This window comes from Nelusetta ayraudi, unplaced genomic scaffold, assembly GCF_046127955.1.
Source record: "Nelusetta ayraudi isolate G7.1 ecotype Tasmania unplaced genomic scaffold, CSIRO-AGI_Nayr_v1 ptg000056l, whole genome shotgun sequence".
Lineage (NCBI taxonomy): Eukaryota > Metazoa > Chordata > Actinopteri > Tetraodontiformes > Monacanthidae > Nelusetta > Nelusetta ayraudi.
The window spans coordinates 2,337,899-2,478,360 of NW_027466106.1; the positions used below are offsets into that span (position 1 = coordinate 2,337,899).

The 140,462-nt window shown below is 46.2% G+C and overlaps 6 protein-coding genes and 1 long non-coding RNA gene across 26 annotated transcripts in view; 3 read left to right on the top strand and 4 right to left on the bottom strand.

Moving 5' to 3' along the window:
- Positions 1–11,852: 11,852 nt before the first annotated feature.
- LOC142896577 (ankyrin-3-like) lies at positions 11,853–91,482 on the top strand. Of its 16 annotated transcripts, none has more exons than XM_076038312.1 (50): positions 11,853–11,990; positions 34,929–35,030; positions 35,285–35,383; positions 37,561–37,659; positions 38,230–38,328; positions 40,151–40,336; positions 41,015–41,038; positions 42,781–42,879; positions 43,706–43,804; positions 44,044–44,142; positions 44,656–44,853; positions 45,803–45,901; positions 45,994–46,092; positions 46,699–46,797; positions 46,879–47,076; positions 48,697–48,795; positions 49,756–49,854; positions 50,523–50,720; positions 50,806–50,904; positions 51,880–51,978; positions 52,125–52,223; positions 52,350–52,445; positions 54,501–54,573; positions 54,786–54,842; positions 58,343–58,466; positions 63,251–63,353; positions 63,915–63,965; positions 64,335–64,444; positions 65,370–65,402; positions 66,269–66,493; positions 66,614–66,768; positions 67,255–67,466; positions 67,753–67,960; positions 68,548–68,644; positions 69,281–69,509; positions 69,612–69,737; positions 70,275–70,397; positions 70,986–71,012; positions 72,142–72,223; positions 73,575–80,837; positions 81,762–81,836; positions 82,097–82,228; positions 82,360–82,503; positions 84,851–86,309; positions 86,501–86,663; positions 86,919–86,999; positions 87,456–87,539; positions 87,665–87,768; positions 88,803–88,890; positions 89,881–91,482. In XM_076038312.1, the coding sequence occupies exons 1-49, from the start codon at positions 11,868–11,870 to the stop codon at positions 88,888–88,890; spliced, it is 14,139 nt and encodes a 4,712-aa protein (XP_075894427.1). In that variant the 5' UTR covers positions 11,853–11,867; the 3' UTR covers positions 89,881–91,482. The 16 variants fall into 16 exon arrangements, with proteins under 16 accessions (XP_075894427.1, XP_075894442.1, XP_075894432.1 ...); XM_076038327.1 differs by having other exon boundaries at positions 73,575–79,364; XM_076038317.1 differs by lacking the exon at positions 54,786–54,842 and adding an exon at positions 60,331–60,342 and having other exon boundaries at positions 63,266–63,353.
- Positions 91,483–93,948: 2,466 nt separating this feature from the next.
- cgasa (cyclic GMP-AMP synthase a) lies at positions 93,949–96,606 on the bottom strand. The gene is made up of 5 exons (XM_076038335.1): positions 95,691–96,606; positions 95,401–95,617; positions 95,009–95,263; positions 94,739–94,838; positions 93,949–94,630 (listed from the first exon to the last, which is right to left on the bottom strand). The coding sequence occupies exons 1-5, from the start codon at positions 96,603–96,605 to the stop codon at positions 94,300–94,302; spliced, it is 1,818 nt and encodes a 605-aa protein (XP_075894450.1). The 5' UTR covers position 96,606; the 3' UTR covers positions 93,949–94,299.
- A 1,526-nt stretch (positions 96,607–98,132) lies between these two features.
- eef1a1b (eukaryotic translation elongation factor 1 alpha 1b) lies at positions 98,133–102,322 on the bottom strand. 4 transcript variants are annotated; one of them, XM_076038337.1, is made up of 9 exons: positions 102,163–102,188; positions 101,303–101,404; positions 100,861–101,025; positions 100,595–100,774; positions 100,188–100,484; positions 99,758–99,908; positions 99,353–99,609; positions 98,966–99,200; positions 98,133–98,879 (listed from the first exon to the last, which is right to left on the bottom strand). In XM_076038337.1, the coding sequence occupies exons 3-9, from the start codon at positions 101,002–101,004 to the stop codon at positions 98,755–98,757; spliced, it is 1,389 nt and encodes a 462-aa protein (XP_075894452.1). In that variant the 5' UTR covers positions 101,005–101,025; positions 101,303–101,404; positions 102,163–102,188; the 3' UTR covers positions 98,133–98,754. The 4 variants fall into 4 exon arrangements, with proteins under 4 accessions (XP_075894452.1, XP_075894451.1, XP_075894453.1 ...); XM_076038336.1 differs by lacking the exon at positions 101,303–101,404 and having other exon boundaries at positions 102,163–102,322; XM_076038338.1 differs by lacking the exon at positions 101,303–101,404 and having other exon boundaries at positions 102,101–102,198.
- Positions 102,323–102,809: 487 nt separating this feature from the next.
- Positions 102,810–108,782, bottom strand: slc17a5 (solute carrier family 17 member 5). The gene is made up of 11 exons (XM_076038288.1): positions 108,588–108,782; positions 107,593–107,789; positions 107,085–107,318; positions 106,923–107,010; positions 106,535–106,621; positions 106,255–106,373; positions 106,000–106,161; positions 105,695–105,827; positions 105,365–105,512; positions 104,971–105,061; positions 102,810–104,586 (listed from the first exon to the last, which is right to left on the bottom strand). The coding sequence occupies exons 1-11, from the start codon at positions 108,670–108,672 to the stop codon at positions 104,452–104,454; spliced, it is 1,479 nt and encodes a 492-aa protein (XP_075894403.1). The 5' UTR covers positions 108,673–108,782; the 3' UTR covers positions 102,810–104,451.
- Positions 108,783–110,627: 1,845 nt separating this feature from the next.
- LOC142896558 (coiled-coil domain-containing protein 6-like) lies at positions 110,628–121,086 on the top strand. Of its 2 annotated transcripts, none has more exons than XM_076038278.1 (9): positions 110,628–111,000; positions 112,217–112,366; positions 113,976–114,104; positions 114,982–115,085; positions 115,269–115,429; positions 116,579–116,735; positions 117,186–117,286; positions 117,950–118,071; positions 119,487–121,086. In XM_076038278.1, the coding sequence occupies exons 1-9, from the start codon at positions 110,743–110,745 to the stop codon at positions 119,700–119,702; spliced, it is 1,398 nt and encodes a 465-aa protein (XP_075894393.1). In that variant the 5' UTR covers positions 110,628–110,742; the 3' UTR covers positions 119,703–121,086. The 2 variants fall into 2 exon arrangements, with proteins under 2 accessions (XP_075894393.1, XP_075894394.1); XM_076038279.1 differs by having other exon boundaries at positions 110,629–111,000; positions 119,490–119,869.
- A 4,178-nt stretch (positions 121,087–125,264) lies between these two features.
- On the top strand, positions 125,265–134,620 carry LOC142896621 (monocarboxylate transporter 9-like). The gene is made up of 6 exons (XM_076038408.1): positions 125,265–125,610; positions 127,909–128,130; positions 129,476–129,619; positions 131,531–131,626; positions 132,357–133,238; positions 134,019–134,620. The coding sequence occupies exons 2-6, from the start codon at positions 127,932–127,934 to the stop codon at positions 134,201–134,203; spliced, it is 1,506 nt and encodes a 501-aa protein (XP_075894523.1). The 5' UTR covers positions 125,265–125,610; positions 127,909–127,931; the 3' UTR covers positions 134,204–134,620.
- The window catches only part of LOC142896627 (uncharacterized), an 18,200-nt gene continuing 7,247 nt past the window's right edge, over positions 129,510–140,462 (bottom strand). The window contains exons 2-3 of the long non-coding RNA XR_012928382.1: positions 136,398–136,495; positions 129,510–129,644 (exon numbers count right to left, since the gene is read on the bottom strand). This is a non-coding gene — a long non-coding RNA (uncharacterized LOC142896627). The remainder of the gene's footprint in view (positions 129,645–136,397; positions 136,496–140,462) is intronic.

Genomic DNA, 140,462 nt, shown 5'->3' on the forward strand with positions numbered 1-140,462 from the left:
GTCGTTTCCCCCACAAGGCTAATTGGTTGGAGGGATCCCAGGCCGCATCTCCTGTCTTATCGAGCGAGCGCCGAGTGGCCATCCTGTCGCTTTTTGACGTCTCCGATGCGCGGCTCCGACCGGGCCCGACAGTCGGGTCGTTGGCTGAGAATTTCCCACCACTCAAACGCTCTGAATGATGACATTGTCGTCGCTCCCCGCTGTTCCCTTACACAATACAATTGACCTGCGCTATTGTCTGCAGCCTTGTGTCCTCCTTTACAGCACTGAGAGGCTCATTTGTTGATCTCCTAACTAGATTATTGCTCGCCTGATTAACTGCCTGTAACCCCTGCTGCCACTTGTAGGCGCCCTGGGTCGGGCGCTGTGCGCTCTGCGTACTCTCTCTCACCTTGGCCAGCCTTCAGTCCGCTCATGGCCCGCCGCACACTTTCCCTTTCCTTTCCCCGCACCTGCTGCGCGCCACGCGGACGGCGTCAGGCGGCGGCCGCCACCCGCTGAGAATGCAAAGATCTGAAAAGGTGAGTCTTCAGAGACCTTCCGCCGCCCTCCCCCCCTACTGCGAATGCCAGTCATTCCTTTGGGCACAGGGACGCTCTGATTGTGCAACTTGTTATGGGCCTGCTAATGCTAATGCTAGGCTAGGCAGGGCCGTGCTGGTGCTGATTAACAGACTGGTAACCTATTTAACTGCTCGCTGGATAAGGCCGCGTGGATTTAAACCAGGATGAGGTCACGCCATGCCTGAGTCAATACCCTGACTAAGGCCTTTTCATTAGCTCGCACCGTCCCATTTGCAGCAGTCAGTCGGGCTTTTTAATCAACAAGACCTGATGGATGGATGGTATCCGTCTCGCTTTTTATCCAAGTCTGAAATATCAGCAGCTGATCGACTCAAGCAAAGACTTATGGTTATGTTTATGATCTGGATGAACCTGCAGATTTTGATTCATGTCCACATAGAAACAAAGGCCAAAGATAAATTAAATATATGTTCACATCCATATCTATCTATCTATCTATCTATCTATCTATCTATCTATCTATCTATCTATCTATCTATCTATCTATCTATCTATCTATCTATCTATCTATCTATCTATCTATCTATCTATCTATCTATCTATCTATCTATCTATCTATCTATCTATCTATCTATCTAAATAGTCACTCTTGCAATGTGTTTGAGAATGGTGTGTTTGGTTGAAGAAAAAAAAATAAAAAAATCTAAAGATTTCTTGGGCTATTTTATCCCACACTGACCTTTAAAGTCATATATCGAAGCGGTTCCAGACCCGGCAGAGTTCACATATCCCCTTTGACCTATCGCCTTTTCATTCCGGCCCCCGGCTAAGTCACCATGACAGACCGAACTCCAAGTACGAGAAGGTTGGAGTAGGCAAGGCACGCTGGGATTTTGGGAAAAGGAAAGAAAAGACAGAAAGACAAAAACACGCATGGCCGGAGCGATTTGGCCGTGCGACGGCGGAGCGGCGGTGACAGCAGTCGTGTGGGGACTGGGCACACTGGTCTGGGAGGGAAGAGTGTGTCTGCGTGTGCAGCATTACTCCCCGGCGCCATCCAATCACTCAGGCTGGAGTGACATTTCAGGAAATTTCCACTGATGTGAGAGCGGGAGGCCCCAGCTGTCAAGACGGAGCAGCAGCGGGGAGGGCTTGGGAGGGGTTGGATGGGTGGAGAGCGGGGGTGTGGGGGTTGGGGGTGGAGGGGTTAGCGAGGTTTGGGTGTTGCTTATCAGCCTTGGCAAGTTGTGGCGGCGTTCTGGTCTGCTGGGGGACGAGCATCGATAAGCTCCCACCGCCGCTCGCTGCTCTTTGTGCCTTATTGCCTCCAGTGGCGGCGTGAACCCGCGATACCCTCTCTGCCATATTGGCAGCAGGAGACTTATCTGGCTTCGGTTTTGTGCAGCTGGGCAGCGCGCGTGCAAGATAAATGGTGTTTTTCATTTGAAGGTTTATGAAACCAAGTCGGTGCTTTGAATGCAGGAGGGTTTGTGGTCAGTGGGGCCGTCGCAGCCGTGTTTAAGCTTTATTTTCAGTCGTAACCACTAACTATCCTTTACCTTACTTACGCTTTAATTTGAAAAAGAAAATCCTATTCTTTATCTCGAAAGGTCCCAGACTATTGCAAAATTGACATAAAAAACCATTTCTAACAGTAAGACTGTCTCTGGGGCATGAGCATAGCTCCCAGAAATGAGGATCATCTGTCTTTTTCTTTTATTCCTTGTGCTTTAATAGGCAGATTTTTGTAGATTTTCCTTGAAATAATTAGCCTCGGGTTGCTGCTATGACGCAGTTACTGAAAAAAATTCTGATTTTGAAAATGGTCAGATTAGTTATACAATATGATAGGACCTGTAGTTGAGACGTGAGTTAGGATTGAAAGAGTTTTCGTTTTTTTAAGAGGTCTTGACATTTATGTCACCTCGGCGTTGTCCCATTCTCTGCCGGGTGCCCGAACCATCCGGCGTGTGACTGCTTTTGCAGCGTTATCCCTGCCGAGGTGTGAGAAATACGATGTGATTGGCTGTGCGCGGGACAGACTTTGCAAATTCAGAATTATACGCCGGTGCTTAGCACTCGCCGAGCTAACTCGATTAGCTGATTTGCATCCAGTTAAATCTTCAATGAGCCCCATTTGTCGCCTTTCCAAAGAGCTTTCACTTCAAGATGCCACATCAAACGACCTTTTGGCGAGCCGCGAGCACGGGGAATGGAATGAGCTTAGCGTACCAGTGCTACATTTCACCTTCTGAGTAGTTGGTTGGACATGCCGGCTGTCTGGATGGCTAGCACTTCGATACCCCCCCCGCCCCCCAACAGCAAGTGAAAATGAAGCCTGCATGATGATTAAAGGTCTCGAGCTGTCACTGCTACTAGGCCAGGGGTCACAACTGGAAAACTCGAGCTTCATCCCAGTTGTTTGGAGCTCACTGTGCATCCTCAGGTGTGTAAAAGAAACCTGTTCCGGTAGAGCAGTGGACGTTTCAGCCCCGACTGTAAGCAATATAGTTCCTCACTGAGCTTGTTGAATACTTTGACAGGAAATTTTGACCTCTGGACTTTCCCCTAAAGGATTTATCCCACCTGTTTCACATGATCAACAGTGTGGAGAAATTGATAGGCTGAGATAGTGTGTATTTATAGCTCCGCTTGCATTGGGGGGCGCCGCTATCGGTAGAGTGGGATTGATCATGTCGAAAGAGTAGCTAGTTTCACATACTGCAAATAAATGTCTTTGTGAGTATTTGAGGAAGAATATTTTGAATGTATTTGCAAACTTTTGTGTGTGCAAAAGCATTGAGAGCCACAAAGTGCAAATTGAAACCCCCCGGGGCTCGGTTGACCTTTCCTCCGTGAAAGGTTATTTACCTTTTCTTTTTAATTTTATTTCTTTGAGTTCAGCTTTTCTTCCTCAGGTGCTCGCGCTGCGCGGCTGTGCACTCTGTTACGTGTCGGTGTACTGTGCCACGGTGAGCCGAGCTCCCCAGGCCGAGCGCTTCTTGGCACACCTCGATGATCCGATCATGACCGGGGGAAACTAGACACCGTGCGGGGAGACTATTCCATCGCTGGGACTGCTGCAGTGGGAACTTGCTCTTCCACACGCTGCGGCTGCGGGGTTCTAGCCGGGTGATGCCTTGACAAGCACACAAGGCTTTGACTCATAAACTCACACACTCGGTCGGTTTACTGTAAATGTGAGCGCACAGCCACGACCCCAGGACTGCGGCTAATGAAGACTGATGGCCGTGGTGGCTGACAGTGAGAAGGCTGGCACACAGAAAGCATTACACCAGCACATTCAGGCATATGGCATGTGGACCCACTGATGGGCACACACATATGGTACTGGTGGATCCTGCTGCATCTCATGGGAGGCAGGCACGGCGTTCGCCTTTGATCAGACTCCAAATCACAGAGCACAGCACACAAAGTACCGCCGGGGAGGAAAAAAAACAAAAAAAAATCTCGGAGTGTTTGGTCACGTCTTTTTTCATATTCTCGCGGACTAAAAAAAAATCAATCGCAAAGAGCACAAGAGCAGTTTTTCCACAGTGTTGTCGGCGCAATGGTTCATTGCACAACATCCACAAAACAATATTATGTTTTCTTAAAACAAAATGTCATCATAGTAATAATAATACGGAACTTTGTTCACACGGCAGCTTTTGTGCAAAGATGCAGCTCAACATGCTCAGACAGAGCGAGACGGTAGCAGAGAATATCGACTAAAATGGCAACGCTGAAAGAAACCACAAACAGAACAGACGGCAATCAAAACAAAACAGAAATTTTCATCACCATAATAGCTTAGAAACCATGCCAATAAAGTTAACCTGAATTAGAAGCTAAAAAAAAAAAAAGAAAAAAAGATTGGCTTCAATTTCTTTTAAGACCGACAAGGGAGTTTTGCATTTTTTGGGGGGTATTGCACAGTTCCACAGTTCCACAGGCCTTCAAGAGAGAAAACCAGTCTCTGCGGAGCACTTCAGGGACATCCAAACGACAGGAAGTGGAAAACCAGAGCGTTTGTGTGATGGTAGAAAAACAGAAGCCTTTTTTTTTTCCATGCGAGCTGGAAGGTATCTCTTCAAACAGGTGTTTGCTTTGGGTTTCAGAGTTGTTAAAAACTCCACGGAGATCCGTCCCTGTGTGATCGCTGTATCATTTAACATTTTGTGTGTGTGTGCTTTAGTTTGTAATGAGGAGGCTCACTTCTCCCGTTTTGTTGACTTGCTGCTTTTTGTGATTTTCTCAATGCCTCGTCTGGCGTCGAGTTTCGAAACAACTCCTGGCAACTCGTCCCCCCCCCCCCCCCCCGACACTTCCCTCGGCCCCCTGCTGAGAGGGACTGTGTTACGTTTTTGCAAAAGGCTGAAGGCTGTATGCCAGTAATCTGCATCCTGGATCAGTGCGGGGTTGCAGCTTGTGAGGTTTTCAGCCACTCGCCGTTGCTAATTTCCTTGTCTTAATTGTTTCTCGCCGTGGGCGAAGACTGCATTTTGGTCGGTGAACCGCGTCTCCATCGCCCTCCCATTCGATTTGGGGTCTCGGGCGTAAACATCCCAGTCTAGTTCCTAATGTTCCATTAAAAACCACTCAGCAGAACTTTCAGTAATTGCCACTAGGAAGCCATGTTTTATTAATGGTCAAATTGGAAGTTTCTCCTCCTGCCATAAACATCGACGTTCACTCCCCTTTCCTGGAAAACGGAATGAATTTGAAGAGTTTAGCACGAAGTTATCAGCTAAAGAACTTTGCTTTAGCTGGAGGATTAAAAGTTGACCCGGAATGTTTCATACGAGATATTGTTTGCTGTGGCCGTGCGGCATTTTAACTAGAGAGAGAGAGAGAGACAGAGAGAGAGAGAGACACAGTGCACGGCCGCTCCCGGCGGAGCGTGAAATGGTTTATTCTGCCGCTGCCATTTCTCTTTGGAGCAGAAAAAGGGGGATCACTTCCGCCACCGCGCAGCCGCCGCTGTCACACTGCCACTTCGGCCGCTGCGCCAAGAAAATGAACTCCCCATCGATTCGCCGGAAACTCTTAATCAACCGGCTACTGTGTTTGTCCGCGTTGCCCTTTTGGAAACCACAACCCCGGTTCCCACAGTCGCCTGTGGCGGCCTTCCTAGCGCACTGGCTCCCCCGGTGAAATAAATCAGTGCTGTCAGTGCTCTCATGTAGACTTGGCTTCAAATCAAAATCAAAAATAAATAAACATTTTAAATAAATAGATAAACAGCAATGTATATTAATATTATATTTTACATATATTCTAAACACTGGGCTTCTTCCTGTTGTCTTTTCCTGCTTTTTCTACTTAAATTTAAAGAATCGCCTCCCCAAAAAAACGCCTTCTGCCTCTCTGCCTTCTCTCCTCGCTTTCACCACTGAAGGCTGTGTCTGGTTTCACCGTGAATGTCCGTCTGCCCCTCAGTGGGGAAAGCGTGGAAAGACATTTTGGTCTGGTTTGACGGCGGGTGGCGGGCGGGCGGGGGGGGCGCTTGGTCGTGACACACATTCAGCTGGGTTATTGGCACCTAACTGGGTCAAAAAACGGACGCGGAAGGAGGCTCATCTTTAAGGGTGAAAATAGAGACGTTGAGGAGGGGAAGAGAAATTAAAGGTTTAAAATTGCCCGTGATTGCACCTCAGCGGCGTGCGTGACCCAGTTTGTGATTTCGGTTGTGAATGATGAGGAGGGAGGAGGGAACAACAAACAAACCTCGGGACGCAGCGATTCGCCTCGTCTGTTCCCCCGAAGCTCAGCCTGCAATCATCCCTGACAGCCACACACACACACACACACACACACACACACACACACAGGCGCGCACACACACACGCACACACACGCACACACACACACTGGCAAGACAGAAGTGCATATTAAATGATCCTCTGTGATTCATTTTTAATTAATGTGATTTTTTTTAAATTGCTTTACACATCCTTTTCACTGTACTCAGCCTCAGTGTTTGCCTTCTATTGTTCCTGCTCTTCCGTCTTAATCTCTTGCTGTCCGTTGGCTTTACGATCTGCTTGTATGTGATACTTTACTCCCATTTTCTATCCCACCACATCCCTCCCATATTGGTGCATTAGCCCCGGGGCTGAGTATCAGTTCAGTAGGTAGCTCGGCTGTGTGGGCGGATTTCCCATCAGTCTAAACCACTTGGCGTGTGACCTTGCACCTTTCTCACTCGTTTGCTTCTGCCTTATTTTTTCTTCTCCCCCCCATCCCCACTGGAGGCGTTTCCAGGCCAGTCAGTCACAGATTTCCTGCACATTGTGGAACGAAATGAGAGGAGGAAAAGACTGACGGGTAACTAAAGCTTTATAAGCAACTTGAGAATTTCCCTTTTAGAGCGCACGTCTGTTACATAAGAAGAGCTTGAGTCTATTTAAATGTTGGCTGACTTGAAGCTCTGGTTGTCTGTTTGGCAATGGAGAGATCATTTCTTAAGGATAACAACATAAAAAAAATGCAAACTGATGACGAAACCCCCTGTTTCAAATCCAAGATTATAAATAACCCTCTGAAATAAAAGAAAAAAAATATATAAATAACCCTCCTTTGTAGGAATGTTGATACAGTTGAACACTAGGGGGCAGCATATCACAAAGAATACGCACCGTTCCGCTGGCCCACTAAACTCGACCTGGTGTTACACCGTTTATGCAGAATAGAGCAATACATGACTGGTGGCACATTATTATTTGTGCTTTGACAAAAATCTTTGACTCAGAAACTGACTTTATATTTTTTGCACCGTGATGACGGAGATCAGTGAAGAAAGCGAAGCTCCTGGTTTTTTTTTTAGCTCGCGCAGCTGCACCAGCAGGACAACCTGAACCCCCTCAGTGTGTCTCTGTGTGTTGCGTCGTGACCTCACAACGGCCCGTCCAGCGCCGGACCCACGGCTGCTTTCTTGGCTCTGCCTTTCATTTATCTATTTATTTACTTATTTATTTATTTATTTTGTGACATTCATGGTGTGGCGACACTCTGTTGTGGAGTCAGAGGTCACAGAGGCCAACGGGATTGACGCCGGTCATGTTGCACCCGTGGGAGTTGGAGCAGACTGAGGACTCATCCCAGATAAAGGACTCACTCAAACTAAACGGTCTCAAGGGCAGCCGACCGCAAGGAGGCATTCTGAGAGTTTGGCTCCCTGACACAAATATATATATATATATATATATATATATATATATATATATATATATATATATATATATATAGAGAGAGAGAGAGAGAGAGAGAGAGAGAGAGAGATAGATATAGATATAGATATAATTTGTTAAATCTGATTCAGGCCAGTTTATATATTAACTCCAAAGAGAAATCCTGTTTGGTGTTCTCTCCCAGTGTATGCGCTGGCCATGCGTACAACAGCACAGCGCATAATTAGGTCATAGAAAAAAATAATAAGGATAGTGGTTAAATGGAGAGATGGCTTCCAAGAGAGAGAGCTGAAAAATGCAGCAATATCCAAAAAATGACTAAACCCCACCAAAAGAAAAAAAAAACCCCAGCATGTACAGTTTGAATAGAACAGCATCAGTGAATTTCTTTCAAGATATTTGAATTTAAAGGTATTAAGACTTAAACTGACAGCCTGTCCTCCTCGTTATAACATCGCTTTCGTCTCTTTGATACTTGAGTCGCTGCAGCTGCAGCTGCTCGACGCAATTTCATCACCATTTGTTTGACGGTGACGTAAATATCATCACGATCGCACAAGTCTGGAGCGTACCTCCAATATTGTCCCCTCGCTTTTGTTGTAACACTGCATGTTTTCACTGATTAATGGCCCCCTGTTAGCAAATTAGATTTTAAAGCTCTCACTAAACACTGTTGGTTTTGTTTTTTTTGTGTGTGTGTGTCACTTCCCGTGAAACGCAAATTTATTTTTCGTGAGACATTTTCCTCTCTCAGTGCGATCCCTTTATCCTGGCCGAGGGAGCGCGTCTTTGTGGCACCGTGCCTGGAAAACGGTGGAAAACTTCCAAGAAACGGCCACGGCTGGAGTTCACCGGCCTCCAGCCAGCTCGCTGCTATTGTAGTAGTTGTGTACGTTTTGTTTTTGTTTTTTTCTCTCACCCCTCCTCGCCTGCAAAAAAGTCGGAGGCTTGAAATACGGTACACCTTGGCACTGGCTCTTACTACGAGCGGGACTCTGGCTTCTCGGGGCGAAATGTGAATGAATGAGAAGATGGAAGCAAAAATGGAGGCGCCGCATGAAGCCAAATGCTGGAACCTTTTTACATTTTCATTTTTTTTTTTTTTTTTTTTTTTGTGAAATCCCAGTCTCTCATCTCCTTTGGACAAAGGGTCCAGTATTGCAATCTGTTTATCTCACGCATCCCCCCCCCCCCCCCCCCCCCTTCACATCCATCCATACACACACACACACACACACACACACACACTCTCCCCTCTTCCTCCCCCACTCCCTCTCTCTCCTCACCTCTCCACGCTCCTTATCCGGCTGCCCCCCCCCCCCCCCCATCATCCTCCGAGGCAGCCCATTGGCTCTCACCTAGCAACCACATGATAATTTGGCATAATGTGACACCAGCTGATGCATGATGGGGGCTGTAAGTCAGCTTCGCCGCCCCCCCCCACCACCCCAACACACACACACACACACACACACACACACACCCCACAATCCCCAACACCTCTCGTGCTTGCGTTTGGAAAAGAAAAATGAAGCGGAGGTGGGGGTGGGGTGGGAGGGGGGTGGATGTGTTTGAAGGAGAGAAAAGAGAATTTCACGCTCATGTCGCCACACGACTGGTGTCCAACCGCTCATCTGTCCCTCGGGGCTCCTTCTCCCATCACCACCACCGACTAAGATTTTTTTTTCCCTTCTTCTTTTTTTTAAACATACGATTCCCTCGTTTACACGCCGTACATGTGAGATGCAGGGGGAGGTTTTTTCTTGTTGCAGACAGGCACGTGGCGGGGCAGCCCCTCGCTAGCGCGAGGACCCTGCCAGCCTCATCATTTCCTCTGACACGCAGCCAGGCGGCGGAAGGAGAGGCAAAGATGGCCGCTGCGTCTCCACGCCGCTGCCGTGTGTGACAGTCGGCGGCGGCGCTGGGCGCGAAGGACGCCTTTCTGAAAGACAGGAAAAAAGGGAAAAAAGAAAGAAGAGCCGGGTTTCTCTTCCGTCTCCCGAGAATCAAACAGCAGCTCTGCTGGCTGCCGCTGTGTCTCTTGTCTGTCATGTCTCCCTCCTCCTCCTCCTCCTCCTCCATCCTTCTGTCGCCAACAAAAGCAGAGTGATTTGGTGAAATGAAGCCCCCCCCACCCCCCGCCCACTCCCCTGTTTGACCTCTCCGTCGTCATGTCAGTGAACCCAGATGGTGGTGGTGACCGCAAGCACGCGCCTGATTCTTCACACATCACAAAAGTGGACACCCGCCTTCACAGACTTTCATTCATTCATTCATTCATGTTTGGGTTTTTTTTGGTGTTGTTTTTTGTTTTTTTTAGGGGGATTTGGATTTTCTTTTCATTTTTTTAAATTAGGATTTATGACCAATGGCTTTTGTTGCAGGGGAGGAGGGAGTGGGATGGCTTAAATCTGTTGAAGCAGCAAAATTTGGGGGATCTCAAGTCCCAATCACATGAATCATCTTCCTTTTGGGTCATGACTGGATTGAGCAGGAATTAATCGGCGCTCTTCTTGGCAACTTTCAGCAGAGGCTTTCTGGCAGAAGGCACTGTTTTACATCAATGTTTTCATCATTAATCTCTGTTATACTCGGGAGTTTCACCGCTAATATTATCCTGTTATTCCAATGGAGGCACATTGGAACCACAGCATCCTCATCTCGCTGACTTTTCACTTTGGAAAACTTGGTGAATCTTAAGTCCCTTGTTTGTTAGTTTTTTTTACTAGTTTGAGATTCTCTGTTTGTTCCACAATGTGAAAAGAAAACCCCCCAATATCATTGTCAAGGTTAGCGCTGCCACACGCTGCTTGAAATTTCACCCTCAAACCTTTTTCTTCTAGAGGCTCCGGTTGGTTTTGTAACAGTTCATTGACGTGTCCGCAACAACATTCAGTTTTGTTTCCCCTTCTGAAACTATGCATTGTGAATTCCAAATGTGAAGACGAAAAACAAAAAAAGGCTGCACGACTTTTCCATGGAGGAAAAACCTGCTTTTCCACAAAACCTTCGTAGCTGTTGCATTCTGCCGAAAGTAATGGCTGGCTTTTTTTTTTCTCCCATTTCTGGACACTTGTCATTTCCATCTTGTCTTTTTTTCCATAAAAACACGATGTGGGACAACGGATATTTGTGCCGCTTTCAGCTCAGTCTGCTCCAGGCCTGCTTTGTCTCGGACGCCTTCTTCTCATCTTGTCTGCTTCCCCCAGCCGGTCGTGTGTGCCTGCATCTGCCTGCGTGTGTCATACAGCACACTATATGAACACACATATATAACACTGCAGCTGGAAGTGTCGGAGGGGGTGAGTAACAGCACCCACCTACCCGACTCCCCCACTAGCGTTCCATCCCCCTCCCGCTGCCTTTCGCTCATGAGCACATGTGCTGTGGATCAGCAAGCGGAGCGAGTGCGAGACATTTAAAAGGACAGACCGAAACAGAGTGTGGTTGCCGCGGTAACCATTCTCCTCTCACACCCTCCCTCCACCTCCATTCTCTCTCTCTCTCTCTCTCTCTCTCTCTCTCTCTCTCTCTCTCTCTCTCTCTCTCTCTCTCTCTCTCTCTCCTCCCTCTCTCCCTCCACCTTTGTGCTGCTGGTGGTGCTCGTGTGTCTCTTGCGCTCACCATCCGGTTTTGTCCTCACCTCTCCTGGACGTGCTCCACTCACACTGCCAGCGGATGACACACGAGGAGGAGGACGAGGAGGACGAAGAAGAAGAAGAAGAAGAAGAAGAAGAAGGAGGAGAGGGACGGGGAGAAGCTGCCGCTACCTCTTCTCTCCCGTCTCTCCATCACTTTGAGAATCAAAAAAAGAAAGGAAGAGCCGAGCAGACTGGAGCAGAGCAGAGAGAACCCAAAGAGAAAAAGAAGGACACACAGGATATACATCCACACAGAAACAGACACCCTACTCTTCTCCATTCTCCTTTTCAAGGAGGGCATTTTTCTTCCCTTTCCCCCCCTTTCCTTTTCTGCCCCGATTTTTTCCTCTGAGATCCCGGTTTTGTCAGACCAGAGCCCCTGAACTTCTCTGGGATTTCAGGTGAGGCATGCGTGCGTAGTGTGTGGGGCTCCTACCAGATTTTTTTTCCTCTTTTTTCTTTTTTTTGCCCCAACCATCGCTTTTTTTGTGTTATTTTTGTGACCCATCATGGCTCACGCGGCCTCCCAATTGAAGAAGAATCGGGGGGAAGTGGATGTGAATGCAATAGAGGACGAGAAGGAGAAGCGGAGGAAGAGCAGGAGAGCGTTGTCCCGCGAACAAAAGAGAAAGGTAACGGACGGCAGGTGGCTTCATCTGCTCCACTCCCCGCTAGCGTCATGGGGCCGTGACTCCTCTGTGTGTGTGTGTGTGTGTGTGTGTGTGTGTGTGTGTGTGTGTGTGTGTGTGTGTGTGTGTGTGTGTGTGTGTGTGTGTGTGTGTGTGTGTCCATGTGTGTGTGTGTCTGTGGTCCTGCCCGTCCACCCGCCCGCCCGCCCGCCTGCCCTCCCGTGTGTTTCTTCGTCCCCCTCGGCTCGATGGTGCAGATCAGTCGCAGGACTCACCTTCCAGTCACGCACATGTTGGCATCGCCACAGCAATCCCGCCAGTCGACAGGAGTCGAGTGTCCCAAACCTTGGAGCTACTTTGACCTTGTGTGCTTAACGTGCATGTGTGTGTGTGTGTGAGAAAGAGAGCGAGAGCGTGTGTGAGAGGAAGAGGCAGAGAGGTTGTTGGTCTTTGTGACAAAGTCCTCGTGTGTTTTGTTCAGTGGTTGCATGCGCGTTTTTGCTGAACATTTTGGGGTTTCTTTTGTTTTTTTCTTCAACCTGTGCATCTCGTCCGTACAGAGCGTTCAAACTCCTGCTGTGGTGCGCCGATGGCTGAACCACGTCACGTCACGTCACGTCATGTCACGCCGCCAGGCTGCCTTCAACATCGGCACGTCTCTCCTTTCCCGTTCAGGAGGAAGCTGGTCGGTTGCTCAGGTTGTTCGGAGTTCGTTGAACCAGCAGCGTCTGGGAGGCTGGCGTGCGGCTTGTTGAAGGGTCCGGCTGAGGGGGAGCGACGCTGCTCATCCGGCCGTCGGCTCGCGGAACCTCGTAACGCGCAATAATAACAACACAATAACGGCAGTAATGATTACCCCCCCCCCCCTCATCCTCCAAATACGTGAACGCATCAGTGGTTCTGTGGGTGTGTGTGTGTGCGCGTGTGCATGTCTGACCGTGCGCGTGCCTGGATGCACAGACAGCCATGTATAATGCATGCACGACTGATTTATTGATGACAAAGCTTTTCATATGATGGAGGAGGAACTGAAGTGCACGTGGGTCGCCCTCCCCTTCCCCAATCCCCCCCCCCCCCCCTCCTCCCCCCGTGTGCCAGCTCCTGGCCGAGGACGCTGAGATGTGGGTGGGAGGGTGGGGGGGTGCACGTCGCTCGGACTCGGATGATTGCGGACCTTGCAGAAAGCGCCGGTTTGGCGGCGAAACTCGGAGCCGTTTGACCGCCACGGACCGGCTCGATTGCATGCGCCGGCGGCGGCGGCGGCCCTTCAGCGCCCATGGGTGCCCGGTTTTGAATTGTGCTGCCGCCGAGGATATTCGACCTCGGCGTAGGTGGCGAGGCGGGCCTCCTGCGGTGTCACGGGGACCCAAAACTTTTCCCCTCCAACAACAACAACAGCAGCACCAGTGTAGACGACAAGCAACAAGAAAAGGGAAAGATGAGCTGAGAGATCTGCTGGCGTCGATGATCCACATTGGGGCTCTCCCTCCTCCTTGAGTGTGTGCTAATGTGGAAGGTTGATAGTCGTGTTGTACAGGCTTGGTATCTGTACAGAAATGATGGGAAGGGGAGAGTTGTATTGATTGATTAGGCCAGGCGTAGGCAAACCACGGCCAGGGGGCCATACGCGGCCCGTTAAGCTTTTTTAATCCGGCCCTCCGAACTTGAAGAGATGATATTAATAGTAAGTAAGTCAGAAAATAGCTTTATTTCATCCAATTTTTCAGCGTTTTGAGAGTCATTTCAATAAAGAGCTCAATACCGTTGGGGCTTCAAACACAGATTTTGTTGTCACGCTTTGGTTTATAGTTTTCTACATATCCCTTCATATAGATTCTTCCTCCTATGAGGTGGGTCACCAAAACACTCCATCCATCTGCTCCTGCTCCGGCCCCCTCTGTCAAGTTTTAGAACCCATTGTGGCACCACCAGTCAAAAAGCCGACCCCTCCTGCACTTTTCCCTCCAGTCTACTCCTCGGACCTGCAACTTGGTCTAATTCGCAATTCCAGCATGCAACAAACTCCTTGTAGTTTTTACTCTTTTTTTTTTTTTTTTCCTTTTCTTGATCTTTCTTTACGTTCATTACGTCTCTAAACGCTTTGCACTGCGTTCCAAAAGTTGAAGGCACACAACTGCAAAGAGCCAATGGTATTAAGTTGGGATTCTGGCTTCATTTATCAATCAATCAACACAATCAGCTTTTATTTGTGAACCGTTCAATCACATCCAAAGGCGTTTTACACAATCAAGGGGGAGAACCAACTGATCCGTCCATCTGGTATCTGCTTCTCTCTTTGGCTGTGTTTGATTATGTTCATAAACTCGAGGCCAACCCTGTAGTTTGTTCTGTCTGTCTGTCTCTCTTAGACACACACACACACACGCACACACACACTTAGCTGGTGTATTGCTGTAGATTTCCCCCTCCCAGCTCTCCTCACCGTCCTCGCCGTACACAGTCAGGAGAGTAACAGGAGACAGACTTCACTGTCACACACAGACACACACACACACACACACGTGTGCTATGAACAGGACGGCGATAGAAGGCTCCATCGCATTAAAGTACTTCTCCGTCATTGCAGCTTAAATCATTTATCGCGGCGTCGTTGTAAAAACTGCGACGGGGCGGCGCAAAGAAATTGCGCAACAAACCGCTTTGACTCACGGCCCTCGGCAGTATATATTTAGACCAGGAGCAGGTTCGGACCTGAGCGGAGCTCTTCTAAACGGGGGCTCTCTTTTCCTTTTGTTCCCTGTTTTTTTTTTCCCTTTGCATTAGTCACCCAGCAGGTGTATAAATGTTGTAAAAGTGTTTCAACAGAGGCGGCCGATACAAAACAGTATTTTTTTGATTTAGTTATTCTACTGCTAGTTCAACCGTTCCAGTTTATTAGGGGTTTGATGGAGTCCAGTGTTTGTGTGGAGGCATCCCTGCCCGCCCACCACTGTGTGTGTGTGTGTGTGTGTGTGTGTGTGTGTGTGTGTGTGTGTGTGTGTGTGTGTGTGTGTGTTGAGAAGCACCGTGCGGGGGGACAACAACCAGACAGGAGAGGTGGTCGCAGTGGTCGGCTCGGCTCATCGGGAAACCCCGGCTTCTGTCACATGAATTCTCCGAGGTGCTTCACTCCTAATGACATTATCTGGAGCCAGGAGCCCCCGATGGATTCCCTGAGACAGAGAGAGAGAGAGAGAGAGAGAGAGAGAGAGAGAGAGGGAGAGAGAGAGAGAGCTAAGTGAAGCATCGGTTTCCTGCTGCCGAGTCCCACTTTCTCACATCCTTCCTTGCATAGCGAGCGCGGGGCTCAAATGGGTCACACGCTCTCGTCGTCTCCTTCCTTTTCTTCCCAATTTCATCTTCCTGGGAGATTCTGAATGGGCTCCGCACCTCTGCCTCTGCCACGTCCAGCCGCCTGATGTTATTTTTCTCTTGCGTGCCTGTTTTCTTTGATGAGCCGGTCTAAAAATACCGCCTGCTTGCACGAGAAACAAAAGCAAAAAAAAAAAAAAAAAAAAATCCAATCCACTTCATTAAAAATTCCAAAGATGGTCCCGCTGAATGCCATCATCGTTTTTCTCCGTCGCCGGCGCCGACGCTCGTTAGGCCTGTGAATTCTGATCACAGCGGCCGATCTGAAGCGGGACTCTTTGATTGGCCCACCGTGCGCTGCCCACGGCCGTGTTGAAATTGGATTTAAGCCCCCGCGCCGCCGACGGCGAGCCCATGGCAACAGTGGCACAAAAAAAAAAGGGGAAGTGAACCGTCTCGGAGGAAGGTTTAAGGCGGCGTTTCTCAACTGGTGGGTCGTGACCCAAAAGTGGGTCACAGAGCTGTTTTGATTGGGTCGCGGCTTATGTTAATATTACATATTATATTTTGCTCATGTGATGATTATGACGGAGGCATTCTACATTGCTGCATTATTTTTCTATTTTTGTGGAATAAGTTTGAGCGCTGTGAACAAATTTGGGCCTCGACTTCATAAAAAAAATATGGTTCCTGAGAATCCACCAGTTCAGAAACACTGGTTTCAGATTGCCTCTCTGACCATTTTCCTCCTCGTAATTCTCTCTTTGGTCGGGACAAAGCCGGCACGAGTGTTGCTTCCCATCTTCCTCCTCCTCCTCCTCCTCTTTCTCCTCGTCCCCCCCCCCCCACTGTGCACTTTCACCTCCTCCCCCTCCCCGACGGCCCATAAAAAGATGGAGGTTAATGAATTCGGCGCTCATGCATGCCTCGGCTAATTGCATTGGCATTGGGAAACTCCTCCCACTATTACAAAATGTTTCTCTGGCCGTGAAAGGCGAGAGCCAGCGGCCGGCCGACGGCTCGGGGGCTCTGTTCCAGGAAGAGCGGTGACGGAATGCTGAAATTTCACTCACACGTGACGTCACCAAGGCATATTTTTGCTTTCTGTAATTTATTTTGATTATCATCGCTGGACGTCAATGAGTGTCAGACAGCCCGATCAGCTGACATGATGTGAGGAAAACCTGCTTAAACCATCTTGAACGAAGCTGATGGCGACCTGACAGGCTGAAAGTACCAGTTAGAAGAGCAAAGTCTAAAATAGAGATTGGCTGTGGTGTTGTTCTCCTTTAGTTTCGGCGTCTCGATCTCAAAGTCTTGATCTTGAAACCCAGTTTCTCTCAGATCTCGGGTCGTTTTTCCTATAAATTGCAGGGATGTGAGCCGGCAGTCGGGCCGACTCGAGCAGCAGGTCTCTGAGGTGAACCCCACCGTGGGGAAGAAAATCCGTCGGCTGTGTTTGCCTATCGAAAAGCCCTTCTGTTTGTGGCCTCCAGTGTTTGTGAAAAATCAGCCGAGGTTGAAAAATCATCCAGCGTGTTGCCTCTCTAATCCTCGACTAATGAGTCTAATCTCGTATTAGCTTAAGCAAAGCTTCCAGATGAATGTAAAATATTTTTTTTCTCCTCCCAAAACTGTCGGAGGAATCGATCTTTCATTCGCCACTCCGGACTGAAATTTACCGGATTGTCGTCTCTCCTCCTCTACTGTCCTGCTGCTGCTGCTGCTGCTGCTGCCATTGCCATTGTTCTACATTAGCTTCAGTCTCTAAGGGGAAATGAGAGCATGTAATAAGGATTGTTCTAATTATTGATCCACCACTTCAAGGGTCCTCACTGAGAGCCGCTACTGGGGGGATGGTGAGTGCTTGCGTGTGTGTGTGTGTGTGAGTGTGTGTTGTGTGATGGGATTTCTTAGGGAGCTTGGGTAACTGGAAACCTGTGTATGTGTGGATTTGTTTGTCCTGCCACTGGTGGGAAAAAAACGCCCCATCCCGTCTCGCTGTGGCTCCTCGTCTGGTACATGTGACAGGTTTGCATTAAGCACAACCGTGGGTCGCCCAGCCCACCCAACACCCCCCAAACCGCAGTGAATGCGGCGGAATTAAAGCGGCGGAGATAAAGAGCGACACGGAAAAAGAGGAGGCGAGGGATGGAGGGAGCCGGGAGACGCAGGGAAAGAAGGAGCGGGAGCCTGATCGCCAGCCTGAAGGTCATCTGAAGGTGAATGGGATGCTTCTTGCCCCTCTGGTGACACACGTGCGCAGCCCCGCCCCCCTCGGCTTCATCCCGCTCGCTCGTTCGCTCGCTCGCTCTCAACGACGTGCGGCTGGCTGGTAGATGCGAAATTACGCAATGTGTGCAAAACGCACAGGGATTAGTTTCCTCTGCCGAGAGCTGATTGGTGCGAATGGATGGAAACGTTGCCTGCGCAAACTAGAATAACTTGTTTCCACAGGGAGCTTGTAAGCGTCCGGGCTTTACTGTTTCCAGCTGCGAGCTGTTGGCACAGTGGCGCATGTTCTCCCCGCATCTGCATGGCTTCTTCCTCCAGCAGTCCAAAGACCTGCACATCAGGCCAGATGTTGAGTGCGAGCCTACATTGCTGCTTGTCTTTCAGTTTGTGTCTTCCGAGGTGAATGCAGGGTTGCAGCCCAGTTCACCGCAGGGTCACGCAGAGCGACCAAACAAACAAACTTCTTCCCTCTTATCCCCCGTTTGCAAAGCACAACACCATCGCCGACGCTAACGGGGCCAATTACGGCCGAGCATCCGAATGCGGCGGTGCCCGCGCAGCTTATGTTAGCTGGCTGGGGAGCTGATGGCAAGCGGGGCGAGGAGACAGAGGACGTCGGTAGAGGAGGAGACCTGATAAGGCAAGGGCAGCGGTAGGGAGGGACGGAGGGACGGAGGGAGGGGAGGACACGCGGGGAAGGGAACCAAGCTGGAAGGTGACTGGGCGAACATGCAGAATATACGGTGAAAATACGGACAGTTGACGCTGGAGTCGGACTTGATGCTGGAGTGCGGAAGGCTGCAGGGTGGAACGGCGGCGTCGCACTCCCTGACACTGACGCTCACAGAAGCAGCATCGCATCGCGCTTCACTTTGGCCAAGGTCTGATGTTTGTCTCGGGGTTGACTCACTGTTTACTGAGACGGCAGCATGTGTGTCTGTGTGTGTGTCTGTGTGTGTGTCTGTGTGTGGTGTTTTCACTGCTGTTGCACCGCCGTGCTCATTAATCCCTGCACACCTCCTCCTCCACCAGCTCCTCAACATGACAGACACGTCACAGCGCGCACGTTTGTGCATAAATGACAGGTGCTCTTTAAAGGCTCCCCGCTGCAGCTTATCCCATTGAATTGGTGAGCGCGTGCATGCGCACACACACGCTCGCACACACTACTCAGATGACCCCAGGGACTCCCGGCTGTACAGCTTGATAATTACTTTCTGTTGCCGTGGCCCTCCCCACCTCCACTTAACCACCTGCCATTCCAGCCTCCCATGCAGCAATAACTGGAATCATGCAGTCATCACTTTGGTCGTCTGGCTCCATTGGCTCCACCCTGCATTAAGCCAAGGACCCCTGAATATATATATACACATATATTTTAATAGACCGGGGAAAACCATGTTGGATTTTATTTTTGGTTTATTTTCTTCAACCTCCATCCACAAGTCCAGCCTTTTTTTTTTTTTTTTCCCTTTTTCTTAGCTACTGTATAGCTTCCAGCCCCCCTAGAAAACGTCTCTGTCTCTGGGCAAGGGCAGCAGCGGTGTGTGGTCCCGGCCCCGCGGTGCTCGGAGGCGCTGGTGCCGAGGAAATGGGCTGTGCGAGGACAGATCGATGGCAATCACACCTCCTCACTGTGCAGCGCTGTGGCACGGTGAGAGGAGGGGAGGGGAGGGGAGGGGAGGAGAGAGGGAAGGACAGGGGGGAGGGGGAGGAAGGCAGTGAGGCCGGGCGACAGAGGGTGGGGGAGCTGCTCACGCTAGGGCTCCCCTGGGAATAGAGAGCACCCAAATTCATGACGGAGGAGAAAATATTCATGCAACCCCCCACTGCAGCTCCAGCGAGGCAGAAAAAGGCTTGTTTTCTGTTTTGACTCATTCATTTCATTTCGGAAGTTGCAGATTAAATAATTTTTTTTATCCCAGACTCATGCAAAGAAACAAACAAACAAACAAATTCTGTTCATTTTTAAGGTGATTTGTTGGACCTTGCAAAGAGACAAAACCAAGGTGATGTCATTGGGTCTTTATGAGGTACACGTGTCCTTTGTGACATCACAGAGGGCTGATTTCCATGTTTTTTTTAAATGAATCTAGGTGGATTCTGTGTTGACAATCTGGAGACCCATGTTTTTGTTGCAACGCTGATAAAGTGACTTTTGTGTAATATGGGTGTATTGCGCAGGTTTCAATCCATCATCCATCCATCCATTCATCCATCCATCCGTACATCCATCCATCCATCCATCTATGCATCCATCTGTCCCTCCATCTATCCAATTATCCATGCATCCAACGGTCCATCTATCCATCTGCCAACCATCCATCTGTCCATCCATCTGTTCATCCATCCATCTATCATCCTCTGTCATCCATCCATCCATCCATCCATCCATCCATCCCTCTGTCCATCCATAAATCCATTCATCTGTCCAATTATCCATCCATATATCTATCTATCAATTCATCCGTCCATCATTCATCCATCCATCTTCCGTCCATCCATCATCCATCCACTCATCCATCCATCCATTCATCCATTCATCTTTCCATCATCCATCCATCATCCATCCACTCATCCATCCATCCATTCATCCATTCATCTTTCCATCATCCATCCATCCATCCATCCATCCATCCACCCACCCATCCACCCATCCATCCATCCATCCATCCACCCCACCAGATGAAACTAGCAGTGAGACCGTGTCTTATGTCATCAGCCAGGCTGTAATAAAAACCCAGCAGATGACATAAAATGCCGGCTGACGGGGGAAAAGGTTGGCGGTGGCTCTGAGCTGCGGTTGGTATTCTTCCACTCGGCGCTGGGCGTGTCAGATCACTGGAAAATTAGACCTTTACGCAGCCGAACATCACGCGCGTTTTATTAACAGTTTTTGTCGATGAGGCGGAATTAATTCTTATTTTTATAAAAAAAAATAAAAAATCCAAAAGCAGCCTGACTTGCTGAATTATTCACAAGCAGTTTTGCCAAATATGTTTGGACTCTTGTTGTGAGCTTATCGTCAAAGGGTGGAAGTGTTCCCCCCCCCCCGACCAATAAAGAATGCCCTTATTTGTAATAAATGAATAAATAAATAATACTGTGGCAGGACACCAAGAACTGTGAAACAAGTTTATCAAGCGGTTGGAATATTTTGGTTGTACTAAAAACAAAAAGCTCAAACCTTGATTCAAAGGTCTTTGTGTTTGTCTGCTGGAAAAACACGGCGTTGTCATGTTGTGATATAAGTCAAGCTGCAGGGCGAAACAGATATTATGGATTGATTTGGTGCTCTGGCTCTGGGTGCCCTCCAAGCTGGCTGTGCCCGCCAGCAGCGGCAACCCCGTCAGGGAGCAACAGCCAAGGAAAAACAACACAAGGAGAGAAAAAAAAAGAGGAGAGAAAACTGTGTTTAGCAAACTTGTAAGATCAACTTCACTGTCCACCTTGGTGGGAATTCGTCTTCTGCCGGTCCAAAGCATCAAATCCCAGACGATCACAGATCATTCAAGATTTCCCTGCTACTGAAATACACAGTCAAGACTTTTCCAATTGTATTCTAATTTTTATGGTTTGAATATACTGACAATTTCTTTTGGTGGAAACTTACTTTTTTGTACTTTTCTCTTTGCAGCTTCTGAATTTGGCAATTTGGAGGTTTATTTTAATTTTATAGTAAAACTGCAGAATAAAAAAACACCATACAGTGTTTTATGTTGCGACGCTTTGTAATATTGTCTTTGAAGACGAGATTCAAGCACGTGGAAGCAAATTTTTTGGAGACACTTATTAACATTCACCGTCAGACAGACAAACCATTTGCATATAACTGAAACCACTTGGTGACTTTTTATTGCACTTGTTCATCAGCATCATCATCATCGTGGCTGCCCATCTGTCAGCATTAAGAGCTGACGTGATGTGCTGTGACGCCGCAATGTGAGTCAGGTTGTTGTTACTGTTGCTGCTGACTAGGTTGCTGTTACTGTGTGTGTGTGTGTGTGTGTGTGTGTGTCTGTGTGTGTGTGTGTGTGTGTGTGTGTGTGTGTGTTGCTGACTGGTACGCTGTCAGTCGTGTTGTCAGCCATCCTGCCACCTCTAGTGCACTTTTTTTGACTTTTCCAGAACTGTCTCCGCTGGCTGCTAAATGACCACTCCAACCTCAAGTTAACACACACACACACACACACATACAGACGTGTAAAGCGCTGATGTGACCAGTCGTGCAAAGTGTCGGTGCAAAGCAGAAATGACAACAGACTAGACAAACAACAGTAACGGTAAAAAGAAAAAAGGCTGCGCTGGTTCTTTTAGCACCACTTCGGCGTGACTTCAATGTCTTTCAGGTCTCAACTCTTTGAAGGCAAAAGATTTAAAGGCCTTTTTGTTTTTATCTGGCGAAGCCCAAGTGAATTAAGAAACAGCAAAGTCACTCTGCTGTCACGTTATGACGTCCTGGCACGCTGAAATTTTCGCAATTTGTTCCAAAGTCACTGGCGGGTGCATTCGGTTGCTAGTGCGCGAGCGTCTGCTTGCGTGCGTGTGAGTGTGTGTACATGTGTGCGCGTGTTATATTGATTGAAACGTGCTGGCTGGATCCTTGTCGGCCTCCCATGCAGGACGTAGCACAAGGTGAATTATTGTGAGGACAGCTGTTACCGCTGTTGACACATTTGGCTTACACCGTCGTCCTTGAGTGAGAACCCTTCATGTGGCGAATGAGGACGACCTCAGTTTGGTCTGAAAACTGTGAGAAACGGGTCGCAAATGTTTTGATGGTATTTTTCAGTTTCCAGCGCACTAACCACAGTGAGGTGTCAGGTGAATTTTGCTTCACATTATTGGGCTGATGGAGTCCAGCGCAGTGAAGATGAGAGCGACTGATACGGAGATGCTGAGCTGTGTGTGTGTGTGTGTGTGTGTGTGTGTGTGTGTGTGTGTGTGTGTGTGTGTGTGTGTGTGTGTGTGTGTGTGTGTGTGTGTGCATGCTGCTGGCTGTAGCATGCACACACACACAAGCTAACTGAATGTACCCATCAGTCAAGGTTGTGTCTTATTAAAGGTCATTAGTCTCTCTACTCAGCTGCAACCTTGACTCCATCTCCCAGAGAGAGAGAGAGAGAGAGAGAGAGAGAGAGAGAGAGAGAGAGAGAGAGAGAGAGAGAGAGAGAGAGAGAGAGAGAGAGAGAGAGAGAGAGAGAGAGAGAGAGAGAGAGAGAGAGAGAGAGAGAGAGAGAGAGAGAGAGAGAGAGAGAGAGAGAGAGAGAGAGAGAGAGAGAGAGAGATCGCTCTATCCGTCAGCTGTTGTTTCCTGCCGAAGCCTCGCCAATGGATGCTGGGAAACCTTCTCCTCTTAGTTTTGGACGACCGACAGAAATAGTTGCTGCCCGCGTTTGAACAAAAAAAACTGTCCAGTGTGCAGGACCGTCCCAACTGCCATCAGCTGTTTGCTGGCTGCTGCCTTTAAGCGACTGTGACAGTCACACAATGATGTGCAAAGCACAGTGCATCACTCAGCTCTCGCCCAGATGTTGGGTGGGTGTGTGTGTGTGTTTGTGTGTGTGTGTGTGTGTGTGTGTGTGTGTGTGTGTGTGTGTGTGTGTTGGGGCGGAGCTAAGCAGCTGTTGACAGCAGCTTTATTGTCGTACAGGCAAGACAACATTTTCTTTTTCCATCAAACAAGTTTTGACTTGGCATTATGAAGATTTACTCGTCAACGTTTATGGAGACTTAAAAGATTAAAAAACTTCACTTCATTTGCGGTCCAGTTCATCCTGAAGTGCCTCTTTTTTTTTTTTATCTCTTTCTGTGCCAAAGTGATTTGTTTGACGAGGCCGAGTAACATTAGCATGGTGCTAACAGCCAGCGTGTATACGCCCCCATGCAACCAGACAGGCTTTTGTCGTAACGTTGCATCATGCAGCCGTAGTTTATCGACCACAATTTGCGCTACCGAGCCCATTAAGCAAAATATTGTTTTTCCGGACTCATCCATTGTGATCCATTAGCTGCACATACAGACCTGCTGACCTGCAGCATGACGCTCAGGGTGCTCTGGAAAAAAAACCAAACTCAGCCAGTCAGGCCTGCACTGGTATCAGCTGCTGTTATTAATCTAAATGAGTTGATCTGAGCAGCAGGAGTGAATGAATGAATGAATGTGTGTCTTCCACCGTGTTGTCACCTTTTATATATATTAAAGTCCCCCTTCAGGCCACGCTTGAGTCCTTTGACCCCTTCAATTCCCCGGAGCTTCGGTATTGATTGTGCTTTGATCATGGCATCGTTATTGCCACAACGAGCCTCGTCCACTTTGCAGCTTTTAAATCACGATACAAACAACGATGTGTACGATTTCTGGACGTATTTCTCATGAATTCATCGCCGCAGAAACCTTTTTCTTACCGGGGTTTTATTTTGTGTGACACTAACAAACATGCAACAGCAAAGAATAAAAAGATGACTAAATAAATAAATAACCCCGGTGGATTTTACGACTCGCTGTGAATATCTTGCCGCTGTGTTTAAGGAGGGCCTCCCCTTCCAACAGCCTATTACTGGCTGTTGCCTCAGGGGCAGCTGGCAGTATCAGCAGCGTCTAATAGCTTTGCGTTTGCCAAGCAAGAAATAATCACCTTAATATAAGGGACGCGCCCCCTCTTTGTGGAAATGGAAACTTTAGATGAAACTAAAATCCCTGTTTACTCCGTTATTCCCTCCAAAACCATATTATTTCTTCTTCACTATTTTTTTTTTTTTTTTTTTTTTTTTCTTTCAACGCTGCCCGGTCACGTAAACATGTTTTGTCGAGCCGTCAGCGTCCCCCCCCACCTCGTGCACCAGGAGTCTGTGTGTGTGTGTGTGTGTGTGTGTGTGCGTGTGCGTGTGTGCGTGCGTGTGTGCGTGCCACTGCGCGTGAGACTGGCACGGAGTTCCAAGCGGCGCAGATGGCCCGTGGTCTGGTCTCGTCTGGTGCCGCGCCGCCTGCCAAAGATCAGGGCCAAAACAGTGGCGGCCCCTCTGGACGTCACTCGGCTCCTCGGTGCAAAATGACACAACCTCCTTCTGTTTTCACAGAAAAAAATAAAAAATAAAATAAAAATAACATGCTTGCAGCTACAAATATAAACACTCGGACCATATTTTGTCTCATTTTAATATTTGATAGTAACAGCCTGTTTTGTCTCTTTGCCGTGTCCCCCCCCCGCAGCTGAAATAAAAGGACAGAGGTGCCATGTTTGTACTACGAAAATCATCCAAACTGAACAGCTGTAATAATTTTTCCGATTTTCCAGTTTATCAGATTTTCTGCAAACAGCTGTCTGACTAACAGAAAAGCGCCATTCTTTGCCCTGCATCCAAACAAAACAAAATCCCGTCATGTATTTTTTGATTACAGGAGTCCTGTTTCCCATTAACACTCAAACAGTCCGTATTGCAGACTGCACATTAGATTCTTGACCATGTTACTTTGAAAGAGGTGCACTCCTACTTCTGTTTTGCCTGGAATGGTTCCGCCTCAGAATGCTGCCTTCTGCTGGTCTAAATGTGTATTGGCGTTTGCCACTGGGGGGGGGGGGTTGTGAGATGTGGTCGTGAGAAAATGCTCTGAAGTTGGTGCATCTACACCAACGGCCTTCGCATCACATCTGCTGCCGGCTGTTCCCACAAGATTGCCCCTCACGATGGCTCTGGAACCCCATTGGAAGTCATTGCACTCCCTTTGCCGGCCGGCCATTTGCATTTTTATGTGCCTCTTCTGTGTCATTGAAGAGAGGGAAGCCGCTAATAAGACGTGAGAATCGCCCTGTTGGCAATAAAAGTGCATCGAGATGTTTCATGGACTTCTTTTTAGCTAAGACGCCGTGACATCTCAGGAACGGAGAACATTGCGGAATCATTAAAATGTTATACATCTATTTTTAACCTGAGGTCTCTTTGGTAAAAGATGCCTTGAATATTTTAGTATCTACAACACTTTGTTTTATATTAATCATGATTTGAGTTTGTCTCTCAATGTGATATTGTTGTGGTTGCAAATAAGATTTGACGTTCTCCTCCACTTAAAAATCCACTTTATCGCATTTCTTAAGCACTTGAACACGCACACTGAAATGGTTTCGACTTCTTAAAACACAGCAGAGGTCAGAGTGTTTGGACAGGTACGGAAATGAGCGCAGCTGCACGGCCTCCGCTGTGTGGGTCTGTGTGGGTGTTTCTGTGGTGCTGTCATGCAGGAGACTGTCCAGCAGAGTCCAGTGTTTGACTGCTGAACAGTCCTGCTGCGGGTCGAACTGAGGCTGGAGGAGGAGGAGGAGGAGGAGGAGGAGGAGGAGGAGGAAGAGGAGGAGTTTGTCTCCTCTGACTCAGTGCAGAGTTGAGCTCAGCTTTGGTTGCTTTAGTTTTGTTAGAATCAGCGGTTTCTTCCTTTGCAGGTGTGTTTCCTGCTCTTTGCTCCTTCATCTTGACTTATCTCCTCTGTTGCTGATTGGTGGTCGCCCCTTTGTTCACCACTCTCGTTCTTCTGACTCTCTCTTTCTCTCTCTCTCTCACGCACACATACACACACACACACACACACACACACAACATTGCTTTTCTATCACCTTTACTGGTCTTGAGTCTGGTTCGAATTTTGGTGAGATTCTTTTTGGCAGGACAGCTATTGATCCTGCGCTCTGCAGTGCATGTGTGTGTGTGTGTGTGTGTGTGTGTGTGTGTGTGTGTGTGTGTGTGTGTGTGTGTGTGTGTGTTGGTTTCACCTTCACAGCTGATGAGTCAATAGGGTGAAATCCAATGCAGGTTCCTCCTGCGTGTTGAAGTCAGCGTAATTGTCGCAAGTCCTTGACAGAGAAGGGACAGAAGGTTCTTCGTGTGTGCGGCAGGAGCAGCAGCAGCAGCAGGTTCCTGCCGAACCAGTTGTTGATGGTTCCCCATCGGTGCAGGACTTGACTAATGAACTCCATAGCTTTCGTGCCAACACCACCTCCCTCCATCACTTCCTCCCCGTCTTCTCTCACTTCCTCCCAGGGCCTCCTCAGCTCCACTGGGAGTCGTGCCCTTGAGCTTTGCGCACCAAAAAAGCTGCAAACATCCCTTTGATGGTTCCCGTGTTGTCTGCTTCTCCATGAATATTGAGGCTGTGAAGACTGTGTGGAATTGGACATGTTTTTTGGGATTTTGTGTCGGAGGCATGTTTATGAAATGAAAGGCAGATAATCACGTTGGCCTGAAGACATTTTTTTCTTTTTTTGAATGTAGAATTGTAGAGGATTTGTTACATTTATTAGAGGTTAAAATCAGAACAATGGTACATATTTGGAATTTCAAACTGCAGCTCTTTTTCTAAATGTTTTTATAATTGTAATTACCAAATTAATGTGGAGAGGAAAATTATTTGATACATTATTTATCAACAACAGTGTTTCCTATTGACTGGGTTGGGACTAATTGGCCGAATAGAATCCATAGCAGTGCTGTTACGTTTTCCAATGACAGCAGATAAATATTTTTTATGAATAAATTAAATGTTATATTTAATTGTGCGGTGATAATCTTTGACGAGCGCTACTCATCTAATTTGGTCACGGCTGCTGTGTGCTTCATTTACTGATTCTGTATCCTCATTTTCCAGTTCAAGTTTATTGCTGAACTTTACTATGAGGTCAAGCTACTGCTGCAATTTAGTTTTATTTTATTGTTTTAAAACACACTTCTTTAATTTTCAAATTCAGTCAAATGGTTAAAATGTATTACCAGAAACTTTTTCATTTTTTTGGTGGTCTCCATGTATTTGATTCTGGTCCTGAGAAGACACCAGATTTCTGCTTTTGGTCTGTGCATAAATTGTCGTATTTTCATAAATTGCAGCAACCCAAAGAATTCACAAGAGCACAGAACGGAAGAAAAACGCTACTTTCTCATATGAAGCCGCTTGTGTGCGCAGCAGCAGCAACAACTGTGTCAAAAGAGATAATTTCCCCTAAGTAGGCTTGACTCCCATCCCATCTTCTCTCGTAACCTCCTACGGTTACCATGGCAACCCTGTTTTTTTTCCTTTTTTTTTTCTTTCCTTTTTTTTTTTCTCCCTGAGAAGGGGCGTGTCAGAGTGAGCCGGTCACATGTTCTCGCCTCTTCTGGTCCAGAGCATCTGTCACTCCCTCTGTCAGCCCGCTCTGCCTCCACCTCCCTCTCTCCTTTTAACTTTTCTATTACCCATAATTCTCCTCTCTGTTGAAAAAGCGACGTTGCATCTGGGGCGGCGACAGGATGTGACGTCGCGCGGCTGTTTATGTGAAACGTAGATTTGTGTCCGGTCTACGGTCTGTGTTGAGTTCCTGCTAAAAATGGAATCCGATGCAGATGGAGTGCAGGTTGTGTTTTTGTGGTACAAGGACAGAAGAAAGGTATATGGTCAAATGTTAAAGATGAAGAGGTGTTTTCTAAGACTGGCTTGCGTATGTGTAGCAGAAATGTTGACGTTGTTGCTTTGCTTATTTTCCTTCCTGTCCTTTGTGATGTCACAAGGGGCTCTTGCATAATGCTGTCTGTCATCTGTCTATCAAATGAGTTGATGTGGTGGAAAAGACTGGGGAAACAAAAAACACTACAAAGTAGAGAAGAAGAAGAGGAAGAGGGAAATAAACACCTTGCAAAACTGATCCAAACCTAATTTGCCCCGTGTACACATGTTCCTATGTCTGTACAATGGCGGCGGCTAGCTTAGCTTAGCTCGCAGATTGTAAACAAATGGATACTCCCTGTTCGGGGACAAGTTCCTCCTAGCATTAAACCAAACTCTCATCATTTTATTGAAACACCTTCCTTTTGTATGACGGAGGTCCTCCTCCTCCTCCTCCTGCTCCTCCTCCACCTCTTGCATGCGGTTGGTCCTTCGAGATAAAGATCGTGGCTCCACTTCACCGCCCCACAGGTGTAATAAACCATGATAAATCACAGGAGGCGACGGCGCTGCTGCCGTGTATTAGACGCTGAGGCGCGGCCTCCTTTTTATTCCCCCCAGATAGCGATCAGAGCCAGGGAGGAGACGCGTGGGTGGGGGGAGATGATGAACAAGAAGAGTGAGGGGGTCTCACCCCTGTTTCCAACTCAGCTGACTGGGGTGGTGGCGGTGGGGTTGGGAGGACAAAGGGTGTCCCTAATACCAAAGGGAAAGCCCCCTAATCCTCCGAGTCCCCGTCGCCTGGTGTTAGAGGCCCGCCCCAAAAATAGAGCCCTGTTGTTCCGCCACTGCTGCTGCTGCATCTTTGTTAGTCTGGCTTGCTGTTCATTTTTAGGCAACCAGGTAGAAGAATTATAAAGCACACACACACACACACACACACACATGCATGTGCACGCTGTGTTTTTTTGTGGATAGGCGAGAGGGATAGAAAACAGCTGATAGGCAGGATGACAATAAAGAGCTGCATTCTGGCAGAGGCTGGGGGAGGTGTGTGCGTGTGCGTGTCGGGGGGGTGGAGGCAGGAGCTGAGCGAATGAGTGGGAGGGAAACAGGGCGAGTGGGTGTGATAACAAAAAAAAAAGAAAAATCGGAGGTGGGGGTGAAGGGGGGGGTTGATTTATTCCAGCCGCGTCGCACCAGCGCAAGTGTTTGTTTCGGCTTCTGTTGTACCCCAAACCCGGACCCGCTCGTGTCTCCCGTCCTCGGACACTGAGACCCCTGACCTCTACCTCACCCGCCTCCACCGCCGCCGCTGCCTCCACCTCCACCTCCCCCCTTCATTCAGATGAAATGAAGGTGAGGAAGAGAAGGAAGGAGTCTGGGAAGGAGGGGGAGGCCTCGCCCGTCCTGGTAAGCTGCCGGTGTTTCCTCCCACTTGAAGGTGCTTTCTGGGGCAGGAGCGTGAGCGTGAGTGCGTGCATGTGTGTGTGTGTGTGTGTGCGTGCGTGCATGTCTGCGCGGATTTACCCCGTGTTGACACAATTATTAAAGAGGGAGAGCGAGTCAGTGAGGGGACGCTGAGGGATTTGCCGCCGAGGCTTTGTTGACTCGCGCTTCGTTAGAGACCCTGCGTCCTCCTTCACCTCCGTCCTCTTCACCTCCGTCCTCCTCCCGTCCCACGCCGCCAACCCCTATTGACTCCTCAGCGGAAGGACCTACCCCCCACCCCGCCTCCCAGCGTCCCGGTTCCCCTCCGATGCTCGCATTAGCCGGTGTGCTTTTCCTTTCTCCTGCCCCTCCTTCCTGCCGCTCCTCCACCTCCACTCTGTCACCTGAGCCGGCGGCACCTTGCTCCTTTCCTCTGAGTGGAATGTTTGGCCGTGAGGTTACGATAAGGACAGAGTAGCTGGCTGGTTGGCTGGCTGGTTGGCCGGCTGGCTGGCTGGTGGGCAGGATGGTGCGTGACTCCCAGCTCGGGTTTCACTCGTCTTCGCTGTGAGTGGAGAGAGAGAGTGGAGAGAGAGAGGGAGAGGGAGAGAGAGTGAAAGAGGGAAGAGAAGTCGAGTCGACATGGCTGTGGAGGAAGGTGCAGGCTTCTTGAGCCAAGTGAGTACTGCTGGTTTTCATGTTGTTATTATTATTATTATTGGATATCTTCGTCTCGGTTGATCGGCGAGTGCGGCAGATTCAACGCGGCTGTCAGAGGAGTTTGCTGTCAAGAACTTTGGTGGGCCTCGTGCAGCAGTCTCGAGTCGAGTCACATGTTCTGTCTTGTCGCTCTACCCAGTAAACAGTAATAAGAATAATTTGTATTACCGGTGTGGTGAGATGCGGCCATGCAGTCTGCTGTATTTTGTTTTCTTTGGTAATGTTTTTAAGAAATGCTACCATGATTATGCAGGAGAATATTGACCCAGTCTGCAGGCTCACCTGCAGGTTTCCAAGATATTTAGTAATATTATATTCCACCAACACCCCTTCAGCTTCATAGGCTACCTGAGAAATCAGATTTTGCATTGTACCAAAGCGAAACTTTCCATTGATTCACTTCATTCATTCAAAGGAGCAGAAAAGAACGACATTATTCTTCAGCCAGAGCAGAAAACCTCTCTGATCTTGACATTAAACAAACCTGCACCTGCACCCCACACTGGCATGTTGTTGTTTTGTTTTTTTGTAACCGACGAGGCATTGGAAGCACGCACCGCTGCTCTCCGTCATCGGCACCTAGAAGTATCGCGGTGATGCTGGAGACACTGACAGGTGTGACGCAGCTGCTGCCGCCGCCGCTGCTGCTGAGTCCCTTTTTAAAATCTGACGAACCTGTGAAAACTCTCGCTGTTCCACATGGGGATCATGATGCTTTCTCAAAGCCTCCGTGATGTTGCTGTGGGGAACTTTGTCGGGGAGCTCTGGCCTCTGGCTGGCCGGCTTCCTCTGCTTTTTGTGATGTTTTTGTGCTGTCGGGAGAGCAGGAGGGCGGAGGGGGTGTGGTGGGGGGATGGGAGGGGAGGGGGGGGGGGTAAAGTGAAACAATGCAGCCGCTGCTCATATCATTTAAGCTCCGTGCGCTCGGCAGCCAGCTGCACTTCAGCCGTATCGCGGACACGTGCGCCTGCCGCCGTGTTTATGCACTTCCGTCTGCATGCGGACATGTGCCCCATGTGTATGTTAGCATACATCATCTTATCCACAAGGCGCTGTTCCCAACGCGATAAGACCTGTGTTTGCTTACTTGCCAGTGGCTGACGTCACCGCGGCCTGTCGGCCCACTGAGATCAGCCTTTAAACATCCAGATATCCTGTGTGTGTGTGTGTGCGTGTGTGTGTGTGTGGCCGCTCACTATCGGACTGTCACAGGGTTGATGTCATGAGGAGAAGTGCCAAGAACAGAATCAGCAGGAATAAAAACAAAGGATCTACTACAAAACCCCATGATCCTCCCATTCTTACTACCCAGCCTCTCCTGAGTGTGTGTGTGTGTGTGTGTGTGTGTGTGTGTGTGTGTGTGTGGGAAAGAGAGAGAGAGAAAGAGAGAATGTCATCAAAAACTATCACTTTTACATATAACTGTCCAGGTATGTTTAATGAGTTAAAAGGTCCACTGTGGAACAATTTTAAAAGGTTCTGCTGGGATGAATTGCAACAGAAAATACTGAGGTTTGTTTCAGTCACATAAATGACCAAAGTAAATCAAAAGAAATTGCTTTTTTATTCATTCAATCATACGCTTTTGTGTTTAAATAAAGAGTTGGCGGTCATATTTTACCACCAGCCATCCTGTTTTTGTGATTTTACTGTGACTTTACATCGCAGTTGGTGTAAGAAAGATGTGATTCTGAGTGTGACGTCAGAAAACAGACCTCATCATTCACATTGTTTGCATTATGCCTTCCAAATCCAGATGCCGCTGTGTCTGACTCACTTAGGCCTTTAAAGAGTCAGATTTTTAACAGAGTCCGACTCCTAATATTATTAGCGCTTTCATTCCCTTTTTTGTTTCAGAAAGCATTTTCTAATCAGGACCTGGAGGTTTAACCCTCTCTTACCGCAGATGCACGAACAAAATTAGCTACATCTTTTTATTCCGCCGGCCTGTAATATCATTTCCAGCTTTTTGCGGCTTTCACTCCTGTGTCAGATTTCCGTGTCTGTGCCGCTCCGCCTCCCCTTCATCCTCTCCCCACTATGTAACATTAGATTAATGCTTTCCTTCAGGCTTAACCTAGTCTTTAATGGCCCCATTTTCTTTGAACCTCCGATCTGCCGAGGCTTAATGATAGTTCCCTTGCTAATCTCTCGCCCTGTCCTGCGTAAATGCTTCATTCACAAAGACTTCAAGATCACCCCGTGCACCCGGATGCGCTGCCGGTTGGGGTCGGACGTGTGTTTTTTTGTTTTTTTTTTGTAGCAGAACAAACTGACAGGGGCAGATGAATAACGACGCGCGCATGAAGTCGACTTAATCTGTCGTCGCTCAAGCTCGGTCGGACGTGGGGGGAAAGAGTCGCGAAAGGGCGTCGCGAGTTATTTCGAGGAGATGACAGCGAGGAAATCTTCCGAGGGAAAACAACACACAAACTTTAAAGGACGTATTTTTAGAGCGGGGGTCGAGAGAGCGCGCGTAAATATTTCACCGCCGCGGCCCTGTTTGCCGCACAAAAGTCCGACTACGGGTGCTGCGTGTCACGCTTGACTTGCATAAGGACGAGTTAAGGTCGTGTTTCGTCGTGGCATCACGACGGTTGTCGGAGGTCGAGAGTGAAGCAGGCCGGCACCGAGCTCGGAAGACACACGGTTATGCAAGAAGTGGGACAACTGGTGGGCGCAGACCTGCAAGCAAGCATTTAGAGTAGAGGCCAACTCAAATAGCTTCACTCTATGGGGGCTGATGCACTGCATCCAGATATGATAATCATCCGTGCATCCGTCATGATAATAGCCTGGGATTGTTTTTTTCTCAGTGGAAAAAAAGTGTTTTAGTCATTGTGTGTGACGGAGCTCCAGTGTTTATAAGTTGGAAGTGGGAACCTGCGTTTATGACTGCAGTTAATCAGTGCTAGACACACCGCCTGCCCTGTTTCACTCGCAAAAAGCTGGAGCTTCGGCAGGCATACATGAGGGATTCTTGGAAAACGGCGACTCAGAAGCGGCTCTTTGCTTCCTGTTTGTCTTTTATCAGCCGTGTCGCTTCCTGTCCTGATCCGTGACCCCCGGCGCGGCAGAAAATGTTAGAAGAAAACACCGGCCCTCGGGATTTTTTTATCAAACATCTCACTTGGGGGTTGCCGTCACCAACTTGGGAGATGCACCTGTGGGTTCTCAGTGCCTTTTGTGACGTCATAAAATCCTGTGTTACAAGTACACGCTGTCAGGGAAGTGATGCAAGAGAAGCAAAAGATGGACTTTGATCCATTACTGAAGAGTTCGCCGACTGGCTAAAGACTCATTATTGTTAGAAATCATCAGTTGAGGGAATTTTGCTCGATACACTTGCAAAGGTCTTAATGGATGTGGGTCATTTGCACCGATGGCCCATAATTGGGCAGGCTGAGACTCTGGTGCAGATGACAGGGTTTTTTTGTGGGGGATTTTGGTGCATGGAAAACGGCCACAGAGAAGCTGTGGAGTTGACTTTAATGGTTTCCCGTAATCAGGAAATGACTTTGTGTGCAGGCGAAGAGCACTTTATCTTCCATTACTGTGTTTGTGTGTCCGCGGGAACACACGCCGAGATGTAAACATTTTCCCCTTGTGCTTTTTTTAAGTGCGGAGTCGTCGACGCTGGACGTCTTTATTCCCTTAGCATTTTTGGCCCCGGATCAGGTCCCCGTCGGAGTTATTTTTGGAAAAAGCACAGCGGAGAGTGTTGGATGGCCGCTCGGCACTCCAGAGTTTATCCTCAGTGCCTAAATTTAGCAGGCCTGGACTTTTTGATTTTTTTGGAGTGGGGGTGGGGTGTGCTTTAAAGAATTTGTTCCTCAAGCCTCGGTTAAGAGGCGGCGTGTCACAGCTCCTGTCACTCCGGCTTGCCGCTGCTGAGCTGTGCAACAAAATGCTCTTTGTGGGGCTGCTGCGACGGCGGCGGCGGCGGCGGCGGAGAAACTGCAAGAAAACTGCAGAGTTTGCTTTGTGTCATCCGAGTGAGATCCAGAGTCCTGGGAGCAACACGGCCCCCATCAAAAAAAAAAGAAAAAAAAAAAAAAGAAAACTCTCTTTCTTCTTGACCCTCATCCGCCTTCTGATCCTCCTCTCTCCCCTCTCTCTCCCTTCCGTTCCCACTCTCGCACATGCTCTCGTGCGTGTGCACACGCAACGTTGTGGGGGGAAAGCGAAAAAAAAAAAAAAAAGACTTGCTTGCCTCATCGTTTTTTATTTTGGTGTGCAAAAAGACTTCGGTTCCCGTCGTGAAACCGAGAGGGGCAGAGTAGCAGAGGAGAGGAGGAGAGCGCCTTGCCTCCGGTCGCCCAGCAGCGTATGGAGTCACCACCACTGGTCTCACTGGTTGTATCAGAGCAGCGGGGGGTAGGAGGGGTGCGCCCAGAGGAGGAGGAGGAGGAGGAGGAGGTCTCCGTGGTAGCGCTGAGGACCACCCGGTTGTTGAACTTCCTATTTTTAGGCAACGGCCGATACTTGGATTGAACAAAGCTGGAAAAACAGCCGAGGATCATGGCGGATGTGGTCTCGTCGCTCTTCGGCTTCCTCGGCTTTCCCAGGGAAACGCTCCCGGTTGTTGTGTTTTGGCTTTCCAGCGTGTTTTTTATCGCGGGGCTCGCTGACGGGACTTTGAACGGCACTTTGGCGCTGGACTCGGACGTCGGCTTTGTTTCCCCTCCTTGTTAGGATGCTCTTGGATGTCTGAGGAATAATGACAGAGTTTTATCTGGTACACTGAACTCTCGGCGCTGTGCTTTGATTTGTAAGTCTGACCAAGAATTATGAATTTGTATTTATCAGTGTTCTTGTCTTCTTTCTTTTTTTTGCAGTCTGACAGCAATGCCAGTTACCTGCGAGCCGCCCGAGCAGGGAACCTGGAAAAGGTCCTTGACTACCTCAAGTCTGGGGTGGACATTAACATTTGCAATCAGGTAAGGAGTTCTCTTCTTTTTTTTTTTAACCATTCAGTTTTATTGTTGTTTTGCTGCGAGCCCGCCCTCCTTACGGCTTAAAGAAAAGGAATATCGGAATATTCATTTTCACACTGCTGCTTCAGCTGAATTCTAAATGAACGGCTCAAGGGCTCATGTGTAATTGATTGAGCAAAAACACCTCCCCACATGTTCTGAAGCCCAATTAAAAGCGGTTCACGAGTCTCCTAATTGTGTCCCTGTTCTCCTCCCAGAATGGTCTGAATGCTCTCCATCTGGCCTCCAAGGAGGGCCACGTGGAAGTCGTCGCTGAGCTGCTGAAGCTCGAGGCCACCGTGGACGCGGCCACAAAGGTGAGGCGCCTCCTGTCCGACCGCTCCGTCGCACATTCTGAAGCAGCGGTTCGCAACTGGCGGAGTCTCAGGACCCGCATTTAATCCTTATCATTAACTGGCGACACAAATTTATTCCATAGAACTCAAATTTATTCCAAACAAAGGGAACAAGCCCACTTTCTATCATGTCTAATAGATAAATGATTGAAATGACTGAATTGAATTGTGCATCCTGCAACATAAATTCCCAACTTTTTCTCCATAAATATATTTATAAATCCTTCTTATTTAAAAGCTGCCCACCAAGCCGTTACCCACCAGTTGAGAAACACTCTTCTAAAGACCAGCGCTTGGATCCTGCAGCCCAGTCAGCAGCGTTCTTGTGCGATTTTCTGTGACGCATTATGGGAGGGTCTCTTCTTTTGAAGCTGAAGATTAGATCCCACAAGGCTCCCACTCCCATTTATTCATCTCACTTCCTGCCACGGGCCACACGCCTGATGCTGACATTAAGGACACAATAAAATATTCAAGTTGAAAGGGGTAAGAAAAAAAAAAAATCTCCCCCAATTAAAGCCTCTCTTGCTTGTGACCTGGAGGATGCGGGGAGATTAGTCTAATATCTTGGGAATCCACCGCCTGCAACCCCCCCCAGTGCCTATAAATTTCTATTTTATGCAGAGATTATCAGGAGGCGGCGCCATTCAAGACAACCAGATTTAGTCGCACGGAGAGAGTTTAGATTTTGGATGTGTGGGCAGCGAGCGCTGAGCTCAATTGTCTTTCCGCTCCGCGCTGCTCTTGTTTGCAGGGTGAATTAAATAAGAGGCTTCCTCCACGGTTCATTAGGCGGCGAGCGCAGGTTTAACAAGCTCCGGCGCGTCGCCGTCGTGAGAGCTCGGGCCGCGGAGGCTGCGGCCGTTCCTGCTTTTACTGAGCCGCTTTTTCTGTTCAGAGGTCCCACACTGCTGTTTACAGACAACAACCAGGTGACCGGGCCGTCAGTAAACTCTGCAGTCAGCAGCTACCGCCTCCACTTTTCAGAAACCTAGCACTGACAATACACGGCTTTGGAAGTCGTTCCCTTTGTGATGTCACAAAGGGGCTCCGATAACCTTTCCTCAGGTTAGCGACAACACCCCCGGCCATGTTTTTGGCTCCACCCTCTCTTTTGTCTGCCCTTCTAATCACGTGCATGTTTCCAGCGGAGCGCCAGTTTTTAGCTGGATGGCTGTGAACACAGGGCTAAATCTGTTTTCTAGTTGTTGTTGTTTTTTTGATAGATTCAACGCAAGAGGCTACTGCACCACATAAATGCCTTAATAAAATGCCTCGAGGGTCTAGTGTGTAAAGCTTTTAAGGAAGCCCAGTATTTAAGGAAGTCTGCCTGACAGTGCGTTTGGTATTTAGGCCACTGTCAGACGGGCTTCCTTGTAGACCTTGAAGGCTTTTTATTTTTTATTTTTAATCCCGGCTCAAGATGTTAGCTAGGAGCAAGACCCTTATTGCCCTGTGTATCTTCTTATATGAGGTTAGGAAAACTAAATGGCTTTTTGTCCTGTGAGTATACACTTTTATTAATGTATTACGAGCAGCATGTTAAGTTTTAACCAATTTAAAATTCATAAGCCAAGCCCAGTTTTACACACTGGACCTTTAAGGGAACTTAACGTGTCTTCTGCGGTGGAGGAAGCCTCAGCGTCTTCACTCACAACAAGCTGAGCTGCATTTGACACCAAACAGACTACGTAACAGCAGGCATTGCCCACCTGCTCCCTTCAGTGCGGCGCGACACGTGACAAACCTCAGAGGGCCGGCGTCACATGGCCACGGGACAGGCTGGGACGGGCCCGGCCGTGCAAAGAGGAGATCCTGCAGAGGCTCCTGTGGTTTTATTTATGGCGTCAGCAGGGGATCATCACAGCGGCCGGAAGTGGCACATTGTTGGCAGTGCAAGTGGGGTGGGTTGGGGGAGAGGTGAGGGGCAGAGCTGGAACACCAGCGGCACAAAGTGTAGGTGACAAATAGCGGCGGGAGAGGGGAGCGGGGGGGGGCATTCACTGGGACATAGGCAAGCACACACACACACACACACACACACACACACACACACACACACACACACGCATGCAATGCAGTCGAACAGGTGCAACGTATCTTAACACGCATTCCTGCGCTTGTTCCGTGTAATCCAGAAAGGAAACACTGCTCTGCACATAGCCTCGCTGGCCGGCCAGACGGAAGTCGTCAAAGAGCTGGTTACCAATGGAGCCAATGTCAACGCACAGTCTCAGGTGGGAACACACGCACACTCTGCAGCAATGTCAAACAAACCATTCGGTCAGGAGGCTTCCAGGACCTCCGGCAACTGGAACGATGCCGCCTTATTTCCATGCGATAGTCAGGGGGATCATGGAGTGAGTGAGTGACACGACACCAGGGGAATCACTCCGAGGGAGGAGTCTGGCGCGGGGCCAACTAGGGCCGAGCCGCCACCGGATAGCGCTGCCTTTGCGTTTTTTAATGCACGTACCTCTGCCAGATGGAGGTGAGAGCGAGTATTCCCCCTCTCCGGACTCATCGCACTCGGGAGCGAAGCCACCGAGAGTGGCGACGGCACCTCGGAGGTCTCACATGACTTTGCAGTAACATTTTAAAGCCTCGGCCTGGTCTGAAGATCTGGCTGCCGATCGTTGACACGTTCGCACGTCGTGCTGATGCTGCCGCATCGTCTTCATTAGTCTTCCCGGAGTATATTAGTGAAATGTAATTAACATCAATTATTTCATTTTGATGAGATTTTTCTTTTTTTTTGGTCGAACGTATGTCAACGTGTGCTAACATTTGCGCCGTGTTGTGTGCAGAATGGCTTCACTCCTCTGTACATGGCCGCCCAGGAGAATCACCTGGAGGTGGTGCGGTTCCTCCTGGAGAACAGCGCCAGCCAGAGTATCGCCACTGAGGTAATGTTCGCATAACGTCCGTTTAAATGTAAAGGAGAAGTCAAAGGTCCCATATCAACCACTCAGAGCACCAATAACAAACTAATGTGTCCCTACACTCGCAGTGAAATTCCCAGAAATGGCAAAAGTCCATCCTGTGTTTGAAGATTCCAGATCTTTGATTGTCAGTATGCAAGCATAGCAAAATATAGCACTTTTGCTTGCTGAACTTTCAAGTTGTGTGCTGAAACGTTGCAGCTGTGGGAATCAGACCTTTGTGATGTCACAAAGGTCAGCTAATACCTGACTGATACCGCAAAATATTTTTTTGTCACCTTACAAACAAGTGAAATGTCTACGAAAATTGTTTTTCTGGAGATCAATCGATTTTGGGGGGAGGGGGGAATAATTGAATGTGTGTTTTTGTTCCTCTGGAGTTCAGAGGAACATTGAAAAAAAGGATCTAAGACAGTGGTTACACTAAGGGATTTTTAATACACTTTAATCCACCCCTTATTTTCTCCCTTTTTTAATTATCCCATCACTCTGCATGTCTTTTTTTCACCTCTCTGCTCGCTCTCCGTTTTTCTTTTTCTCCCCACCTCCACCATCCTGCTCTGCCGTTCCTCTCTTCCCCTCCTCCCTCTGTCCCCACCTCCTCGTGAGGGACTGAGCCCCCATCGATTGGTGGTGTACGGTACTAGCGGTAGCAGCAGCAGCAGCAGCGGTGGCGGCGGCGGTGGTGGTGGTGGTGGTAGTGGGGGTTGCAGGATGACCTTGAGCGGGTCACAAATGAGGTCCGCTCCGCTAGCTGCCTCGCCTCCTCGGCTGCTGCCGCCGCTCCTGCTCTGATTTACGCTGCTCGCCCTGTGGAACCCACACACACACACACGCGCGCACAAAAGCACACACACACAAGCACACACCGGCTTAAAAGTCGCCGCGCGTACACACACACAAGCATGTGCACAGACGGAGATAAATAGCTGATGGGGCTAATGGAATATGCCCCGCCAGTGTAGAATCCACTGGGCTGCGTCTTAGCCGAGCAGATGCCCTTCAGCAAAGACTTGAACACACACACGTTTAATGTTTTTTTTTTCTGGTATTTTAAACACCCAAATCGCAGGTGAGCAACAAAACCTGAGGCACAGACGGGTTTTTTTTCAATATATATACTGACAAAGACACAGATGTCTTGCATTCTAACTCACATGCAGGTGCACATTGCTGTGACTGGGAGCCTCCAGTTGAATAATTTATTGTAACGCGTGTGGGGAAATACAGTCTCTCATTTCTGCAACATACGCTGACAGGTCAAATCGGGGTTTTTAGGACGCGTGGGCTATCAGGTTATAATTTACTGGCTCTAATTGTTCAAAGCTGGACGCGCCGTCCGGAACCTGAAGGTTAAAGGCAGCATGTCGAGACGTATGAAACTTATGCCAGATGTTTGATTTTCCTGTGTTTAAAGGGAAAAAGTGCCACATTAAACAACTGAGTGCTAAACGGTTTTGTTGCTTCCTTTATGCCGTCATCAAAGGAAACCAAATGGATTGTAGAAATGAAACGATCACAAACTATTGGCCTTAACTATAAATAGATTGCCATACATCAAGGTAAAAAAAAAAATAAAGATTCACTCCAATGCCAAGGCTTTCTATTTATTTCCTTCAAGATATGAAAGTAAACGCCTGGAGAACCATCTCTTTTGAACGCACCCACGTCCTTCGAGCACTCACACCTTCCCTCCTTTATGTCATCGTGGCCGCTCATCCATCCAGCCGCAGTGACAACACTTCTTTTTCTTTGTCCCTTTTTTTTTTCTCCCCTCAACGTGCAGGATGGCTTCACCCCTCTGGCGGTGGCTCTCCAGCAGGGCCATGACCAGGTGGTCTCCCTGCTGCTGGAGAACGATACCAAGGGCAAGGTGCGACTGCCTGCTCTGCACATCGCCGCCCGCAAGGACGACACCAAGGCCGCGGCCCTGCTCCTGCAGAACGACCACAACGCTGACGTGGAGTCCAAGGTGAGGGGCGAACACTGGCGTTCTCATTCATTCGGCAGGGACGATCGTTTGATTCTCTCTCTTTGATAAATGTTCGGTTTTTGCTCCTTTTGGTTTTGGATTGTAAAAATACCTTTAGTGGGGGGGGGGGCATGGCTACCCGAGTAACCCAGATGGAACTTTTCCTAAATCCGTGGCATTTATTGAAGGTATCCATCAGGGGAAGAGCCCATAGAAAGTGTTTTTTTTTCTGGAGCTACGACAACATCTTCATCAGCCTCTGTAGCATCAGTTGTGCTTTCAGTCGGCTCTCTTGCTTCTCTTCCTCTGGGGATTTTAAAGGTAGCAAGCTAGCAGCGGTCTCGTCCCCAGTGTCATCAAAACTGAGAGGAAGCAACTGATTGGCTATATAATCCAGTGCATTTAAAAAGAGAAACACTTTCTATTAGCTTGTGGTAAAATGGACAAAAGACATTTCAGTTCACTTGAAATCGGAGCAGTTTACCGGTAGCTGCTAAAAAATGCGACTAAACCAGGCGGTGAATACATGGATGGTTATTTACTGAGCTCGCCGCTCTCACTGCTCGCCCCTCCGCTCTGACAGTGGAGGCATTTTATCTTGTTATTTTCTGTTTTTCTTTCCCCCCCCCTTCTTCCCCACTAATGGCCTATTCTCTCCTCTCTTGGCCCGCACTGTAGATGATGGTGAATAGAGCAACAGAGGTACACCTCTACTCTGTACATCACGTAGCCTCTTCATTGCAGCTCATGATAACACAGAAAAGAAAAAAAAAAAAAAAAGACAGAGAGCAAAACGCACCCTGTAGCGACGCTCACTCGATGCAGTCATGTTTTTTTTTTTTTTCTCTCTCGCAGCCCTCGGTCACTTTCCCCTTTCCCATTTTTAACTCCAACCCATCTCTCTACCTCCTCATCCATGTTGTAGAGCCTCCATAGAAACGGCCAGCCGGAGCATTAGCGCATGTTTAACCCAAGAAGTGCTGGTGCTGGAGGCCTTGGTGTGAAGGTGGTCCTTGATTTAAATGCTGCCAAAAGGCGTCCAAAGCTTAAGAGAGTCGGCTAACTTGCTCTCCAGCAGTTTGCCGCAGTTTTGGCCTCAACCTGCAAGAAGGCGACTGAGCCACCCATCCAGGATGGAGGTGGAACCCGGCCCTCCAGCAGCAGACGTGCAGTTACCGTGTTAGTCCGAGGCTTGTAGTTCTACTACCTGAACTTAAACTTGCAACATGAGCATTTTGCATGGGGACCAAAGTCAAACAAAGCTACATTACCATCGCTTCTGGAGTGAGAAACAGACCCTTGCGGCCAGACTAAAGCCAGGCGGCCACCGCCTGTGTGTGCCTGTCTTAGTTGGCATCCTCTCTGGCTTTGGTTGGCTGGCCGGCCAGTGTTCTGATATGATTCATCCAGAAATGGCTTTGTTAATCTGCAGTGCCTGCATCGTGTTTATTTAAAAAGATAATGATAACCAAAATGGAAAACAAATACTCAGACACTCAGAACTGATAGCAATGAACATTTTTTTTTTTTACAAACAGCACTGTGTAGTTTTTCCTACCTGAACATTATAGTTCCAAAACCATGTTTACGATTCATTCACTTGATATCCAGAGCAGCGCCCCCTGACGTTGAGTCAGGCTCAGCCAGCCTGGGCAGCGGACTCTATAACTTTAGTTGGGGACTAATTACCTTGAGAACCACGCTTTTACAGCAACACAGTCCAGGTCCAGTGTGTAAAAATTAAGGAAACCTCACAGCGTATTTGGTAGAAGCCAAATATTACACACTGGACCTTTAACAAACCAAGTCGTTAGGAAGAACTGGATCAGTTACTGCGGTGCCTGCATAACTGCGTAGTAGTGCTTTTGATGATTCGTCCAATCTAATTTTTTGTTATAATTGTAAATACAAGTTTTTAAAGTGTTTTTGTTGATGGTGTGACAACGAGAAAAAAACAAAAACACCTGCTCTGTGCTGGATTACCGCTCATTCCCAATTAGGATTCCAGCGACTCCACGGAATGAAGCGAGATTAACTCCGCCAAGACTGTTTACAGCGGCTCCTCTGGTTGCTTTGACAGCTGCTGCTCCCAAAGCCTGCAGTTTGCCTGGACGTTACCTTCGTTAGAGATCTGAGCAGACGGAGGTCTGCGAGGCCACGGTGGATCAGAAGATGAAATTTATCCAAATATTTATTTGTTTATTTTTACATACAACTCAGACATGTGACACTGTTGGCCCCATGTTTGATGCTTGAGTAGTAGGACTTTTTTCTGGAACATGAGGTGTGTCTGTCTCAGACTGAGTGTGTACCCCCCCCTACCGCCCTCTCCTCTCTGATGGACTGTGTGGGCTCCTGCTAAGCCTGAGCTCTGTGCTGAAGTGCGAGTCTTTGCATGTTTTCATCTCCTCCTCCCCTCCTCGTCTGCTCTCTCCTGCTGCCAGAGCGGTTTCACGCCCCTGCACATCGCAGCTCACTATGGCAACATCAACGTGGCCACGCTGCTGCTCAACAGAGGGGCTGCCGTCGACTTCATGGCTCGGGTGAGTTTACTCTGCCCTCTGTTGCCCGGGAGTGGTACTACCGGCACTCAAGGTAAACATGCACAGACTGAGAAGAAGATCCTGCTCATTTTTGAAAATGTAATTTGGTTCCACGGCCGCGTCTTTTTTTTATTATTATTATTGAGCAGGGTTGTTTTTTTTTATTCTCATAATGGGAACAATTCTGTTTTGTGAAAATGTCAGTGAGCCAAAACCAACCTTCACTGAGCCGTTGGAACTATGGAATGTTGGGTTGAATAATTGTTTTGAGCCATGCTTCAACCTGAAAAGAAAAAATTGTTTTTATTTTGTAGAGAACATAAAATCAGAAGAAGCGTCTTTATCCTAAGATGTTTAGAAACACCTTCTCTGAGACTGTTTAAAAATAGGAGTATTAATTATAGGGACAAGTTCTTTAAAAGACTTTAATGTGTATTTACACTGTTGCAGCAATTAAAAGTGTGTGTGTGTGTGTGTGTGTGTGTGTGTGTGTGTGTGTGTGTGTGTGTGTGTGTGTGTGTGTGTGTGTGTGTGTGTGTGTGTGTGTGTGTGTGTGTGTGTGTGTTTCCACGCGGCACTTTACCTAATTGGAGTCAACGGGGGCCAGTAATTACCAGTGCTGGTGTTGGGAGGAGGATCTGTGTCCGACACTGATTACATGTTACAGTCAAAAATGAGCGAACCAGTTTTGCCGTTGGCTCGGCCATTTGAGATCATTACTAATTTTAATTCGCATTTATAATAAGGTTTGTAATTGCAAGCGAGGGATGAAATAAAAAGTCACATGCACTGTCACTCACCCTGTTGCCGCTTATTTCTCGCTCAGAATGACATCACACCGCTTCACGTGGCATCGAAACGGGGCAACAGCAACATGGTCAAGTTGTTGCTGGACAGAGGGAGCAAAATTGATGCAAAAACCAAGGTGAGAGCAAATGATATATATATTTTTTTATATAACCTTTAAGAACATATTCCTCTTTCCTCTAACTGCATGTATAGTTTAAAAATAGTGAGTGATGTGAGGACAGTGAGTTTGAGGGTGTTTTGAAATGATGAGATCTTTTTTTTTTAAATGTAAAAATAGATTCTTATCGGGAGGACTCAGTGGATTCTTTTCCGTTCTCCTCACATACAGAATTGTCTGTTTTTCTTTTTCCGCAGGATGGGCTGACGCCTCTCCACTGCGGGGCCAGGAGCGGGCACGAGCAGGTGGTAGAAATCCTGCTAGACAGAGGAGCGCCTTTCCTGTCCAAGACCAAGGTAGCTACTGGAGCAAACAGCCTGCGACAAAACCATACAGTGGTCCATACGGCTTAATAACTTAGATGCATGAACAGGCTTTTTTCAAAGCACCCAGAGCCATTAGAGTGGAACAACCTTGTTGTTGTTGTTGTCACGTTGTCTCTATAACGTGTGTGCGACCTCTCCAGACGAGCCTGTCTCCGCTGCGTAGCCGCGTGCAGTTTGACCGCGCAGCCGGACCAGCAGTGTAACGCAATAGACATTGTTGTAATGGTGACACGTTATAACAATGCTCCTGTCACCGTCTCCGCAACTTCCCTTCACACTGTCTTCCAGCGCGGCGCGGCCGAACCCCGTCCTAACTCGCTGTGTCCTGTCTGTCCGTCTGTCTACGTGTCCGTCTGCGTGTGTGTGCGTGCGTGCGTGCGTGTGTGCGTGTCTCTCTCTCTCTTTTGTCTGCCCTCTCTCTCTCTTTTTTTTTCCTCTCCTCTTCCCTCCCCCTTCTTTCTCACCCCCGTCCTCCCACCGTAGAACGGTCTGTCGCCGCTCCACATGGCCACTCAGGGCGACCACCTCAACTGTGTGCAGCTCCTGCTGCAGCACGACGTGCCCGTGGACGACGTGACCAACGACTACCTGACGGCGCTGCACGTGGCCGCCCACTGCGGCCACTACAAGGTGGCCAAGCTGATCCTGGACAAGAAGGCCAACCCCAACGCCAAGGCTCTGGTGAGGGTCGCAGCGGACATAGACACAGTTATTTAGAAAAGTTGGTAGGTGGGTTCTATTCCCACCTGTTCCCGCCCTTTTTGAGCTAAGCTAAGCTAAGCTAACTGACGCTATAATCACACTGCATTGTACATTAGACTTTTAGTGAAGCTCAAACTTTGTTTAGGAAATACTCGATATATAATACTCAATTTATAAAAGGTCCTATATTATGTCAAATTCCAACACAGCATATCATCGGGTTCAGCAGGACACTAAAATTAAATGTGAAAACAGAGGGCTAAATAGTCCAGATCCGAAAGTCATTCTCACAACAATATTTGGGATCCTTTAAGTGTGAAACAAAACAGCTTTAGTTATTCTGATAAATAATATTGCTAATACGCATCAAATGCAACAATATGAAGTTGGGAGAGTAATCAGCGATTCAGCAGATGGAACACACATTAAACAACAACATTTGGGTTGACTTATTTCACTTTTTTCACTTAAATGTAAGCGGTTTCTCCCCGTTACTTCTGTTACTCCATATGTGCGGGAAAAAAAAGTAAAAACACTGTTTCGCTACTGCAGTGATTCATTTTTTGGCTAAAGAGGAAGTTGCCAAACATTAGAGATGCAAAGCGAGCCAGACGGTACAGTGTGATGGTGAGAAGAAGTACGGTACATGGTTTAAAGGATGTGGCAACAAGAGAATCATCATTTAACGGATTTTTAAAAAATCCCTTTAGACAGCCGCAGTGTAGAAAACAGAGAATGTTCGCCCTTGTGGTCTGTCGCTGACGTGTCTCTGCTCCACCCTTCCATTTCCTGCCAAATCATTCGCTTCCCCTTCACCCTCCTATTAAAGGCCGAGGTGCCAGTCACAAACCCTGAGTGACTGCGGGAAGCGCTGCCTCCGAACTGCTGACGATCCTGACTCTTTCTCCCTGTGTGTGTGTGTGTGCAGAACGGTTTCACGCCGCTTCACATCGCCTGCAAGAAGAACAGAGCCAAGGTGATGGAGCTCCTGCTCAAACACGGAGCGTCCATCCAGGCCGTGACAGAGGTTCGGCTCTTTCTTGTCGTTTTGCTTCTCTCTCTCTGTTTGGTCTCCGTGTCGCCTGGTCTGCCCAAATAACAGTGTTTGTGTGTCTGCAGTCTGGCCTGACACCCATCCACGTGGCGGCCTTCATGGGCCACGAGAACATCGTCCACGCTCTCATGCACCACGGGGCGTCGCCCAACACCACCAATGTAGTGAGTACAACGTTGGCACTACTCTGACTTATGTTGGTTTCTTGATTTTCTTTAGTCTTTAATTTTTTGATCTGATGTTGTAGTCTCATCTGTGCCTTACACCTAGCTGTTTTTCAATTCTAATGCGTTTCCAATGCTTTTTTAAATGCTTTTGCTTTTCTTATCCACTGTTAAGATCATTCATTTTAGTGGTTCTCAGTTAGTGAAGCCTCACAATCCACATTTTTTTCCTTTTAATGAAGAACAAAAATAAAAGCGCTGGTCCACTTTCTATCATGTTATTATCATGTTATTATCATGTTTATTGAAATCATGGAATTGAATTGTGTGTCCTACAAAATATACACCCTACATTGTCTCTGTAGATATAGATATATATATATGTATATATATATATATAATTTTATGCCCAATCAAAACAGCTGTGTGACCCACTTTTGGGTCACAACCCACCGGTAGAGAAACACCGATTTATTGGATGTAAAGCACTCTACAAATAAAATGTAGTATTTCTATTATATATTTATCCTGCACATTTAAACTCTCCCTACGCTCCCATCCAATTCTTTCTTTCTTTATTCATTTATTTATTTTTCCACGTTCCAGCGAGGTGAGACAGCCCTTCACATGGCAGCCAGGGCCGGCCAGGTCGACGTGGTGCGATACCTGCTCAAGAACGGAGCCAAAGTGGAGACCAAGTCCAAGGTTTGTGAGTGGGTCCCGCCTGCCAACCGGCCGCCAGAGACCGTAAAGCGGCGCTAACGGCGAACTCCGTTCCTCCGGCAGGACGACCAGACGGCACTGCACATCGCCAGTCGGCTGGGGAAGGTCGACATCGTGCAGCAGCTGCTACAGAGCGGCTCCTCGGCCAACGCAGCCACCACGTCGGGCTACACGCCGCTTCACCTGGCCGCCCGCGAGGGACACCAGGACGTCGCCATCATGCTGCTGGAGAACGGCGCCTCGCTCTCCTCCTCCACCAAGGTGAGTCCGTCTGGGGACGAGCCAAGAGCCTGGTGGGCTCTGGTGTCTCAAAGTGATTCAAGAACTTTATTTGTCACAGGCTCCTAGGATGTGCAGTGAAACTTACTGGAGATCTCGCAAACAGCAAAAAAACAATACAATCATTTTTCTAAAATATAAATCCAAAAGTAGCGCACCAAAAAAATACACACTTCACAAAGGCACTTATTTAGAAAAAGTGTGTAAACAATTGTAAAAGTGACTAAAAGTATGTAGAGTGCGTAGGTGGACACACCTTCCTTTTTCACCACTTCCTGTATTTCATTTGGATGTTTTCCCACGAGTTGTATCTCTATTTTTCTTTAGTAAAGAACAGATTCTGTGCTGAATGACCCCGGAGATCACAAACATATTTAACAGCAACACATACACACAAATATTCAATAGCGTATTTTTTTGCTTCTTGGTCATCTCACTTTCTATGAGATCAGTCCTGTTTTTAACGTTTGTCTATTTTACTGCCTCTTCAAACAAATGGATTTTATTTCAGTAGCTGTGATTTTTTTTTTTTTTTTTTTTTTGAGCGACCTTATCAACCGCAGTAGCACCGTGCTACTGTTTCACATGACTGCAACAAACATCTGGACTTTAGTCTTTGCCTTTAAACTATCAGGTCAGGACGTAACCGTCCCATTTCCACTGCCAGCAATCAACTTTTAATCAAGTGTGATATGACGTGCGTTTTCTCTCACAACGGAAAATCTGCTTCATCTGCTTCATGTATGACCAGCGTTCGCACGTCAAGGTCGGTAAAAAGATGCATTGTGGGATTAGAGAGGAATTAGTGTGTGTGATGCGGCTGCGGGGGCTTTTGTTGAAGGTGAACTTCTGGTAGCGGAGCAGATTAATGAAGGGTAAAGCCCACAGTGGCAGCGTCTCTGTTGGTTTCCTCTCCCACTCACACACACTCACACTCTATCTCTCTCTCACACACCCACACACACACACACACACACACACACACACACACACAGATGGATCCCATCATTTCCGGGGACATCGCCTCGGTGTCATCCACTGGTGTCGTGTCAGAAAAAAACATTTGCCGTGTTTGTGGAACGACAGCATTTACACTTGATAACGTTTTCCAAACACGTCAACCTCCGACCAAAAGATGACCCTTCACTGTGCAGACTGCAGGAATTCTAAATTTAACCCCTGGAGAGGGGATGGGGGGGGGGAATTGAGGTTGTTAGTTTCCAAGCAGTGGATGGGAATCAGTGGGAGTCCCACATTCCTCTGGAAAATATGAGCCAATGTCTTAAAATATCTCGGTGTACACACAGGAAGGGAGCACGATCACATTATACATTAGATTTCCCCTCTATAGATCTGGATCATGTGATGTGTTAATGGCCATGGGATTAGTTCCCCTAAAGTCTCACAGGGTTTCACACAATCTGTGCGTTGGTGCATGAACGTCAATTTGAAAGGGGGCTAATGGAGAAATGAGTCTGATCTGAATGATGTTATTTTTGTTGTGAAATCAGAGAGCCAGAACTTCCTGTTTCCGCCCACGCTTCTCATCTCTGGCCGTCTCCTATGTTTTAATAACGCGTCTTTTCCCCTGTTGCTCCACAGAAAGGGTTCAGCCCTCTGCATGTGGCAGCCAAGTACGGCAAGATGGAAGTGGCCAGCCTCCTCCTGCAGAAGAGAGCCTCGCCCGACGCTGCAGGAAAGGTAAAAAAAAAAAAAAAAAAAGGAAGAAATGGGAACGCTAGAGCACCTTCATCCCAGACGAGAAGACGTTGTCCTCGGAATTCCGAGCTATAAGCACAACAGGTTTAAACGATGGATAATGGGAAAAATAAAGTGTTGCCGCGCCGCCGTTCCCACAAACACACTGACAGCTCGCCGAGCCATCGGGCTTCGCTCAGGGTGGTGTTTTTTCAGAGCGCTGTTTTGGCGAGCATTCCTGTGACTCACGCGGCGCCTCATGCTCACTGAGCCCTCAGTGCTCTGACTCAAGGGGATTTTTAACCCGTGACAATAACAACAACACGCCGCCGCTGCTGCTGCTCCTGCTGGCACATTAACCTACAAGCTCTCCTGCTCATGCTTCGCAGGAATTGTCTTGACTCGTCACTGCTGCCCATGAACACCAAATCCTGTAATGTTATACCTCAAGGCCAGAATCCGAGCTTTGGGACGTGTTCACCTTAAATTTGAAAGAAAAAGAAGGCTGGAGAAAATATTTGAACAAATAATTATCAAAGAATGTTGTTGATAATTATGTTGATTTTTTTTTTTCTTGAAGGATACTGTTATGTTGGGAAATTAACATTGTTCATACCGAAAGACTTGAAAATATTTCATTTAAATCATTTCGGCAAGTCGTAAAGGACCCGCAAAGACGTAAACCTCTTTTTTTTCCCATCATGCCATCGTCACCCTGCCTCTTCTTTTTCTTCTCAATGGCGCCACTCAGACTATTATACATTAACTCTATGCCTTGTTTGCTTACCTTGTTTTAACCTGGGGTTTGTGTTGCCTACCTTTCTGTGCGCGCGTGTGCGTGTGTGTGTGTGTGTGTGTGTGTGTGTGTGTGTGTGTGTGTGTGTGTGTGTGTGTGTGTGTGTGTGTGTGTGTGTGTGTGTGTGTGTGTGTGTGTGCGTGCGTGCGTGCGTGCGGGTGCTGCAGAGCGGGCTAACTCCACTGCATGTAGCTGCTCACTACGATAATCAAAGGGTGGCACTGCTGCTGCTGGATCAGGGAGCTTCCCCACATTCTGCCGCCAAGGTACCCACACCACACCACACCGTGCACCCACACCCGTGAACTCGGCCGACTCAAAACCAGCATCATTAACAGGTGTCCTGACTTACATCAGATGAGCATGCACAGGTCCTGCAGCTTTACGCTGCTTCCGTTCTTTCCCCTACGGGTCTACGTTGTTGTGAAGGCCATCAGAACTCTATAACTGAGCGTCATTATTTCCTCATTCATTTTGTAAATCGCCTCAAATGCAATCAGTGCGTTTTGTGAATTTGCTTTCACGGCTGACAGGTAACTAAAAAAAGAAGTGTTTCTCCATTTAAATTCTATACAGCGACGCTTGTGCCGCTAATTTATTGCCAGTCACTTTTCTTATTCTCTCTGAACCTGTGTCAGAAGCTATTTATTCCTCTACCGCACTCTGCCCACGCTCTTAGTCATCCCTCCTTTCGAGCAGTTTATAATTTTTGTTTTGTTTTGCTCTGCGACAAAGCCGGATTGCAAAGCTCTAATTTGGGCCCGTCGTCGTCTGGAGTGAAATAAATAGAGGCTTCCCCCCCCCCCCCCCCCGCCCCCCCTCGCGCGCGATTCCGAGCGGCGTGCGATGACAGAGCTGCAGTAAAACAGTGCAGCAGGGGAGGTTGTTTAAACCAGGTCGCCCGCCCCCCCCTCCCACACCCGCTCTCTTCCAGAACGGCTACACGCCCCTCCACATCGCCGCCAAGAAGAACCAAATGGACATCGGGACCACGCTGCTGGAGTACGGCGCCGACACCAACGCGGTGACGCGGCAGGGCATCAGCCCCATCCACCTGGCGGCGCAGGAGGGCAGCGTGGACCTGGTGTCGCTCCTGCTGGCCAAGCATGCCAACGTCAACGTGTGCAACAAGGTGCGAGGGGTCGCGCCGGGGCTTCCTGAAAAATCGATTTTTCTCTCCCGCTCTAACGTGATTGTGTTTTCGCTTCCCCGTGCAGAGCGGCCTCACGCCGCTGCACCTGGCCGCTCAGGAGGACAAGGTCAGCGTGGCCGAGGTCCTGCTCAACCACGGGGCCGACGTCAACCCCCAGACCAAGGTGAGCGCCCCGTCTCACACGCGAAACACGCACGACTGTGACCTTGCCCGACCTTGACTTTGATGGGCCTCTTCTTTGCGTAATTTTTTCGATTTGCCGCTGGGGAAATTGCTTCACTCCAGGTCGTAAATAAAGGAAAAATAGACAAAGGAGCAAAAATATTTATTCATCACTGGACCAAGTGGGTTGGATATGTTGGTAACCTATCAATGGAAGAACTGAAAGGTTCATCCTGCAATGCTCCCCTTTATTCTCTGTTGTCGAATGTCGTGGTTGGGCCTAACAATTGGTTTGCACTGCACATATTCCATGTCAAAACTCACTGGCAGACCTTTCCTCTTTCTTTTCACTCCTTCATATATACCCGTCTTTCCCATTGTGCTCAAAGTTTTAGAAAATAACATACCTGAGTTTTTATATTTTGTTCAGTTTCGTTAAAATAAAATAAATATTGTGAGTGAATTTGACTGTATAATGTCTGAGAGCAAACATTTTATTGCCTTCTCTAAATAGAAAAATGTAATTAAAAAAAAAAATTAAAAAAAGGAGCATAAATAATGTTGTCAACATGCTGCTGGCTCCGCAGCGCGAACGCCCCTGAAATATTGGATGGTGCGCGACGCGACAGGCTCCTCACGTCCGCACAGCCGACCTACCTAACGCAAGGTTATTTACCGCACGTGTGCATCAGGCTGCGCGCCCGAGTGTGTGTGTATGTGCGTGCATTTGTGCTGACACGGCAGTCGTTTGCAGCGAACAGGTTCTTCACTTATTACCTCTATTAGCATCGAGCGCGGTTGGTGAAATACGACGCTGTTTTCAAAAGGGAACCTTTTGCCTTATGGATTTTCTCATTCATGCGTTCTTGCTGCTTGAAACGCCGCGCCAGTGACAATATTTCCCTTGGTTTTTTTGTTGTTGTTTTCTTTTTCACACACGCCACTCGTTGTGTCCCTGCCTCCGCCCCCCCTGCAGATGGGCTACACTCCGCTCCATGTGGCCTGTCACTACGGCAACGCCAAGATGGCCAACTTCCTGCTCCAGAACCACGCCAGGCTCAACGGCAAAACCAAGGTGGGAAAGCAGCTGCCGGGCGACATCTTCTGCAGTACAACTCTTTAATATTTGCCTCGTTGCTCATCCAGGTTTATAAATTGTCATATTTTGTCTCCTTTCTTCTTCTTTTTTTTGTTCTTTTTCTCTCTTTTTCTCTCCCCCAGAACGGTTACACTCCACTACACCAGGCAGCGCAGCAGGGCCACACCCACATCATCAATCTGCTGCTTCAGCACGGAGCCTCGGCCAACGAGCTCACCGTGGTCAGTGCCAGCGCTAAAGAACGCACACACACACAGACACGCGCCCACCGGCTCTCGCACACAATACTGAATGTTCTCCGTCCGCCGCTGCGATTAACTTCCCCGTCGTTCCCCGTCTCCGCTCAGAACGGGAACACTGCCCTGTCCATCGCCTGTCGCCTCGGCTACATCTCCGTGGTGGACACGCTGAGGCCCGTGACGGACGAGAACCTGACCGCCATGGTGAGGCCACCCTGTCTCTCTGTCCTGTCAACGCACCCCGAGCTAAACACACCCACTGTCATATTAAAAAATTAATGGCTCTGATATGTTTATGTTAGCAAAATCTTGGGAAATGGGTCACAGGCGAGAAGCAGGCCAGAGTAGCGGTGGGAGTGCGACACTGCGGAAAAGAAAAGCTGAACAAAATAAAGCTCTGCTTCACTCACTGCTCTTCAGGGTTGGACAGTCAACTCAAAGCTGTGAAGTTGCAGTGGCCCTCGCTAATCAGCCAAACACACTAAAATAGTGGGCATGAGGTCTTATCCAATGACAGAGGAGAAATACAAGTAGTTAACTTCCTGTTCATGCAGGTTTGTGAAGGTTCATGTCGTCAGTTTCTTTATCACAGCCCTAAAATTTGTTTTACGTCCATAAATACCTGAATGTTTTTGCCTTTTTACAACTGCCAGTTTGAGCTTTGATGTGTTTTTAATAACTTAATAACTTTACGGTTAGTGAGGCTGCGTCATGTTGTACAAACATCCCTGCCTGCACAGTAGCGTTGCTGCAGTCGCACTGACTCCCACCAGCAGGGCTGCACAGAAAAACAGACGCAGAAAAAAGTTTAAGTTCTGTGATGGGAATGTTATGCCGCGAGTTTGTTATTGGACTCGGCTTTGTAAAGAAAATATTTGCGCGTCGTGACTCCCTTTAACCCTTCCAGATGTGCCTCCAGTTGCCTGGACGTACACTTTAATACTTTTGTAATCCCATTGCAGGCCTGCGTGTCCTAACGACAGCATGGCAAGAACAGCTCCTGAAGTTAGCATTTCTCCCTCGTTTTCTATTTTAAGGCCCTGTGAAAGATTCACTATAAAGCAGCTTTGACACAAAGCAAGGAATGTCTTTAACGAGGTGGAACATGCAGGCCGTTCCGTCTTTTTGAGGGATTTGTCACCACTGACTCCAAACTGCAAAAGTAGGACTTGTTTTCCAAACTTTAATTGGCAGCTGTAGCCGGTGGCGCGCCGTGGGAGGAGTCCGTGGTGTGAAACCTGCCAATGATCCCGGCCCACCGTGTCTTGTGACGTGTGATGTCATCCTGGCTAAGACGTAGAAAGAGAGGGCTTAGATCGGAGCTTAAGGTTGCTCCTCAAATAGACCAGGTGACTGGCAATGATCTGATCCCAGCATGGAGGAAGAGGAGGAAGAGGAAGGGAGGAGGGGGAGGACGGAGGACGTGATGAGACAGACGTGAGGGACAGCGAGGGCGGCGATAGACAGAGAGGTCACTGAGGATCCTGCACAATCAGCAGAGTATTACTCACACCTGAGTGACTTCAAGATCAAGGTTATTTCCTCATTCCTTTGAGTTTGGTCTCTTTGTCACAGCTCAGAGGCCTCTGCTGGGTTTTTCTGTATGCCTGCTGCATCTGCAGCAGCTCTGGCAAAGTCGCTTTCCAAATGCGAGACATGACAATTTTTTTTTTCCCTGTGAGAGCAGCTAATCTGTCTGGTAATGATGGCTCACAGCTCCTTTTTTTCGTGCAAGGGCTTGGATGCTTTAAAAATATCAGAGGTGACTTCAAAAGACAGTTTGAAAACACACAGCAGCAGCAGCAGCAGCAGTGCCGGTGACTGCGCAGCCTTACAAGGGATCGCTGAGACTTCAAGACTGAAGATTCCGCCTGATCCATCATGTAGCGCTCCAGTCTTAAAGTGTCGTCGACAGGTCTCATTTTCATGACCAAAGCGGGAAGCAGGTGCCGCGAGCTGTCCGTAAAAATCAGACGAAGGCGAAGAGAAATCGACGCCGTGGTGAATCGCGGCCGCAAAAAAGAGCTGAACAACGACAAAAATATTACAGATCTCGTTTGAGCGTTGAACATAAGCACTAAGGGCTCATACAACGTGATTTTAAAACACTTCTAAACCACAACATTTCATTATAGGTGCAACTATGCAAATTTCCCCAATGTGGGATGAATAAAGGCATTATTATTCTTATTATTATTTTTAAATGCAGCATTTTTTTTCTTATTAATTCTGGTGTGCCTCTCCTCTCCTCTTTGACAGAGTGTATCAGAGAAACACAAAATCAACGTCCCGGAGACCATGAACGAGTACCTGGACATGTCAGATGACGAAGGTATGAGACCGTCTCTTCTAGTTATCTCCTCGTCTCCATCATCATCTTCAGCCCCGAAAGAACTAAAATTGTGTTAATTATTACTAATTAAGACATTTTTCTGGTTCTCTATTAAAATAAAGCGTCATTAAAGTAAATACCCTGCATGATTTCCCTTTTACCTTTGAATCCCTGTGTGTCTGTGTTTGTGCGTGTGTGTCTGCATCACACAGTTCAGGCCAACGTGCCAGAAATTCTCATTATGGAAACGTTTTCAGACGTGGACGAAGGTATCTGTCTGCGGCTCACCTCGACCGCGTTGTGCAGTGCTGTTTTGGTTTAACACAGGTCGTCATGTGAGAGCACTAACAAGCCTTGGTTATGCTACTAACGGAGTTTGCTGCTCGATTTTTTTTTTTTTACCTTCAAGTGTCGCACTCATCCAGCCAACACAGTCTTCTGTGTCTAAGTGCACCAGCGCCTCACAAACTCCAATACAGGAAGTCACACGCGACTGTCCCCCACCCTCCTGTCCGCCCGCCCAACTGCTTCACATCCGAACCCATCTCGGATCACCGCTGTGGGCTTTGATTACCCCGCTCCAATCCGACGACGCTGAAGTTATTTTCTGCCGCAAACTTGAAAACACTCGAGCTATTTTTAAGCGGGCTGCATCCCAGTCGAGTCGTAAGGGAGCTGCACCATTCCCTCCATCAGAGGCGCCGCGCGACAAGTCGTGCCGTGCCAGCGTCGTGCCGTGCCAGCGTCGCAGCTCTTGCAGCGTCCAGATGCGCGTGCATGGGACTTAATAACCATGTGTGAAGCCGGTGAGGAAGCAGGAGCGCGGCGTCCTCAGAGCCAAACTTCTCTGCGTGTTTTTTTTTTTTGTTGCGTTGAAAAGCCGCATTGTTTCCAGGCGGCCCACTGCGCTCCTCTCCCCTTTTGTTTCGGAGCCACAGAGCCAGTCGGCCTGTAAAATTGATGAGCTTGTTCATGGGTGGGTTACTATGGGTGACAGTCAGAGCGAGGGGAGGGGCAGGGGCTGAAGTTTGTGTGTCAGGTGACACGACTCCACTCACACAGGTTTACCCACTGGCGTTTTCAGCTCACAACGGCCTGTTTTGCCGCAGGAAAAGGTCGCGGTCACATTATCTGAGATTCACGTTTCGCCAAAAAGCCAAAGCAAGGAGTTGAGACTCAGAGTCTGGTTCGACCTGCTTCTACTAAGCACACGTCGGCATCCACGGTGTGAATTATTTATCGGCACTGTATCAGCCTTGACACCGACTTGTCTTTGACCAGTAAGGCCAGCAGCAGCCGCCTCGCTGTCTTTAGTTAGCGGCTCATGTGTGAGAAGAGTTAAGAGTTTCCACATCTCCCTTTTTAATCCTATATGAGGGAGCCAATCCTATTAAGCCAGCGAGTGCACGGGTCACTCCTGGTCTCTGGCTGTTGTTCAGTGTGTGTGTGTGTGTGTGTGTGTGTGTGTGTGTGTGTGTGTGTGTGTGTGTGTGTGTGTGTGTGTGTGTGTGTGTGTGTGTGTGTGTGTCAGCTCATTCTCTCAACCACACTACACCTTCAGGCACAACTTAACGCTCTGCTCCGCTCCAGGAATGTCTCCGTCATACCTCCAGTTGCTGCTTTTGCACTTGCTGCGAAAAAAAAAAAATCAACTGTTTTGCATTAGTAATTATTTTCTTCTGGTGTGCAAATGTTGGAAGTAGTCGCTGGACAGCTAGACGGTCGATACTCCCTGCCCCTGTGCAGCTGTGTGTCATGGTTATTTTGTTTGCCGTGAGTTTGGGCATGAAGCCAGTCGTAAAAAAAAAGAAAAAAAGAGAACAGGAAAAAAAAAGGAGGGGAGTAGACGTGTGTGAGTGGCTTTTCTTCTCCTCCCCGTCACTGTCTGTCTCCTCCACTCCGCTCCTCGCCCTCTCGCTGAGGCCCCTGTCCACTCTGTCTGTCAGGGTTTGGTTGCGGGATGCCGCTGAGCCACCTTCTCCCTTTTAAATCCAACGGGATGAGCTTTTTTCTGAGCCGCTTGCGCCAGAATTAACCCCGGCGTGGCCGCCCCCTTTGTCAGGTGACTCGTACCTGTCGTCGGGCTCCGGGGATGTTGTGCTCCCTTGTTTTGCTGCAATTTGAGGAGCGGTTTGAGCGCGATTCACCTTTTTTGCGGCGAGGCGGAGGGAAATGACCGAGTGAGGGAGGGAGTTGAAGTGCAGGAGGTTGAGGAGAGGGCCGATATTTTCCACGGCGGCCGCCGGGGAGCTCTGGATGGATCTTCAGATAGTTGTCACCTCTCTCTGGATTTATCTGAAAGCCTGTTCGTCTTAAGAGGAAGTGAGAGTAACTCTGGAGATTAAATATCTCGATCAATATGGCTACTGTGGAGAAACGTAAGTTGTGGATGTTTTTAAAGTTTCAAATGTCGACATTTTTGGAATTAATTTTGTGGTTTGTATTGTTACTGTTGCACTCCTGGAGTCAAATAACCTTTATGCATATGGGAAAAAAAGACTTTAAAAAAGGGTTTTGGGGAAGAGGGTAAAAGCAAGTGTGTGCGTGTGTGTTAGTGTGTGCGTGTGTGCGTGTGCGTGCTGCCTAAATGGCCCTGCGATACATTATTACAGCAGCGCAGCAGATGTGTCAAGCCAGACAAGACAGCGAGGGGAACACCGGAAGTCAAATAATCATAATCTCCCTTCAGAGTTAAAGCACGAGTCCGTCGTTCGAGTTAAGACGTTCTTATCGCAGTTTATGTGTTCAGCGATGACTGCAGCGCTTTAGTTCAGGACGTTAGTTGCTCAAATGAGTGATACAAAGTTTTACGTTGTCGTGTCCTCATGCTCATTGCTATGCTAAAGCTAGAAAGCTTAAGATGCATTTTGGAGCACATAAGAGGCACCAGGTGTTTCAAATTGTTCTTCTTGGATGACTTTAGGCTATGTTGTATAGAGGTTAATCCAGCCTGTGTCGTATAGAGGTTAATCTTATCGTGCCGTTGGACGGGCAATAGTGAGCAAGGCGCACCTCAAACGTTACGTGAGGTCGCTCTGTAGCTCGACTTTATTTTGAAGCCCCACACCGGAAGATCGCACCTGTAACGTCACAAGCTGACGGTGGTTGCTGGTGTGTGATCGGAGTGCGGCAGAGTCGAGAGCAGGGAGGAGGGGCTGCGGTGAACGAGCGGATCGTTGCGGGCAGGACGGAGCCACCGGACATGAGGGAGAAAGGGAAACACGGCGCCCGCTCCGCCGGCTTCATGGAGCGGCGTGTCATCGTCCATCGGTCCGCCGATCGAGGTGCAGTGTCCCGGCGGCTCGGTCGGTCTTGCCTGTCGGTTTTTGTCTGCCTTGCCTCCGCGCCTCTGTATTGAAAAGAAACTGCGTTTGGTTTTACCCTCAGCGCTCCAGAAAATACCGCAAAGTGTGATGAGCTGCTTGGATTTCTGTTTTTTCTTTCCGCTTTCTTGTTGTTGTTTTTTTGCCTTTCGTCTCTGGTTGATCTTCTAACTATAAGACCCGTCAAGCGTCGCTCCTGCAGTGTGTCCCAGCATCATGTTGTTGCTGTTGTGTTCAGGACCAAAAAAAAAAAAAAAAAAAGTTATGGGCAGGAGGGCTATGCAGCTTTGGAGGGGCGGGGGGGTAGATCAAGCGAAGGCCTCGTGTTCTGCCAGTATGAGTGTGATAATGTGGTCAGATGAGGTGCAGCCCTCCCACAACCCCCCTTTTTTTGGGTTGAAATATATACATTTTTTTGACGTTACACTTGCTCCCCGCACCACCAGGTGAGGATGCGATGACGGGGGACACGGACAAATATCTGCGGCCTCAGGACCTCAGAGAGCTGGGGGATGACTCTCTGCCCCAGGAGGGATACATGGGCTTCAGCATAGGAGCCCGCTCAGCCAGGTAAGCCCTTATCTTTGATTTTCATAAGTAGCAGAATTAACCTTACATATGCCCATTGAAATAGCTGGACAATTTGCCTTCGTTGAATTGAATTGAATTGAATCCCAAGTTTGTGTTTAATGGTCTGCTTGGTGGTAAGAAACCATCTCGCAAACAGTGCTTTCTGATGTCCCCGGCTGATCCTACAGCACCTCAGCTGTGATGTCACCGAACCCTGAGCAAAGAGAACCGTGGTGGTGCATTATGGCTGCTTCTTTGCAAGTCGGCCTGCTCTTTATGTAAATGTTAGTGACTGTTAGGGGGTATAAAAGCGCAGCAGTTATTTATCATTATTATCCCCCCCCTCAAAAAAAAAGACCTACATATGTGTTGTTTTAACTTCGTATTCTTCGTGCAGCGTCTTTATTACCTCTGGTGCACGGCCTGCCAAGGTATTTACAACGTCATATCTCCTGCAGTATCTATTTTGTTCCAGACTGCAAAGGTGTACATTGAACTCAAGCGCAGTTGCATAATTCCCTAGTCAATCTCGTGCAAACACACACCTTCAGTTTAAAGATTGAATAGAAAATTTAAAAAGAAACGGAAGCTGGAAAGTTGCCATCCGGTGATTCAACCTGACATAATGATTCAGCATTTTTTTTTTGCGCGGCCTCATTCAAGCGCCCGGCGATGATTACAACTGACGCCTTTTGTGACACGAGTGATAAAAGTGCCGTTTGTGAAATGGTGCCTATTTTCTGCCGGTAAAATTGGCTCCGTTCTGTAACCGTCGACAAAGTGCACAGCGGAAAGCTGGCAAAAAAAACAAAACAAAACGCACACAGAGGACACACACACACACAGCGCCGCCACAATAACAGATGGCAGACGCACTGCGATGGTCGGATTGATAAAAACAACCGCGCTCGCCGTGACAGGAAGCTGCTTACATCAGCGGGGCCGCGGCGAACAAGGGGACGCTAAATTAGACGGCCAGGTTCCACGTAAACAGGTCCTGCCTGAGCCCCGTGTGTTGATTGGAAAGTTTGGACGAGCGCTGCTGATCGCACTAAAGCATTTTTCAGGGGCCGCTCAACCCAAAATGTTTCTTGGAAAATTTGTCGCCATGTCTAGAACACGGGTGGGTGGGCAAACTTTTTTGACCGGTGGGGCCACAGTGGGTTCTAAAATTGTGACAGAGGGGGCCCGGGGCCAGCAGCAGATGGATGAATTGTTTCGGTGACCCACCTCATTGGAGAAAAAGTATATCAATCAAGGGATATGTAGAAAACAGGTGCTTTCATGTCAATTGACAATGAACAAAAGCATTAAAGCAAAACGTGTGTCTTTGAAGCCCCACGGTATTTCGCTCTCGATTGAAATAACTCTTAAAACGCTCTTAATTGGATGAAATACAGCTATTTTATGACCTGCTTACTATTAATAGAGTTGCTATAGTTTGGCCATGCCTGGTGTAGAACAGAAAGGGGGAGATTCTAGGTAAGCTCTGTATCACCGCTAGTCCAGTTTATAAAGACAGTGAGGTTTGCGGTTTGTAACATCGCTCCTCTGCTGTTTCTCCACCTATTTCTTTGCGCAGGACAGTGAATCAATACCCGTGTGTCTCTGTGGAATAATTTTTCTCTCCCTCACCTTTCTTTTTCTTTTTTTTTTTCATGACACTGACTTTGTGCATTGTGTGCCTTTTTTGATGAGGCTGTCCTGCAGTCTAGCACAAGTGTCCCCTGTGTGAAACACCTGCGCCTGGTTCAGGACTGCGGCTTCTGTTCCTTGAGTTGTCTGTCGATGCTTTGCTTCTCACTCTTCTGTTCTGATCTCTTTTCTCTCTGTTTTTCTTCCCGCTCCCCGCCTCTCGCTCTAGCCCTAGAATCAGGTAAGACAGCAGCAGTGGTTCAATGTGAAGTAGGTCACAGTAGCTGTGAATGGTCCCTCTGCCTTTTTTTTTTTAACTCCTTGCACCCAACGAGCCAATTAACCCAAAACACAAGTTATCATGTGTCCGTCACATACTGTCTGTGTTGTTTTCCAATTGTAATAGCAAACTTGTTGCCGTGTAGCTGTGACCTGTGGTGTTGTTGTCCTGTTTATTTGTTGAATTTCAGCTGAACTTATTTTCTCATATCAGTCATCACATCTGCAAACAAAAATATCACTCTTTGACGCAGGAGTGTGAAAGAAGGGCTCACACTGAAAACGAGAAAATAAGAGTGAAACTTGTGTTTGGTTTTATTTGTCTTCTTGTTTTTGCAAGTCATGTGTGCAAAAAAAACCCATTTTTTTTACGTGCTGCTGATGAGTGTAACTTCCAGGGATTCAAGAACTGTCTGCTATTGTCACTGATCCCTTTTGTTCAGTCAACAGAGAATAATTACAACAATTAGAGGTAGTGGATTATTTACAGAGATGGAAACTCCAAAAAGAATCCTAGAATTTTTTTTAATTTTTAATTTTTTTTAGACCAACTTCTTTGCACATCATCTGCTCAAACTCAAGCAGTCTCAAGTTTTGAGTTCACACTGTCCTGGAATCCTAGGCTAGAATTCCCTTAGGTCCACTTTGAAAAGCTCCCAGCTAGAGCATTTTAAGTCATATCCGTAGTGAGCGAGAAAGGCAGCAACTCCATCAACGAACAAGAAGCTACCCCAGCTTGTATAGAATGACAGCCGCGTGGATCAGGGTATGTTTGCGTCTTTGGGAGGACCGGACAATGTTTTTTTTTCTTATCCTGACTAGCCTAAGATGACCGCGTTATTGCGGTTCACCAATAGGCGGTGACTGCTGTTGACTGTCTTCCCTGGGAATCCTCAAATAGTTCCCACTTTGCTCAAGTGGGAAGCGTAAAATCTGATTAGTCGGCATTTAACGGTCTCCCATTTTCCAACCATTTCTGCGAGCTCGTTCCCACATTGATGTGCGGAGCAAATGAAAGGGGGGGGTGGTCTGGAAAGCCGTCCGTCTGGCGTGTCGGCTTCATACGCGGCGTGTTTGGTTGGATCCAGAGTAATGAGCGTCTTAGGAAATGCTGTCCGTGACCATTTGAAAACGGTGCAGAGGATTGAGTTTCTCCCCCGACGGCTGGAGCCACAGAATCAGTCAAAGGTCGTCCAAAGTGTTAGGGTGGGGACACTGTTGTAAACAATGGGCACGCAGAGAGAAAGACAGAGGAGGTTGTGAGGTCGCTGGAAGAAGAGGATGGATACTCAGTGAAGAGAGGACGGTCAGAATGAGAATGTAGGAAGCTGTAAAGGACAAAGTGTGTGTGTCTGTGTGTGTTTCGGTGGGACGTTAGCGCGCTGCTGCCATGCCAGCGAGTCCATTCAGCCCAGACAGAGTTGCTTGGTAACTCAGATGGCGGTGTGGGCAGGCTGTGCTGAATAAAGGGCTTCTCTCTGTGCTGAATAGTGTGCCCACTCAAACACGCTGAGCTCGGCATTTCCCCCCCCCACCTCTCGCTCGCACCCGTTCTTTCCCCCGCTACACACACACACACACACACACTCTGGACACAACACTAATACACTCTGGGAGGAGAGAAAGGCTCGGGGGCTGGGGCTTGTTGTCTTTCTCTCTGGGTTTTCCTCGATTGTGCGGCGCCCGTAGAGGAACTCCAAGAGTTTCAGGAGCACATGGATGATTCATGTTATTTACATGCTCAGATACACACACGCAGACACGTCTGCCGCAGACTTCTTTTGTTTGTTTGTTTGTTTTTTCCCCCCTCCACTCTTTAATCATCAAATCCCCCGAATAGTAACAACATTGGCAGAGAACAACAAGGAGCCGTGTCGAGTGTCTGGGTGGCTGCAACAAATAAACCAGACTGCATCAAAACTAGGGACGTTAACAATCAATCGATTATCGATTAATTGTCGATTAAGAATTTAATCGGTTAAATTAAATTAGTGGCAATTAATTGAACATTTTTTACACGGGTAGTTAATATCGTAACAGTGTAGTGGCAGGAAAGAGCAATTTGCTCGAGAACAAGCTACTTTTAAACAATGTGACCCATTAGAGGTCAACTTAAAGTCAGGGGATAAATGTTTAGGGTGTTTTTACTGTTCTCTCTAATGTAAAAAATGGGTCACATTGGACCCACAACATTATTTAAGGGTTAAATAATGTGTTCCTTACACATTTTTCATTGTTAGATTTAGGTTCTCAGGAAATATCGCTGCTTATCAATTAATCGTTAATCATTCGATAAGGTCAATCAACTAACGATTAATAAATTAATCGATAATTTGCATCCCTAAGCAAAACAGATGAAATGGTTCACTTTTGGTGTTTTTGGGCCCCAAATGGAGACCCAGTTATTTTGGGTTTCGTTCTCTGACTTGCCAGTTAAATAGGCAACTTTAAGCGGACAAGTTACTCAGCAATATTCCACCATTTATACATACACAGTGTAGGCACATCTGCGTTCACGATGCACACAAACCCCGCCTTCATCTCCAGCCAATATCTGCCTCGCCTCCTTTTCCTCCTTTATCCTCACGCTGACGATCTGATCTCTCCTTTTCCATCTCTGAACTCTCCGCAGCGTCTTGACGCCGCCTCTCAATTTCTCCACTCGCTCCTCCTCCTTTCAGACTCTCTCTTGTTCAACAAGTCAAGAAAAACAAAAAGGTTCCCTGGAGGTTGCATGTAGTAACGGATTCCTTGCTTCTTTTTGTGTTTGTGTTTGTGTTTGTTTTCTGCCATGCTGCCCCCCACCCCCCTGCTACGCCCCATCACTGTGTCATGACGTCCGCGCCGCTGCCCCGCGCGGTAACATGTAGCCTCCGCTCCTTCAGTTCGGATAGGTCCAACACCCTGAACCGGAGCTCCTACGCTCGGGACAGCATGATGATCGAGGAGATCCTGGCGCCCACCAAGGACACGGTGAGCTCCGTAATTTCACCTTTGATCTCAACTCCTCTATTTTTTATCACCACTTTGTTTAACCCCTGTTCTCCACACTTTATGTGTGTGTCATATTCACTTTATTCCCCACCGATGGATGTTTCTCTCCCACTTTCTGTTTAATATGTTGGGTAAAAGCTCAACAGTTTTGACTGAGAGACTTTTGGAAGTCATCGATTTGAGGTGATTTTTGGTGCGTCTGCAGCGTTAACTCGAGAAATAAGAATAGAAATATGCACGTTCTAATCTTTACATATTCTTAACATCTTAACAGTCTCAGGTGCACATTTGCAACAAGTGCAGATCTGTGACTCGCCAACAAATTTGTTGGAAAACAATCAGAAAATAATCTTCTTCACGTGAAAGATCCGTCGCGTCGTCCTGACATCAGCGTCACTTTAGAAGCTTCAGCCGCAAGAGGGCCTGTCGTGATCTAAACTGCTGACCCCCCCCCCCCCCCCCGAGCTCGTACGTGTCACCTGTCCGGCCACTCAGCGCTCCCACTCAATGACTTTGTCAATTCTCTCCTCTCCCCAAAAGCTTCAGAGTGTCTGTAAAGACATTTCCTATCTGGTTGATCCGCTCAACAAGGTACCGGCTCCTCACCGACGCCTCTCATCCTCTTTTCATTGCCCAGTCCGAGTGTTGCGCACTCTCCATTTCTCTTCCGTTTTTCATCTTCATGCGTCTGTCCGATGCCGCATTGTGTCCATCTAATTTCTTTGCCCACATTGTGATAATATTCTGTTACACCAGTCAAGCAGCTGAACATGTTACCAGATCCTGAGCCGACCTTACAGGTGACGACGAGAAGGCAGCTTCGTGTGTGTTTTCTCTCTTCTAGCTGCTCCCTCCATTCATCTTTGTCATCTCTCACTCAGCATCTCCCACTTTCACCACTTTTCGTCGCCGTCCGCTTGATTGTTTCTTCACGTCTTCCTTCCTGCTTCCTTCTCGCAGCACCTGGCTGTGACCAGAGACTACAGCTCGGAGTGCATGCGGCGCTACAGCTGGACTCCAGACACCATGGACCACAGCCACCACACCGTCTCCAGTCCCATCCACTCTGGGTAAGATCAGCCAAAAAAAAAAGATGGGCATTGCAAACACCCACGCACCCCTCGCATGGAGGCAACTGCTGCCGGAGTCGTCCGTGTTGGCCTTTTGCTCCCCCGCGGCTCGATGCTTTGGCTTCCCTGCAAGGAGTCGAGATTTTGCGAAGCTTTGCGGCCCAGATGCAGATAAGCTGCAGAGCTGCTTACCCAACAGAACACAGTTTACCCAACAGGGTTGTTTTGTCTCACCGTAGACTCTAGATGAATGATGCAGATGTCACCTTCCATGTTCTCCATGCTGGTGCAGTTCCATCGCATTGAGCAGGTCACATTTTCCACTTCCAAAGTTCCATAATTTGCCCATTTTCAGAGCTTCATTTTTTTTTTTTTTTTATCTTGGACTCCGGTGGAACAGACTTGTGGGATGAATTATTGTAATTATAGATCCCCAAGAAACATAGCATAGTGTATTTAACCCTCTGTTTGCAGCCTTCTGTATAAACACTCTTTTTTACTCCTTTTTACCAGAACTGTCTGTTTTGAAACACAGTTTCAACAAAGACAGCAAAAGAAGCAAATAGTATTTTTTTTTTTCATCACGACGGTGTTCATTGACATGGTAGAATTGTGATATTTTTTTAGAAACATTGGTGAAGTAAACTTGGCAAATCCTGGGCACACAAATATGTTTTTGTAAAATATATACTGCGGCATTCCTGCCTCACTCTTCTTTTTTCGCCCTGCTGTTTGTGCTATTATTCTATTTCCTTCATCACCATTTCCCCTCCGATTTCTCACTTTTCCCCCTCGATTCCTCCGCCACCGTAGCTCCTCTCACCTTCAGCAGTGATCATAGCCCCCCATGAGATGCGCTGATACTAAATCTAGGTTTTGGGGGGGTTTTGCCTCCTGCATTGCCTCCATGTGTTTATTTTCGCAGCTTCTCCTCCCCGCTCCCTCAGTATGACTCCAGGTGATGACTGAGTTTGCTGCTCTCACCCATGATGCCGCAGTGATGTCACTCCTCCTCCTCCTCCTCCTCCCCCTTCCTCTGTCTTCCCTCCTCCTCTCAGCCTCCCCCCTCTGTTTGTGCTCATTTCATCTGTGTGGTCTGGTGTTTCATTTGCACTCTGGCTAGATATTAGAAATGTGTAGTCAGTGTTTTGGGAATTCTCTCATGGTTGTGCCGTCCCTCTTTCTCTCGTTTTTTTTCTTTCTCTCTCTCTCTGTCTCACTGCGTATAAAATCCACCTATTCGCATCGCACTGGAAAAGGGAACTACGCAGCACACAGCATAAAGAGAAGAGCCCTGTTGGCTCTAAATTCTACCCCGATAGAAGCACAGAGAACAGGACAGAGCACATACTGATCACAGTCACCCTATCTTGGCACAACATTTGTCACAGGTGTTTAGCTTACGGTCACTGAATGCTACTGTAGGGGAGCTGCAACACTGGTGAGTCTCACCTCCAGCCACAGAGAATCGAAACTTTTCCGCAACTCGTTTCGCCTGCAGTTTGGTTTCAGGCAGAGTTGGTTTGTCTCAATGGAGGCAGGCGAAGGTGAGAACTGCCAGCGTTCACAACTCAAAGCCTTTGTTTTTGTTTTCTTTTTCTTCTTCTCTATCCTTTCTTTTGCTCTGTCTTAACTTGGGTGGTTTTTCTCTTTATTTAACCTCTCTCTGTTTGGGTGTACGGTGATCACAGCATGGGAATCGCCCTCCTCACTTGTGTCAGTGTCGTCGTCCTAATTTTTCTCTCCGTCTTCGTCCTGCCTCCGCCCAGCGTCGCCGAACCCCCACCCTCTCACCCGTCTCTAACTCGTCTCCGGCCTCCGCAGGTTCTTGGTCAGCTTCATGGTGGACGCCCGCGGCGGTTCCATGCGGGGCAGCCGCCACAACGGCATGCGCATCATCATCCCGCCCAGGAAGTGCACGGCGCCCACGCGCATCACCTGCCGCCTGGCCAAGAGGCACAAGCTGGCCTACCCACCGCCCATGGTGGAGGGGGAGGGACTGGTCAGCCGACTGGTGGAGGTGGGACCAGCTGGGGCCCAGTTCCTCGGGTAGGTGACCGCTTCAGAGTTAACAGAACAGATTTAAAATGCCTGCTTGAAATACACAGCGAGACTTTTTCCAATTCACCTGTCGGGAAGTGTTTTTGATGCTTGATTTTTCCGCCGCAGTCCCGTCATAGTGGAAATCCCTCACTTCGGCTCCATGCGGGGGAAAGAGCGGGAGCTGATTGTGCTGAGGAGCGATAACGGAGACACGTGGAAGGAGCACCAGTCCGAGGTCAGGACAGAGGACCTGACTGATCTGCTCGCCGGAATGGATGAAGGTTTGTTTGTTTTGTTTATTTAATAAGGACACAATGTGAACACTGGTCTTCCTAGAATCCACACAAAACAGACAAGCAATTGCAGTCATTACAAATCAAAAGGGGTGAAGATGTTCAGCAAAATTTCTGTCATAATAAGTTAAATGATAAGTAACCAAAATCTAAACACAAACATCCTAAGCAACAATATTTGCTACTGCCGCCTGATCCGTATCCACTTATGGACTAACTTATGAGATTATTCTGCTCGCAGCATACAAGTCCAACTATGCCATTCAAAATTTAAGGTGATGGGAGCAAATACGTAATAAAATTTGGTCACGTCGATAATCAGGTCTTGTTGCCTCCGTTTGATTTCATTTAAAAGGGAAACAAAGACAAAGCTTATATTTTATTACACATACACGTACAAAAATAAAATCACAGATTGATTTCAGTGACACTAATGATCAGCTTGTGCTCTAACTACAACATTTTCCATGGCAGAGCTGGACAGCCCCGTCGAGTTGGAGAAGAAGCGCATTTGCCGCATCGTGACCAGAGACTTCCCTCAGTACTTCGCCGTGGTGTCGCGGATCAAGCAGGAGTCCAACCACATGGGCCCCGACGGAGGCTTGCTCTCTAGCAGCACGGTGCCCATGGTCCAGGCCTCCTTCCCACCGGGAGCGCTCACCAAGAGGATCCGCGTCGGCCTGCAGGTACGGCAGAGATTCCTGGGATCAGCTTAAATCAAAACTCATGAGTCATGACATTTTTCTTTTTTGCTTTAAAAAAATAAATAACCATCCCTCATTATTTATTGAAGCAAGAGTTATATTTGAATCAGTCTGGAATGTTCCTCGCTTTCACAGAAAGTTCAGGAAGAGTCGGGCCACATTTTAGACTGAAAACCAATAAAAACAAACACGGGGACCCTTTTTTTTTTTTTTTTTTTTTATTCCACGATCGTTCCCGTCATGTTTGCGTTTTGTTTTTGTTTTTCAGGCCCAGCCTGTGCCGGACGACATGGTGAGAGCAGTGCTTGGGAACAGGGCCACCTTCAGCCCCATCGTTACCGTGGAGCCCAGGAGAAGGAAGTTCCACAAGCCCATCACCATGACCATCCCGGTGCCGCCTCGCTCGGCGGAGGGCCACCCCACCGGCCACCGGGGCGAGTGTGCACCCTGCCTGCGCCTGCTCTGCAGCATCACAGGCGAGTCGACCGAGCACAGCAGCGCCACCCAGTCCTAAACCTCTCAGCGCAGAGCAGCGCTTCTCAACCGGTGGCGTCTCAGGACCCACCTTTTTTTTTTCCTTATCATGAAGTGGCGGCCCAAATTTATCCCATAGCGCTCAAATTTATTCCACAAAAATAAAATTGCTAGCCCAGTTTCATTCAACATGTCTAGTAAATAAATTATTGAAATGATTAAATTGAATTGTGTCTCCTGTAAAAAAAAAAAAAAAAAAGCCCTTTATCCATTTATTTCTCTCTATATAAATGCATATATTTTTAAATCCCTTTAAAAAAAAAAGGAGTGAAAGTTGCCACGACCCAACAAATACCCACTCTTGAGTTGCGACCAAACTGTTGGCATATTCTATTTTGTTTTTATGCACATTCATAATTTGTAGTCATTAAACTATAGCCAAACTGTCGTCTTTTAACTAACAATTGGGCACATTTGTTAGTCAAAAGCCTCCTTTGTGTCATATATAATAAAGAAAAGAGTTAGTGGAAGCTACACAAATCACTTGAACAGGAAGTGAGCTCATCTTATCCCTGGTGTTTCCATGCAGGAGGGATGTCGCCGGCGCAGTGGGAGGACATCACCGGCACCACGCCGCTGTCCTTCGTCACCGACTGCGTCTCCTTTACCACAAACGTGTCGGCCAGGTGAGCCGCGACGTGTGCCGGGGCGGTTCTGACGGGCACACATGGGTGAATTAGCGGACAACCAAGTCGGTTCACAGCGGCGGCGCCTCGAGGCTTTTAGATAGATGTGGCGAGTTTCTGTGTGGAAAATTATTTTCAGCAGGCGAATGTGAAAAACACCATTGTGCCCGTCAGACCAGCCTTTGATGATTGTGGGGGAAAAAAACAACCACCGACCTGTTATTGGCTCACAGAACTATATCGGCCAGAGCAAATCAATCCAGGAAGTTGGTTAGTTTCACTGGAGGAATCTGAAAAGTCAAGTAGGAGCAAAGTGTCTCTGTGCCGACCAAGTGATAAATGCCCATTTGACTATATGAGAATCATGTGCCGAGAGTGCCGTCTCATATTGAATGAGCTCTCTTTGGGTCTGCGTTATTAGATTTCTGAGCAGTCGTCATGTGTTCACCCTTTAGAGAAACGAGCCATTATGTTTGATCGTTGCTTGAAAGGGTCCAGCTGTTCTGCCAAATCTATGACAGCAAAATGTGCAAATTCAGACTGAAATATTAAGCAGTATGTTTCCTTACTTAACTTCCAATATGTGCCATTGTCTCCCCTCTCTTCTCCTCCTGCTCTCCAACCTGCCCCGCTCAGGTTCTGGCTCGCAGACTGTCACCAGATTCCTGAGACGGTGAGTCTAGCGTCTCAGTTATACCGGGAGCTGATCTGCGTGCCGTACCTGGCCAAGTTTGTGGTGTTCGCCAAGATGAACGACGGCGTGGAGGCTCGCCTGCGCTGCTTCTGCATGACCGACGACAAAGTGGACAAGACCCTGGAGCAGCAGGAGAACTTTGAGGAGGTGGCGCGGAGCAAAGACATCGAGGTGCGACCGGGAGGAGAAACCGAAGCGGCCGACGTGCGAGCGACAATCTCAGCACATCAGTCATTTTATCTTCTGTTTTTTTTTTCTGTCTTCCGCTGACAGGTTCTCGAGGGCAAACCTATCCATGTGGACTGCTACGGCAACCTGTCCCCTCTCACCAAAAGTGGGCAGCAGTTGGTCTTTAACTTCTACTCTTTCAAGGAGAACAGGCTTCCTTTCAACGTGAAGGTACCCAATGTGTTTCCGTCACGCTGGCGCTGCCTCTCTGCCTCGCCTGCCTTTACTGTCGTATGTTAGAGATGCCACAACTGAATTCTTCATTTATTTATAGCCACGGTTGTTTTCTTTTATTGTGAGCTCAGTAGAAAAGCTAAAAATGAAAATCTTGCCAATTTGTCAACGACTTCCTCAACTATAGAGAAAGAAAAACTTCATACATCCTGCATATAGAAACAGCAGCTTATTCGTGATGTCACTTAAAGGGTGGAACCTGCGTGTACAGCAACTTGAACCTCTATCTGTTACAATCTTTTTTTTTCAACATCAGATGGTTGATAATAGCCAAATTATCAGAAAAAAATGACTGTTTGAATGCACAGAAATAACAGAAACCCCTTCATGTTAAAGGTTCCATATTACTTAGAGTTTGAAATCTTCCGGGTTTTTTTTCTTCAGATTCCAGAAGAGCTTCTCTCCTGGAAACTGTTACCCCAAAAAACCTGCACAGCTCACCAGAAAACATCATATATCTGATTTCTATTTCAGATCAGAGACATGGGCCAGGAGCCGTGTGGCCGCCTCTCCTTCCTGAAAGAGCCAAAAACGACCAAAGGCCTTCCGCAGGCTGCCGTGTGCAACCTGAATATCACACTGCCAATCCACAAGAAGGTAGGGCCGCTGTTCTGTCTTTCTTTTTTTGTCTTTTTTTTTGTTTGTTTGTTTTTCATCAAGTCGTCCATTTAGGCCACAACATGTCATGTACATGGAAATGAGTTGTAGTGCTGGTCATCCGGGGGAGCCATTCAAGTCCATTTTGGTGTGGAGACGACGGCCTTCCGCTTGTGTCTTTTATTACTCTCGTAGCCTGCGTGCGCCACTCCGAACCCACGGCGCACACATGCAGCCACACGTGCACTGCGCGCTTTGTTTTCCTGCCTGGCTCACTGTGGGTACAAATGAACAGTTTGCTGACAAAAAAACACTTGCGTGTTTTGTTTGTTGTGGTGTCGACCGATTACCAGAAACTGATTTTGTTTTTTTCATTTTCCCGCTTTTGTTACTTTGCTGTATGTGTTACTGTTTTTTTCTTTTTTTAATTAATCTCAAAGTTTTCATTTTTATGATGCCTTTTATGGTTTTTTTGCTGCTCCATTCTCATCCCCTGAATTTTTGTTTCCCCACCGCTCACGATAACTTCCTGGCTTTGTCCATTGTGTCATCTCTCCTCTGCCCGCAATGCATCATGGAACACCACAGGATATGGAGTCTGATCCTGATGATGAGGTAAAACGTGACTCTTCATCATCACCCGGAACTGCTTCTTCTTTGGTCAACTTTGCGTTGGCTTGTGTTGCTGCAGCAATCCTGCGTGTGTGTGCGTGCGCCCGCGCGTGTGTGTGTGCGCGTGTGGCGTGAAAGACGCTTCTGGGCTGCATGTCGCGGACGCTGCTGCTGCCGCCATTGTCAGCGTGACCCCCTTGCGCATGGGGGTTGGGGCGAAATGCCAGTCGTTTAAGTCAGCCGGGGGGTTTATTTACTTGTTTGTCGTCTTCATCCCAAGTCCAGTGGAGCCGACTGCCACCGCAGCTTGTTTTCCATCTCTGTCCCCCTTCCCATGACATGCTAAACAGAATTCCTCACCTTTCCTCCATACCTAATATAACTAAAACAGTTTTGCACAAGTTTATGTTTCTTTTTTTCCTCTCAGATGAAACCCTTCTGCCTTCTACTATTTGTCTCCTTAGTTTTGCTGTTTACATTTGTACTAGCCTGGACTGGCCTCACTAACACTGGCAGCCACGCTCTGAAGCAGCGTGTTATTAATCAGCGTGTTTTCATGCTTGAAACGTCATTCTTTACATCTAGTTAATACATTAATACATCACGCCGTACAATTGTGACTTTATCGATATTGGGAGTAAAGTAAAGGAGCAAAATACAGAATCCTGTGCTCTCAGACTTTGGCAAAAAAAACAAATCTTGCTCCTGTGTAAAGAACCAGCCACATGTCTCACATGTGGTTTTTAAATGTTCGGCACCGGCATGAATATTCGGCAAACGTCTTTATTGTAATAATATTTCAAACTACCAATGTCTAAAGCTGACTTGGAAACAAATGGCAGTTACAGAGTGGAAAAAAGTAAAAAAAAAAAAAAAAAAACACCCCCCAAAAAAAAACTGTTAACAAGTTGTTGATTATTTTTTTTTCTATTTCAGCACAGCAAGCCTGCAATTTCTCGTACTGCGAGCATAATTGCATGGTGGACTAACAGACTAATAGCTCAGCTGCACCTGCGCATTGCCGTGTCTAGATTAACATAAGTAAAAATACTTTACAACGTGAAGAATAGCTGAATCGTCTATACTTTTTGTTAAACCATCTTCTGTTGTTTTTATTTTTTGTTTGTTTCAGACTGAAAAGCCAGAAAGACGTCATACCTTTGCCTCCTTAGCTTTGCGTAAGCGCTACAGCTATTTGACCGACCCATCAGCGAGTGAGTTTGACATTTTTATTTTTTATTGAATTTCTGAGTCAAGATACTTTAAAAAAAAATAGTAATAATTTTAGTCTAATCTAATATTCCCTCAATTCAGTGCACATGCCATTTAAAAAATAATAAGATGTTGTTCATTTTATTGTCCTCACCCACCACATGCATTTCAATCTCCTGCCAGCCATCAGACATTTGCATGACTTATTGTGTGTTACGCTTTGCTTACCCTCTCCATGTTATCAGATACTCTATGTTTTATGTTTTTTTTTTTCATTTGTGGGAACACTGGGCATCAACGTCTGTCTGGTCATATATCATTTAAGCAGAAAAAATACATTAAATTTAATCAACATTGAATTAAAAAAAAAAAACATTTGTTCTCATTCTTTTATGGCCATTTCACGATTATTGGCTTTATGAGTGTGTGTGGCTCTGTCAATTGATGTGAAAACAGGTTGCACTTTACATAAACTTGACTTGTATTCTGACTGTGCTTTTGGAAGCATTCACCATGTACAAGTAATATAACTAAACAACTAAATATTCTCTTGAATAACTGAATTAGACCCGGATGGACTCCTGTGCATTTTCAGGGTACAGAGGGTGCAGAAAGTCAGAATGTCAAATATAATATCTTCCTTTGTATTCTTTGTTTGTCTGCTCATTCCTACGTTAAAAAAAAACATAGGGTTCAGGTGTAAACATCTGTATTTTTGATACCAGATATATTAACAGACTCGAAAGCAAATCTGTTTATAATTTCTGTCATAATTTGTAATTTCATCTGCATTCTATACTTGGAATGACTAACTTTAATTTCAGTTTTTATAAAGTGCAACCTTTTTAAACTTTTTCTTTTCTATTTCTGAACAAATATTTAAATTTTCTAAATAATAGCATTCACCTTTTTAACATTATGAATGCTACAAAAGATATGCATGTAATTTAACCATGTAAAGTGAAAGACACTGTTGCAAAGGGGCAAATAGATGAAACACATCAAAAGTCAATGGATTTGTGGGTTTGTTTGTTTTTTGTTTATTTGTTTGGTCATTGTTGTCAGCTCTGTCATGTTAGCAGTTCTGTTCTACATGCTCTCCTATCTGTTGGGTGTTCTCCGTCATTAGCCTCCGAATCATCATTCATTGTCATCATTCTGGGATTTTGAATTAGAGCTTTTTTTCACAATTTCATCATTGGATTTAAACTTTGCTGCTGTGATAGATCTTGTTTTTAACTGACTCAAATTTCTCTTTCTGGTTTTTATGTTTTCTTTCAAATTATTTTGTGTTACCTTTTGTGTTCATTTATTTATTTTTTTTATTACTTTTGGTTTAAATTATTGTTGAAGAAACAACTGATCGAAGCTCGCCGAGAACACAGCCTTCTAGCTACCCTCACAAACCTGTCTTTTCAACGAGATCTTATCAGGCGTGGTCGTCTGTTCCTGTCGCCGTCCCTGGCCAAGCCAAGTCTGGGTTTGGCTCCCTCTCCAGTTCATCATCCAACACGCCTTCTGCCTCTCCATTAAAGTCTGTGTGGTCAATCAACTCTGCCTCCCCCATCAAGACCAACATACCTGGATCACCCGCCTCCTCCGTCAAGTCCGTTAGTGACGTGGCCTCTCCTATCAGATCTTACAGAAGCATTTCCTCACCTATAAAGACGGTAGTCCAACAAGCCCAGTACCCAGTCCAGGTCACCCCAAGTCCCCTAGCATCTCCAGGTAAAACTTGCACAGATCCAATGACTATGAAAGGACTTGCGGCACTGTCTGCCCGGACCTCCCCAGTCCCTGCCCCTGGAGGAGTGAACCCACTCCTTGAGAGAGGCACAACTCCGCCATCCTCTCCTAAATCCTCTCTGAGCATGTTTAGTTCACCATACAAGACAGTTGTGGCCGGCTCTAGTGGGTCATCATCCTCCCCAGCTATAAAAACAGTTCCTGGTCTCACGTCTGTGCGATCCCTTGCCTCAGATGCCATTGGACCTGCAAGAAACCTGTTCTCCTCCATTTCGTCACCACTGAAAACAAACACTGGGCCAAGTGCTGCAGCTTTGATCAACGGAACAGCCTCACCTTCACAGTACCGTTCTTCCTCCCCAACATCTCTTCTCACAAGTAGTCTGCAAGAGAGAATACAAGCAACTACCAATGCAGCAACTACAAATGTCAATGCAGCTTTTGATGAGGTCGAAAAAACCTTCAATTCTTGCTCTGCTGGCTACGGAACCCTGAAGTCTTTGTCCTCTTCGGCCTCGTCTTCTTATCAATCCATAAGGTCTTCTGCTTCAAATTCCCTTTACGCTTCTCTTAGACCCCCTGCTACTGTCACCACTGCTGTAACATCCAGTACAGTGACAGTTCCAGTGTACTCTGTTATTAATGTTGTGCCAGAGCCCCAGTTCAAAAAGTTACCAGAGGTGTCAAAGTCGGCTGCTGCACTTCTGTCTCCACAGAAAAGTATCCCAGCAGAGGTGAACAGTCAGTTGCAGTCCACCTTTGCTAGAACTCTTTCTCCCATTAAAGTTCCTTTGTTTTCTGCTGGCCTGAAATCAAGCACTACATCACCTCTGTCATCCAGTCAAGAAATTCTCAAGGATGTAGCCGAAATGAAAGAGGACCTGATCCGGATGTCAGCCATTTTGCAGACAGACCCAAATTCCACTGCAAACAAAGGGTTTCAGTCAGATTCACCCAAAGAGGCCAAGATAGAGGATGAGGAGCCATATAGGATAGTGGAAAAAGTAAAACAAGATTTAGTAAAAGTGAGTGAAATCCTTACCAAAGATTCTGTTAAGGATCCCAGGGTTCCACTTGCAAGGGCTACTTTGGATGACATACATTTTTCAAAAGTGCATGTTGAGCAACCACCAAGCAATTGGAGCTACCCACCGAGATATGAAACTGTGGTCCCACAAACCAAATCAAAAACCATACCAGATAGAGATTTCAATCTCTCCAAGGTGGTTGATTACCTGGCCAATGATGTCGGTAGCAGCCCTTTTTCCAAAATGCATGACCCAAAGCATAAAACAGATGAGGGGAAAAAAGAGGGAGACGGCAGGGAGAAGCAGAAACGTGTGCTAAAACCCACCATCGCAGTTCAAGAACATAAGCTCAAAATGCCTCCAACAAACATGCGCTCTTCACCATCAGACAAAGAGATCAGTAAAGTTGCTGATGCGCTTTTTGGAACGGACACAGTCCTAGAATCACCGGAGGATATATCCCATGAACAGGATAAAAGCCCTCTCTCAGACAGCGGCTTTGAGACCAGGAGTGAAAGGACACCCTCTGCCCCTCAGAGCGCTGAAGGCATGGGCCCCAAGGCCCTTTTCCAGGATATTCCAGTTCCCCCAGTGATCACTGAGACAAGGACCGAGGTTGTCCACGTCATCAGGAGCTATGAGCCCTCGGAAGACAACAAACAGCTTACAATGGAGGAGTCACATCCTATTAGATATATTGAATCTGACTCTAAAGGACATCTTAATCAAGTTACATCACCCCCTGAGCAGAATAAATGCTATTCAATTAAAGTTGGTCCTGAGGAAGACCCAATGGGAAATGGCATGAGGGTAAAGGAAGAAACTCATATCACTACTACAACCAGGATGGTCTATCACAAACCACCGGGGAAAGACACAGCATCAGAGAGGTGTGAAGAAACCATGTCTGTGCATGACATAATGAAGGCTTTTCAGTCAGGCAAGGACCCCTCAAGAGAACTGGTTGGATTATTTGAGCATAAGTCTGGCAATGAGGAAACCTCACAAAGACTTCAGGATGACATCAACTCCAAACCGAAAGTTGAAAGAATAATTGAGGTTCACATTGAAAAGGGGAACAGAACAGAACCTACAGAGGTTATTATCAGAGAGACCAAAAATCATGCAGAAAAAGAGATGTATTACTACCCAGGAAATAGAATGGAGGAGGAGGAACCCGAGGAGTCACTCCCATTATACCTTGACTCCCCAAGAGTTAACACACCCATGTCACAGGAGGAAGACAGTCGACCGAGTTCAGCTCAGCTCATGGCAGATGACTCTTACAAAACACTCAAGCTCCTTAGTCAGCAGTCTGTAGAGTATAACGAAGATGAGTCATCAGAACTAAGGGGAGAATCTTATAATTTTGCAGAGAAAATGCTTCTGTCTGAGAAATTTGATCAGTCTCATTCCGACACAGAAGAATATCTGAGGGATAGGTCACGCTTCCACTCACCAGACAGAAGCAGTCAGAGTGAGGGAAGGTCAGTTGGGCCAAGGACAGAGTATGTCTTCAGGTCATCTCGTAATGTGTTTGATAAGTCTGGAAGAATGGCCAATGTTGATGATAACTTTGACAAACTGACACTCTTGCAGTATTCTTCTGAACCCGGTAGTCCAAAACAGTCCGTTTGGATGCGTGTGCCTGATGACAGCCAGAGTAAAGACAGACAGCAGCTTGTATATGAGGACAGAGTTGACAGAACAGTTAAGGAGGCTGAGGAAAAACTTAGTGAGGTATCTCAATTCTTTCGTGACAAGACAGAGCAACTTAATGATGAGCTGTCGTCTCCAGAGAAGAAACCTCGTAGGCCAGACTTCAGAGAATCTCGATCAGGGCCCAGTTCTACACACAGTAGTCCAGAGAGATCACCTTATAGGAATGGCAGCAGTGCAGAAGAGTGGAGCCGGGAAAGGCTGAGAGATAGATTCAACTCTGGTGATAGAAAATGTGCAAGTTTACCCAGCAGTCCAGAAAGAAGAGTTTTACTACAATTTGCTGATTCAGACTCAAGAAAACAAGGTGATGGCAAGCAACAGGTAAACACAACTGAAGGTGCTAAACCCTTTCAAATTTCATCTTCCAAAGTCAGTGCAGTAAGGCTAAAATTTGAGCAAGAGGCACAAAAACAAGACAGGAGTCCTCAGGGTGGTCAAAATGCAAATCCTCCGATTAGGAAATTACAGGAAAGTAAGCTACCAGTGTATCAGGTATTTGCTGGTTCAAACATATCGAAACCACCAGATTCTCCTGGAAGTCAGAGAAGATCTGAAAAAGAGCCAAATATTTTCTCATCCAAGCATGAGAGCAGTGGGAAAGATCAGGACGAAAAAAGGTTATTTAAAACATGGGAAAACCAACAATCTGGGAACTATAAATCCCAACCTACCAAGCATTCACATTCTTTAATCCATGATTCTATGAAAGATACTAAAAATTGTGATTTGCCCAAACAAGAAACCACAAAGAAAATAGTCTATACAGAATTAGTTGTCCGAGAAAATCCAAGTACCAATGACAGTCTAAAAAAAAACTCGGAATCACAAATTCCTGTAAGAAAACCATCTAGTTTTTTGGATCAGAAATCCAGCACTTCAAAAATAGATGTTTCTGTTGATCAAGTAGAGATGTCCGGCTCATATTTGCCTACATTAGGTAGAAATCGGTTACACAGTAGCTCTGAATCAAACAGGTCTACTCGTGGCTCATCTGTAGTAAAATCCACAGACTCATCAGACAGTAGCCAGTCCACTGTAGTGTGTAACGGTATTGACAGCGACCAGGTAGAGTATTTGGATCAAGTAACTCCTGTAGTTGTCACAGAGGGTTTCAAAGATATTAAACCCCTACCTGTGTATGTAAGTATCCAAGTGGGAAAGCAGTATGAAAAGGAAACTGCATCAGGGCAGCTGGGTACATACAAAAAGATAGTCAGCCATGAGAGTAGAACAGTGCATGAGACTAGAGGTGCTTTTTATTCTGTGAAGCAAAAGCAGTCTCCATCTCCACAAGGAAGTCCAGAAGATGACACTCTTGAACAAATGACTTTCATGGACAGCTCTGGAAAAAGTCCTGTCACCCCAGAGACTCCCAGCTTGGAAGAGCCAAGTCTGACTTCAAGAACGCCAGAATCTCTGAAAGGAGTCGTGCCTGCCATGCCAAGTCCAATTCCAGAGGAGTCTGAGGAAGAAGACGGGAAAACGTTCATCTACAAGGAAGTCTTGAAGGAAAAGCCAAAGCCTGCTCCCACTGAGAATAAGAGTAAAAGACTGGACACAGAGAAACAGCACACAAAGGAGAAAAGAGTGGCTTACATAGAGTTTCCACCTCCTCCCCCTCTAGAGGCAGAGCAGTCAGACCCTGAGAAAAGGGGCTCGTGTGTTTCCTCTGAGGCAGAGACTGAGATGATGGAAGTGAACCTCCAAGAAGAGCATGATCGGCACCTCTTAGCCGAGCCAATCATCAGGGTCCAACCTCCATCTCCTATTCCTCCTGGAGCTGATAACAGTGACTCCAGTGATGATGAGTCCGTCTTCCATCCGATCCCAATCAAAAAGTACACCTTTAAAATAAAAGAAGAGGGGGATATAAGGCCAAAACCCAAAAAATCTGAGAAAAATGGCAACAAAGAATCTGGGGTCAATGGTGTCCTAAAAGGGGATGATGCTGACATGGAACAAAATGGCAATGACCAGTCAATAACAGACTGCTCTATAGCAACCACTGCTGAGTTCTCTCATGATACAGATGCCACTGAAATAGACTCCTTAGATGGGTATGATCTCCAGGACGAGGATGATGGACTCAGTGAAGATCCTAAAACTTCCAGTCTCTCCATTGATGGTAAAGCAGCAGATCGTTCATTCAGCCAGTCAAAACTTGAAGTGATTGAGGAGGAGAAATGTGAAGAAGCCGGCAACAGTGGAAAGACCCAAACGAGCAGAAGCAGTGGTGATGAAAAAGATTATACCCTCGAAGGGAGACATCCAGAAAGGCAAGCCTTGGAGGAAAACTACTTTGGCTACCAACTTGAAGAGGAGCTGAATTCGACCTTTAAAACTGTTGCTACCAAGGGCCTGGACTTTGACCCCTGGTCCACAAAAGGTGCTGATAATGAGGGCGTTTTTGAATCGAAAACAAAGGATGACGACCCTAAGCCCTTTGGTTTATCCGTGGAGGACAAATCGCAGGCTACAACTCCCGACACAACTCCTGCTCGAACACCAACCGATGAGAGCACACCGACTAGTGAGCCTAACCCCTTCCCATTCCATGAAGGGAAGATGTTTGAGATGACCCGCAGTGGTGCTATTGACATGAGCAAGAGGGACTTTGTTGAAGAAAGGCTTCAGTTTTTTCAGATTGGTGAGCATTCCTCTGACCCTAAAACAGGGGAAAAGGGTAGAGGGGGCAAGATCCAGGGGGTAGTCTCCTGTCAGTCAAAAACAGGGGAAAGGGCCACAGTAGATGGGATGCAGAAGGTTACAGACACTGCCACAGACAGCAGCACTACACCAACAACACCACCAGCAGCAGCAGCAACAACAACAGCAAAATCCAACCCTGTACAGCCTTGCAGTGACACTGGCTATACCGGTACTGATGCCGCCACCTGTGAAGCCATAATTGAGACTGCCTCCTCTTGCACAATCACAGCATCTAAGGTTGACCCTAAATTACGCACTCCTATTAAGATGGGCATAGCCGCATCTATAACTGTAAAAAAAGACTCAGGGGATCTCTCCGATAGTAAAGCTGAAATATCAGAGGGTCAGATGGTGCCGGAATACATCAGCATCGAGAGTCAGTGTTCAGGGAGTCAGTCTAGCAGGCAAGCTGAAGCCAAGTCACAGAAAAGAGATTACCCTTCTGAAAACTGCAACAACAACAATAACCTTGAGTCCTCCAGTGTTCAGGCCAACTACATTCAGTGTGGCAGTGTTGTGTTTAATTTGCAGTCCTCTTCAGAGCCCACCCTGCAGAAGGCTAGCATGATAGAAACACTTTGTTGTGGAGATGTAGAAGCAGGAGCGGAAGTGCACAGCAAAGGTCAAGCTCAGGGGCCCAAAACCGAGGCAGTTAAAGAAGGTGAAGTAAAGCAGCCAAAGTCCAGGCTTCCAGTTAAGGCATCGGGCAGGTCATTTCACACACAGGGAACAGCAATAGGCAAACAGAAGCCCAAACAAGCTGTGACAGTTGAGGTTAGAAAAAGGGGAGAGCCAGCGGTTGCCAAAGTTGAGCCCAGGTCTAGAATACCTATCAAGGACGTTAAAAAGAATAGTCCTGCTGCCACAGCTAGCTTGCCTGGGTCAGATCGGGTTTCCACACTGCCGAAAAAGACACTGCGCAGAGACAGAACAGCCGTACAGTTGCCCTCAAGGCTCCCGCTGAAAGACAGGCATCAGGCTAGCAATGTCACCACTGCTGCCACATCTAGACAGGAGAAACAGGAAAACCCTAGTGAGGTCTATAAGCGCACCATCGATTACTTTAAAGGCATTAGCGGGGACACGCTAAAGTTGGTGGACCACCTGTCAGACGAGGAGAAAAAGGTGCAGACAGAGCAGTCCGAGGAAGACAGCACCTCCCGGAGCACCTCTCTGTCGGACGCCTCCCAGCCTTCCCAGCCCTCCCAGCCCTCCCAGCCCTCCTGCTCATCCAGGTCTGGTAGAGGTTTGAGGGCTGAGGCCGGGGCCGCGTCCGTAAGGGCAAAGGTGGCGACGACGGACAGGGCCTCCGGCAGTGACAGAAGCAGGAGGAGTAGGCGGACTGGTGGGAAGGAGGGCAGTCAGGGACTCGCAGGGTCTCGAACGCCTCCCATCGCGGAGATCAAGCCTAGTTTGTAAAACTTTCACATTATATTTAAAATACATCTATATATTTATATACTTCACTTTAAGTTGCATGACATCGTTGTGATCGTTTAATGGATTGAATGGAATGCCTGTGGCGTGTTTACATATTCTCTTCAGAACAGTAGCTGTCATATGAATTATATTTTATTTTTTGTCATCAATGTACTGTCTACTGTATTGTCTATGTTGCAAGATTCCCAATTCTTCCCCCAAGCCCCACTCTTTTTAGCGTACTTGTAGTAGAGCGAGCATGTCAGTAGTAGTGACTGGTTCTCTGGCACAACCAGTTTGTTTTTGTTGTTTTGTTTTGTATTTTTTTGTCTTTTTTTTTAAGACCCTGGTCTGTTTATCTGACCGTCTCTGCGGGGTGGCTACTTAGTCCACTATTCCAGTTTCTTCTCATATGTTTGTAATGTCAACTTTTATTTTAAAATAGTAGTAGTGGTGGTGAAGAGGACACCAAAGCGTCGTCGCATGTTGACTAGTTAGATTCTAACATAGAACTTTCTAACCTGGAGTCCGAGAGTCTTTTGTCAAGTCATGTTATGCTTTGTTTTGTGTGGCGTTCATGACAGTTACTGCCTGCCTAGAGGATACATACCACAAACAGTCACAGAGCACCACTTAGTATATGAACATGTTTTAGTTTCCATGATGTCTCTTCTGTGAAAAATCCTTTTTTTGCCACTCTTGGACACTATCTAAACTTGTGTTACAAAAATCTCCAAATTTTGTATCTTTACCAATCAAAGCATAACAATTTTAAACACAATCTAGATTTAAAAGAAAGAAACAAAAGAAAAAGTGGCCAGAAAAGGACAACTGTCAATGTACTCATTTACTCTTAAATTTCAATGGGGGCAGTAGGGACATGTTGCTGATGAATCCATGTTTTCTATGATTGCAGGTCCCCAAAGTCCTTGTGAGCGAACAGATTTGCGCATGGCCATTGTTGCAGATCACCTGGGACTTAGCTGGACAGGTGGGGGGTGTTTCAAAGTTCCTGTCTGACAAACCTGTGATCTACTGCCATCTTCTGGTGGCTTTGTGTAGCTCCTTCAAGAATGTGATTTGAAAGCTTTGAATATGAACACAATTATAAATCTCAAGTCATGATGCAAATTTAAACTTTATATGCAACAGGGCTTACCCTCGGTTCATGTGTGTGCTTGTGCTGCAAACATGGCAGAAACTGTATTTGCATTAGCGGCTGTTTGTTTGTTTGTTTGTTTTTAATCACAGAATTGGCTCGGGAGATGAACTTCACGGTGGATGAGATCAACCACATCAGGCTAGAGAACCCCAACTCTCTCACAGCTCAGAGCTTTATGCTACTCAAGAAATGGGTCAGTCGGGAAGGGAAAAATGCCACAAGTAAGACCTTTTCTATTTTTATATTCAGGCTACGTAATTCCTTATTTAAATGCTTCTCACATAGTCCATATTGTTAAGAGAGTTGGAAAATCATTCATCATTTCTTTTTGTTTTCTTTTTTGTTTTTACAGCGGATGCCTTAACTACAGTGCTGACCAAAGTCAATCGAATGGATATAGTGACTTTGCTGGAGGGCCCAATATTTGACTATGGTAACATTTCAGGCACGAGATGTTTTGCCGATGATAACGCTGTATTCCGGGATCAGGCTGATGGTAAAGTTTAGCTCTGTTTAGCTGACCTTTTACCTCTTCCTGCCGCCTGTTGTGTTGTCTTAGTGCATGGCTCACACCCATAGACCAAATAGCAAGTGCTAATAAAGAGATTCATTTGATCTAGAAAAAAAAAAAATCACAGACAACTGGCTTTTTTGTTTGCTTCTTAGTGCCACTCTACTCATTGTGGCGTTTTGCTTTGAACTTCATGTTCCATTCCTAAGATTATTTTTTTTTAACCATCTTTGTATTAGAACGTTAAGTTTTGCACTGATATAAATTGGCATCTGTCATTCATTACAATAATAATGATCAGGGTATAAAGATGGTTCCCAGTTGTCATTGAGTAGAAAAATCCTCAGTTCGAGCCACATTTTAGCTGCATGCTGTATGCATGCAATTAAATATGTTACCGGTTATGAGTTGAGTAGAAAGCATAATCTTAACCCTTCAGTCCCTGCTTTTTTTAAAATTAATTTAGCTCTCCTAGTTCTCCTCCTGCTCCTCTGAGCCTTCCTTGGATAGATGAGAGTCTCTTCTTCTGTGGAACCAGACCTCCTCCTCCTCCTCCTCATACTCCACCCCCCCCCCTCCTGTCACACCACCCATCCACCCACTGCAGTACCTGCTGCTCATAACAGCACATCACTGCTCTTAACAAACTTAAGAGTCATGTGCTGATATGCACACGATCCCTGTCCTTAACGTCCAATCCCCTCACCAGCTCCCCCATCCTCACATCTCACAGTTTAAACAGTATTTACCCAAGCATGTTTTTCACAGTATCCATTCATTGTTTTTTTCTCTTCTGTTTTTCTTGCCATTTTCATATGCCTCTCCCTGCCACCCCCCGTACTCCTATTAGTGTGCATAATCATCCCTTTAACCCCCAGAAGCACTGAAGGGGCCTTTATCGTGCAAAGCCCCACCCCCCTCTTCCCAGCCCTGACCCCGACGCCTCCGCCCACCCCGCTCGCTGCCACCGCCGGACCTCGCAGCCGCCCGCTCTCTTTGCGTCGCTCTTCCAGCTACGAGTCGTCCATCTTGCTGAAAGACCTAGCGCCCCCGGCGTTCTTTCAGCCGTTGCAGTTCACCTTCCTCGTCCCTCCTTCCCCCTACGTCACGCCGTGCCGCCCTTCCTCGGCCGACCCCTGCTCGTCTCCCGCCCCACCGTACTCTCCCCACCCGTCCTCCCCGATCCCCCTCATCACCTCCCCGCTACCCTTCTCGCCCATCCCTTACACCCCTCCGCCCACACCCTCTCCTTTCGCGTCAGCTCCGTCGCCCACCGATGTACTGACCGATGCGACTCTAGCCTCCCCGGAGGCGGAGCCAGACTCCTCTGCTTCTGCCATTTCCGGCGCTGTCTCTGATCCTTCCACACCCACCAATGACAACCTCACTCCCTCTCCTGTTGGTCCGTCACAGTCCGCCACTACACTAGCGGCCACCTCTTCACCCACTAACATGACCTCAGCTCCGGTCACCACCTCTCTGAGCAAAGATTCTCTCGCCACCCAGCTGGTCTGCGGCTCGCGCCCTGTTTCCCCTCTGTCCTTGTCCACCCTGCCGCTGACCCCTCCCGCTGGCTCCCGCTGCCCGAGCCCGGCTCCTTCCTCGCCTCCCCTTCGCGCCTTGTCCCCCTGTCCTGCATGCCAGTGTACCTGTGCACCGTCCGTTCCCGCACCTTCTTCCACTGACTCTGCCTCAATGGAGATACTACTTTAGAATTCGCTGCTCCCTTTTCTGGTTCTTTTTCTCATATCTCTCAACTGTCAACTCCTGTGTCCTGTATGAGCATGTAACAGATCACCCCAATGGAAAAAATATAAATATATTCTATGTCATGCCAACTTTTAAATTTAAATGTCAAATTTAATCTAATACATTTTGGTACTTGTCAAAAGTCCCACTTAAATCAGCTGTTCAGTTAACAAAAACTGCAAATTTAAAGAGTAAAATATAAAGGCTATACCACAGGACCACTGTCACTCTTAATGCACACTTTTATACAGTGTTAAAATTTAGTTTTAATTTAAATTTGCGTCAAAGAAAAAAAAGAAGCAGTAACGCTTATTGAAAAGGTTATTGAATATATTCATGACCTTTCCAGCATGTGCTGGGTTTGATAGCCTAATACTTCATGATTTTAACAATACATCACCTTTTCAACTAGTGGTCTGAATACGTGCTTTTACATCAAGTCGTGGTGCAGCTCTCCACTGAACATGGTTGTGTGTTTTAGGGTGTGTTCTTTTGTTTGGTGTTCTATTCCTTTGTGGCATGCTTTTGGTGTGTACGCGCGCGTGTGTGTATGTCTCTACATTTGTCATCCTGTCGCCTGCAGATTATCAGAGCATTCTAGCGGAGCTGCAGTCCCCTGCGGCACTGCGCTCCGAGCCCCACTTCCTGGAGCCAGAACTCCCCGTCACCCCAAACATTTCCCCGGCTCATCACCAGCACCACGTTTATCCAGAAACCACCACCCCTGTACCAGCCACATCCCATCCTCATCCCCTGCCCTCCTGCCCCGTCCCAGTGCTTGATTGTGCTAGTGGAGATCCAGACAGCAGCGCCCCTAGGAGCCCCCCTAGACCCTGCCAGCTCACCCTGCCAGCCCCAGCCTTTGAACTCCCTGAACCCACTGCTGCTGCCAAGGTCAGGAAGCCTCACATCGCCCTGAACGACGAGCTGCTTCTGAGCGAAGAGGAAGACAGGTCTTACCAAGAGATGGTGCCGTGCCGCAAGGCCAGGTCGCCCTCCCTTCCTACCATGTGCGAGCTGGATGTGGAGATGACTTACTCCACGTCGTCCCCTTCGCTGTCGTCAGTGTCCTCAGTCACGCCCTCATCCCCTGAAGGAGGAGGAGCGCAGATAGAATCCCCGAATGGGGTGCAGGAGGATTTTGGAGAGGGTAGACAGGAAGTGGCGGTGGATCTAGAGGTCGTGCAGATGGTTGCAGCAGAGTTGGCCCAGGGAAATGGGTTAGTGGACTGGGTCGAGCAGAACCTGATTGAAAACGTAGAGAGAAAATGTGAGTTGATTACAAAAGATGGCTGCAAGCTCTCTGAAGGAAGTGGCACTTTTGCAGGGCAGGAGGGAGCTCAAAAGGAAAATGGCGACAAGCAGCCTGTCCTTTCTCAAGATGGGAGGGATGTTACAAGCGGTGAGGTGCAGGAAGTGAGAGATGGTCAGGGCCAATCAGGAGAGCAGCATGATGCGGTAAGAATAGAAGAAGGTGAGATGATGGAAGATGAAGAGACTGCCAGAGAGGGGTACGATGAATCATTTAAGGTTCAAGCACTCCAAGAGGGCAGTGAAGAAGGGAACCCTGGAAGTGACAGGGTGGCTGACGAGCTGCAGTCAAAGGATGAAGGAGGGATGTCGCCCGGCAGTCACAGAGACACTCGCGGGACGCCAGAAAGGGGCGAGGTAGCTGAGGATCAGGTTGGATCTGCGCTCTCTCCTCAGGCCTGGGTGGAGGCTCTCAGGGAATGCCACGACACTGATTCTGAATCCAGTCAGGAGGTGGAGGAGGAGGAGGAAGGGGAAGAGGACGAAAAAGTCAAAGGAGAACCATCTAAATCCCTTACGGAGGAGATGGAGACTAAAGAAGGCTCAGAGGAGAAGAAGGAGGACGGAGAGAAGGCCCAGCCTGCAGTTGAAGAGATGCGTGGTCAGGCTGAACAGACAGAAAAAGACCTGTGTTCACTTGTAGGTTGGCACAGCGACTCGTCAAGCGTCAACGTGGAACCACCAACGCCGGGCCGCAGTGTCAGCTCAGACTTGCTTGACAGGCGAGAAAGGTAAAAGAAATCTTTACAGTATAAAGTAATTTCCTAAACAGACTTCCCTAAACTAATGTATCGAAGCACTGCTTGATTAATAACATACTGCTACTTTGTGTTTTGTTTTGTTTTTTTGCTTTAACCTTAAAGCATTCTTTCACGGAACCTGAATGTGCAATATTGTTATTTGTTTTGTTTTTGTCCTGCAGCCATGAAAATTCCAGCGAGTCCATCACATCCTCGTCGAGAGGAGAATCAGGGAGGTCCCGACAGAACGGCAGCAGCTCCAGGCACTCACCTCAGGACGGCTCCTCGGAATCGTTAAACAGCAGGAAGGAAAAGGGAGCGCTGGTATCTGAGAAAAAAGTCCAGGTAATGTTGCAGGCCAGTGAAATATAAAAAAGCCCTTATATTTCCTTCATTAGTGTTTAGGAACTCCCAATCATAGCTGCAGAAACTTTGTTCATTTTTAATACAGACCACAGACTAAACTTCTTGAGGATTATCAACAAACTGTCTTTTTTTTTTTTTTTTCGTTTTTTTTTTTTTTGTGCCTGTGAATGTGTCTCTGTCCCCCACCGCCCCTCCCCGTGTGTTTGCCTAACAACCCTTCACTCCCGTCCTCAGCAGCGGGTTAGTGTAGATTCCGGTTCAGATGAAGAGCAGACTGTAACCACCAGAATCTTCAGGCGTCGCCTTATTTTGAAGGTACCAAACGGCCAGCCGGGGCCTGGAGCTGGGCTGAGCTGAGCCTTGGTGTGGTGTAGTTTTAGCCCCTCGGTTTTGTGGTGGATTGGACTGATTTGGTGTTGTTGTTCTTCTTCTTCTTCTCCTTCTTCTTTTTCTTCTTCTTCTTCTTCTTCTTCCTCTTTTCCTTCTTCTCCTTCCTCTTCCTCTTCTCCTTCTTCTTCCTCTTCCATGTGTTGTGGACAAACTGAGTGTGTCTGTGGAGGTTCTCAGTCGTCCAGGTCATCTTAAAGTAGACTGGACTTGTTGCCCCAACTTAACCCTTCTACTCTAACTCTCATCTTTTGGCTGTGACGACTAACAGCGCTGCAAGCCTCTTTCCAACTCGGGCAGCCCCCTAGTGGTCGTTGTTTGCGGTGTGGTGGCAGTGCGGTGACTGTCGTGTTTTAAAAATTTGCTAACGGCGAGCGTTTGCAGGGGGAAGAAGCAAAGAATATCCCAGGCGAGTCCATGACAGAGGAACACTTCTTGGACCAAGATGGTAACCTCATCAGTAGAAAAGTAAAGTACAACCCTGGAAAATAAATCGAACACACAGCAAGTTTGTCGTTGTTGGGATGGTGGTATTTTCTTTGAAGCAAAAGAATCTCCATCAAGTCTTTCTGCGTTTTGTCTGCGTGGGACAGGTCATCAGAAAGGTCATCCGGAGGGTGTCCACCCCCACACCAGAGAACCACGGAAGTGACACGCGGCACCGAAAACAGTTTAGCCCTGTGCCACATGATGACAGGTCTGGGGGGGCGGGGCTGGCATGATGACGCCATTTGACTTTGCTCTAGGAAACTATGGCTAGAACGGCTGAGAGAAACTTGCTGGATTGAAGCTGCACTTTTATCATTATCAACATAGATTTTCAAAATTTATTCAAAAAAATGGAAGTTTAAAAATGGAATTTTAGCCTCCTGCTAAAACCGAGGCTGCACTGATCTGATGCTCGACCACTTCCCTTTGTGACATCATAAAGGTCTGTCCACCGGAATGTTTTTGCACACACTTTACAAAGATATTAAAGCAAGCAAATTGATGAAATGAAATGAAATGAATATACAATCTTATGATAAAAATCTTCAGTCATTTCGGAGACGGTCAGGTAGAGGCTGAACTCAGGCTGGTGAGTTTTGCATAATATGGGGCCTCTAAATTTTATTTGTCCATGATTTAAATGGAGCTTCAAGTTCAACAGTTGATTTGATCTGTAGGGTTGTTGTTGTTGTGGTGTTGTTGTGTTCTTCACTAACTATGGATTAACTGGTTTGGGATAACTGCCTTTGTTTTCTCTAACCTGGACCCAGAAGAGGCGCCTAAAGTGCATTCTTGTCATGTGTTCACTCGGCATGATTTCTATTGTGTTTGCATAATAAAAGGAGTGCTGATGGCGCTCCTGACTGCGTGGTTTGGCTGCTCTTTTTAAGTAAAGTGATTAGTCAACAAACATGACCACAATGACTTTGCTTTGAAAATACACTCGGCCTCTTTTACTTTTTTTTTTTCATAACAACAGATTTTTTTTTTTTTCCTTCCTGCAGGAGAGCGATGAGCGAGCGCTGTTACCTCCTAATTATATTGGCTGCTAATATTGAAACTTTCAGATTGCTTTTACTGTCGTATGTTGAAGGGTTTTCTTTGTAGTTTTTCTTTCTCTTCTGCCTCACGCTACTGTTCCAAGTTTTCATCTTTCCAGCTTGTTTTTTTTTCTTCAGCATTAAAAAGGTGTGCAACTTCCTCACGTGTGTCTCTTGTCTTCTTGCTTTGTTTCCCCTGCAGGGCGAGGGATCAAGGAACAGCCGGAGAAAAGATGACAGCAGACGGTCAGGGGATAAAAAGCACCTCTCATAGGGACGGTTACTACTAGGTATGATGGCTGTGTTTGAGTCCAGCACACGTGCACCTATTAATTGAGCCATATGTTGAGTGTTTTTCACAAATTGTTCTAACAATCACACAGTAAGTTGATTTAAACACACACTTCACAATCAAGGAGCAAAAGCACATCAGCTGACTTTTTATGCTCCGAGGCTGTAGTTCTGCGCCTCAGTTAAAAATGTGTTGTGTGGATCTGTCAGCATGAAAAAAAAAAAAGAAGAAAGTGTAGTAATAGAATAGTAGCATAATGCCCGCGCAGATATTTGCACTGTGACATAAAAAGGCAAAAAGCTGACGAATGTCTGAGTTGGTTTATCCTCCGGCAACATTTCTAAGCTGAGCCAGTCTGAATAGGGACTGAGGTGACGGTGACGGTCCTCACCTCAGCATTATCGGCCCGCTGCTGCCCTCCACTGCACGCTTTTGTCCCCTAAATCCCCCACTCACAATGACTTTGGAGCATCTACAGAGGGTTTATTATGCCGCTAGCCAGACTGTTAATCCCCGTAGGCATTTGTGCATATGCAACTTTTTGATCCATAAGTTAGGAAAAAAAAACAATGAATTAATAGGAAATGCATTCAATAAAATAAATATATTTATTTTTAAAATAAAATAATTATTTTTAAAATAAATATATTTATATGTGTGTATATATATATATATATATATACACATACACATACACATATATATATATATTTTTTTTTTAAAGGTCCAGTGTGCAAAATCCGGCTTGATTTATATAAGGGTAAAAGGTTAACATAGTGCCCATCAATACATTAATAAATGTGTTTACTCGTATAATCCCACATCGGGGAAATTTGCAGAATTACAGCAACAATATAGTGCAAAGAGAAAGAAAATTACACTAATTAATTAAAAATCAATAAAATAAAATAAAACGATAACCTGTGAAAACCTGTGAAAGCGATCATGTGTACACCCGTCCATCAACACTCTGTTTTGTCTCCTCCAGAAAAACAGGAAGAATCATAGACTTTTCCTGGCGTTCAAAGGGCTGGCGAGTTCCCGTGTGAGGAATTGCAGGCGACAACGGTTCAAGTCTACAACCATCTGCTTCACAAACCACTGGTTTCGGCGTGAGAGGAGCGGACCCACGCATGAGCATGAAAAGAAAAAAAAAAAAAAAAAAAAACCCAACAAGAAACAAAAAACCAGACCTCCTTTCAATCCAATGGGTCGGTCGGGGAGGGCGGGGTGGGGGGAGCGTGCGGACAATGAGTTGATTCCTGTGTTTTGTGTGAGACCGTATACGACGTGCCGCTGGTACGCCGAGAACTCTCTTCGGAGGGGGCGGGGGGGGCATCAGTTGCCAACAAACGGAAAGACGACTTCCCTTCCGCTAACCCACACAGGTGCAAACTGTGATCCGAGATGGCACAAGAGCTCGACCGCACGCGTCGACAACACAATGACATGAAAATCAAACGGAACACGTCTGGCCCAAACTTCAACACTCGCCTTATACTTTTTTCTTCTTCTTCTTAAACCCATTGTTGTCAGGATGTAAAGATTTTTTTCTTCCTTTTTAAACCTTAAACTAACACTAAAGCTTTTTTTTTTCTGTATATAAAATGACAATGTGTAAAAAAAAATCTTTTAAAAGGGGGGTACACGAGTCGTGAGAAAGCTCTGAAGAGAATAATTTTTTCACACGCTTTCAGGGTTTATTGAAATAGGTCCACTTTTAAAGATCTGAGTGTAACTTCACAGGTTCTTGTATAATTAATTACCAGAGCAGATTTAATGTTTGTACATGAAAAAAAATCTGGTTTGATTTTGAACAAAAGGAAATTTCCAGGAAAAAAAAAAATTAAATTTCACGAATTCCTCGAGTGGGAATGGATTTAATCCTGCAAAAAAAACGCAGTCTTTCAGAGTTCACATATTTTCATGCATGCTGTTCACATTATTTTAAGTACAATTTTTACAAGTTTGCAGACACTGTATTCAGATGACAAATAGAGAGAAACCCTTTATCTGTGTGCACATATAGCCCTTCCATCTGTCGCCCGTTTTATACTTTACACTGAAAGAGGTCGCCATTAAGACTTTTGTCATGTTCGGATGAGGATGGATTTAAAAAAAAAAAAAAAATGAAAAAGTTCTCAGACTTTTTTTTTTTTTTCGCGATCTCGTCTAGTCTGTCTGTGTGAAACAAGAGGGCAGCTTCTGCTACACGGATGAAATAACCTGAATGTAAATGCTAGTAGGCTGGCTCGCTGTAAAATTATAACTGTGTCGTGCGTATTGGCTATAAGGTGTAGGAGTCTCTGTACACTGTTAGACTGTCTGTAATCATCTTAGCAGTGTGTCAGTTTGGTTTTCTAACAGCTGCTGTGGTGTTTAAGGAAAACTGGGGCATTTTTCATTTTGGATTTGTTTTCCTTTTTTGTGAAGTATTTAATTAATTTAAAAACCTACATTAAGGACACATAAAGACATTATTTGATTGTAGCCCAAGAGTAGTATATTGTATGACAAAAAAAAAAACAACAACACTGGATCATCACAAATAATAATTTAAGCATCAAATAAATTGTGTTTACCTCTGAAACTGTGTGATCTTTTTAGGCTTTTTAGAGTCTATTTTATGCAGTGTCTGAAAAGCAGTGTTTCCATTGGCTCATTGGCAACAATTAATTTTATTTTTTACTTTGCACAACAGTATGGATCATCCTTGTTATCGATTTTCATTAGATGCCCATGTAGATCAAGTGTGGTGTTCTACTGGTGACATGACTCAGTATACTGAAACTGAAACTATATCTTTTCTTAGGGGGAGGGGTTATATATAGCCAGGTAGGGTGCTATATGACATCCCCGTATACTACTATGCTAATCAGGGGATAGAGCATCCTTTGATACGGTTTGAACTATCAACTTTTTTTGTCAAGATTTTGTTTATGTGTTTTCACCTGAGCAGATTTTTTGATGTACAATTCTTACTAACAGAGTGGAAGCCATTGAAAATGTAACTATTCTAGCACTTTGGTTATTAAAGGTCTTTTAGAGGCTCTAGCAGCAGCAAATGATGCCACCACAATTGTTTTAGACGTCTTTAAAAAAAAATCTCAACATAAAAATTTTAAAAAACAAATAAATAAAAAATGCATTGATTTTGCAAAAAAAAAAAAATGTTTCTGTCCTTGTCTTACCTTTTTGCTTTTGAGCATTTTTTTTTTATAGAATTGTGCAGTGCATTAGCAGCAAGACGGGGAGAAAATGGAAGGCATTAGTGTCCGATAGCAAAAAAAAACAAAACAAAACAAAAATTTCATGACTTAAGCCAGACAATAAGAAATCCAAATGAGGTTACTGTTGATGTTTCTGCTTGATAAATAAGCAGGCTGTTGCATTACATGTTTGTGGGAAAATTTCGATGCAATCTAGCCACGCAGAAAGTACTTATTCGTCTTTTGGCAGAAGGAAAAAATCTTGATGGGAGTAGCAGGGCATTTTTATTTATTTATTTATTTTTTACCGATACCCACACTAATTACAGTAGAGAACAGAAAAAAAAACCGAAATAGAAATTTCGGAATTTCTATTCTGAAACTTAGTTAGATGTTTTTACTTTATCTCCAGAGATGTAGTTTAATGTGGGCAATGATGAAAAATGATGTAATACAGAAACATATTGCTTGCTGCAGCATTTACTATGAAATCACAGGAATGCCAAAATGAAAAGAAAAAAAAGAAAGAAAGGAAAAAGTGCCGAGTAAAGAAATGCTTGCGTAAATATAAAAATAATGAATAAATAAACAAAATACATAAATGTGAAGCTAAATTTTGTCTTCAATTTGCCATTTTGTCTTTGACATTTCCTTTTGTCATTGTGAAAGACAAAAGCAGGAACAATGACAAAGGCTATCCCCCCCCCCCCATTTTGTTATTGCCTTTTCCTTTTGCCTTTGCTATACCAGGTGGACTGTGCCGTCACTCAAATTGCTATTGGGCGGGGTTTTCCGACCAGGATTAATAGTCAATACCTGATCACTCCATGGCTACTTGGCTAGCTTCCACAGCACGTGTCGTGAAAGGTGAGGTCCTCAGCCGGGGTCATGAAACTACTGTTCTTCCTGACACCAGAGTCATGCAAGATGCCTGAAATAATTTTAATGATGTCGACCTGGCAAACAGATTTAATGACTATTTTAACTCGATAGGAGAAAATCTCTCTAAAACCATCAGTCCACCAGAGGGAGCTACATATCAACAATAGCTTCATGGAAATGATTTGTAAACTCATGAATCTTTCTCTGCTTTGTGCGGTGGTACCCAAAATGACAAAGTTAGCAAATATTATCCCAATATTAAAGTCTGGAGACGAAAATAACATGAATAATTCTTGACCTATATCAATGCTTCCCCCTATTTCCAAAGTATAAATGAAAATAGCATATTGAAGACTAAGCGATTACTTAAATATTTTGAACATACTCATCGCCTCACAATATGGCTTTAGAGAGAAGAACACAACTAGTATGGAAAGTTTAGATCTTGTTGAAAAAAATAAATGACGCTATTGATAAAGGTGAGTGTGGGATTGGAGTTTTTCTCGATTTATCAAAAGCGTTCCATACCATCGATTTTCAAATTCTTTTAGGCAAATTGCAGCATTATGGTGTCAGGGGAACCACACTCAACTGGTTCAGAAGCTATACATATACACATATATATATATATATATACATACATATATATGACGGAGAGCGATATGTTAATGTAAATAATAGTAAATCACAACGTAAGATTATTAGGACCGCTTCTTTTTATCTTATATGTAAATGATTTTGAGAATTCCTCTAAAATCCAGCATGAAGTCATTTTTGTAGATTATACAAATTGTATTTCTCACAAAAACTTTGAATATCTCCAAAATATAATAAATGAAGAATTGACCATGGTGGAATCCTGGTTTAAATGTAATAGATAATCTCTAAATATCTGTAAAACGTATTACATTGTATTTCACTCAAATAGAAACCAAAATAAGAGGGGGTAAGGTTAACAATTATTTGCAGTTTTTGAGACATGTTTATTAAAACTGTCAGTGTAAAATGGTGAGTATTAGGACATAGAAAATTCTAATAGGTATACCTTACATGGATTGAAAGAAGAGTTAGGGTTAACCCCAACACGAACAACTTACTTTTTTATTGTATATGTCACTTTGAAAACTGTCAAACTTTTATTATTTTGTTACATGTTTCAATTCACTTTAGTTTAAAAAGGTATAGAACATGAAATGAGAAATTTATTCAAAGAATCCCACAAAAAAAACTCTGAAAACCGTAAAATAATCATGCATTCTTCACTAAATCACACATATAGGTTATGTTGCTTTGAAATAAACATAAAAGAAGACATTTCATTGAAAGAGAGGAAAGCCTTTGACTTGCTCCTCCCTGATTTGATGTGCCAAGCTTGTGCGTTTTCTCTGGTCAATACCAGAGAGCAGGTTCTGAGTAGGAATAAAGAAGTTAAAAAGTTGACCACTTTCCAAATAGCCTACAAAATCCTCAAGTAACTGCTTAAAACATTTGCCCAGTTCTGAGCCTCTCCAGTCACTGTCCCGATTTCTGGAGCAGCAGGCATGTAGGAGCGTCGTCTTGGCGTGGTATGAGCAGAATTTATCCAATGTGGAGTCTCTTTCCTTTAAGAGATGTAGAAGGTGCTTCAAGAGCTTCAGACAGTCCTTCCTTTATTATTAGTATCATAAGAGACAAAAAAATGAAGGCTCTTGAATAATTCTAAAAATAATTCTTTTAAATCAATAACGTAGATGAATGATGGAAAATGAGTCTAACCTGCAGCAGTGCACTCCACCAGCCTCACAACACGTCTTCTCTGACCCATGATTCATCATAATGGCCTTCTCAATATTGGAGAAGGAGAGTCGCCATGTATCTGTGTGAATCAAATAATTCATTTTCAACTTTTTTTTCCCAACTATTTTCCAGTGTAAAAATGATGTGGAAGCCACAAAATTGAAATTCTCAAAACTTAGTAGTGTAGCATTAAGTTGAAAAGCTAATTATGCGACATAATGTGTGTGTGCTTCCAAAAGGCAAACTCACCCCGAGCGAAGATGCCCTCTTCCTGCGCTAAACCACTGCCTTCATACTTTGGCACAAGATAATATGGCTGACGCTTCCAGTCCCGCTTTACTTTGGCTCCCAGCCACGTCTCTATCGGAAAGCCCTCTTTGGTAAGACCTGGCCAGCTTGATTTCACCTTGAGACTGAGGACAACATCCATTGAAATGGTGAACGGTGTCTCAGTGGTGAGAGTCACTGCGGGACACCGGGCCTTCTTTCTTTCCATCTTCCATCCTGATAGAGGCAGAAGGGGGAAAACATTTTCTTCATCATCCCTGCTCTAGTCTGTGTCACAAATGCATTGTAGTCCCAGTACGAGCTCAAGCAGAATAACTTCACCCAAACTAAGAAAATGTCATCATGACACCAACCTGTGATTCCCTTGATGCTTTTCTTTACTTCTTCTCTGAATTCCTTGAGCGCCTGGCTGGCGGATAAAATGTAATTCTCCAGTTGGAACTTCTTCAGTGGGCTATTGCCCCGTTTTAAAGACACACTATAAAAGGCTCCCGTTTCTCCAAATGGCTGAACTTCCACGCGGTCAACAGGAACGGAAATCATGACGTCAAATTCATCTGGATTGGAAATCTGTACACAAAAAAGCCTTTTTGTAAAACCCAGTGATTCACAATGACGTTCTTGCTTGATACAACATACTTACTTTCAGATTCTCATAGTAACTTCCAGTATTTAGTTGCTCTGCACCTTCAAAAAACTTGCTGTTCCTTTTCAAATGGTTGACGATTTGATTTACTACATTATTGACAACTTTTGCCGCCTCTGATCTTTGAGTCTTCCTAATCTTCTGTTTTTCTAAAGTTTTGTGGAGAATAGAGTCTAATCCTTGTTTGTCGTCAATGCCGCCTTGTGCAATGCTGCCGTTTGGAGTCTCCGGATTTGCCTTTTGCACCATCTCAGCTGCACCTTCAGCAAACCTTTCAGGTAGCTTGATTTTGTCAGGCAGCACTTCTTCCACTGGAGCCATTTTGAGTTCTTTTGTTATTTCTGGCTTGGCTTTGCCCATGTGGCGTTCAGCTTTTTGCACCTGTGAATCAGATTTTGTTTTCTCAGTTACTTTCATTCTTTGTTTTACCTTGCCTCCACTCTTCTTTGCTTTCGTGATTTTCAGAGAATTGTCAGCAGTATCATCAAGTGGCGGTGAACCTTGTTCCTCAGGTAATTCTACATCTGGTGTTGTTCTGCCACTTCTCTTCCTTCTTGTGTTTTTTGGAGAATCCTTGATCTGTGTTGTTACCTTTGTCTTTGTCTTTGCCGTTTCCTCCACAGATGTTGTGGATTTGTCCCTGTCTGCAGAGGTTCTGACTTTGGTTCTTGGTACAGGAGCATTTTTGCTTGCCGGATCAGTCTTTTGCTGCCTGATCATTTCATCCTCCCCTGAACTCTGAACTGGTGGCTTGCCGGCAGTTTTAATTTCCTGTTTTATCTCATTTGGTTTCTGTTCCTTCAAGGTACCATCCTGTGGCTGGTGTAATAATCCCTCTCGCTTTTTCGGGCAAGTTGGTTGTTTCGTTTCCCCAGTCTGGTTGTTCTTGCGAGGTCTCCCTCTGCCAGTCATGATGGTGTTGTGACAAAAATGAAACTCATCTGCTGTCTTCAAAGTTATCCAAGGACGTTTCCAGTAAGAACACGCCCCCGATGACTCAGTAGACTGCCAAAGGTGATAATGGAGTTTTAGGGTGCGCCCAATATTTGTGAGTCGACCTGCTGCATGTAAACGTGTATGGCACTCATTGGCAGCCTACTTCCAGTGACGTACTTAAACACACCCACTCCCACATTCAGGTACACACCCCACCACATCCATACACACACCACCACATCCATACACGCACACACACACACACACACGCACACACGCACACACACGCACACACACACGTATACACAGATGCAAACATGCACACACACACAAGTATACACACATGCAAATATACACACACACCCGCACACACGCACACACACACACAAATATACACAAGCGCGGATACACTGTTGTACACTATTGCATAGCTTATTGTCTTATTGATCCATGAGTAGATTATTATCATCGTTATTATTACTATCAACATTATTATTATTATTATTATTATTATTATTATTATTATTATTATTATTATATATTATAACTATCATCGCTATTATTATTAACATCACTGTATGAACTCGCATGTATGTTTGTATGGGTATATATGCACTATCTGACAATTAGCTATGCATATTTACGATCTGTTTTGTTCTCTTTTAACACAATTGTATATTGTTGCCAGTTGCCTCCTCTACTCCTCTCTCTCTATCCCTCTCATCATCTCATCACCCCCCCCCCCCCCCCCCGCCCCCCCCCCCCCCCACACACACACACACACACTCATTTCCCCTCTCTACTCACCCCCCTATCTGTCCCCCTCAGTCCGGTCATGGCCAGAATGTCACCAAGAACATTATAATAAAACCACTGAAGAGGTAGCTCCTGAAACCACCCACGTGGCTCACACTCTCAAGATCTACCTCTGAGAATAAAATCTGTCAGCCATCATAGACATTCAGAGACACTTCTGCTTGTCATTATGGCCAGACCGGACAAGGGAAAAAAAAAACAAAAAAAAACGGGTATGGCTGTTTATTTTATTTTTTTCAAAATTAACAATTATTTTCAGTTTTTGAAACATTTTGAACAAAAATAAAGTTAGTAAAATTGTCAATGTAGAAAACAGATAGAGATAAGAATAGATTAGAGTTGATATTTCAGTGTCCTTTTACCTTAATAGCCTATGTGTAATGAAATACTCAGCATTTGATGTTTTATTTATCTGATCACATTATAAAAATGTATCCCCAAAAGATCCATCCATGACTTTCTATCACCACTTATCTTGCACTTGGGACAAAGGCAGGGTTGCAACCTGGGCACAGAAAGATAAGCAAACAGAAACTAAAATGTCTGCTAAATGCCTTAAAAACAGAAAAGAATAATAATTAGGTGTGAGACTTGTGTTTTTGGATTGAAAATGATTGAGGTGTGTTATTCTTTTACTTCATTGAAGCACGCTAGAACAACAAGATAATATAAAACAACAGGACAAGCTTTTGGTTGAAACATTTAATGTTGCAAAGAGGTTCATGCCATCTTACGGTAAGGTGCAGTAGCTTATGCCAATTTTAAGCTTCTCAAGTGCAAGTGCAAAGTTAGCAAAATGGCAATCAAAGTGCTTTAAGAATCAACATTGGGAAGTCACATTTCTACAGTTTTGGTATCTTGTCAATCTAAAACACGACAAACCACTAAATTCTGCTAATCTACAACTCAGAAGAACACAGTATAATTGTCTTGTCATGGTGCCTACAGAGCACCAAGTAGCAGCAAACAAACACAAAAAGCAAGACGACATGGATCATGTAAAGTGACCAGTATCAATGCAGAGGAACTGGAGTAGTGACACATTAGTACCTCTTACTGTTGAACGTCTACATCAGTGTTACAGAAATGCATTTCCATGACATTTAACCACAGAACAGTCAAATGGAATTGGGACTGCTGCCTGGAGGACTTAAAATCTAGGATGTTCTTTCCTTCGAATGCTTTTGCGATGCATTGTGATGATTAACCAGTCCTTGATTATTAGATTGAAGTAGCCAATTGAAGGGTGAAGTTGGATGACTGATGTCCTGCCTTGGGAGACTGTTAGGTCGGCAGAGTAGCACAACATTCATTTGTTCCTCTGGGCCTTCTGGGCGGACTTGGTGACTTTACCAGAAGTGGAGGCCTTCTTCTCCACGCCTTTGATAACACCAACAGCTACCGTCTGACGCATGTCACGGACTGCAAAACGACCTGCGGGGAAAGGGGAGGACCTATCCTTGTTTAGCTTTAAAAGATAAAAGTGTTTTGTCACTGGTAAATTCCTAATCTAGACTTACCAAGTGGAGGGTACTCGGAGAAGCTCTCAACACACATTGGTTTTCCTGGGATCATGTCAACGATGGCAGCATCCCCTGACTTGAGGAACTTTGGGTTGTCCTCCAGCTTCTTGCCAGAGCGGCGATCAATCTTTTCCTTGAGCTCAGCGAACTTGCAGGCAATATGAGCTGTGTGACAATCCAGCACAGGAGCATAGCCAGCACTGATCTGGCCGGGGTGGTTGAGGATGATCACCTGAGAAACGCAGAGAAAACTGGATTATTAAACAACAAATTGTTACAAGTTTATCAAATCTCTTCACCAAAAAACAACCTTATTCCACGATTCTTAACTAAAACACCCTAAAAAAAAAAAAAAAGAGTCCTTTGCCCTAACTGCTCATCCACCTGAGCAGTGAAGGTGGCAGCTTCCTGCGGCGGGTCGTTCTTGGTGTCGCCGGCCACGTTGCCCCGGCGAACGTCCTTCACGGACACGTTCTTGACGTTGAAGCCCACGTTGTCTCCGGGCATAGCCTCATTCAGGGCCTCATGGTGCATCTCCACAGACTTCACCTCAGTGGTCACATTGACGGGGGCAAAGGTCACCACCATGCCAGGTTTGAGGACGCCAGTTTCCACGCGACCCACCGGAACGGTTCCAATACCTGAGAAGAGATTTGACTCTTAAGACGCTGATTTGAAGATGAAGGTATAGTTTTTGTCAATACTCAACACAATACTTTATAATAGTGATGTAATGGCCGGTAGGAATTTACTATGCTACGTTTCAGACGGCCTCGTTATACTACATGCCTCCTATCTTATAGACATCCTGCAGAGGCAGACGCAGTGGTTTGTCTGTTGGGCGAGATGGCGGCTGGATAGCATCAAGAGCCTCCAGCAGTGTGGTTCCAGACGCATTGCCATCTTTCCTGGTGATCTTCCATCCTTTAAACCATGTCATCTGGAGGTGAGACAGTAGAGTCATTGTCATTATAGAGGTTAAGATTCCAGTCATTGTAAGATGTCATTTACTTCCAATGATATTATCAAGGAAAGGGTGAGTAAAACTCTTATCTGCTCGTCAGATTTTTTTTGGCTGCACCCACTGTCACCTGTCACTTTAGGCATATACCCTTTAGGCATCCCAACCAAGAGTAATGCAAATTATATCCAAAATGTTTACTGTACTTTTGTACTACTTTATGCACATCTTGTACAAAAAAACGTGGGTCACGCTTACGTTGGGGCTGGGCTCCAGCATGTTGTCACCATTCCAGCCGGAAATGGGGACAAAGGCCACCGTGTCTGGATTGTAACCAATTTTCTTGATGTAAGTGCTGACTTCTTTAACGATTTCATCGTAGCGCTTCTGGCTGTAGTTGGGTTCGGTGGAGTCCATTTTGTTGATGCCCACGATGAGCTGCTTGACTCCCAGGGTGTAGGCCAGCAGGGCGTGCTCTCGGGTCTGTCCGTTCTTGGATATCCCGGCCTCAAACTCGCCTACACCAGCCGCCACGATCAGCACAGCACAATCGGCCTAAAAAAATGGGATGAGATTGAGACCAGGGGTCACAGAAGGACTCCAGAACTCTGCCACAGCACTTGTCCTACGCTGAGAAAAGCTTGTCCATTGCCATGTTTACAAACCTGGGAGGTGCCAGTGATCATGTTCTTGATAAAATCCCTGTGACCGGGGGCATCGATGATGGTCACGTAGTACTTGCTGGTTTCAAATTTCCACAATGAAATGTCGATAGTGATGCCCCGCTCCCGTTCTGCCTTGAGCTTGTCCAGAACCCAGGCGTACTTGAATGAACCCTTCCCCATCTGAGAACAAAAGGTTGATTGTTCAGAGCGGGTGTCGCTTTTTTCTCCCGGTTGGAGAGGAAAGCACACAGATGTGGCCTCCATACCTCGGCCGCTTCCTTTTCAAACTTCTCGATGGTTCTCTTGTCGATGCCTCCACACTTGTAGATGAGGTGGCCTGTGGTGGTGGACTTGCCGGAGTCCACATGGCCAATCACAACGATGTTGATGTGAAGTTTCTCCTTACCCATGGTGCTCTTGGATGCTTATGTCTGCTAAAATCAATAACACTGGTTAACAGAACACTGTTGTGCCTATTTTTTGGTGAAAATGTTGTTTAGAGACAACGTTTACTGATGTACTGTTTTGTTTTTGTTTTTTAATTCTGAAATAATTTTTGTAATAAAGTCCATCATGCTGAGACTCTGTGCCTTGGACCAAATTAGGGATTTTCTCTTATCTATGCCCATAATTGCATGATAATCAATGCATATTGTTCAATGTCAGGTCTTGGGCAATGCGTTCTATGATCGAGAAAATAGAATCCACCCATGAAATTGTTGACAGCACCCTGCCCTGTATGTAATAGATGTGGGAGATTCAGAAATGGCAGCGGTAGGACAGAAACACCTGGGCTCTTCCCAAGACGCTCTGCATACCAGAAAGGATTAGAAACAAAAGAAACAGTTTTTTTTGTTGTTGTTTTTTTGTAGTTCATCAGATGGACTGGAATGAGCTCCACGTTCCAAAAACACCTGCACCTCCTACTACACGTTCCTTCATCCATCCATCCATCTATCTATCCACGCCCCTGCTCTCCTCTTTCATCAGGCGACTCTCTCGTCGTCCCATTTAATGACGCACCATAATAACTTTGGTCGGCACACATGACTGTCTGGACAAGTCTTGTGGTAATAACAACCTTCTGCAGGACAATTCTCAGATGCATTGACAAGTTGTTTCTCTCTCTCGCTCTCTCTCTCTCTTCATCTCTCTCTCTCTCGTCAAAACAGAAAGATTAAAATGATCAGAATCCCGCCTAACAGATAGAAGAGCTTTCTAGCCTGAGTCCTGCTCGAACAGGAAACCCAGTCTCAGCTCGGCCAGGCGTGAGGAGCTCAACCAGGAGTCGGACGGACTCTTGACGTGCTTCTCTGCCCCCTTTGTATTTCCCGACATGACAGTTGCCGCAGCGCCGCAAACGGAGCAGCGACATCAACAAACGCGTCCCGCGTCGAGTACAAATCCAGGGCAACCGACGTTTGAAGGAATCGACGCAAACATCGATCTTCGCCACGCTCGGTCAGGTTTTCGGTCTCAGGCGGCGGAATGCGCAAGATATCTCACGCGAGTTTCCCTCGCTGCGTCTGTTCGGGATTATTCTTCGGCGCCCCGTGTTGCGGTCGTACCTGAGCACAGGTCCGCTGTCTGTGTAACCAGAGAGGAGAGGCGCTGATCTGGTGACAGCGCTCACGGCGTGCTGGGGGTGTTGCGTAATTGTGCAGCGTCAGAGAGAGAGAGAGAGAGAGCAATGGCTGAGCATCCATTGTCGGACACGCGAGGCGTCGTCAACAGCCGATAAACAAACGATTTCAACGTCGTGTTAAAAATGACAATGAAATTATGCAGGGATATCAATCACAAACCCCTTTATTTATATGAGGAGGGAGAAATAGTTTTATCTTCGACAACCTTGATTGTGTGGAAGAGTTAGAATAGAGGTTGATATGAGACGAGTCTACGCGGCACCTTTTCCAGACTCCCTAGTCGGATTAAAATTAACCCCCCCGATAACCTTCACGTCAGTCGGGTGCGTCTGTCTCCTATCGGTCACGGCCTGGCAGACACGAGAAGCTCCAAAAATATCAGGAGTTCGCGGTGCTTAAAAGATGATTTAAATAATACGTAGTTTTCCACACACGCACAAACACGTGTGTGTGTGTGTGTGTGTGTATATATATATAAAAAATCTAATTTTCCCTGAATTATATTACAGTACTACCAAGAGAATGTATCAAGAGTTAAGTGTAATGCAGAAATAAAACAGCACACAGAGTCTGATTGAAGCAAAACTGTATGTGACTTATTTTCAATATACATGACATCAATATGATAAAAGCACGATTTTTTTCTCCAATAAAATATCAGTATTTGCTCATCGTGGAACCGTTCAGTTTGACATGCCCAAGCGTGGCTGTACAAAAACTGCCCTCCCAACCCCCAGAATAATCAGACATCAGAAATCCATAATCCAAAAATAACCCCATTAACCTCGCTAATATAGTGCAGGTGCCACAGTCACCTGCCTACAATGATGATGGGTGCGTCCCTTAGCGCAAACCGTCATTAACAAATTACAAACAATTAAACAATTATTTGCTACATAATTCACAAATTATATAAAAATAACAAAAAATCAGAAGGCAAGAAAATAAGTATATTGGCTCCAACAATGTGGAATGTTTTCAGAAACCAAAAAAGACAAAACACAAATTCAAGATTTTAAGGGGAAGAAAACAGGTGTCCAGTCGTGAATTATCTGGCCCAGAATGTAAAATAAGGCACAAGTGCAAGATAATTTAAAAATTAGCACGATGACGCTACTTGTTGCCAGAATTTACAAGCCAAACAAAGTGTTTTCTTACTGGTCTAAACTAGGCTTTCCTTCACAATCACCGTTTTAAAAACGTACAGTATAAATCACTGGCAGCCACGATGACTATTAAGTTATGTTGCAACGCCCCACAAAAAACAGCTCATTCAAGTTGACATTTAGAAAACCACACCATCTCAATCACAAGTAAATAAAAATATCCTTTTCAATCCACATGAGATATGTAATACCTGAGAATATGTAAAGTAGACATCCTGTGAATAAAACAGGGTTTTCAACACAAACCAGCATTTTAAACTTCTGGTTATAGGACAACAAGTAGGAAAAAAACTGAATAAGCAGCACTGCATAGTGTTGACCACTGGTTAAATTAAAAGGTTGGGGGGAGGGATGGGCCGTCTACATAGTGCCAGGTGGACAGAAACTGAAATGACACATACAATCCCTTTACTACATCATCATGCTGTGTAAATACAGATAAGATTGTCTTACATCAAAGTGCAGACAGATTTTAAAATTGTTTTAAAGAGACTAAGGCATTTTCTTCAACGTATATTGGTCTGTTGTGTGAAATCACATTGTTAAGAGAGAGAGAGAGAGAGAGAAAAGTATTAAATTGGTTATCATGAGATCAAAATGAACATTTGGTATAATACTATTGGGCACCAATTAAGCACATTGGTAAAACTTTTTTTTTTTTTTTTTTTCTTAAAGAAACTGCATGTGAAAGGTAAGATTTCTTGTTTAGTGTGCAGACTTGTTAGACTAATTTACTCAGTGTGCTCCAGAGATTATACAGATCACTGTCAAGAAGTGACCCTCATTTAGACAGTTTGTCTGTATCAGTAATTGTGGTTTGTGATTGTTATCGGCTATTGTCAAAACGTGTTAGACCGTGTTTAGGATAACCTTAATCATACCTTATCATACCGGCTCACTGCCCCCAATGACTCCACCTACTGGTGGAGCTGTACCATGACATGCATGAAGGTAACCGTTTGTCAGTGCGAGGTGTCGCTGCTGTTGTCAGATGTAACCATGTGGCCGCGTCTGCTGCTTGTTTTTTCTTTTGTCACTCTCAGTCTCAGTCGTGGTAGGTGGACGTGCGCACTGCCCAGGGCTGCACTGTTCCTTGGCCTAACAGGGTGTAGACCGACGCCCCCAGCAGGTTGATGGCAGCAGCGATGTAGAAAACCATCTGCCACTCTTCAATGGTGTTCTGCAGATGTTCGACACGGGTGAAAAATTCAAAGAAGCTTTTAGTTCAGTTCTCCAGCTGCAAACACACACAGCCAGTCTGACCTCATCCCTCAGATTAGAACGGTGTCACTATTGTCTATTGTTCTGGCATACCGCGCAACGTTATTAGTATGACTGCATTGCTTTTTGTCAACAGTCAGTGCCCTCTAGTGGGCAAAGCCCTATAATCCTGCTCCGACTTTTAAACCTTTTGGATTTTAAACGAAGAAACAAGGATACAAACTGTTCAGTCAAATTCCTGGAGACCCAATCTGAGCCATGGATTTATAAGATGGCAATGTGTGCAGACTGAAAACACCTGAGAACTTGAGGATGTGTGAATGCAAATACTGCATTTTCTTACAGATTTAGTGAGCTGACTTGCTATGACTGGTCCCACCATGCCGGGAATGGTGGCAAAGGTGTTGGTGATTCCCAGCAGGATCCCAGCAAACCTGCACACGCACACACACACACACACACAGATTTTGTGAAACACAAATCGCCGCAGGCTTCAGTGAAACTCCACCTGAGTTTCATGTAGCTGTCAGGCTGAGGAGAAGGTGGAAGAAGGGGAGAGGGAGGAGGGAGGGAAGGAGGAGAAAGGGAAGAAGAGGAAGGAGAGGAGGAGGTAGGAGGAAGAGGACTAAGAAGAGGAGGACTGGGGAGCGAGAGTAAGAAGAGGAGGAGGTAGGAAGGGGAAGAAATGAGGAGGGGGAAGAAGAAGAGGAAGAAGTGGAGGAGCAAATTGTTGTTACGAGGGAGCGATGTCCAGGTGGTTGACGTTGAAGCCGGACGCTGACACTCCACCCAGCGAGGACGAGATGGTGAGAAACATCACTGCCAGTATGTAGTTGCAGCCGGTGTAACCGGCCGCCACAAGAAAACCTGCTGGTCCGATCATACCTGCAGGAGGAGACCGACACTGAACAACACTGTACAATGTCCCTGAACAGTGAAGATCTTAAAGTGGCTCTGAGAGATAATCTCGAGTAATCGACGACTAATCTAAAAAAATAATCAACAGTTTAGCCGTCAACAAAAATAATTGTTCGTTGCAGCCCTTGTTGACGGTGTTGAGGCCTCACCCACAACAGTGAAGGCCTTCCTGACGCCAGCGGTGGGGTAGTCGCAGCTCTCCCGCAGGTAGTCGGCCAGCTGGCCGCTGAGCACCGCCGTCACGCTGCAGCCCAGGTAGGGCAGCGCCGACAGCAGCCCGTTCTGGGGGAAGGGCACGCAGGAAGGGAGCGCTTGTTTTATGACATCCCACCACAAAGCAGGAGTCATTACCAACGTAGAGCTGGAAATAATCTTTGGACTCCATGTGGTTGACCCAGCATTTTTTTGCATATAAATAAGTGTGAGTCACATGCTTGGTGGTCATTGAACCCACCTGCTGAATGCTGAAGCCCAGGATGTCGTTCATGTAGGTGGGCAGCAGCGTGAGCAGCGTGTAGAAGGTCCAGTTGTAGCAGAAGTGGGCCACCACGATGCCCCACAGGGCTTTGGACGTCACGATGGCCCGCCAAGGGATGTCCTGCACCGAGGTGGACAGCTGGAAACCGGGAAGAGGAGGACAGGTGTCGGTCAGCGCTGCTCAGTCTGAAGCCCTGACCCTGACATTGTGATGTGTTTAACTGGTCATCACCTCATTCTTCAAGGAGGAAATGATGTAATGTCGCTCCTCCTCCGATATCCTTGGATGAGTGTTTGGACTGTTGAAGACCAAGAGGGACCACAGGACGAACCACAACAAGCCGACGGCGCCTGGAGGGACAAACAGCCGACAACGTGAAAATACCTTATGCTGTTTTTCCTCTTTCCTTCCTGATTAATACGGCTCGCAGCTCATGACAATCGGGCTTTTCTCAGGGTGGCGTCGATCAAATATCGGGAATCGTTCAAACATTCAATGATCAGTGCATTACCAAATATATAGAAGACATAAGTCCAGTCCAGGTAGAAGCAGATTTGCCCAGACAGTGGAAGAGCCACCACTGTTCCCAGCTGAGCACCTGGACAAGAAGACAACAACAACAACAAGCAGGTGACGACACTGCCTCTTCACTGCTCACAACATGTACGAAATTACATGAAAGTTGCATTAACTATTCCTAAGATGTACATATCTTGTTTTTCCTTAACTCTAGAAATGTTTTATTTTTATTTCATTTTAATTAATATCATTTTCCTTCTCTTTGCACTATTTTGTTGCTGTAATTATGAAAATTCCCCAATGTGGGATTAATAAAGGCATTTATTCTATTCAAAAAACAACCTTGTTTTTGTAACGCCTTTACATTCTGTGAGTCTTACCAACGTAGGATATGGTGAGCAGTCGGCTCCTCTCCAGAGGGGGTGCCCACGCCGCCCACATGGTGTAGATGGAAGGATACGTGACTCCCTGGAGACAAACACAACAACATCACAGTCCTGACAGTCCACATCCTGTCTGTTGGCCCGGGATCAACCTCTCACCTCTCCGATCCCTTCCAGGACCCTGACGGCGATGAGGTAGCTGGCACCCAGGTCGGCGGCAATAGGTGTGAGCAGCGTGAAGACCACGGTTCCTAGGACCCCGAAGCCCAGCAGCCACTTTGGTCCGATGCGGCAGGCGAGGTAGCCGCCGGGGATCTGAGTCAGGATGTAGCCGTAGAAGAAGGCGCCCAAGATCCAGCCCTGCGTCACAGAGTCCCAGTCGTACGTGCTGGCCTGTCACACAGGAAGTGACATCATTAAGAAAAACTGGTAGAGTCTCAGGACCCACATTTAATTTCCTTATCATGAGGTCACGACCCAAATTTATTCAACCCCACTTTCAAATTTATTCCACGCTAGCCCAGTGAATAGATAATCAAAATTATTTAATTAAATTGTGTGTCCTGCAAAATAAAAGCCCAACATTTTTTTTAAACCTTGCGTTTTTAAGTAATGTCCCAGACTTCACATAGACAACTGTGAGAATGTGCATTGTAGGTCTGCTCACCGTGTGGTTGTGTTTGGGCCGCACCGGGCTAGGACGAGGGGGACACACGGAGCTGTGGTTGGGACTGGACTGGTGGCGGGTGGTGTTAAGCATGTCCACCATGGCCACACTGAGGTTCACCCTCAGGGAGTAGACCACAAAGAAGCCGAAGCAGGAGAGCAGCGCCAGGCTGTAGCGGGAGGAGCCGCATGCTGGCGCTACAGAGGGAAGAACGTCGAGGTTAATTCAGTCTGTTTAAATGTTGTCATTATTAATGGGTTTAGTTTTCCCTTGAAAAACAAAATCTACGGACAGCGAACGTTGGTCCTCTTTAAACCTGCAGCAATCGAGGAGAAATATTCACCGTGTTGTCATAACTTCCAGGGCAAAATGATGGTTGACGTCATATAATTGTTTGTTAACTACAAACTACATTGTAAAGCATTCTTGCTACTGTTTGTTTATATGGAACAATCACACTGCAGTGTGTTGTACCATCCCGCATCTTCAACACAAAATGATGGGAAGTGCGGCATTATTTTAAACTTGCAGAAAGTGGATCGCACTTTACACACGACAAAACAACCCGAAACCCATAAATCCGACCCCAGCACTAGCAGTTGCGGAGAGGGAAGTTGGATTGACCCTAAACGCATGATTCTGTTAATGATGGAGTCAGCAGTAGTTGGTATCAGGACATGCGGATGCGAAGACTGCTGCAAACAGCATTTTCTTTGGGGGGGGGGCGGGCGGAGGGGAACTGTGTTTACCTAAAGGACAAGAAGGCACGCGTTCCACTGGCAACGAGTTACGTCAGTTTAGCTTCATTTCGTTTAATTCCATATGTTGCACGCTAAAAAAAAAAACAAAACAAAAAAGTCACATATTGCCAATTTATTTATACAAATGGAAAAAATGTGTTAATGACGCGTTGACGTCAACCATCTGGATTTGACGCCGCTGTTGCTGCTAGCGGAGTTAGCTTTGTTTAGTCTCTTGGAGAGCTTTGTGTTCACCTCTCGGCGGTTTGTCTTCGTGTCCTCGTTGCAGCAGCGGTGTTTCCGGCTCGTCTCCCTCAGTGTCTGACCCGACGTGATCCATTTTATTTGGCCGACCGTTCGGTGAGTCTACTCTACTGCATCTTTGTCAAACCCTGCAGACAGTCGCAACAACAGTGTCACTTCCAGCAACACGAGCAGCGCTTCTGGTCAGCTGAGCGCTTGTTTAGCTCATTCTCTGCGCGCCATTGGCTGGCTTCCCTCACATGTCTACGACAGAGGTCAGAAGACCCGCCTTTTACCTGCTTTTGATTGGTTTAGGTTTAGGCGAGAGTAGGGTGGCGGCAGTGGGCAATCAAAAGTAAACCAAGGCGGAACTTTGCTGACCTCCGTTGCGGAAATGATTACGGAAATGATATCAACGTTCAATCCAACCAAACGTTTTGATATTTTCCAAAAAATTCTCCGTGGAATTGGAAGCTGAGAATGATCCGGAATTCCGCCCTTCTAAAATTAATGTTTGTATTGTGGGGAGTTGGGGAAGCTCAGTGTCGCGCAGTTATGTTAATGTTACTTTTCTTGATAGACCACCTTGTGGCGTGGATGACCGCAGGCTGCGTGTCTGGTTTAAAGTCAGAAAATCTCATGACACTTGAACCGTTGATATTTGAGTTTCCCGTACTATTGTAACGAGAAGCAGCAACGATCCAGGGGCTTCTTGCGCAAAACTAGGATAAGGGATTAAGCCGGGATATCTTGCTTATTCTGGCTCAAAGTATCCATGATCCGGTTGCACAAAAGTGGGATAGAGGAAATTGGGATATGTTATGGTATAAGTTACCGTGGAGATTTATTCTGCGGACATTGAGTTGATTTCTACGGTCGTGAGAAAGTTTTGAAGAGAATAATCTTTTCACACGCTTTCAGGATTTATTGAAATAGGTCCACTTTTAAAGATCTGAGTGTAACTTAACAGGTTCTTGTGTAATTAATTACCAGAGCAGATGTAATGTTTGTACATGAAAAAAAAAAAAATCTTGTTTGATTTATTTGAACAAAAGGAAATTTCCAAGGGAAAAAAATACTAATTCCTCCAGTGGGAATAGATATAATCCTCCAAAAAATGCAGCCTTTCACAATTCACATATTTAAGTAAATTTTTTTTACAAGTTTGCAGACAGTATTTAGTTGACTAGTGGAGACACACTGTGTGCACATATAGCCTGTCTGTGGCCTGTTTTATACTTTGCACTGAAAAACTTGTAATTTTCGGATGAGGATATTTACATATATGGTTTTCATTTTTAAAAAATCTCTTTAGTCGGAATAGTCCTCCAAAGTATAACAGCAAACACATTGTGTGTGTTAGTATATTTCACTTCAGATACAATGCGATAGCACACCTTACCCTTTTTGGATTTTTAATATTTTTTTAAGCATTACTGGGGGGAAAAAAATAACACGCTAATGCAGTGGTTCTCAAACTTTCTCTGTCACGCCCCACCTTGGAGGAAGAACATTTTTCATGCTAGAAGCCCCAAATTTGATGTGGCTGTGTCTTGAGGGATCCCGATGAACCTGCAAGTGGCCCCATTTCTCTAGGACAAAGTTGACTTTTGACCCCATAGACTTGCATGGCATTAGGGCAGTGGTTTTCAAACTTTGTCAGTCACGCCCCACCTTGGAGGGAGAAGATTTTTCATGCATTCATACATTTTTGTAACATCCACCATCCTGGCCTCGCTGTGAAACAACACAGCTTTATGTTGTGCTCCCATCTCCTCACAAAGTGCAGAGAATAGCCGCGCTTTCAGGGCTCTTGTTTTGATTAAATTGACCACATCAACAACATCAGTCATGCGACAAACATCACATTTTCTACCTGCCACACGGGATGACGTTGAGCGTTGCGTGCGCTAAATCACAATATCGCGTCAGTCGCGGCGTAGATCACATACTGATGCAAATGTGTTTGATTACGTTGTTATGAAGCAAAGCCAGTTTCGTGATGCGTGACGCAGTTCTGGAGACTACCTGCGAGTGGCGCTGTGCCACAGAGCGCCGAACGAGGTGACACGAACAGAGCGTCGTGCCGTCTGCGTTTCCCAAACGCTGCAGCTCGTAGGCAGCGTCGTCTTCCCCCGCTTCCCCCCATCCACACTGTCGCACAGCCATGGCGGACAGCGCAAGCGAGAGTGATACCGACGGAGCGGGGAGCAGCTCGGCCACCCCGATGTCCTCCTCCTCTGCGTCCAATTCGAGCAAGCCGAGCATAGTCATCTCACAGTTTCGCCTGGAAGAGCTGACGAACCGACTGGCCTCGCTACAGCAGGAGAATAAAGTGCTGAAAATTGAGCTGGAGACGTTCAAACTCAAATGCAAAGCCCTGCAGGAGGAGAATCGGGACCTCCGCAAAGCTAGCGTCACCATTGTGAGTAATGTTAGCGTGTTAGCCGCCGAGCTAGGTGGCTACACTCACACGCCACTCGCATTACTGCATATGTCACTGTGTTAGCTGCGTCCAGTGTTGTGTGGGAAGTGGTAACTAGTAAATGTGCGCACATTTAGTGCGCCGTGTGTAAATGGTATCCCTCTTTGCGACACAATAGTCTGGTGTTGTGCTAGCTGGGCTACTTAGCTCCACCACCGTAAGCTAGTTTGGTACGTTGCACCTTTAGCCACCGTTTTGCTGCACACTAGCAGCTAGTTGGCTTTGTTTTGCTGCTCGCATATGGCTAAACGGTAGCACGGCGCATAACGCCAAGTCTGAATGTTGTTTTAACATGCAAGTGGCCACTTTGCCAAGTCGACGCACCCAGTTGCTGGTGCTTTGGCGAGCCGTTCGCCTTGTGCTAGGCATTGTCACCACGCTACGAGCACTTAGGTACTTAGGTTGGGGCACTGAGTGAAAATTAATAGCGCAGCAGCGTTGGCAGGGACTGATGCGTCATATGTCATTATGCATGGTCAACGAAGTCCATCTTTATAAAAAAATGTGAAACCGATCTGACGGATGGATGGGGAAGTATGTAGGCCAAACTTAACGAGCTAGCCGAAACGGCCCGACTCGCGTCAGATGGTCAGCCACAGTGCACCTTGTCCACTCTGTAAATATGCAGAGCTTAACTAGCTGTTTGGTTCCCGTTCTCTCCCCCACCCCACCTCACCACCTCATTGTTCTCGTCTAACTCAAATAAAAAGGGAGGAGAAAAAAAAAATCCCTGGGTTGCAAAATAGAGTTTGGCTTTGAGGTCATTGAGAAGAATGAGAACCCGAGACCGGGGGTAACAAGGACAGAGCTCCCATTGCACTGTAATGTTAGCTGCTGTAGCTGGCTCAACACATTTCCTCAGTGCCCTGATGTTCTGCTCCTGCCCTCACTGTCAGTCACTCATTACTGCAACAACAAAAAAAAAAATCACTTGATAGGGCGATCTCTGCTTCCTCTTTGGCTGACACACTCCCCTGCAGTTGTTTTTGGCCGATTGGCTTCCCCCTGCGTGCAGCACAATTTAATCAGGACAAAAGCATAAACCAGACAGTTTGATGTGCCAGACTTTCAAGATTCTGCTTTGCTCACGTTTGCCTTTGCCCGCTGTCGTCGCCACCCGCCCCCCAACCTCCTCTTTTTTTTCTGCCCACTGCAGCAAGCCAGAGCCGAACAAGAGGAGGAATTCATCAGCAACACCTTGTTTAAGAAGATCCAGGCCCTCCAGAAGGAGAAGGAAACGTTGGCGGTCAACTATGAAAAGGAGGAGGAATTTCTCACTAATGAGCTGTCAAGGAAACTCATGCAGGTGAGTGAAACAGTGACGATTTCGTTTGCAACGCTTCTCACGTCTCTAATCGTTGCCACTTTGATGCAAATCCAAGGTTTCCTTTCTGCTCAAATAAGCAGCAGCATTGCAAAATATCTTCACTGTGCAACCACAGTGTCAGTTTTGACACGCCCCACTTTTTTTTTTTTTTCTTCTGTCGTGGTGCACAGTGGGCTGAGCTTTATCGTCAGTCAAATTAGCTGTTGCTTGAAGCCCAGCACGGCGCAGAAATTACTTGAGTGCAGCCGCCCTACGAATCCAGAGGACTTAAATGACTCCCTTCCTCCCGTCTGCCGTTTATTTGCACCGTTTCCTTTTTTTCCACATTTTATCTGCAGAGTGCTCGTAACGTGCACACTCTCACACTGTCGATGGCTAGCTGCAGGCTGACTAATGGTTTGTTGATGTGTGAGGAGTTGGGGAAACTGCATGGAACAGATGCAGTTGGCTCTAAAGACCCTGCTTAAGGTCCTACAGATGGACTCGTTTGGGCTTTTTCTTATCTCGCCGTCTTAGTTAACACAAAACAGACCTGCTTTTTCTTCTGCCGGAAGACCCGCTATTGATAAATGGCCTTTGTGCGCGCACGTGTGCCCGCCCATGCGTGCACAAATGCACACGTATGTATCGTTGTCTAACTGAGAATTAAATTAAGAAAATGTGTTTATTTGTTTCAGCGGCGTAATAAATGCTGCCGTGCTGATGCACTCTTTTTCAGAGGATCCGTTACCCCTCAGTAAAATGTACGAACTGCTCGTCCCTCCTCCACCCCCCCACCCCATGTTACACAATCTCTGTTTTCTGTTCTCATTCCTGATATCTTTGCGTCAATCAATATGACCTCGCCTTCCTGGAGGCAACTTAATCAAATGCTCAGCCTCAGTTTTGGGTATTGATCTATGAAGGAAAAAGTCACATAGTGTTTCACAGATCCAGGCTTGTTTGCTATCAACTGGCTTTACAGACAAAAAAAATGTTTTAGTTGCTATCATTTTTGCTTATGTGATTTGTGTGTCTTGCACTAACGCTTCACGTCGTCTCAAATTCTAAAACTGTGCAGTCAAAGATGCAGAAGCGGGACTGCATCTTATCCAAACTTCTTATAATAATCAACCTGTCTAAAAAGAAAATTATGTGTACAACATTAAATATCCAATAACTACAAGTGATGCTCTTTCTGTTTATTCTAGTAGAAATGGTGAGACGTGGGTCATTAGTTTGCCACTTCCTTCAATGGGGTTTTCTCCATCTCCTCATAAATAATCTGAAAAGATTTCCAGCCACGCCCTGTCTCCGTATTATGGGCTGTCACATTTGGCTTCTTTGCGTGCCAGATGGTTACGTCTGCATGGCTTCTTGTTCTGGGAAGTTAAAAAAATCTGTTATAACACCGGCTTCCTGTTTTGCTGGACTCTCTGTGTCAAACCAAATGATCTGACGCCAGTGTATTAGTTCATAGTGGTCATCAAATAGTTTTCATGTGACTCACCAGGAGCCTTTTCTTGTGCTTCCCCCCCCACCCTTTCCCCCACAACTCTCATTTTATCCGCTTTCTGTCTGTCCTCCATCCTTCTCCCAACCGCTGCAGCTCCAACATGAAAAGGCAGAGTTGGAGCAGCATCTGGAGCAGGAGCAGGAGTTCCAGGTCAACAAGCTCATGAAGAAAATCAAGAAAATGGAGAATGAAACCATCTCAAAGCAGCTGACACTGGAACAGGTACGCTCGATCCTGCTGGATTGCTGCGAAATGCCCCCCCCAAAAAAGAGAAAAGAAACACAATTTATTTTATTTCCCCCTGCAAGGCATGAGCTTTGAATTTTTCTGTGGTCTGTGGCCTGGTCAGGCATGTTTGAGCCTCACCATATTTATCATTCTCATGTTCTGTTGACAAGATATTTCTTTGGTTGATCCCCCCGCTGCTGGTCGTCTCACCGCATGATCATTCCTACGTACATTCGTGCAGAATTCCACACAGGCCGAAGTCCAAATGAAATTCTTTGCCCGGTGTAAATGATTCAGTTTCCTTGTCTGGAAATGTGGCATTAAACCAGCCGACCAAGCAACCAGTCTTATAAACGTACAGGAGCAATGTGACTCAGTTTGCACTCTTAAGTCTTCACTAGTCTTCACTTAAGAGATGTGAGTATAGTTTCATATCATCACGTTTGTTTAAAAAAGCAAAAAAAAAAAAAAAGATTCCTTGGCTTCATAATTGCCATGCAGTGAGTGACAGACATGTATTTGGCTGAGAACGATGCAGAAAAATTCCTGTGAATCCAAATTATATTGCGCATGTCGGGGCAGAGAGGGATCGAAGCTAATTTCACTTCTGCAATAAAACCTGATGCTCGCAACGAGAACCTTCTTTATTGTTTAAATGTTTTTCCTTTCGGCGCTCTTTCAAAACTCCTAACGAGCTCATAATGTTTGCTAAGAGTCCACTGTAAAGATTGCAGCCCTGCAAGGACGACGGAAAACCTGACAGAGACCTCCGGCTTTGCAGTGCGCCGCACTCACACACAAAGGCTTTTCACTGATGTTTGTGTGTCGCTCGCTCTGACGTCCCTCTCGCTCTTCACCTTTTGTTCCTCAGCTGAGGCGGGAGAAGATCGACCTTGAGAATACATTAGAGCAGGAGCAAGAAGCCCTGGTCAACAGACTGTGGAAACGCATGGACAAACTGGAGGCTGAGAAAAGGTTGGTCATGAGTCAGAGGTGTTGCGTAACGATGTTCTTCAGAGGTTCTTGTCGTTCGGTAAATTCCCTGAATGACTAATACGCCCATTTGTGTTTGGATCGGGCAGCAGGTGCCGAGCTCGCTGTGGCTCTTTCATTGCTGTTGACACAATCTGTTGACAAGGTATTTTGTTTTCACGCCAGAATCCTCCAGGAGAAGTTGGACCAACCAGTTTCGGCTCCTCCCTCCCCAAGAGATGTATCCATGGAGATAGACTCACCGGAGAACATGATGCGGCATATCCGCTTCCTGAAGAATGAGGTGGAGAGGCTGAAGAAAAGCCTGCGCACCACTGAGCTGCAGCGTAAGTGCCTCTTGTAACTCCCCCCACATCCCCACACCCCTACTGCGAGGAGGAGTCAGCCTCCCTGAAGGGTTGATTAAAGATGTGATCGATAGATGTGCACTGTAAGAGGCGGACCTATCACACTCAGCCACTCGCGTTGTTTTTCCAAGACTTTAAAGTGCAGCGTCTGACTCACAAGCACACACTCGGGGCCTCACTGGGTCACGTCACACCTAAAGGTACATCAGGGCAAAAAAAAGAAAAAAGAAAAAGAAGTATTAAAGTGTCAAAAATGTTCTTCTAACACTTAATTTTCCACTTGTAGTGATGTGAGTGTGACTCGTGGTTTAAAGGATGTGTAGATGCAAATGTAAGTGCAAATTTTCCATCATGAATATCTCTAGAATGGTTCCCAACCAGTCGTCAAGAGTAGGTGGGGTCTGAGCTAACCATCTCCTGCTAATGGTCTGTTTACTTTGCCACCAGAAGCAATCACAATGACTTTATCTCTTGCCAAGATTTCAACAAAGCAATGTGACGTAAATACAAGGCCAGAAAAAAATTCTGAGGTATTTGGGTGTTAAAAACTGAGCTTAATGAAACTCAATATCCCTCCAGAATGCTTTCAGTTTAGGGCAGTCCCAAAAGGATGTGGTTGTGGTTAGCTACCATCCATTCACATTGCCTCCAGCATGGCATATTTGTGCCTTTGTATTTCTCTTGATGCCTGTTGCTCCTTTATTCTTGTCCCTACTGTTTCTTTATGGGGGATGAACAATCGTTTTGAAACTACAAGGCTGAATTAAGTTGAATTTTGTCAATAAATTGTAATTTTATTTAACCAAATTGCTGCTTTCACCACTCACAAAGGACATTGTGTGTTTTTTCATTTGTTTGTTCAGCTCGTTCATAAGGTGTCATGGAGGAATTAAATAATCCTCCACCAGCAGCTCCTCCTGTCCTCCATCACACAGTTTATTTTTTAAACACTAGAGGGAGCTGTCGATCTCCCTGTAACTCTTGTTCTGAGAAGCGGCTCAATCAGCTGGTTAGGTCACTGACTGTGTCATTCCATTTTTTCATCATTGACTCTCTTCAACCTTTTATGTTTGTTTGTCCAACCCTGCAATCAAATCAAACCTTTTCCCTTTTTTTTCCTGCCTCCAGACACAGAGAAGCGTGCCCAGTACATCGAAGAGGAGCGACAGATGAGGGAGGAGAACATCCGGCTGCAGAGAAAGCTCCAGAGGGAGATGGAGCGCAGGGAGGCCTTGTGCAGACAACTGTCTGAGAGTGAATCCAGCCTGGAGATGGACGATGAGAGGTAGAGGACTATAATCAAAGCAAAGCATTGCCTGTAGCTGCGTTTCCGTTAACCCCAGAATTGCGCCAAACGTAAATATCGCAATATTATAATATAATATATAACCGTTTGTGACAGCAAGCAAACAAAAGCAAACAAAATTCTCGCCAATCTCGTGGGATGAGATTTTACAAGAATTACGGCTTGTGTGCTTCACACCATTCAATGGAAACACCTTCAAGTCGCAACTGTCCTTTGTCAAAATCTTTGGAATATTGCTTTTATTTTGCGAAAAACTATAACGGAACTGCAATTTGAAGGTTTCATATACGGCAAAGCTCTCTTCTCTCGGCCTGTTCGTGATTTGCCTGGAGCCATGGAGCAAAGTCTGTCCTTTACTTCCTGTGACGCGCTGCTTTCCAGTAGACTTGAAATGGAACTAACGGTGTCGTATTGGTTTCATCCTTCTAGATACTTCAACGAGATGTCCGCGCAGGGCCTGCGCGCCAGAACTGTGTCCAGCCCCATCCCCTACACCCCCTCCCCCAGCTCCAGCCGGCCCATCTCACCTGGTGAGTGCCTTTATGGCGGAAATAGATCCCCTGTCCTAGTCTGATCCACCAGCGGCGCTGAGCTCCCAGCGGCGTCACTGATGTACAGCTGTGATAACGGCAGAAGCCTGAAGCTTTACAACCGGCCTTATCGCCACAATATGAGCTGCAAGATATCAAATGTAGAACAAACACTGGCTGGTAGTCATGTGTCAAAGGTTGGGGAAACCTTGGGTCCTGCCTCCTTAACATACAACTCGGCGCTACTGGACCCCATATATGTGATAAGCACGCAATACACTTTCCCTTTATAGTTCAATTTAGTGAATGCTGATTATTGTTTAGAAACAATAATCACCTTCAGTTACGAAGCTGGCAGAGGAAACAGAATGACAATAAATGAGTTTTGCCTTCTTCGTGTCTCTTAAGATATTCCTGCTTCAAAATGATTGATTATGTGTATATACAACTTTATAATTGTTTGACGTGAGTCACAGGGGAGAGTAATGGAGGCTAAAAAACAACGAGCGAAAGTTAAACAAGTCAAAGTTTGTGTTTAGTGTGATGCAACAAGCATTCTTGCACCACATGTTGGATTTTTTAGCTCCCATAAAAGAAGGAATTCTGCTTAACAATGTGTGAAATTGCCACAGATGGAAGTTGAAGTGCTCACTGCGTTTGCAGGTCTCTCATACGGCAGCCACACGGTCGGCTTCACCCCCCCAGCCACGCTGTCCAGAGCTGCTATCTCCCACTACAACACCCCCGCCCTGCACGTCCACGGAGGCTCCTCTCACGCCGTCGCGGTAAGCACACAGACGCAGACGTCAATTGCGAGAAGTTTTACGCGTGCAACTCGCTGCCTGATGGGAGCGATTCTCAGACAGATGTTAAATGTGATTTATAATTCATCGCGGAGGTCCCCGTCGTACAGTTTGGCAGCTAATAATTTAAATTTTATGCGAGTACTGACTCAATATAATTGATAGAAGCTCTGCTTCTCTCAGTCCATTTCTTAGCAGGTCACTTGTTTTCTTTTCTGTGTTTCGTTAAGTTTGCTTCTTTAATTTTTTTTTTGAATTTCAAAATAAAACAATTTAAGAAATAAAGAAGGAAACATGAACGAGTGAATAGTGCAGTGCCACCTGACGTAATCCAGACGGGGGTGTGGACTTTTTGCTGACCTTAAATTTGCGATGGGTTTGATAAAGTTGTTGCGTCACAGCTTATCGCTCATCAATCCTGGTGAGGTGTCTGATTATCCGGTTGAGGTCCCAAAGTCCCCTTGGTTATTGCTTTATTTCCTCAATAACAAAGTCATAACTGAGCTCCACACACCTTGTTCTCCTCACGTAAGTCCTTCTTGTAAACTAATAAACTTCTTGTTATTACCATGGCAATTTTATTTTTGCCTGCCCTAAAAAAATTTTTTTTTAAAACCATCTATGGTTTATTTTTTCTTTCACATCACATCACTGAAGGATATCAAGTTGTGCAGTTGTCGACCGCTAGCTTCTCTATCAGCCTATTTTACCCACAGTGTCTCGCTCTCGTGTTAGCAGGGCTGTATTTTGTTTTATTTTTTAATGCTGTCCGTTTTCTCCCGAGTCTTTTGCTGTTGCCCTGAAACTTGCAAAACTTAAATGTCAGCCAAAACAAAGTGGACCCTCAAGCATCTGTCGCCATTGTGTTGCTTCAAGTCATTTAGAAGCAATATTTGTAAATAAATTGGTGCTGAGTGTTCACCAGAAGTTCAAATATTTGCATTTTTCAACGGCCGTCTCACTTTTTAACGTTGGTACATTCAGTCACTGTTTATGTAAAAAAAACAAAAAAAACATTTTTCATCTCTCTTTGAGTTTCATTCGTAACCCTTGACTGAAATGAAAGGGATTAAATATACACAACCAGTCAAAAGTCTGGACACACTATCTAATGCTATGGGGTTTTTTTTGACTGGCAATATCTCATCAGACGATCAAATTTTTCTAATGCGTTTTCTATAATTGGAGATAAACAGCATCGGCCCAGTTACCCACTGACCAGTGGCTGGATCTGATGACATCTAATGTGAATGAAAATACACAGTTACCTTTTCAGTTTGTATTTTCTGAAAAGTCTCAAATCAAATCAGATTGCTTTTTGTTTCTTTCATTCTTCTTTTGGTTAAAAAAAAAAACTAAAAAAGTCTTTCACGTCTCCCCTCTCTTCCTCTCCCAAGCAGAGGCCCTCGCCGAGGAGAAGCACCAGCCCCGACAAGTTCAAGCGCCCAACCCCCCCGCCCTCCCCGAACACGCACTCAGGGGCCCTGCAGGCGCAGCCTCCGCTCCCGCCACCAGCGCAGCCCATGGTCCAGTCGCTGTCCTCCCCGGCGGCCATGTCGCAGCACGCAGCAGCACAGCAGCATCAGCAGCAGCACCCCCCCTCCCAGCCTTAACGCAGCGCGTCGCTCTCGTGTCTCTCGTGCACACCCCCCTGCGCGTGCGCTCACTCAACGCCACGACGCTACCGCTAAAAAAGAAAAAAAAATCAACCAACAGCAGCTTCCATCATTACCGGCTCTGGAAGACGAGTTTTCTCCACTCGCGACCAACTCAACGAAAACGGAAAAATGGCTTTGAAAACAGAAAAAAGTCCCGCAAGGGGGAAAGGTCGGAGGTCGGCGGCCTCGGCTATGCCAAATCCACACTTGGCGTCAACTGCTTTTAAAAACAAAAAGGAATGGACGGACTGAGAAAAAAATGCTTTTTTCTTTTTCTTTTTTTTTCTTTTTTTTTGGGCGATTGGGGGGGGGGGGGGGGGGCAATTTGTAGGCCAATTATTTGTTCCTCCTTTTTGTCTTGTACATGTTATTTTTTATTTTATTTTTATTTTTTTTCTTGGCTTATGGGACTTTAGCTGGTTTGGAAATGTTGCGGCGCTTCTGAGATAGCACAAACAGCACATACAGAATGATGTTTTTTTTTTTTTTTTTTTTTTTTTTTTGTCGTTTGGTTTTTCTCCTCGGCGGCGTCCCCCGATTGGGCTCGGATGTTTTGGATCAATGGATGGATGTACGGCTGGAGAACTGCCGCCGCCGCCGTCGGCGGATGTGCTCGGTTCTCCCCACGCCTATAATGACACTCGATTGCAGTAATAATCGTCACCCTCCTGCTCACCACGCACCCCCCAGGCCCCTCCCCCTCCCTAACTCTATGTCTGAGGTGTAAAGAAAAGGAAGAAGAAAAAAGAACAAACCACCCACCACTCCCACCCCTGCCTGAGCTCTGATTGGCCGAAACAGACGGCGTCACTCACACAATCACACACACACACACACACACACACACACACACATGGGGCGAGTGCGCTTGGAATTCCTCCATCACAGGGATTTGATTGATTGATTGATTGATCAACAAGCTTGTTCCTCAGTTCTTTTACGACGCTGTTTAAATGAACTGGCGACAAGGAAAAAAAGAAAGAAAGGAAAATGAAGCAGCACGGATGGAGGATGGACACTGGTACATAAACCACAGATAAATGTCGCCTTCTGAGGTGTTTAAAACTTGTAGTCTGAGGTGTTACAACTTAGTCATGTACTCAGTCTCTGCTCTGCTCTCGTTTCTCTCACTCTCGCTCTCTCTCTCTCTCTCTCCCTCTCTCTCTCTCTGGTGTATTTCTGAAAAGCTTCTATCATCCTCGTGGATATTCTTCATCAGAAAAGGATAAAAAAAAAATCCATACTGCTCTTTACACTAAATATACATACTGCTAAAACATTCGAGATGAATGGTACTGTTCAACTAAATTTCTATGTATGATTAAAGCTCTCGAGATGACAGACTTGTGCTTCTGTGGAGATTGTGGCTTCAGTTGTGTTGCAACTGAAATTGATCAAGAAAAAAAATGTATACATATAAATATATGTATAGATTTATAATATGTATATAAATATATGTATACATATATAACACTGTAACAGTGCACCTGGCTGGCCTGGTATTGGACCGTGAAAATATGGTGTAGCGGTGTTAATATGAGAGGGTGCTGGGCAGGCAACCAAAGCTACAGTCTTATACTATTCCAGTTGGGGGCGCTGTGCTAGTGGCAGCAATGCTTTTTCCCTTATTACGAGTCACTGAATCCCGAAAATCATTTTTGACACTCGTTTTAAGATGGATAAACTGCAGTGATTTTGTTTTATTTTTGAATTTCTCTCGGTTAGAAACTGGAACCGCTGCCCTGCGAGCAAAACAAACTTCGGTCCGATCCGTCAACTCCTCTGCTGTGCACCCGGACGCTTCACGAGTCACCGCAAAGTTGCTTGATGTGCATTTTTCCTCTGTTTCTTTCGCTTCCCAGCAGAGCGCCGAGTCACACATGTTTAAGTCTCCCCAGCGACCACGTGAATGCTGAATCAGATTCAATCAAGCGACAGACAAACATTACAAATGCCGAGACCTAAATACCAAACTAGTCGTTAGCTAAGCCCTGACATTTCTCATTTCAAAGAAAAACTGCTTTGTGTGCAAAGACGCTCTCCCACCAAATCCACCGGCGCCCCCCTTTTTTTTTTTTTTGTTCTAACCTCGACTGGTTTTGACCTGTTCCGACTGGCTTAATATCGGTGTGTCTTTCCTGAAACACACTATTATCACAACTAGTGGTGCGTATGTGTGTGTGTGTGTGTGTGTGTGTGTTGGGGGGCCGGCAGCGGAGGGATGACAACCTACGAGAGACGTCCCTGGGTTCTCTGCAGGTAACTTCAGATCGTCCACTCACACACGGCCGGTTCAAACTGGCCCGAGAAGCAAAACACGTTCCCATCGTTACGGCTGCATAAGAGCGTCCGTGTGTCCTGAGACTGACTGCGTGTTCTGAAAGCTCATCCTGTGTTGTTTTTTTTTTTTGTTTTTTTTTGCACCACCTAGCAGCGTTCCCTCTCACTGCGGAGCCCAGCAACCTGAACTAATCCAAGCAGGAATCTGGACCCGAGGCTCAAGGCGCCCACGTTGCTTTCGCCCAGCATGTTCTTTGACCTCCGCAGCATTTACGGAGCCGGGCGACCCAACCGGGGAGACATTTATCCAGACCGAGGGGGCCGGCTCCGCGTCTCCGCACCCGCAAAGCTGCTTACGGAATGGAACAGCGGGGCGCCGCTTCTCAGGTGTTGCACAAGCAGAGAGCCAAGAGTTCAACATGCGCGAACACGTTTGTTTTGTTTTCAAACAAGCGTTATCCTGACCAATGACAGCGTTAGCATGTGTTGCCGTATTGCTTGTTGTCACATCCAGCAGCATCACTTGAACTTTGCCATGGAGGCCAAGTTGGCGAAGATGAAGCCTGGCTAGCCTGGTGTTGGACCGTGTAAATGTGGTGCAGTGGTGTTTTTATGAGAGGCTGCTGGGCAGGCAACCAGAATTCTGCAGTTCTTTACCAGGCCAGTTGGAGGCGTCGTGCTAGCGGCAGGGATGTTGTTCTCCTTGTTGCAAGTCGCTGAATCCTGAAGGTAATTTTTGAAATTCTGGGAAAACAGTGGTGGTCAGTATTTGTTTATTTATTCTTTGGCCAAATTAACGGCAACATGGCCGCAAAAACAAATTGTATTCAGTTAAACTTCCTTGTGCTGCTGCAGAGCCGTGTATAGTTCAACGTTCATAAATCTGACCACAAAGGCCCAAAAAAGTCTTTGCGTCAAATAATCTTGTCTCGACCATACTGTCTGATAATATAGTGTTGATTAGTAGGGATGCAGAGTCTTAATGTGAGCCAACTGGCAGGTTCTACTGCAGTGCCAGAGAGAAAGGGAGCTATTTTCAGCTGACAATCTTTTCTGTTTTTTTTTTTTTCTTTTACCAGTTCCCAAAAAAAACAACGATGGAACCGTGTTCAATCATGTATTCAAACATCGTGTCAGTGGAAACAGTTGAGCGGGAAAACCTCAGCAAAGCCGTGAACACACAGGCTGTCATGCATGACATTTCTCATGTTTACAGTAGCTGGATCAGTCTGGGCAGAGCACCACCTGAAAGACAGGAAGCAAGGAAATCCTTTGTGTATTTACTGTTTTTTTTTGTTTGTTTTTTTTAAATCTCCATCAATCTTTTGTTTTTGAAACAAAACTCTAGGCCTGGATTTTCAATTGTCTGCCTGCAATTTCGTACTCTTCCTTGCGCCACATTAACCCTTCGAGGCGCTGGTTGGCTGAGGTCTAAAATCAGAACTCAATACACTGTTTACATAGGCACAACTCCAAATCTCTAGATCATCAGATTTGAAAACCTCACACCTAAGGCCTCTTCTGAATCAGGTCAGTGGTGTCTCCTGTACGTACAGGAAATGCATGTTTCAGCTTGAATCCAAACTGGTCACCATTTATTCCTCCCTCAAGCCGCTGTTAATTAATATTCCTATTTTTTTTTTTTAAGCCTAATTTAGACTTTAAATAGCAATAATGCCACCAAACCCAAAATGGAAGTGACTTTATTTCTCAGTCGTACAGGAAAAAAAAAAAAAAAATCAGAAACCTGTCAATCAAGAGAATGACTTGTACGAGCGAGTGAAATCCAGCACCAGCAGTGATCACCTGGGCAGTTGATGGCTCGCAGCGTTGCGTATCACTGCTTTTTTTTCTGTTATTCAAGCTGCCCTCCCTGGAAAAAAAAAAAAAGCCTTCGGATATCCTTGAAGGCAGGTTACATCAGCAGTCCGGAGAGACACACCTGACAGTCCCTCCTCCTCCTCCCTGCCCCTTTGTTTTATTGCGGCGAGGGGGATTACTGCACCTAAATCTTTTTTCCCAGCAGCGGCCCTCGGTTATGGGAAGAAAGGTATTGAAATTCCTGAAGACTTTTGGGTTCATTCGATGTGAAAAGCCGCGTTTGCCCTCTCGTCCGCTCCCCTGCTCCACGTCCTTTCATCTTCACGGCTCCGCTTTCCCCTGACTTCTCGCTGCTGGTCCCTTCTGCTCAGCTTATTCTTATTGTACTGACTTGTTCCATCAGACTCTGACCTGAGGTTATGGGTGTGATCACATGCTGATTCTTCTTTCTTTTTTCCGCCCTCACTGTGCTCCCATGCCTCCTAGGAGTCCCCTTGGCTGCTCTTGTTTTACATTGGCTTTATCGATCATTATTTTTAGTCGATTTATGGAGATTAGCAGATTTTTTCCTAATATCTTGATATTTGAGCTGCCAAATTCATTGAAAATGTAATATTTTGAATGCAGCGCCCCCAGCTGGCCGGTCTGGCTGACCTGCTGAACTTGTCTTTACCCACCTGCCTTGACAGTGTCTTCCTTTGTCTGTTTGACATCTCTGCCATTGGGGGAAAAAAACCAAACCCTTCCATATGTAAGAACTATAAAATCTTACATTGACAAATCTGTTTGTCAACATTTACGTTATCATGATTGTCTGTCCAGGAAATGGACAGACGGTGTCACACGGCCCTCTGACCATATGGGGCTATTTTTAACACCCTGGCAGAGTGTTCCAGGACCTGACACGCTCTTTGTGTCCACAACTGTCACGTGGCAAACGTCCCAAAATTATAAAATAAATAATAATAAAAACCAACAACAGCAACAGACAGTTGAATGAAGCCAACGTTATAAGTTGATCTATAAGTTGAATTCTCCAAGCAGGCAAACCGCAGTCGGGTTCTACTGGTTCTTACCAGCCTGTAAGCATTATGGGATACATTAGTCCCGGGAAAATCCACTAATGAATAATATATAAATTATAAATGCATATATACTATTTACAAAAATCTTCATAATATTCACTGTTTTACTTGAACTAATTTCAGTCGCCTGTTGTTGTTCTTCCCTATTTCAAACGTGTTTCTGCGCATGCTCCCCCGCTTCACTTTTCAAAACAATATATTGAAAAAAAAAAAAAAAAATAGAAAGAAGACAAAGAAGAAAAAAAAAAACGGTAGTGATTTCAAAAGACTCGGTGCGCGGACGCAGACGCCGCTTGCGGCCGTCGTTGCGTTCCAGGCGCGCAAAGAGGAAGCAGCGCGTATTTTCCTCCCGCAGCTGCGTTCAAGCTGCTGCTGCTGCTGCTGCTGGACCAGCAAGAACAGCTTTGAACCGGTTTTTGTCGCCGGCTATAAAGCTGCATGGAGCGGATGCACTCGGCTCATTGTTGATGCGGGGGTCCTCCCGTGGCACGTACACAGAAACATCGCAGATAAGAGCCTCGGCTCAAGGCGTCGCTACCGCTCATTTTTCTCGTTTTAATTTGTCCGCGGCGATTCATTGCTGACTGTTTCCAGCGCGGCGCCATCCTACATGGAAAGTTGCTGCGTGACGCGCAGCTCTGCGGCTTCCTGCAGCTCCCCGAGTCGATGCTGGTGAGGTGAGTGTTGCGTCTTTATCTCTAAGCCTTGAACAAAATGACCAAGGTTGAAATGGAAAATGGAGAGAGGAAAAACAAAGGGGGAAAAACAAAGGGGGAAAAAAAAAAAAAAAAATCACATTTACTCACAATTGTATGTGGTGATGAATTATTTTTTATTCTTCGTCTTCGGGAATAAACCAAACGATAAATACCCGCCGGCAGATTTTTGTTTTCAAATGATGTTTAATTTATTTATTAATTTATTTGTTTGTTTTTGTTTCTTAATCTGCGAGTGTAAATAAGGAACCAGTGACATGGCTGGCTGTTATTATGCTTCAAACAAAGAAACGCCACAGGAGACAACTTTTTTAATTTATTTATTTTCAAGGAGTCGCCTCGTAAACAAGTTGAGGCCAAAGTGCCGCAGTGATGCACTGTCAGTTCAGGACTGAATTATTAATAGTGGAACTCCGAGAGAGTTCAGCACACACACACACACACACACACACACACACACACACACACACACACACACACACACACACACACACACACAAAAATATGTGTTTAAAAAAAGAAGGAGAAAAAGACACGTCTTGTCTGCTCGCAGGGAAGAGGACGTTGGTTTTCAGCAGACTGGAGGAGAGGAGGGCGGGTGAGAGTCATGCAGCCTCCCCTCCTCCCACATCCAAGGTGTCCGGTAGATAAAAAGACACTTTCGCTATTGTTTGAGGCGCAGTCAGTCAGGGATCAGGACTACACACACACATACACACACACACGCGCACACACACACACGCATACGCGCGCGCACACACACACACACACACACACACACACACACACACACACACACACACACACACACACACACACACAGCTTGCCCTGCAGGCTTTGTGTAAGTGTTCCACCCGACTTTTTCTTTTTTCTTTTTTTTTATTATTTCTTTTGTCTTTTTTCTTTTTAAGATCAGGCTTCTCAGATAAACAGACTTGTTTCATTTTAAGAAAAAAGAAAGAAATTAGAGCAGCATTAAGTATCCATCACTTGACACAGTCTGTAAGTCTTTAAATCATTTTTCAATCAGGGGAAAAGGTAAGTGCAAACTTTTTTTTTATTGTACCTCTAATTTCTATGTTTTATGTGACGATTTTCAAAACAAAGGTGTAGTGTCATCATTTTCTAACTGACTGTCATCCAACAGCAAAGATGCCCTAAATAATTTAAGAATGTAATGGGAGAGAAAAGTTACTGCCAGGAAGATGCTAACATTTATTTTTTTTTTTACATATAAATCTAACAACTGTAATAGCAGCTGCAAGCTAGATGATTAAAGTTTGCCAAGGGAAAGCAGATATTTACGAATCGTGTGTAAGGACGTGGGAAAAGAAAAAGAATGATGACAAAGCAAAAAAAAAAAAAAAAAAAGGTGAAGTCACAGTCTGGCATTACCTGTGTGGGAGCAACAAGTTGGTTTCTGGGTGCCTTGTCTGGGATGCAATTAACATGCAGTAGTTAATCATCAGCCTCAGCTGGTATCAGTGACAAATATAGCGATGTCGTCTACGCTTTTTTTTTTTCTACTGTCAGTATGCCAATAATGTTACGTCACATCGTGGTGATGGGCCAGCGGAACAAGTGGAACACTGATCTACAGATGACTGATTGCAGATAGCAACCATGTCGCTGGCATATGCTGCTGCAAGTTGTGCATACCAGTTTATTAAATACATAAATAGTAGATATATTGAAAAAAATTTTTTTTTTTCGCTTCAGCCAGGATTGAAGACCTGATTCTGGCAACATTTTAATCACTTTAGTGTTTCCACAATTTCTAACTAATTTTACTCAAATAAATATATAAATAAATAAATCAGCATTTTTTTTTTTTGAATTAGAATATGTGCATCGTCTATGCACTCTCCAGGAGAGTCCACCAGTCGCTACTTTTGTTTGCTCCACAACGCAGAAGGAGGAAGTCTGGCAATCACCCTTTTGTGACGTCACAAAGGGGAGTGATGACTCTCCCGTGTGAGTGCCAGCAGGAACAACCAGTAGTAGGTTCGGCCTTTGGAGGCCTCCTTGTTTCTTTCTGTGCCCTTCCAAACACGTGGAAGGCTCAACAAAGAACAGACGGTTTTATTCTGGAGGCTGTAAACAGAGGGCTAAATAAACTGAACGCTTTTTATTTGTGCTGTTCCTTCAGACAACCAATCACATGACGCTGCTCCACTATAGTCTAAGATGAATCCGAAAGATGTGAAAACCGAGACAACTAAAGGTGAACCGTCTTGTCTGTTTTTCTCTGTCCACAGAGGGCAGCAGTAACATCAGAACCATGGCGCCATCTACCAAAGTGCTGGATGGCGGCTGGGGATGGGCCATCGTGGCGGCCTCCTTCATGGCCCAGCTCCTGGCCTACGGTTCGCCCCAGTCCGTGGGTGTCCTGTACCCTGAGTGGCTGCACACCTTCCGGCAGGGGAAGGGCATGACGGCGTGGGTGGGCTCGCTGGTGGCCGGCGTGGGACTAATCGCCAGTAAGTAGTCCGCGCCGCCTGCGCCGCCGTCACACAACCGTGTGTAACACTTTCTGCACAGTGGGATTAGAGAGCCGAGCCGAGCCGAGCTGCCACCTTCCATTTATGTTAACCAGTTGGATCAGAGGGTAGTGGGGGGGTCCTCACACTGCTGCAAAGTGATAAAAAAAAAAAAAAAAAAGACGTCAGAAACATATTTTTAGCAACTGCATACATAAAACATGCTACCTCTGCCAGCACACTTTCCTTTGGGTGCTGGTCGTTGTTAGTAAGAGCGAAGCGATTGCGGGCCATAAACTGTTCCTGTGTCATCGAGAACCAACCAGGGAGCCATAAAGGTTCACCTTTACTCCGTCTGTCTTCCATTTCCCGACTTATCGCCGGACCACGTCGGCGCCCGCAACGCAGCAGACACAACAGCCACTGGCTGCCTTTGTTATTACGGGACGTGTCACCTGAAGAATTGCGCTCAGAGATGGGGCAAAGTGTTACGAAGTGAAAACATTTAACCCGCCGGCGGCGCGGGAGACGACGCAAGAGAGAGCCCAGCTGCCGGGACCGATGTTCCCTGGCAGAGGAAGTGGCCGGCGCGGTCGGCGGAGAATCACATCAGCTGTAATGTGGCCACAGATAGCGAGGACCAAAGGCAGACGGACAGACGGACAAGCAGGGAGAGGGGAACACAATTAGGTTTTGCATGTCCTATATTCCCAGCAGAGTCGAGAAAAGGAGAGAGTGAAAGAAAAAATTACAGACAGACAGGCAGGCAGACGGACAGACAGAGGGTAAGTCAGATAGACAGACAGACAGACATCTAGGCAGACAGCGGGACATCCAGGCCGACACAGGGGAAAACAGAGAGACAGGCACACACAGGACAGACAGACAGAGGGACAGACAGGCAGACAGAGCTGGGCTGCAGGCCTGGCCTTGTGTCTCAGCTGTCATACAGTGTTGCAGTTTCCTCTGTGCAAACCACAGGAAGGGGGGGGGGGAGCCTTCGCTCTGAGAGAGTCTCGTCATGTGATGACACGGGGAGGTTCAGGAAGCAGTCAGGAGACGTTGAGGTGCACACATTTATTTTAAAATGTGTTGACGACAGCGCGCGGCCGCGACTTTAATTCCAGAAGCCTCCTTAAGTAGGTCGACCTAAGACGGTCTCCTGCTGACGGCAGCAGGTCTCTGACGGGTTGCCAGTTTGACGCTAATGGGAGGCGGCAGCGTCCCGTCCAGATGTGACACTGGTCGGCAGCACAACAGCGTCGCTGCCCTTCAGCCCCTGAGGTGTCTTCGACACCTTTCTCTGATTTGACCCCGTTTTCTCTTCTCCCCTTTTTCCTCCCAGGTCCCATCTGCAGTGTCTGCGTGGAGAACTTCGGCGCTCGTCCCGTGACCATCTTCAGCGGGGTGATGGTGGCCGGCGGCATGATGCTCAGTGCCTTCGCTCCCAACGTGGAGTTCCTCATCTTCTCCTACGGGATTGTGGTCGGTAGGTGAACACTTAGCGATGTTCCCTGGCAACCCGGGGAAAAAAACAACAAAAAAAACAAGAAACATCCTCAATCCTCAGTTTTTCGGTTTTATTGTGATCAAAAAAAAAAAAAAAAAAAAAAAATGCTAGACGAGTGAAGGAAATGATGCAGCAAACAGTGGACTGGACTCCGCGTTCTCTGTGTTAGCTCAAGTCACGTGATGGGTGTGTGCCAGATCACGTGACTTCCGTCGGTAGAACAAACTCTGGTATGCTAATTGTCGGGTGCACTACATTAGACACGGGTAGTTCTTCTCCATTTTCTGCTAGCCTCGACACGACATCGTGCTACGTTGCGCGATCGCTGACACGTCGCCGTCAATGTTGCTGACTGGCACTCACGCGATGTGCAACGCACCTCGAAATTCGCTGGAAGACACCCAGCTTGACACAATCAGACAAACAGCATCTGCTCAGTGCTGCCGTGTGCTCCAGTGCCATGAGCTACGAGGGTGATGAGGTAAACGGGCACCTGCTGATCAGATTACACTGAATGCCAACATGTTCAGTGAGGCTTGGCTGGCTTGAGGTCACCACGCTTGAACTGATTTTATAAAACGAAGCCAACCGCTGGCTCTACCTGGGAGCCACTTCCTTATCGGTTCAAGATAAGAGAATATGACAAGAAATAAAAATCAGGGACCATTTGGCGCTGAGACTCTTACGCAATGCCAACACGTGACAGACCCTAAATCCTCGGTTAATGAGTAGCGCCGCCGCCGTGAGCAGACCCCAGCACTGGGTGAGACCAGCCGTTGCGTAAGTTGCGCACCATGTGCTCCACGAGTCTGTTTGTGTATCAGGAGCAGGTGGACAATGTTATGGCGCGACCGGTCCAGGTCCACCACGTGACCCCCCACCGCCCCCGACCCCCCACCCCCCGCAGCCTCGTCACCTGCCTCGGCCATACCTGTCAGGGCCCTCTGAGTGACAGCCGGCACCGCCGCTCCGCCGGTGCCTCTGCAGAAATCAGAGCTGGCTGGCTGGTTGGGCATGCATATTTCAGAGAGCGGTTTATTTTTAAACGTGCCCCATCGATGTTGTGCCCGGCCGCGTGTGCACGTGAGGCCTCGCTCCTGTTGCCTCGCCCAGCTGTTTGCATTCCACTCGCAGCCGCTCGCTGAGCTCGCTGAGCTCGCTGAGCTACCCTCGGCTGCTTGGCGTAGCCTGTTTTGTCTCTGTGTTTACCAGCAGCGTTCCGTTTCACGCCCGGACTCTCCTGGCATGAACAAGGAAATATGAACAGCCGTGGATCCCTTCACGTGGGTGGAAAATAAAATTAGCATTAGAGCAACGGCAGAGGAGCCTCTGCAGTTGCGTTTGTAAGAGCTGGTGCGCTTTCTGACCGTTGACTGACAGAGTTTGGGTGATGTTGAAATAGAGGCGATCTAGAAAATGCACTAAATTGTATTTCCAGCACTACGGGATGTGCTCATATGCTGCGTTTCCATTAGCCCTAAAATTGAATTAATTAAATGTCGCAATGAAAAAAACTGCAAAAAGATTTCAACGCTCTCACGAGGTATCGATATAGAGGAATATCACAATTTTTCTACAATCAAAGAGAAAAATATAACAACCATTTTTGAGAGCTAACAAACATAAACAAACAAAAGCAAACGTTCATAATTAATTAATAGAATTAATTAGAATTACGCCTTATGTGCTTCACACCATGCAATGGAAACTACTTGCAAATCGCAATTGCACCTGAAATTTTAGAAATTACGCTTTTGTCTTGCAACATACTCCAATGAAAACGCAGCTCTGTACACGTCAACATGCATATGTATGCCTCATGTAGGAAATCACAACTAAAAATCAATAAAGATTTCTGCTGTGTCCCCCCCCCCCCCCTCTGTCCTACAGGCCTGGGCTGTGGTCTGGTCTACGCCGCCACCCTCACAATCACCTGCCAGTACTTTGACAAGAGACGCGGCCTCGCCCTCGGCATCGTCACCACAGGTACTGCAGCCAACCCTGCCCCCCACCCCCCCCCACCCCCCTCCACTCCCTGCTTAATTGTAGTGGATCTCTTAGCCGGCCACATGAGCCAGTCGACTGGCCCGGCTCCCCGAAAGATTTGAACCTCAGAGTCTTTCTGAAGGATTGTTTTTGTGTGTAATTAACGCTAACAATGGAGGAAACACCAGTGACGCCTTGCTCATCATACCAGTAATTATGAATAAACGTAAAAAAAACCTCTGCACGGGTGTGCCCTCAGAATCCTGTTCTCGCTTGTTCAGCTTGCTCTTCACGGCACCCCCCGCGTTCAACGAACTTACGCTTGAGCGACAGACAGACAGACGACAAAGATCATATTTGCGCAAGGAGGGCGGCTTCTGTCAAACGTCTCTGCTCAGTTGAGCCTCAGTATTTACCTGATCTCTTGCCAAAGCCACTGAGGGATCCAGTCGAGGGCAAACGCATGCAAATAAAAGATACTTTTTTTCCCCTTCCTGTATGAGGACGTCTCCTGCTAGCAGCAGACATTGTCTTCAACTCATCGTAGCTTCTTTTCTTTCCCTTCCCACATTCGCATTTATCTTGACTGATGTCTCATGGAATCCCATCAAATTGTTTGATGGATTCAAACTGCTTAAAATGTACATCCATGTTCTACCAGCGCTGTCTTTCAATGGTCCAACGGTCCTCAGAGAAAGACCTGAGCGCTTGCTGTTCTCCGTCCACGCAGGAACGAGCGTCGGCTCCTTCATCTACGCGACGGCCCAAAACGAACTGATCGAGCTGTACGGCCTGGACGGCTGCCTGCTCATCATTGGCGCCCTCTCGCTCAACCTCATGGGGTGCGCGGGCTTCATGAGGCCCCTCCACATGCCGGCGTACTACCTCAAACAGAAGGCGGCGCTGGAGCGCTGCACGGAGGAGCAGATCCTGGACCGGCCGCCGCTGGACGAGCTGAAGATCACCGCCGGCTCCACCAACGCGACCACGCCGGACAAAAGCATCACGGCCAAGGAGCAGCTCATCGCCATGGACGCCAAGGACTCGTCCGGCCAGACGGAGGCCAAGAAGGGCGGCCTCCTGTCTGGCTTGGCCCTGGTCAAAGCCATCAAGAAGAAGCAGCGGTCTTACGCAAAGTACCTGTACTCCATGTACGAGATCCTGCAGGACCAGGTCATGATGGCGTTCTGCATCGGCGTCTTCCTCTTCAGCCTGGGCGCGTACCCGCCCGTGCTGCTGATCGAGGACGTGGCCCTCAGCCAAGGACTCATCGAGGAGATCAGCGTCATCCCCCTGGTGTCCATCGGGGCCATCGCCACCTGCGTGGGCAAGCTGGGCCTGGGCTGCCTGGTGGACATCAGGTGGATCAACGGCATCTACCTGTACGCCTTCACCATGTTCGCCGGGGGCGTGTCCCTCCTCCTCATCCCCTTCATCAAGAGCTACCTGGGGATGCAGATCCTGTGCGTGGTCATGGGCTTCTTCTCGGGGAACTGGTCCCTCACCTCCTACATCACCACCAGGATCGTGGGCCTGGACAAACTGACGCAAGCGCACGGCGTCCTCATGTTCTTCGGCGGGATCGGGATCATGCTCGGACCACCTGTTGTAGGTACGGAGGTCTCGCCTGGGCTGTTTGGCAGCATAACCAAAACCCATCCATCTGCAGTGCATTGTACACTACCAGTCAGAAGTTTGGACACCTTCTCATGCAATGGTTTTTCTTTATCCTTACTCTTTTCTACATTGTAGATACATATTGAAGACATCAAATTGATGAGTAATATATAGGAAATTTTAAGATATAGAAAAATTCTGAAGAAATTAAAATATGAAATGTTTTTGAGTAATGTCACACTTTTTTATGAACTAAAAAAATAAGTAAGAATCTATGTAAATAGTCATTAAAATTAAAGTAAAACCGTTGCATGAGAAGCTGTGTCCAAACTTCTGACTGGTAGTGTATGTAACAAAAAAATACTCTTGAGTGTTGATTAGTTCTAGTTAAGTGTTTATCGCTTGTCTATCCCGTCTCCGTTCCTGACGTGCCGAAACTGAAATGCTTCCGCACATCAGGGTGGAGGATCCGCATTACCACAATTTGCTTTTGACAACCATCACTTTGACTGCTTCTGCTGGAAGTGGAAATCCATCCCATGATTGCTGCATTCCCACTTCCTCTTTTGAAACCACAAAAGACGTCAAAGTCTCTGGTCACTGTGGTGCCGCCAACACAAAGCTACTTTTACATCCGTGATGTGTGGAAGTCCTTTGGTAGCCATCCTCAATAATAATAATAATGATGATAATAATTTGGCCGTCAAACCGAACAACTTGAGCAACTGAACCTTGCGTTGGTCTAAACGTCTGCTCTCCCTTTGCTGCTCTCCAGGGTGGTTCTTCGACTACACGCAGTCCTACGACCTGGCGTTCTACTTCAGCGGCGGAATCGTGGTGGTGGGCTCGCTCATCCTCTTCCTCCTCACCCTTCCCTGCTGTAACCGGAGGCCGTCCAAGGGCGACAGGCCCGACGTCCACTACACCAGCAACTGTGACAAAGTTGCCTCTGTAGCCTGAACACTCGATCACGAGGGCTGAAACTTCAGCCCGCTGACCGCTGCACTCGACACCCGATCCACGAGGATGTTGATTTTGACTATGAACGGGGGTTCGCAACCCCCCCTTATTTCAGCTGCCAGGGTCCTATATGCCAAAACACTTTGACGTTTCAAAACAGTACCTTGAGTGCATTTCTCAGGTTCAAACCGCAAGCTGCACATCTCTTTTTCTCTTGCGGCCTCTTTCAGGAGGTCGGCTGAATCATTTTAATAACGGCCACAATTCTACACTGTCGTTTGTTTGCTGTTGTTTTTCCACTTTACTGTAGCTGCGGAAAAAAAACAAAACAAAGTGTAATTCACGGCACAAAAGAAAGAAAACACATGTAGAATTGGTGGGCACATTTGTTTATTGTTAAAAAAAAAAATGTTGAAAACCACTTTTTGGAATGCACTACAAAGCCCACTGCAATAGAGCAAACAAGGGTTTTAAATGAGAAAGAGGGAGTCAGTGTCATGATCATTTTCCAGTATGGCAACACTGTTTTGACTTTTGTATCGCCGTTTTATTGTTATGTTTGTATTTAATGCTTTTCCAATCATGCCCACTGTGTACAAGCGTACTGTGTCTAACCAAAGCATTCATCATGGTCAATGCCTCTCAAACACGTAAATGCCTGCTGGAACAATACATTGCCTTGCTTTTGAAGATGATTTGTTTTCAAGTGCTTTACCACACACATGAACTGTTGTGTTTTCTACATGTTCCGCCAGTATGGATCAACCGGACTTGAACGAGTCACGTGAACTTCAAATCATACGTTTAAAAAAAAAAAAAACAAGAGCAAACAATCCATACTGTACGAAGCTGTAGGCATTCATGCATGTTGATTATTGTGGCATGACCTCCCATGATCTGACTCTCCCTTTCGACCAGGCTGGTCCTCTTATCTCTCGTACTGCGTAGGCCTACGATGCGTGTACGTGTACATGTCGGCACACGCATGTTTGTACGTGTGCGTTGTCAGCTATACTATTTGTATTTGTTTCTTAGTGACTTTTTTATATGCACACGATTTGCCATAGAGCTGTAAAATGTTGTCGTTGTTGTTTTATATATATACGTATATCTATAAAACATAATCATTGTGATTGAAAAAACAAACAAAACAAAACACAGCAATAGGCTTTTAGTATCACCTGAATGTTCAGTGTCCGCCACGCCAGTTGTATTTTTGATAGTTTTACTTTATGGTGTGAAAGGTTAAAGCTGGACTTGAGTGTGTGCGCGTGCGTGCGTGCGTGAGTGTGTGAGTGTGTGAGTGTGTATTTTCTCTGTGATCACAATACAGAAGGATCCAACTTGATAGATTGCAATTGTCTTTTAGCCTCTCTTGTTTTTTTATGCAAACTTGTAATACTTCCTTATATTTATGTTCTTTTATTTCAAGTGCCAATAAAAGATATTTGATTTAGAAATACTGTCTGGTGAATAAGGGTACGGTTAGGAGGTTCCAAGATCTAAAGGATACATGTGGCCTGCAGAACCAGGACCACTTCAGACATCTACAAATAAGAGACTATATTGGTAAAACAAAAAAAAAAAAAGCAAAATTATGAGCCCGAAAAGGATATTTTACAGATGTTTATAAAACAAAGAACATAGATAAATATTTGCTGAGAATATTACTGGTAGCTTGCAAGAAGTCCATAACCAAGAAGTGGCTGAAGAGGGAGGCACCTAGTATACAGTAGATGGATGGGTTGATGTAGTGAACAGTATCTTTGGAATGGAGAGAGTTACTTTTAACCTAAGAACACAAAATTAGGTGTTTACTGAAAAATGGTAAAAAATGGATCACATATTATTACACAAATTATTAAGTTATATGACTGAGTTTCCGGGCTGATTTGGAACGTTTAAGTTTGAAGACTATTAAAAAAAGAATTGGCAGTATATAGTATGACTTAAAACAACATCACAAAAATGTTCAACACTATGACGGTCATGCTGGGGAGTGTGGGAAACAACACTTTTAAGCCAAAGCAGCTGAGCCACATGCTGGACTGGGAACGAGAGCAACACGTCCCAAAGGAGGCCTTGACCTTCCTCAGGGAGCTTCCACACTCCCGCTTCTGGACAACACCTGGATTTTTAGCTTCGCGGCAACGAGGAAATGCATCAAAAATGTGACGCCTTGTGCGTTTCTTACCAGATCTGGCTCCGCATGAATAAAAATGTCCAAAGTCTGTTGCTGCCTCTCAGTCGAAGCAATAGAAAGCAATTCAGGACAGCAGAACTTTATGGCTCCTGTGAAGAGAACAAGGAAACAGTTGCACAATGGGGACTTTATGGCAACTTCAGAGAGATAAATGTATTGTTCACAAGGTTGTTGTCAGCAACAAAATGTTGTTAAGGTGAAGCATTAAAACATTTGTGTCTCTTTCAATGCATTGAGACATTTTACACTTCTGTCTAAAATTTAACAAAAGATGATTTATTTGTACTTCAGATACAAAATATAATACTTGTGTATTGTATTGTGAACTAAATAAATCCTGTCTAACAATGCTGCACATATCAGCTACCTACTGACGCTGGTCGACAGCAGTATCAACAGCAGTAGACAGCCGACTGAAAAACAGAAATTCATTCTTTATGTTTTTTTTTTTGTTTGTTTGTTATTTGTTGTATTTTATGCCAGGTCATGGGGGTAAAAAATAAAATAAAACCAGCCTCTGAACAATAACCTTTTTGTCACCTGTAGCACCTATAGCAACGTTGCATCATACCTCCCTCATCCACTTCCTGGAGGCTCACAGCCAATCAAATCACACGGACCTCGTACATTCCAGTAACAGTAATCTTCCTTCGCACCTTTCAAGTTTCTTTTCTCCATACCTCAGCCAACCAACATTTCCCAGCTGCTGACTCTGGACCTGGCGGACCTTAGTTGACCCCCCCCACCCCGCCACCATCTCCACAGATGTTGATAAGAAAAGCATGTGGCCTACTAAGCATTTTGTTGCGATCGATCAGCACTCGCCGCGTCCACCCGGCTTTACATGTCTGTGAATTGAGGCTCAAGGTCGTCTCGACTACGGCTGATAAAAATGAGAGGCGCAGCAAAGGACAGAGGACTTCTTTTTTTTAAATTTTTTTTTAGTCATTTTGCGCCTCCTGCCCTCTTTACATAACACACTGTAAACAAACAATCTCTTGAGGAGGGACGAGCCTTCAGATTAGAGTGCCAGCAGCAGTGGGGACACATGAAAGTACAAATGTCCTCTTGACTCATTTCTGTGGCGCTCTGCCGCCAATCAAGCCAAGTCATCGCGGCAAGCAGGCAGACACAGAATGTTTTCTCAGTGTTGAGCGAGCAGAGTGGAACGGAACGACAGACAGTTGAAAGACAAGTCAGGGAAAGAAAGAAAATAACCCAAAACAAATTCCAAAGCCTCATGATCATTCACGAGTGGTCAGTCCATGCTTTGCTTAAAAGAAAAGAAAAGAAAATAAAAGAAAGGAAGATCAGTCTTCAGTCTCCAAGTGCAGGTCATTTCAGGGCAAACCAGTGTTACAATTGTCTGACATTTTGACTTTGTTTGCAGTGAAGTAAATAGAAATAAAATCTTATTTCTTTCTGCAAGAATCGAGCAGCCCGGACTTATGTGTGTTTGTCATTCAGGCCGGTGACCCTGGTGTGTGTGTGTGTGTGTGTGTGTGTGTGTGTGTGTGTGTGTGTGTGTGTGTGTCCACTGCACAAGCCATGTGTTGATCTGCTCCTCAACTGGCCGCCCTCCATCCAGACAACTGTGTAAAAATAATGTCTTTTCCATCTGTGTGTGTGTGTGTGTGTGTGTGTGTCACGCTGCCCTTCAAGCTGTCGCACGTGCGTCAGACGTCAACAGAAAAAAGAAAAGAAGGTGCTGAAGCTGATGGTGGATAGATGGCGTGTTGACAGCCATGTCGTGCCAGCGAGGACTCTATTTCCCCCACCAAGTGTTGGAAATCACTCCATTTCAGTCTGACCGGCTCGCCTCGACTGATTTATATCCTGCCACTAGATGGAGCCATTGTGTCTGCTTGTAGCTGCTTATCAGCGCGTGACTGCGGCTTTGCAGCGGGGTTGAGGATGTTGCTGCTGGGCTACCAAAGCGTGAGATCAGATCGGCATTATCATTTAGCCATTTGACATTTATTTGATATATTTTCTTCCCTTGTTGTCTTTTAAACACGGCTATTAAAGCAAATGGCGCAAGAAAAAGGGGACTTCAGAGGAGAGTCTCCACTCTGGAAGCCAAAACGTGTGTGTCAGTGACCTAAATGTCTGTTTGTTGCGTGCATGACAGAATAAACTGCTCAGGAAATGTGATTTTCCAGATGAATGAACACTCGCGTATGTCTAAATGTACATGTTGTTTCTTCATGGCAAAAATCTGCAGAAGTGCAGCGAGGTAGTGAGGTCATAACAACGCCGATACAAAAAATAATGACTTTTATCTTTTGCGGCCCAGTTAAACCAGACTTTTAGTTAGAATAAACCGTGCAGGTGCAACATCTTGAATCATTTTCAGAATTGTGATTTTTTTTTTTTCTTTCTCCCTCTCTTTGCTGCAACTTTTGAATTTAGGTGGCAGTGTCAACGACGCGCCGACTAAATTCTACTCTTAAATGCACCAAGCTGTGACATTGCTGGCACAGGGTGTGCTGGAGAGAGTTCACATGAGTCCATGTGTCAGTATTTACATACTGAGGGCCATCTGCTCGGGGGAAACTTCTCCCACTCGCAACTCAGCGTCCATGGTTTGTCCTATTTCCCCCCCTCTATTTTTAAAGACTCAACGTTGGCTGCCGCAAAGGCGGCCGAGCCGACGGCAACCGGAATAAATATATATTTTGTGTTTTGCCCGCCTCCAGTCAGTATGTCACATGGCATTTGGCATGACTTTGCTAATTGACATTGCAGCCGCTCACCCGGCAACCTTGCACTATACATATATATATATATATATGTATATATATATGTATATATATATATATATATATATATATTTATTGAGTGTGTATGAATATTCTGCTGTAGCCAGTTAATAAAAAAAAAAAACACAACAAATAATTATATGATGTAATTGGTGATTCACCTTTACTTTTGGAATGCCAAATATGCACTGCAGTGTAGTGTTGTGCATCACACACGAAGGTGTGGCTTAAATCAGACAGACAGCAACCCGGTTGGCGAGCGAATGCTTGTGGCTTGTGGAGACGAGTGTGCACGTTGGTCGGCGTGCACGCTTCTCAGAATTTCTCAGCCAGTGAAAGGGCAGCAGAAAGTCAGCACTGCAAGACCACATTCAGCCACACGTGGGCGGGATTGAGAGGCGCGAGACACGCGCGCACAGTTGTGCAACACCTTGTTCCAACAGGTGGCTCGACATGTGCACACAGGGTACAGCGCATGTACAGTATGTGTGTGTGTGTGTGTGTGTGTGTGTGTGTGTGTGAGGTCAGACAATATTTCTGCCAATCATGCAAACGTGCAGTGAAGGGCAGCCCGTTTGTTTCCCCCCCTCGCTTACAATTATTATTTTTCATGTGACAGTGCTCTCAGATTGTTCTCCGTACTGATGACATTTGGTTTGCCCTCATGCGGCTATGAACATTCATCCTCTTTTTTTTTTGCCACCAGTCTTTTGATTCAGAGGCAATTTTCCTTTTTTTGCAACTAATTAGTGCATTGGTTAGAGCAAATGTTTCACTGTATTTGGTAGATTTGTCTGGCTGGCTGCCTCCAGCACATCAGAGAGGAATTTGCATGCATGTGTATTTCATTTGGATACGTCTGATGTTTGCAGACTGCTCTGTTTGCATCTCTGCGACCAACCTCACAGTCAAATACTTTGGTTTCCAAAAAGATTAGCCTGTCCTCGTTTTTCATAAAAAAAAAACAAAACATGGACTCCACTGACAAAAGTCACAAAGGCTCAGCTGCAGCTACACGAACGGGAGCGAGAGCGCCGTTTCTTTGCTTTTTTTTTTTTTCTCTCACTCTCCCTCCGGCTGTCGCTGATGACGCTGGCCGCTAAGAGTGGCGAGCTAGCTGTTCATTTTTACATGCCATGCCACGTACGAGCAAATGATGCTTCATGTGCCACCGCATCACTGACACACAATTTGCGCAATACGTGCGCGATGCGATGCGATGCTCGCCTCGTGCTGCTTTCCCGTCCCCTCACTGAAGTCGGTATCTGCTGACAGCCCTCAGCATCTTGGATGT

Excerpts from the sequence above, each read along its gene's own strand:
- cgasa (XM_076038335.1), bottom strand. The coding sequence starts at position 96,605 with ATGACTGGCAGAGGGAGACCTCGCAAGAACAACCAGACTGGGGAAACG. Across the intron at positions 95,264-95,400 it reads AAGCATCAAGGGAATCACAG|GATGGAAGATGGAAAGAAAG; the intron begins GTTGGTGTCATG and ends TGCCTCTATCAG. Across the intron at positions 94,631-94,738 it reads GGTGGAGTGCACTGCTGCAG|GAAGGACTGTCTGAAGCTCT; the intron begins GTTAGACTCATT and ends CTAATAATAAAG.
- slc17a5 (XM_076038288.1), bottom strand. The coding sequence starts at position 108,672 with ATGGATCACGTCGGGTCAGACACTGAGGGAGACGAGCCGGAAACACCG. Across the intron at positions 106,374-106,534 it reads TTATGTCTTCTATATATTTG|GCGCCGTCGGCTTGTTGTGG; the intron begins GTAATGCACTGA and ends TTGTCCCTCCAG. Across the intron at positions 106,162-106,254 it reads TTTCCTCCTTGAAGAATGAG|CTGTCCACCTCGGTGCAGGA; the intron begins GTGATGACCAGT and ends CCCGGTTTCCAG.
- LOC142896558 (XM_076038278.1), top strand. The coding sequence starts at position 110,743 with ATGGCGGACAGCGCAAGCGAGAGTGATACCGACGGAGCGGGGAGCAGC. Across the intron at positions 115,086-115,268 it reads AAACTGGAGGCTGAGAAAAG|AATCCTCCAGGAGAAGTTGG; the intron begins GTTGGTCATGAG and ends TTTTCACGCCAG. Across the intron at positions 118,072-119,486 it reads GCTCCTCTCACGCCGTCGCG|CAGAGGCCCTCGCCGAGGAG; the intron begins GTAAGCACACAG and ends TCCTCTCCCAAG.
- LOC142896621 (XM_076038408.1), top strand. The coding sequence starts at position 127,932 with ATGGCGCCATCTACCAAAGTGCTGGATGGCGGCTGGGGATGGGCCATC. Across the intron at positions 128,131-129,475 it reads CGGCGTGGGACTAATCGCCA|GTCCCATCTGCAGTGTCTGC; the intron begins GTAAGTAGTCCG and ends TTTTCCTCCCAG. Across the intron at positions 129,620-131,530 it reads CTCCTACGGGATTGTGGTCG|GCCTGGGCTGTGGTCTGGTC; the intron begins GTAGGTGAACAC and ends TCTGTCCTACAG.
- eef1a1b (XM_076038336.1), bottom strand. The coding sequence starts at position 101,004 with ATGGGTAAGGAGAAACTTCACATCAACATCGTTGTGATTGGCCATGTG. Across the intron at positions 99,909-100,187 it reads TGCTGGAGCCCAGCCCCAAC|ATGACATGGTTTAAAGGATG; the intron begins GTAAGCGTGACC and ends TCTCACCTCCAG. Across the intron at positions 99,610-99,757 it reads GGATGTCTATAAGATAGGAG|GTATTGGAACCGTTCCGGTG; the intron begins GCATGTAGTATA and ends ATCTCTTCTCAG.
- LOC142896577 (XM_076038312.1), top strand. The coding sequence starts at position 11,868 with ATGGCTCACGCGGCCTCCCAATTGAAGAAGAATCGGGGGGAAGTGGAT. Across the intron at positions 47,077-48,696 it reads CGCTCTCCTCCTCCACCAAG|AAAGGGTTCAGCCCTCTGCA; the intron begins GTGAGTCCGTCT and ends GTTGCTCCACAG. Across the intron at positions 87,540-87,664 it reads GTAACCTCATCAGTAGAAAA|GTCATCAGAAAGGTCATCCG; the intron begins GTAAAGTACAAC and ends TGCGTGGGACAG.